The 125395-nt window shown below is 32.1% G+C and overlaps 10 protein-coding genes across 28 annotated transcripts; 7 read left to right on the forward strand and 3 right to left on the reverse strand.

The window, feature by feature from the left end:
• The first annotated feature begins 7120 nt into the window (after positions 1-7120).
• LOC123218677 (F-box/LRR-repeat protein 14) lies at positions 7121-9638 on the forward strand. The gene is made up of 2 exons (XM_044640208.1): positions 7121-7270; positions 7938-9638. Exon 2 carries the CDS (start codon positions 8010-8012, stop codon positions 9411-9413), a length of 1404 nt encoding a protein of 467 aa, XP_044496143.1. The 5' UTR covers positions 7121-7270; positions 7938-8009; the 3' UTR covers positions 9414-9638.
• A 227-nt stretch (positions 9639-9865) lies between these two features.
• On the reverse strand, positions 9866-15261 carry LOC123218675 (BRAP2 RING ZnF UBP domain-containing protein 2). The gene is made up of 12 exons (XM_044640207.1): positions 14999-15261; positions 14419-14534; positions 13222-13330; positions 12917-13037; positions 12667-12764; positions 12073-12179; positions 11739-11982; positions 11588-11641; positions 11332-11475; positions 11178-11242; positions 10704-10758; positions 9866-10620 (listed from the first exon to the last, which is right to left on the reverse strand). The coding sequence occupies exons 1-12, from the start codon at positions 15230-15232 to the stop codon at positions 10453-10455; spliced, it is 1515 nt and encodes a 504-aa protein (XP_044496142.1). The 5' UTR covers positions 15233-15261; the 3' UTR covers positions 9866-10452.
• Positions 15262-22301: 7040 nt separating this feature from the next.
• Positions 22302-57185, forward strand: LOC123218712 (mediator of RNA polymerase II transcription subunit 15a-like). Of its 18 annotated transcripts, none has more exons than XM_044640285.1 (14): positions 26531-26672; positions 26752-26807; positions 29322-29361; positions 29440-29495; positions 30970-31088; positions 36865-36976; positions 37252-37372; positions 37928-37998; positions 38284-38358; positions 53792-55174; positions 55314-55658; positions 55970-56170; positions 56278-56366; positions 56545-57185. In XM_044640285.1, the coding sequence occupies exons 5-14, from the start codon at positions 30976-30978 to the stop codon at positions 56750-56752; spliced, it is 2718 nt and encodes a 905-aa protein (XP_044496220.1). In that variant the 5' UTR covers positions 26531-26672; positions 26752-26807; positions 29322-29361; positions 29440-29495; positions 30970-30975; the 3' UTR covers positions 56753-57185. The 18 variants fall into 18 exon arrangements, with proteins under 18 accessions (XP_044496215.1, XP_044496212.1, XP_044496216.1 ...); XM_044640286.1 differs by having other exon boundaries at positions 26634-26672; positions 29433-29495; XM_044640281.1 differs by lacking the exons at positions 26531-26672; positions 26752-26807; positions 29322-29361; ... (4 more) ...; positions 37928-37998; positions 38284-38358 and adding exons at positions 22326-22429; positions 22501-22507; positions 23962-24085; ... (3 more) ...; positions 53043-53113; positions 53400-53474.
• Positions 57186-58545: 1360 nt separating this feature from the next.
• On the forward strand, positions 58546-59615 carry LOC123219445. Its single transcript, XM_044641422.1, has one exon. It carries the CDS (start codon positions 58761-58763, stop codon positions 59406-59408), a length of 648 nt encoding a protein of 215 aa, XP_044497357.1. The 5' UTR covers positions 58546-58760; the 3' UTR covers positions 59409-59615.
• A 5072-nt stretch (positions 59616-64687) lies between these two features.
• LOC123218730 (protein NUCLEAR FUSION DEFECTIVE 4-like) lies at positions 64688-81611 on the forward strand. The gene is made up of 3 exons (XM_044640317.1): positions 64688-65223; positions 79536-80437; positions 80832-81611. Exons 1-3 carry the CDS (start codon positions 64894-64896, stop codon positions 81295-81297), a joined length of 1698 nt encoding a protein of 565 aa, XP_044496252.1. The 5' UTR covers positions 64688-64893; the 3' UTR covers positions 81298-81611.
• Positions 81612-81730: 119 nt separating this feature from the next.
• On the reverse strand, positions 81731-83019 carry LOC123218731. Its single transcript, XM_044640318.1, has one exon. It carries the CDS (start codon positions 82899-82901, stop codon positions 82299-82301), a length of 603 nt encoding a protein of 200 aa, XP_044496253.1. The 5' UTR covers positions 82902-83019; the 3' UTR covers positions 81731-82298.
• Positions 83020-85685: 2666 nt separating this feature from the next.
• LOC123217935 (protein ABA AND ROS SENSITIVE 1) lies at positions 85686-89817 on the forward strand. Of its 2 annotated transcripts, none has more exons than XM_044639024.1 (8): positions 85686-85841; positions 85927-86026; positions 86331-86568; positions 86941-87232; positions 87786-87861; positions 87964-88010; positions 88117-88323; positions 89514-89817. In XM_044639024.1, exons 1-7 carry the CDS (start codon positions 85750-85752, stop codon positions 88295-88297), a joined length of 1026 nt encoding a protein of 341 aa, XP_044494959.1. In that variant the 5' UTR covers positions 85686-85749; the 3' UTR covers positions 88298-88323; positions 89514-89817. The 2 variants fall into 2 exon arrangements, with proteins under 2 accessions (XP_044494959.1, XP_044494960.1); XM_044639025.1 differs by having other exon boundaries at positions 86947-87232.
• Positions 89818-90676: 859 nt separating this feature from the next.
• On the forward strand, positions 90677-94490 carry LOC123219043 (pentatricopeptide repeat-containing protein At4g02750-like). Its single transcript, XM_044640750.1, has one exon. It carries the CDS (start codon positions 91244-91246, stop codon positions 93398-93400), a length of 2157 nt encoding a protein of 718 aa, XP_044496685.1. The 5' UTR covers positions 90677-91243; the 3' UTR covers positions 93401-94490.
• Positions 94491-95493: 1003 nt separating this feature from the next.
• Positions 95494-97620, reverse strand: LOC123219044 (amino acid transporter AVT6E-like). The gene has a single exon (XM_044640751.1). It carries the CDS (start codon positions 97378-97380, stop codon positions 95908-95910), a length of 1473 nt encoding a protein of 490 aa, XP_044496686.1. The 5' UTR covers positions 97381-97620; the 3' UTR covers positions 95494-95907.
• A 16609-nt stretch (positions 97621-114229) lies between these two features.
• Positions 114230-123700, forward strand: LOC123218718 (protein TOPLESS). The gene is made up of 27 exons (XM_044640296.1): positions 114230-114393; positions 114745-114884; positions 115036-115215; positions 115306-115419; positions 115507-115665; positions 116108-116285; positions 116362-116488; positions 116608-116717; positions 116840-117005; positions 117133-117242; positions 117355-117424; positions 117512-117585; positions 117684-117779; positions 117862-117957; positions 118102-118229; positions 118356-118590; positions 118674-118832; positions 118905-119000; positions 119185-119331; positions 120055-120150; positions 120256-120435; positions 120516-120644; positions 120737-120832; positions 121116-121304; positions 121387-121553; positions 122962-123239; positions 123550-123700. The coding sequence occupies exons 2-26, from the start codon at positions 114805-114807 to the stop codon at positions 123173-123175; spliced, it is 3396 nt and encodes a 1131-aa protein (XP_044496231.1). The 5' UTR covers positions 114230-114393; positions 114745-114804; the 3' UTR covers positions 123176-123239; positions 123550-123700.
• Positions 123701-125395: the final 1695 nt, after the last annotated feature.

Genomic DNA, 125395 nt, shown 5'->3' on the forward strand with positions numbered 1-125395 from the left:
GATTTGATTGTAATTTTAATGATGATTTAACGGCGAAGATTGTATTTCCTTTTTAAAATTGTTGTATTAGGTGGTTTTTTTAAATAAATTAGAAAATAAAAATGAAATCTCATTTGTTCCCATAAATTAAATAAATTGGACCAAAAAAAAAATCTCTCTTATATCTTTTTAAGCCAAAATAGTTGAGATTTACTTTTATAGGTAAAAAATATTAACGCTTAATTATGGAAAAATATAATTAATTTTTATTCATATATAATTTTAATATAAATTATCTCTAAACAACAATATAGATTTCTAAAAAAAACTTAGACCATCAACACATTCCTTTAGAAGGTGGATTAAAACTGAATTAACTTGAATTTGATTATCAATTTTATTAATTTGTTCAAGCTTAAAATGAGCAGTCACGAGCATGCAATTTTATCGAGCTCGAGGTCATGCCATAGAGGTGTTCAATTTGAAAGTTTCACATATGCAGATAAAATAATGTTATTTTATGTCAATGTTACATTTTATAAGTAAATAACATCATTTTGTTATTTAACTTAAAAACAAAGTGACATTGTTTTATTTTGTTTTCGCAGAACTCAAGTTTGAATCACATGAGTTTAAGTTTGTATCTACGATATTTCTCCTATGCAAGAGAGTTTGAGTCTCACCTATCATATCAAACTCAAGTTTGGGTTTATATTTTTTAAAACTCGTCAAACTTGAGAAATGACTTTATTATGTATTTACGTGAAAATATTAGAACTAAAAAGAAAAAATAACTTTGGTACAGGATCTAAACTTATATTTATATATATATATATATATATATATATATATATATATATACACACACACACACACACACACACATATACGTATAACTCTTTTATAATCAAACTCACATAATGATATTCAATGAAGCAATGTAAATTATTATAAAAAAAGATTGGACACGTCCTCAATACATCCTGACATGCAAACACAAATCTCTTGCCTAAAAACTATTTATCATGTTACAATTAATATTTATCTTGTGTCTATGTAAGAAATCGGTAACATTGATTTTATTTAATTGGTATTAGATAATTATCTTATCTCTATATGAAAGGTACTATGAAATTAATTTTGAATGTAAATTAAAAATGTAATGAATAAGACCACTATTTATTCTATAAATATAAAGGGTTATACCAAAATCTCGTAAAGGTGAGAAATGCCTTAGAAAATATCTCATTCATACTATTTATTTTGTAAACATTATCAATACTTTGTAAAACACTTTTGCATAGATAAATAACATAATTATAAACATATTATCCTAAGTAATGGGTTGAATAAGTTAAAAACTCTCTTGCCATTTATTTATTTCATTTTAATTTGCAATCAATATATAGTTTCAATTGTCATTAGGTTGATTGTCACCCAGAACTGAGATTGTTGCCAAAGAAGAGAAAAAAAAAACCTTAAAAAAGAAATGACAGTTTTTTAAATTTTAGATAGAAGAAAATTATTAGATTTATAAATCTAAATAAAAAAATGACAAATTTTTTATTTTTTAATATATTTACTTAAATAATATTTTTATTTTTAATTATAATAGTAATTTTAAATATAAAGATAAGTATTTAAACTTTTAAAAATTACCAATGAAAATTTGTTTGGCGGAAATTAGTCCTTTGGCCTTATCATTATTTTCTTATATCTTGAAAAAAGATAATATATGAATATTATATATGATTATCCTGAGACAGTTAATTACAAAACCAAGGTAGGTTTAAAATTCCAATTGCATGCATGCATGCAAAACAATGTAACTTTCTCTCTTGGAATCTTTAGCTGAGTCAACAGTAGGTTGGTAGACATAATGTCAAACACCATTGATAAATGCATACACAAATGATCAATGGTCCAAAGAAATAAACACATTTATGTTTGTATCTTTGTTGGTCATTTTTTTTTATTTTCGAGGTCTTGGTGGATGTGAGGAGTCTAATTTTTTCTTTAAGTTAAATTATTTTTTTGAGATAAATCAAGCATATTAAATAAATAAAATTTTAAATTTAATTATTTATTTTATAATTATTAAATCAAATAAATAAGAATTTCGTACTCTTTTGTGTATATATATATACATAGAGGCTCATCTTTATCAGTCAGATTTCCTATGGGGCAGATGGGGAGTCTAACTTTGATACTCGAAGTAAAAAAGAATGTCGGTCAAGAGAGAGATTTGGAAAGAAGAAAAAGATGGGGTTCCCATAGCCGCAGAGAGAACAGAACCTTAGGTTGAGGTGAGAGTCGAGCACGCGAAGTTGAGATTTTGCATTGGTAACAGAGAAACAAACTGACCATTTTAGGTAGAGGTTTGAGAAAGAAAGAAAGAGAAAGTTCCAAATAAGAAAGAAGACAAAGATAGTTGGTATGATGTTATCTTTATGATTTCTTCTGCTTAGGAAGTGTTTGCGTTTGTTTTGGCGTTAAGTGATGATATCGACAAGGATACGCCACTGGTCTGTCTCCACCATTTCCATGGCTTCTGGGAAAATTAAAGAGAACACTGAATGGACCAGCCCTTTTTTTTTTTCTTTTTTAATCTCCTAGTTTGAAGCAATTTATAAGTTCACTTTTGAACATTCTGTCCTAACTTAAATTTCTTCTTGGTAAGAGTTGAGATAGATACAGATAAAATCAAGTCTAAATATTTTTTATTTTAATTTAAGTTTAGTATTAAAAATTATTTGAATTTTATTGAAATAAAAATAATTCGATTTTAGTTTAACTTGAATTTTTAATTTAAATTTATGATTTATTAATAAAACGACGTCGTTTAATAATTATTTAACATAATTTAAATCAAATTTAAATTGAATCAAGACATTTATCCGGTTCATGAGTCAAATTTTTTAGAGTTTGAGTTTAATTTGATTTTAAAATAAATTAAACTTTTAACTTAAATTTAATTCACATTTAAAATAAATAAATTTAAATTAAATTGAATCAAATTGAGTTAACTTCTAAATAAAAATTAATTTGGTTTGGGGCCAGCCCTGCGTAAGAGTAACAATTTTGAGGTATGTATCCGACAACTTTGGCCAAACTTAAACGGTAAGTATGTCCATCATTAATTGGTCATCGCCTCCAATGCCTATATCCTCTTTTCTTTATTTTAAATAACTTTAGGGTTACTTGGTTCTAGTAAATAATTTTAAAGGCAAAAGTGAAACCATCAAAACAACAAATAAGATATGGGTTTGAAACCTACAAGATGTTTCACGTATAGTTATTATTATTTTACGGTAAATAATATTTATTTTATAATATATTATAGATAAAAATAATAAATATTATAAGATATATCGAATTAATATGATAAAATAAATATATTAGATAATAAATACATATTATTGATACAGATCGATACACTTTTTTAGAGAAAATAATAAAGTGTTTGTGAAAAATTTTAAAATTTTAGGGTTATTTGTGATACTTTTCAAAATGATGAAATATTAATATTTTTTATTTTATTTAAATATGTATCATATAATATAATATGATACACAATATAAAAAAATTTAAAAATTTAAAATATAATATAATTTATGATTTAACTACTATGGTAAAAATCAATGCAATAGTGGTGAATAAGATGATAGAGAATGCATAAGTGGTGGTGGTAAAGACAACATAAACAGGTGAAGAGAAATATAAAAAAATAAACTAAAATAATTATTATTTATAATTAAAATTAGTTTAAGGTATTTTCAAATTTTAATAAAAAATAAGGACATATTGATATTGATATTTGTATTAAGTTTTAAGGATAATTTTGTAATTTCACTAAATAAGACAAATTAGTAATTTACAATAAAATCAAGCGGTTTAACTCAGGGAATTAATGACAGTTAAGAAAATATTGACACTTTTCATTCATTCATATCGGTTTATTACTTTGCTCATTCGAGGTCCATTAAATTTTGCAAGTTTTTGCTGCTCATTTTCTATAATTGCATGTATATGATTTCACCCAAAAGTTGTTATTTGATGATATGTTTGGTCCTTTTTACTCTATAAAAGAATCACGATAATAAGGTGCATAATTTGTCCCACATCGGCAGAAGAAGAGAAACAACAATGCTTTATAAATTACTTGGCAAGGTAACGAGACTGCCGGGTTCGGTAGCGCGGGCCTGTAACCAAGTGGGGCATCAATGTGGTTGAATGTGGGTGAGGCTTCTGAGGCTGGATTTGTTGAGATTCAAACTGACTTGCCCAATCCAAGTAGAGAGTTGAGTTATGTGACCCTGGTGAAGGCTTGGATCACGTAGCTTCTAAAGTAGAGGGCACAGCGTGAGGCTGGTTTCACAGAGCAGCGAATACCTTCCGCTCTCCTCAGTGGATGGATAACGGGTTAGTTCCCAGCAGGCCAATCAATGCCTGGAAAGCCCATTTCAATTGGACAACCACATTTTTTAATTTTTTCCTTTTTTGAAACATTTAAATTTCTCGTAAAGAGCAGCTTTAAAAAGGACTTAATATAACCGGATCCTAATATGGGCTCTTGACTTCGGCCCAATCAGCTAGATGTTTTGGTATGTTTTGTCTCCAATCAGCTTTAACATTAAGATTTTTTGGGTTTCTTGAAACAATGTATCCCAATTCCAACCGACAGGTCATTTATATTTATAAGCAGAAACAATCTTCAGTTCAGCTTAACTTATCTGTTTCATCTTACCACTGATCTTACTTTTTCCAGGTAAAGTTTCTATATTTAATTCATTTTACCATGAAATTTTATGAGACGCCATTCGATTCTGATGAATCTTACTGTTGATTGATACATCTTGGCATGAATTTTGTCAGCTGGGTTAATTTCAATGAAGACGATGCGTCATCCACCAAATCATCCTGTGATTAAGTCCAACAAACAAGTTCTATAAAGACGATGAAGATGAATGAGAGGAGAAAGAAAACAACAGAAGCATTTCTCAACCATGGAATGGCTTCCATTAGAAGAGCATGGAATTCTGGATAGACTTCCTTTGCCATTGTCTAAGCACAGGCAAAACAATGGAAGAGACAATCTAACTCAAAAGCATTTTCTGAATTGCACATTCATAATGCTTCCATCCACACTCTCAACTACCTAGAATTTAATGGCAGCAAAAGAGATCATACTGAAAGGAGTTCTTTGAGAGCTTTATTGTACAAAAGGTTATAAGTCAACCTATGAGATCCACCTGCTCGAAAGAGATTAATCAAGGCATAATAGATTATTCGTGCTGGTCTTCAACCTAGATTGGTGGAAAATATATGTAACTAGAGATCATGATTCGTGGATAAAAGCCATGCTCTAAGGAGAATGTGTCCAGCGGTGGCGGCAAAAGACGAGCGAAATGGGTGAGGTGAAAGAGAAAAAAGATAATGAAAAAAAAAAATACAATAATGTAATTATAATTAACATATAAAATTAGTTTACGGTATTTTCATAGTTTTGATAAGAGTAATGTTACGTATATTTATTTTTAATATATAATTTATATACAAAAATAATATGTTATTATGTGATTAAATATTATTTTATCTTTAATTCTAAATCATTTAATCATATGATGTATATCATTTGTATATACAAATTATATATAAAAAATAAGTACACATAATAACATTATTTTAATAAAAATAAAGAGCACACTAGTATTCGTGACTTGTACTAAGTATTAAAGGCAATTTTGTAATTTTACTGAGGCCAAAAGACTTATTTTTCCCCCAAGTTTGGTGTATTCTCAAACTTCTATCCGTAAAGTTTAAAAAATCTAAATACCTTCAAATTTGTTAAAATTAAGAGTAAAACCGTTATTTAACAAAAAAATTTTAAAAAACTAAAATTTTGTCTTATTTTTCTTTTTTAGTTAAAAAAACTAATAATTTTTTCTCATTTAAAGTTTGAAAAGTTTCATTTTGTCTTTTAGGGTTTAGTTTTTTTCAGTCACCACTTTTTGATGATTATTTCATACTATTTATTGTCAGACTTCTCATTATCTCTCTCTCTCTATTGGTTTTTCAATATGAAAATCATTCAAAATTTGATTAAAATAGTCGAATGATATCGCATAGATCTATACAAATTAGTTAGTTATTTACAATAAAATCAAATGGTTTACATTAATGAAATTAATAGATAAATGGAAAAATAAAATTTTTAAATTTAAAGAGTTGAAAAAGAAAATCATTTAATTTTGAGTGAAAAATAGTGATTAGGCTTTATTATAATGATTAAAAAATTTCACCCAAGATGTAATAAATTCTGAAAATGGTGGTATAATCTTTGTATTCCTCCGGTGATAAAATTTCGAATTTTCTGTGATTGTTCTAAAATAAAATTTTAAAAATGTGGTATAATTGTTGTATTCCTCTCATAATATATTTTCGAATTTTCTGTGATTGTTTTAAATTAAAACATGTAGCCGAAAAAAAAATTAATTTAAACTTTAATCCCTGTCTTTTAGATCCCTCGCAATAGAGTTTGAATCCTGGGTTACCTCACCACTTGAACACCTCGTAAATTGTATATTAATTTTTGCTATTTCACCCTAAATTTGTTATTTGGTGATGTCTTGCCTTTTTCACAGTTCCACGCAAAAATAAAGTTTACAATTTGTCCCACATCGACGGAAGAACAAAAAAAAAAACGCTTTATAAATTACTTGATAAGCACGCCTCGCCGCCGGGCTCAGTGACGAGGGCCTGTAACCAAGGGGGGCGATAATGTGGTTGGACGGTGGTTGAGTTTCTTTAGGTTGGGCTTGGTAGAGTCATAACTGGCTCGCCCGATCCGAGTAAAGAGCTGAGTTATGTAAGCTGGGCGAAAGCTTGGGCCACATGGCTCCTAGAGTGGAGGGCACAGCGTGAAGCTGGTTTCACAGAGCAGCGATTACCTTCCGCTCTTGTCAGTGGATGGATAACGGGTCGGTTCCTAGCGGGCCCATCAATGCCGGGATAGCTCATCTCGATTGGACGACCATATTTTTTAATTGTTTTTACATCACCGGATCCTAATATGGGCCCTTCATATTTTAATAGGCCCGGCCCAATTACAGAACTAGATGTTTTGGTATGCTTCCTCTCCAATTTATCTTCATCACTATGATATTTTTGGTTTCTTAAAACAATGGATCCCACTTCCAACCGACAAGTCATTTATATTTATATGCAAAAACAATCTTCTATTCAACTTAACTTATTTGTGTCATCTTACCGTTGATCTTATTTTTTCCAGGTAAAGTTTCTATATTTAATTCATCTACCATGAAATTATATGAGATACCATTTGATTTTGATGAATCTATTGTTGATACTCCTTTACATGAATTTTGTTATCTGTTTTTTTTTTTTTTTTGGGTTGTTTCTGAATGAAGGTAATTGGGTCGTTTACTTCTTTTTTTGGTGAAATTATTAATTTTTGTACAAGTTTCTCTGATTTTGTTTCATGTTTATGTATTTTGTTTGACTGTTGGATTGCTAGTTTTCTTTTGAGGGATCATTGTGCAGGCTTTTTGGAGATTAAAAATGTTGTCTTTTTATTGTATTATGAAATTTATATGAAAGTTCAAAAGGAAGTTTTTTCAAACTCAAACTCTGAGAAATTACTATAGATGCCGGCTTTTGTTTTTGTTTAACAATTATTTAGGCGAGAAATTCGGTGTTAAGGGAACAGTTATGTTTATTATGTGCTTTTGTTGTTTGAAAATGACTTGCATTTTTGCATATCAAAAAGGGGAGTGATATATTAACTCGGTGATGAATTCTTTTAAAAATTCAAAATGTAAGCCATCGTATGAGATTCTCCTGTGTTCTATTTTTTGTTTCTTCCTCGCTTACAGCTTTAAATAAGGAATTTTATGTTATGAAGTATGATTTTTTTTATAAATGGGGTGATTCTGCAGATATTATTGGTTTATGTTATGAATTGCCGGAGTCTACTAATGTGCCAGTATTAGGGTGAGAAGAAAGTTGTGATGGAGGAATTACCAGACCATATAGTTTGCGAGATTTTGTGCAGGATTGAGAAAATTGTAGACAGGAACTCTGCTTCATTGGCATGTAAACGCTTTTATGAGCTGGATAATGAACAGAGACGTTTTCTTCGTGTTGGCTGTGGACTGGACCCAGCAAATGAAGCACTGACTTCCCTTTGTAATAGATTTCCTAACTTAACAAAAGTGGAAATTACATACTCTGGTTGGATGTCAAGACTAGGAAAACAACTGGATGATCAAGGGCTTTCCATTCTTTCTAGCAACTGCACATGTCTAACTGATCTGACATTAAACTTTTGCACTTACATCACTGATGTGGGTCTCCGGTACTTAGCTGCTTGCTTCAACCTATCAGCTTTGAAGTTGAATTTCACTCCAAGCATCACGGGATGTGGTATATTATCTCTTGTTGTTGGTTGTAAGAATCTCAGAATTCTCCATCTCATACGATGTCTAAATGTTAGTAGTGTTGAATGGCTGGAATATCTTGGCAAACTTGGAACACTTGAAGATCTTTTGATTAAGAATTGTAGATCAATTGGAGAGGGTGATTTAATAAGGTTAGGTCCTAGCTGGCGGAAGCTTCAGCGCTTGCAATTTGAAGTGGATGCTAATTACAGATATATGAAGGTTCATGATCGTTTAGCTGTAGATCTATGGCAAAAGCAGTTGGTTCCATGTGAAAACATGGTGGAGCTTAGCTTAAGTAATTGTATTATCAGCCCAGGAAGAGGGCTTGCTTGTGTATTGGGGAAGTGCAAAAACTTGGAGAAGATTCATTTGGACATGTGTTTTGGTCTAAGGGACTCTGACATGATAAACCTGGCCCAAAGTTCAAGTAAACTTCGGTCTATTTCCCTCCGAGTGCCTTCAGATTTCTCCTTACCACTTTTGATGAACAAACCATTGAGCTTGACTGATGATAGTCTAAAAGCCTTGGCTCACAACTGTACAATGCTTGAATCTGTCAGGTTATCATTCTCTGATGGCGAGTTTCCCTCTTTTTCATCATTTACTCAAGATGGAATCCTTACTTTGATTCACAAATGCCCTGTTAAAGAACTTGCTCTCGACCATGTATGCTCCTTCAATGATGCTGGGATGGAAGCTCTTTGCTCAGCTGAGTATCTTGAAATCTTGGAACTTGTCGGATGTCAGGAAATTAGCGATGAAGGGCTACAGCTAGTGAGCCAGTTCTCTCAGTTGTGCATATTAGAGTTGAAAAAATGTCTGGGGCTAACAAATGATGGATTAAAGCCACTTGTGGGTTCATACAAATTGGACAGGTTGGTTGTGGAAGATTGTCCTCGAATTTCCGAAAGGGGTGTTCAAGGAGCTGCAAGGTCTGTTTCTTTTCGACAAGACCTGTCATGGATGTATTGAATAAGCTGAGCATCTTGACATCTTGAAATCCATGGAATGTTTAATTTGTGCAGTGTAAGTTGTTCTTTTTCCAATTCTTATTGTTCTGATTAGTCCATCTGTTGCTAGTATTATTCCTGTATAAGATAATTGAAATTATGACACTGTATCGTATGATGTGATGATTCATTTACGATCATAATCAACTAATGATTTGCTGGAATAAAACATATTTCTTGTAGAGAACCTAAGGTGAAATTTTGTGTTTGTGTTCGTTTTCATCTTGTGACACTAGTTGCATGGGAAGTTGAGGTCTACAAATCGCCTCGGTATTGATGACCCATAATTTTTCGTACACATGGTTTTATTGTTATTCGAATATCAAAGTTCTTGTATTGATACTCATTATAAGCACATATGGTTTTATGGTAAACTATTTGCATTGAAAATCAAAAGGGTGTCAAAAGTCAGAGTTCAATATACAAACCCAACAATCTTTGTCATTTCAATCACTAACATTATGCTGTAAACAATTGAAATACCTAAATTTCTGTACACCTTCAGTCTATTGGTATCTCATCATAACAAATGTGACCTAAAACACAACAAGAAAACCAATTACAGAAGTTCAATACTTATCAACAATGCATAGTCTAAAGAATTCAGTCCCCATAACAGCACGCATGGAACGAGGAGTAATGCATTAACTTAGATGTATGGGCAGTCTCCCGGGTCTGTACTTGAGACATGCCCGACCTGTATCCATCATATCCACAAAGCTGGAGGTGAAGGTTCTCATCAGAGGAAATCTTGAGAGTTCTTGCAGTATAAGTCAAAATATGAAGACATCTATACTGTTTTTCAGTTTCACTCCAAGAACAAAACATATATGGTTGACGAAAATGGATAATCTCCGTATCCATGGCAGGGGCATCATAAAAGTTTCAGTAATGACTCCAGAATTTGCAAAATGAAAGAGAAGGATAACAGCTAAGCTGGCCACTGGATGTCCAAAACCTGAGCAACGCCTTCCAAACATGAGTCCGTCCATTCTCTATATTCAACCTCTTCTCTCGCTTTTTGACTTTTTTCCCTTCTTTACATTGACACCATTACTCGTAGAAGACTCAACTGATATTGGCAAGACAGTACCATCTTTAATTTCATCTGATATTGATAATTGCTCCAGTGTCTTCTCTGCTTCAAGATCTGCCATCAATTCTGCTAGCTGCAGGTAGACGGAAGATAAAGACATTGAATGTTACTTCACACTTGGTGAGACCGGTATGCCAAAAATAAAATTATGCTCACCTGCTTTTCCAACTCTTGTATTCTATCATCCTTCACTCTCAAAGCCTTCTTCTCCCTGGAAAAATTCAAGTGAAAGGCAATGAAATAAAAGGTACGAAGCAATCCATCAGGTAACTTCACAAATTGAGCAATAATCTGTGATGCAGTGAGTTGCTTTTGGTGAGACTTAAATGATAGGAGGTTCAAGTATGATTTTGAGTTTACTCCCATAGTCCTTTGGGAAAAAATCATCCTGGCAGCAAGGACAAACAAGTATTTCATCTCCCTTAAAATGTAATGGCAATCAACGAAGATGGAGCCACTTCAGAATGTGCAACAATCTCACACACACACAAGTGAAATTTAAAAGGTTGTCCAATCCCAGCAACTTTTGAGGTCAATTCCTAATGAACACTTATGAAAGTAACCACCAAATATGCTTTCTAAAGTACATGGGACCCTAAGCAAGAATTAGATGTTTAGATATGACCATACCTCTCTTCAACTTGCACTATCTTTGCTTTCCATATCTCCTGATTTTTCAAAAGACTCTCATTGAGCTACAAGGATTAACAAGAAATTTTCATTGTGAACAAAATGAAGGGTAACTTGGAACTTAATGTTTAAGCCACACTTTGGAATAACTTACAGCATCAAGCAATTTCTTCTCTTCGACACATCTATCCAACTTGGATTGTATCTTCTGCAGTTTTTTAGAGATAGCCTTATTAATAGCTTCAGAAGTACTTTTTTCAGTTTCTTCTTTGAATTCTTGTAGCAAGCTCTCATAATACTACAGTCAAAGCAGAACTATTAGTTCACCAAGCAGCCCAATTCAAGCTCAAGGTTCAGTATAGGCTCAAAAGGTGTAGCATTTATTCATGAAATTGGAAGGGTCCACTTACTAATTTTTGGTTCTCAAGCTGGGTGGCCAGGAGTTCATTATACTCGTTAACAATCTGCACGAGTTTGAAATGAGATCAGATTGCAATATTAAGGAGCATATTACCACTAAATGGTGAACATGTTCTAAGACAAGTTAACAGAAAACATTACTGCTTCAACTTTGCTGTTTAAAAGAGCCTCACTAGCTCCAAAATCACAATCACAGCTTCCAAAATTATCTTTAGTATGTGTACAATAAGAATTCAGCTCAACTAGCTTTCCATCAGTTTTGGATTGAATTAGTCTATGAACATAATTATTGCCAGCATAATCCCAAACACGCTGTGTTTCCAATTCAAGTGAATAGCAGTGTTCTGTTTCCTTCCAGTGAATTATAGCATGCCCTTCTTTATACCTACACCAATATTTTCAATAAGAAACATATGAGAAAAGCTACATCTGACTGAAGGATTTCAATCACTGAGAAAAGGGATTAAAATTATACCTCCCACAGCCTACAAAACCACATATAACACACATCCACAAGTTCTCAGAAGTTTGACAGACAAAACATATTGATTTTTCAGGCTGCTGCTGGCAATACCGGCAAACCTATGCAAAATGCAGAAAAATAGTCAATCCAATTGAACTTAGGGAAAAAAATTCTAGAATCAGTAATGCATTAATTAAACTGACAGCTGAAATATTTAGTAAAAGATCAAGGTTAAAACATTAATTAGCAATTGCAACTATGATGAAACCTTAACCACATACCATCAACCATGTAGCCAAACCAAAAAATTTAAGCTATGGTATGCTTAACATCAAGTTAAGTATTTGGATCGTTCATTCATCAAAAAAGATTAAGAAACAAAAATATAAAGTTTACTAAATCATTAGGTATCTTACAAGTCAAAGAAGCCATAGTTCAACACAAGGTTTTCTCATAATTTTATTTGAGAGTGGCATCTAAATTGGAAGATCAGTAAGACAACATTTAATCTTCAAATTGTCTTAGCACTAAAAACCCCTAAACCAGAAGTACCATGATAATCAAACATGCACACACATAAAGAACTAGAAAATTAGAACCACTTACTGGACAAGAAGAATCTGTCCATCTTGAAATACAATAGCAATGGAAAGAATGATTGCAGATAGTTGTGAGAATTCCACTTGTGTCTTGGTCTAACCTCTCTGTATTCAGCAAAAATTGGAGATATAGAACAGTTGTCAGTATGTTTACAATTTTGGTCCATAAACATGAAGATTTCTGACAACTCAGTTTGAAAAAATAAAACTTGAAGGAGAAAGGAAATCGGTTGCTTAAACTAATAGTGAGACATTACCAAGACAAACTGCACATGAAGGCTGCTCTGTTGTGCTAGCAGGAGCAGGCTGTGTATCAACAGAACCACTATAGCCAGTAAATTGTACGTCAACTGTAAAAAGCACATGGCAAACAGCTGCCTGTATAGAAAAATAAAAAGATAAAATGAAAACTATTGGAAAATGATTCAGCCAATCTGTAAAAAACAATAATACATTTAACACCATCCTTACATATAAATTTTCTAAATCAAAATACCAATGTTATTGAAAGTTTTGTTCTAGCACTCGTTCATACATAGAAAAAACAAAGTGCAAAGCATACCTCCAGAGAATTAAATTGTCTACCATTGAAATGCTGATAGAATTTATCTGTAGAGTCTTGGCTATCAAATCTTATCAAAATACTGTATTGATCCTCCATCCCATCATTCCTAAACCACAAATAAAATCAGTAATGTCCTTGTGTTCATTTTAATGAATTCAAAGTATTGCTGAATTAGGAAGAGCTTGTTTTCATGTTTGCTTTGATATCTTAGAGATTTACCAAAGAAGATACCATAGATAGTTAAAGCATATGATTTTACTCCCATGATAATCAAAATCATTGCACAATAGGAGTTGGGTAACTCAGTTACCTCTAAAAATCCACTATTCTTTACATGTACAATTCCCTGATAGTTCAGTGTGGCTGAAAAAGACTAAGCTTTTAAAAAGATTCCATTCCAACATAAACACTTAATGTTGAAAAAGATGAATAAATTAAATTCCTATCACATAAGCTATTTCCACAATTGCTTCCACTAGAATGCAGCTACAATTTTAATGTGAGATAAGAATAGCAAGAGAAAAATTAACTGTTAAATGATAACTCTGCTTCAGTGACTAAGACAGACATAGGTTTCTATGTAAATGATAATCATTCTAAATATATAAAAACACTAGAGCGTCAAACTATTCAGACATATAGTTGCCTGCTCCCATATCTTGTTCTTTTTTGCATTTCTTTTCCTTGTTATATGGTCGCCTATTCTGCTAAAGCATATTTCCACATCTGTTCTGGGAGAAAAAACATTGCAACCACTCTGCTCTGCCACAAAAAAATCTCATCCTATTGTTTTACAACATATAAATAATTATTATCCTTTCAAAAATATGCGCAGTCAGTTAACAATCTCCTGCTATCAGCAAGTACATCCATAAGCGGCATAATAATATTAAAAAAAATAGCAAGCTCTGAATATCAGTATATGGAGCATTCCCCTCTCTCCCCCCGCCTGAAAACTCAATTTACATAATTTAAGGTGACTTTCACCAACTATCACATGGCAATGTTTTGCCAAATTTGAAACCATATATTGCTAGTTATGCCATGGAGTTTCTATAATAGCTCCATCCATTAAGATCAGGCCCTTAAGAAACATTGGTTAAATATAAACAGTAATGATATGATCTTCATCATTGTTTCCACAGGTATTGTAGAATGTTCCTACTTGCAATGAAAATATGAGAAAAGTCTTACCTAACAATGCGCATCTCCAATATATTTTGGATAAAAAAAGCACAAAACTGACAAAAATCTGCATATGTCATGTGGTTTGGCACTCCAAGCACACAGACAAGAGGTTTCCTTCCCACCTGCACAAGATTAAAAAAAAAAAAGCCAAAATGAAAAAATAAATCAAAATTCTACTTTTTCAGATTTAATAAAATAAGTCGCAGGTTAGTGACACCTTGTTCTAATTTCAATAAATTCTAGCACAATTAATCAATATAGCTTTAATGCTGAGATCAATTTTAACAAAAACAAATAAGAAATGTCTCAATGTCACCGTTCAATAGAATCTCAACTCTTATGATTTCTTCCAAAAGTACTGGTACTTTTTTAGAGGAAAATATTTTACCTATTTCAGCAAAACGATTCATAACAGAGCTAAAAGAATATTTGGCTATTTAAAAGAGCTTTTAATGGTGGCGAAGAACTTCCAAACTCAGTTTTGCCTACACAAACTTTTATCAGGTATAAATTTTTTCATTTTTTTAACGAAGAAAAAACACTAAAATCCAATCATTCTTTTACTAAACATAATTAACGAGCTTACAGGTAGCTTGTGATTGGACGAAGAAGCTGATAAGACGCCGCTGCCGTCGTCGATATCGTTGTTGAAGAGATGCATGACACCACGTGTCTCTTCGATTCTAGGGTTTCCGGAAGAGAAAGCGAAGGCCTGAGTCATTGAGTTGTTAGAAGCCGATAAATCGCCAGAGATCATCGCCGGCGGAGGCCGAAATGAATCATCGTCGATGACGATCGCTGCGCTGGAGCTTGATGGCATGGTTATAAGGAAGTCATAACCGCAAGAAAGAATGACGGTAGGCCTTATATAGTAGACAAAGAAGGAGGGTTAGATCGTGTCCAGTTAGGTGCAAATTATGTTTATCAAGGAACAATAGTAAGCCGCCACGTAGGCAATAGAAATCTAAGCAAATAACTGGAAAATTTTTATTGTTAATTAATAATTTAACATATAATTAATATAATTGATGTGATTAATGATGTTACAAAGACAATGTATTGAATAAATATTAAAAAATAATTATAAAAGATATAAAATTGATACTAAGATTTTCATATATATTTCATACTTAATGTTCAAATTATATATTAAATAAGAACGCTACAATTTTTTATATAATCCATTCTAAAAATTATTTTAAAATTAATATAATTTCTTATAAAAAGAAAATTGATCAAAATATTAAAGCATATCATTAAAAATACATAGACTTTGTCTTTAAAAAAATAATTAAGAAAAACAAACTCTTTTTAATCCTTTAAAATTTTGTTCTATTTTAGGGTTTTTTGAAAATTTCTTCAAATTGACTAAACATAATCTTTTCAAATTGTAGAACAAAAACACACATTAAAATTTTGTATATCAAATGTCAATCTGTATGTGTACGCTAGAAGATATTATATCTAGACCATTGAACATTAGTATTGTGACCGCTTAGATATGAAATGCATTATATTTAAATGTTATTCATGAGCGAAATAGGTATTGCATGTTAGAGGATGTGATCTTCATTGATGCAAGTTATATTATACATGCCTAAGACAAATTCTAAGAGTCTGCATTTGACCAACTTTTTTGAAAAGATTAATAAAGATTTAAGTGGTTGTTTAGGTTTGACTTACAAGTTTGGTAACTGATATTGTCTCGTATGTTAAATTAAGTTATAACATTAACACTTGTGGAATTAAGAGAATGTTATTCTTTTATTGGAATCTTGCTCTATATGTAGAAAAAAAAATGTTATCCATTGATTGTTATTATATAGTTTGAGCTTGACAACACAAGTTATCTCACATGTTGTATTCGAACATTGAGCTACTTTGGAGTGATAAGAGTTTGGACCTTGAGGTTTGCAAATTAGAGTTGTTTTTCTTAACAAGGATAGTCATGAGTTTTGGGTATTTAAACATACAATCCATGGGGTTGATAACCTACAATCCGTGAGTTTTGGTTATCCAAAAAAGAAAAACTCTTTGTTTTAGAGATGGTATCTATGAATCATCATATCAATCCATGGGGTTGATAACCTCGATTGCTTAACTAGTCAGTCAAAACATCATTGCATAAGGTGTTAAATAAAAACTATTCTTTAGAACACAAGAAAAATATTGTACCCATTTACTCTCTATTTGTCATGATGACTAATTATAGGTCCAAAACATGCCATGTTATAAATATGACTCAAAGATTTAATATTTATATTAGTAGAAACAATTGCTAGTTGTTTTAGGAATTTGGATTCTTTTGACTTGACTAGAGGCACCAAGATACCTTATTGCATTATTGGGGAGACATTTTTTGGCATTTTGATGGTTTGTTGTGGACTACATGCTATGAATTAATATTGCTAGTTATTAGCTTGTGGCACTAGTTGTACATTCTCAATTGATGTTGTGATGTGGGTAAACTTACCCTAGGAAATGATGTGCAAGGTAAGAGAGAGACGAGCTCTTTATAGTGTATGTTGGTTGCTTTTAACGAGTCAAACTTCGGGCCTTGAGAGACACCTGAATCACAAGTTTTGACCTCTTCAAGGCACATGCCTTTTTGTAAGCTACATATGCATGTAGAAGTCTAAGGTTCACCTTGGTATCCTAGGAGAATTTCACACGGAAAATTATGTCTAAAGTCAGTAGGTTCTGTAACACCGACAACTCGTAGCAAGGTCAATTTGGTGATTCAATTGAAATAAAAGTTGATATAGATACGTGTGACATGTGGAAAATAGTTACGTTTGAAAAATTGTGAGAAGAGGCTAATGCATGAAAGTGAACATATGTACACCGCATGTCATGAGAACAAATTAGATAATGTGTCACGTCAAATGAATGTAAACAGTGAATGGCCATTCACCAAGGTGAATGTGTAATACTCATAAGTGCACAATAAGGTTATTTTATCTTTTAAATAAATTCTTTTATTTATTTATTGTGTAAACTAATGAAATTTTATATTTACTTCAAATTTCAGGCAGACTATCTGCAGAAAATATCTTTGAAGATGCTTTCAATGGAGTCAAAACCTCAAAATCCTATGCCTAATTCTTTGCCATCCAATCCTGCTGGCAATAGCAACAACCCACAGGATCAAGGTGTTAGGGCGAAAGTGTCTGCGAGAAATAAAACAGAGGAGAGGAGGAGAAGGGCACTTGGCAGCAATCCACGAGGAACACTTGTCAACCAACGAACCAACGAAAGAACCTGTAACAGACCAAGGACAGCAGAGGACAGAAACAATCAGCGGGCAACAGACATTCGGAATCGTCAAGACAATGAGAGCTGAGTACAAGATTGGAAGAACAATTCTGAAGGGAGGGGACAGCAGGCTATAGACCTGGAGAGGGGAGACAAAGAAAAAGCAGACAATCAAGTAAAGGCAGAGAGGGGAGAGTTGCAGCCTCTCTGAAGTTGCAGGATTTAAGGGGTTTATCATTGTATTTTGTTCATGACTGGAATGACACATAAGATGTATTTTGCTTTAGCAGATATGCTTTTGGGATTTGCTTTTGATGAAGCAATGTAACCAGCAGAATTGTATTAAGAATCAACTATCTGTGTCACATTAAGAAAGTCTGACTCTGGTTTCTCTTAGTTATTTTTTCTTGTAACCAATTCCCATTTGACTTACATATAAACAATTTTTATATTGCTGGCATCTCTGGATTCCACAGCCCAGACTGAACAAGCGAATGGGGGTGATTGGCAAGAGGAGGTCTACCAAAAGGTACTTTGTCATGCCCCTTTGATGAAATTTACTTATAATACTTGAAAGAAAATATTGAAGGTGTGGATATAGGTCTTGATAGGTTTGAAATTTGGGATTGGATATAACCAGTCCATATGTCATGATTGTTATGACTAGAACAGGAATAACTAGTTAGAAGCAATGATTTTTCCATTGTGAAAGAATTCTCAATAACTCATTATTGTATATGCAACCACTCTTCTTTTGTAGCTATGGAACCTGAAATAAATGATGAAAAAAAATCGAGGAAATGAAAGTATTATAACTTCATATACCCCTTCCCTTTTATGTTCAAAGAAATAAGTTTAGGGGGATTTTTGAAAAAGAAAATTTATATGTATGTAAACCATAAAACAGAAGAAAAAGAAAAAATAATAAAGAAAAAACAATTGAAAAAGGAAATAAAAGTAAAGAGAATGAAAGAAAAATATTTGACAAAAGAAAGTTGTGTACATCTCATCAGTGGAAATTACATTTATATTTTTCTCTTATTTTCTATCTTTTGATCATGTAAATCTTTATTTATCTCACTTATAATAAATTTTTGTTTATTTGCTTATTCTTTTATCTTTTAATTTTTTAACCCACACACCTACCGTACTAAAGTCTTATTGATCTTTTTGAGATATATTACATTTACATTAGTGGAAATAAGTTGTTTGATTTTGCGTATAAAACTTTGTTGATTTCATTTAGAAACTGTAGAGATTGATAAGTATGTATATGCTTATATAAGTGCGATGGTCTTATTTATGATTGATCACTGTGTACATTTTTATTTTGACATTTATGATTATTATTTATTCTGGATTTGAAATTGAACATTTTGAGCAGTTAGAGTCTTTAAAGAGATGATTTTTGCTTTTGATTGCATAGAGTTGATTCAAATTTTCGATTACCTTTTTCTTACAATTTCGATAGCTTTTGCCCTTTTTACTTTATTTTCTTTAGTTGTTTGGGGATAATCAAAACTTTAGTTTGGGAGAGTTTGATGTGTGTATAAATTACACACTTTTATAGTTTTTAATTAGTTCATTTTAGGTAAATTTTGGGTTAATTTCATTAATTTTCTTGATTTTATTTTTCTTTTAAAGTTTGATCTTATTTAACATATTGAATAATACTTTTAGGGCGAAAGGACTATTTCTCACCCAAATTTTAGCTCAATCTCAAACTCACACACACAAGAGATGAAAAACTCAAATTCTTACCCTGACCAAACTTTTGTTAAAGAAAGGGATAAAATAGTATTTTATTATTTATATTAAAAATTATAAAGTTTATTACTTTTCTCCCATCCAGGTTTTAGAAACTAATATTTTATCTTTACCTAAAGTTTTTAAACTTTGAAAAATAACATTTTCACCCTCAAACCTAGGTGTTTCTATATTTTTTGAAACTTAGCCGTCTCCTATAACTTTCAAAAACAGTAGTTTCACCCCTACTCTTCAACTTCATCTTCTAGTGTAGTCTTTGGCCTCCTCTTTCTCCTGGTGTAATGAAGAGATTTTCATCTCCTCGTCGCACAATATGAATAAGAGACGGAGATCTTTTTGTTGCACAATGCGACGAAAAAACGGAGATCTCTTCGTTGCATAACCTAGATGATGAAGGATGACGCTTCATTGTCCTTTGTCACTCGTCGCATCACCCAGATGCGATGATGAAGGATGACCAGATTTGTACGACGTTTCATCATCTAGATCTGGGTGACGAAGGTTCGTCTTTCGTCGTCCTTTATAGCCGGGGAAGGGAGATCGGTGGAAAGCATCAGTTGTTGATGGTGACTAGAGAATGAAGCAAACCTTAGGGGTGAAATATAAACTTTTTAAACTTTGAGAATATGTTGAAGTGTCAGTTTTTAAAACCTGGAGGGGGCAAATGTAAAAATTTTGAAGTTTTAAAGTTTATAGGAAAATAACGATTTTACCCGTCTCTTACTAAAAATTTGGACTACAGTTTGGTCATAGATAGGAGTTTAGATTTTTCATTTTTTGTGGATGTGACTTTGAGATTGCGTCAAAATTTGAGTGGAAAATAGTCCTTTTCCCTACTTTTAGTTGTTTTGGTAAAATTTAAGCTTATTTAGGACAGAGTTGAAGATTCAAAATGAGAAAATGGCGTGAATTGTTAAATAATACGAAAGTTAATTATGGGCATAACCACTTCAATTACGCCCATGGTTACTGGGCAATGAGAAAAAGTAGAAAAATAAAGAAAAGGACTAGCCGGCGAATATAAAAAGAAAATTACGTTTTTTCATTGAAGGAGTCAGTCACAATACTTTTTGACAAAAAGTTTCAAAAGGAAAATCCCCAAGAACCAAAAGGAAGATTCAAGATCTGCTCGATTGATTACTTTGCTGAATTTTAATTAGTTAGGTGTATTTTATTCATTTTTCTTAATCAAATATTTGGTCTCTTTAGTTACTTTAAATTATAAAATGAACCAATAATTAATAATCAATCCTTATAACAACAATATTTTTCTATATTAATTAATTAATTAATTAATTTGTGCACTTACTAGTTATAGACAACAATACCCATGAATATAGGCTATCAAATAACGGGTTACATCATGTTAAAAATTACTCTATAGTCGATTATTTTTTTAATATTTATTCAATAACACTAAAAAACATAATTCATTAATAAAACTTTAATATTATTACCATACCCTATTTTGCGTATGATTATAAATTGTGGATATTAATTGAAAAAAAAAAAACCCATCAAAATAATCATTAATTACTCACCGAATATTTCATTGAATTCCATATCAACAAACCAAAATTTCATTCTTTCGTTATGAAATACGTTAACTATAATCGTATAATATGATTTCAATCACTTTATTCTAAATTATAATCCTCGATCTCTTATAATTGTGTTTGCACCATCTGTTTAATATATTTTCTAACCGTGAAATGAGGTGTAGAATTTAAAAGTCTTTTAAACTTATTTTTATATTTTAGTTTTTTTTAATTATGAATTATATATTAAGAGAGTAAGTAATGATGAATCAATGTTAAAAAGAATTTATAATTTGATTATATCAAATATTTTTATTTATTTTATGTGAAATTAGAAAAAAGTTAGATATTTAATAAATTTAGATGATATTAAAGAATTTCTTTAATTTGTCATTGTTAAATGTTAGCTAGAAATATCTTAAATTTTTATTAAGCAAACGTTGTAAGGTTAGTTTAGTCATTACACCATATGACAGTTCTCATTGAAATACCATGACAAAACCTAGGGTGGCAATTGACCTTTTACAAAAAGATAAGGTCAGATGGAATTTGGCCGATACGAATGTTTAATAAAAGCTTATAAAATAAAATTATAAATAATAATAGATAAACCAACCCTAAAAATAATTTAAGTAATAAAAAAGGGGATTTTATATATAAAATAGTATAAATTTAAATATTTTAAATCTTTAATCTATTTGATTCAGTAATTATAAAATATTTTTTAAATTATCAATAAATACCGTACAGACAAAAATGGAAACTGCAACAAATATGCAAAAGTATTGTGGGGTTGTTTTAAAAATTATCGGTAAGTGCTGTGCAAACGAAAATGGAAAAACTGCATGAAATATGCAAAAATATTGTGGGGGCATTTAAAATTATCAGTAAAGTGCCGTACAGACGAAAATGGAAACTATAGTAAATACGCAAAAATACAGTCACGTAAATGAAAGTTACTGTTTACACAAATGCGTTATTCGCGCAAAAAGTCAGTACTCACGCGCGTTTAAGTGACTTTTGTTTTGGTTTTTAACATTGTGGGGAAATCAATGAAAATTACCTATTTACCCTAAAAAGGTATATGCATTTAATGATTTATCTATTTTATTTAATTTTCCACTAATATATATTAAGTACATCACCCACTCTCTAAATCAAGTATTAAATTACTCATCCATTAAATAACAAATTTTTTCCCTTTTCAGAGTCATCTTTAATTTTTAAAAATCATTAATTATGATTAATTAATTATATTGATTATCATGAGTTAAAAATTGAAAATTTTAAACTTGGTAAATTATAAATAATTATATTGATTTAATTTAAATTTTTATATAAGAGTGCCTTTACCGTCTTTCTATTTATCTTCTTTCACTTTCCTCTTTCTGTCTTTATTTTTTGCGTGAGAATAAAAATCAGCGAGCGAGACGCACACAAGGAACTGCAATTCACAGGTGCTTCTTCTCTTTTATTTACGCTATCCTTGCTCGCCTTTTTATATTCTAAAATTTTATTTTTGCCGAAGATTGTAGGTAACGAAGTCCCACCGATCATTGAAAAGAATATATTTTGCGTTTTGGATTGTTCGTCAAATCAGTTTTTCTGAATTAACATTTAATTTTTTATGTGTTGGAATGAGCAATTTTGTTTGATTGAGGGATAGATCCGTGTTGAGAATCGGGCGAGTTATGTGTTCGTTTTTTATTCGCCAAATTCTATGGCAAGTTATATGATGAATATTCTATGATAGAAAATTGTTTCTCTTATGATTGTTTTTTGTCTGGGAATCTATTTATCTATGCGGGTGTTTTATTTAATTATTTATTTTTTTGTTGGGGGGATTCACAATCTTGAAGTTCCTAATTTCTAGGAGAAAACTTAAAATTTTCTATGAAACAAACAGACCCATATTCTGGTTTTTCGTTTTTTTTTTTTTTCCGTAAACAAATTACAAAATATGAATTTACCTGAAAGAAAAGCAGCCCAGATAATTTTTTACAGAAACGCAGATTCAGATAGGGTCTTTAGTCATTAATTAGTGTTTTGAGGTTTAGGTACCGTGAAGTTTGTGTGACTAAAAGGGATTGGGTTAGAATGGATTTTGATTGGGAAACTGGATGGAGCAGAGGGCTGACTGCCTGTGAATGGATGATTGGGTGAAACGAGAAGGTAGTTCAGAGAGTTCTTTATACAAGGAAGCTATGTTACCATAAAGGACAGCTAACTGTAATGTTCACTAAGTTTAATAAGAATAAAATCTGTGTATGCTGTGACGAAATCTTATACTGCTTGGGTAATAGCATACTGGTTCTGCATGATTATGGCCTGTTAAATATTATTGACTCCAGTAAGGGTCAAGTGTTGTGGCTCTTTTGGCTAAATTTATTAGATTTCATGTTGTATTTGTAGCGTATATGAAAAAATGTTTCAGGTGTATTCTTATGCACGTGATATTGCATTATGAGGACCAAAGAAGGGAGAAGAAAGATTCAAACAGCCATGACGTTATCTTTCTGCACATTTTGTATTAGAAAACTTCAAGGAATTACTAAGTAGGAAGAATTAGCGACATATTTGTACTATACCGTTCTTTTATTCTTTTATTTTTTCTTGTTTTATAATGAGGATGCATATTCTACTAAATTGATCAACAGCCCAACTTACGCACAATGATAATTGGAGAGGTTAGGTCTCTATTGTTGTTATTTTAGTTAGACTTGGGTTAACATTGACCACAAATTACATTTTTTCTGTGCTTGGTTTGGTTCTCCATAACTCACTGTATTGAACTGAAGTGTGTGTAATATTGTTGGTATTTTTTATTTTTGTGCTCATAAATTATGTGTTTGGAAATAGTGGATCCTTCATAAAGTAGGTTAGGTCTCTAAATGAATGTTCTTGTCTTTTTTATTTGTTTTTTTTTTTTTTCAGGTTTAATCTTTAATGGATTTTAATTTTTATGTTGTTTTTGTTACTTTGTTTTTAGGTTAGAATTTGATGGATACCAATAATTGGAGGCCTACTCCTCAAGGCGGAGAACCTGCCATGGACACTGGTGATTGGAGAAATCAGTTGCAGCCTGATTCACGAAAAAGAAATGTCGATCAGATGTAAGTGCCTCTTCTTTTTCTCCCTGCTATAATCTGTTGCTTTTAAAATAGTCCCTGTTTTGCCATTTGTTTTGAAAGGTCTTGGATCCTATAGGAAACTGTTGTGATTTGTATGGTTTCTAAAGTTCTTTCAAATCAAAGAAAAAGAGAAAAGGGTTAGAAATGAGTCACTAGTTAATGAAACCACCATCATGACTCTTCATCCACTGTTGACAAGTTGTTTGTTTAGTTGGGCATGCGAACATTGAGACTTGAAGCATGTATCCTAGCAGATACAGTGCCAGTCTGTGGATTACGAATATGAAACTTGGATGCCAAATTCGTCTCACAGTGTTTAATGTACTTTGTCATTCTGGACTACTAAATAACTGAACTATAGAGAAATAAGAGGTCAATGATAGCAAAACAGGTTTCCTGCATAATAGTTCCGTATTGTTAATGTCTACTTTTATTGGGTTAATGTGGAAACCAGGGAATGTGGAAGATGGTCCACTTCAAATAAAAGGATTCAAGGTGTTTCAAAATGGCATTTTATGTCAATATTAAGTCCAGTCTTTTGAACATCAAGAGATATTTATTCACTCCAAAATCTTTTTCATGGAGGATAATGATCACTCCACTTGGCTAACTTCTACTCTCTCTTCTGGCGGCAACTTTATAATTTTACAACTAAAATTGTAATTAAATAGGCAGTTGCAAATCTTTTGAGTGATTGAGTTAGCATATGACTGGTAAAGATTATTCCTAGTTTGCTACTAATATTTGTGAGCATATGGAAAATTTCATCCTCAGTGGTGATTGTACAAACATTCTTAGTTTTTTTTTGGTATGAATGGCTAGGTCGTCATGAAATATGCAGTTTTTGTTTAAATAAATTATTGAAAATTAAGGTTAGTTTCAGGTTTGTACTTTTGCCAAAATTTCTTTCATGGCTTGAGCATTATGGTAAATTATGGATTACCACATAAGGTTTTTCTTGGTAAGAATAGTAACTGCATAGTTAGCAACTCACTTATGCTTTATTCTGCACAGTGTGGATATACTGAAGAGGCATCTTCCTTTTTCTGGTCAAGAGGGATTGAATGAAATCAAGAAAATTGCTGGAAGGTTTGAGGAGAAGATTTATACTGCTGCAACAAGTCAGGTGAAATTTTGATCTGACTTCTATAACGTTCATCAATCTATACATTAAATTAAAAAAAACCTATTCCCATATATTTGCACATCATTTTGTGCTAGCCATATTAGTCCTCTGAAGTCATAATTATTTTTGTTTTTTGCATCTTATCATACCATGGAGCTTTCCAAGGAAGGTTCTCTAAGCATACTGAACCTGTGTCTTTTATTTGTCAGCCTTTTGGATCAGTTCTTTTATTTATTTATTGTTCGCTTATGTTTAATAGTGCATTGGCACCATTAGGTCAATTTTTTTGGTGCGTGTGAGAGATTTCTGAACTTAAAGTACTATGAGATTTGAAATTTTATATTTATCTCAAATTTCAGTCAGATTATCTGCGGAAAATATCTTTGAAGATGCTTTCAATGGAGTCAAAATCTCAAAATCCTATGCCTAATTCTTTGCCATCCAATCCCGCTGGCAATAGCAACAAACCACAGCACAAGATTGGAAGATCAATTCTGAAGGGAGGGGACAGCAAGTTATAGGCCTGGAGAGGGGAGACAAAGAAAAAGCAGACAATCAAGTAAAGGCAGAGAAGGGAGAGTTCCAGCCTCTCTGAAGTTGCAGGATTTAAGGGGTTTATCAGTGTATTTTGTTCATGACTGGAATGACATACAAGATGTATTTTGCTTTAGCAGATATGCTTTTGGGATTTGCTTGGAAGTTTATTAAATATAAATTATTAATGTATTTAATAAAATTTGATAAAAATTAGTAGATATAAATAATTATTATGTTTGGTTAGAGGTAATAAAAGAAAACTGATATATTTTTTCACTTAAATATTCTTGGGTATAATTATTCTAAAATATTTTTATATTATTTCTTATATTAATTAAAAATGAGATTGTTTTTATTCTAAAAAATTAATAAATAAAATATAATTATAATAAAAATAAAATTATTTTGTTAATTTATAAATACATAAAAGTGGTATTTACATTATTTATTATTGATAAACTAAATAAAATAATATAAATAATAACTACAAACAAAACAACACCAAAAGGTTTTCATTGATTTGTCATTGTTAAATGTTAGAAAATATCTGAAATCTTATTAAGTAATCGTTGCAAGGTTAGTTTAGTCATTACACCATATGACAAATAAATCTTTAATAAAAATTTATAAAATTAAATTAAAATAATATTAATAATAATAATATTTATTTTAATTTTTTAAAAAATTATCGCAGTAAATCTAACGGTAAAGTGCCGTACATAAATTACGGGTAACGGAGACGAGAAATAAATAAATAGGGGGGTTTACCCATAGACAAGACAGTACAACACCTCTTGCCTTTACTGTTTCTATTTCTCTTCTCTGACTTTCCTCTTTCTGTCTTTCTCTTTTGCGCGAGAATAAAAATTAGCGAGCGAAATACATACAAGAAACTACAACTCACAGGTGATTCTTCTCTTTTATTAACGCTATCTTTACTCGCTTTTTTATATTACTATAATTTTATTTTTGCCGAAAATTTTAGGTAGCAAAGTCCCGCCGATCCTTGAAAAGAATATATTTTGCGTTTTGGATTTGTGGGTATGGATTGTTCGTCAATCAGTTTTTTTCTGAAATAACATTTAGGGCAATTTTGTTTGATTCGGGGATGGATCCGTTTTGAGAATCGGGCGACTTATGTGTTCGTTTTTTATTCGCCAAATTTTATGTTGAATATTTTTTTATTTTGTTTTTCTGCTTTTTATTTTTGGGGGTGGGGGTGGGTTGTGGGTGGTAAGGAATTCACAATCTTGAAGTTTCTATTTTTCTAGGAGTAAACTTAAAATTTTCTATGAAACAAAGAGACCCATATTCTAGTTTTTCTTATTTTTATTTCCTTAGACAAGTTACAAAATATGAATTTACCAGAAAGAAAAGCAGCCCAGATAAGTTTTTACAGAAACGCAGGCTCAGATAGGGTCTTTAGTCATTAATTAGTGTTTTGAGGTTTAGGTCCTGTGAAGTTTGTTTGACTAAAATCGATTGGATTAGATTGGATTTTGATTGCGAAACTGGATGAAGCGGAGGGCTGACCGCTTGTGATTGGGTGAAATGAGAAAGCTAGTTCAGAGAATTCTTTATACAAGGAAGCTATGTTACCATAAAGTATAGCTAACTGTGACGTTCAATAAGTTTAATAAGAATAAAATCTGTGTATGCTGTGACGAAATCTGAATATTGCTTGGGTCATAGCATGCTGGTTGTGCATGATTATGATATGTTCAATAACACTGACTCCAGTAGGAGTAAGTGTTGAAGCCCGTTTGGCTAAATTTATTAGATTTCATGTTGCATATTTAGTGTTTATGAAACAAGGTTTCAGGTGTATTGTTAAGCACTTTGGCGTATGCAATATTGCATAATGAGGACAAAAGAAGAGAGAAGAAAGATTCAAACAGCCATAACCTTACCTTTCTGGATATTGTGTATTAGAAAACTTCAAGGAATTATTAAGTAGGAAGAATTAGCGACATATTTGTACTACACCTTTCTTTTATTCTTTTCTCTTTCTTGTTTAATAATGTGGATGCATATTCTACTAAACTGATCCACAGCCCAACTTACGCACAATGATAATTGGAGAGGTTAGGTCTCTATTGTTGTTATTTTAGTTAGGCTTGGGTTAACATTGACCACAAATTACTTTTTTTCTGTGCTTGGTTTGGTTCTCCATAACTGACTGTATTGAACTGAAGGGTGTGTAACATTGTTGGTATTTTTTATTTTTGTATGCATAAATTACATGTTAGGAAATAGTGGATCCTTCGTAAAAGTAGTTTGCTGTTAAGTGAGAAACTTATAATGTATTCCCATCCTAAGAATCACTTTTGATGTTTACATTTTTGTCTCCCTAAATGAATGTTCTTGTCTTTTTTATTTTTTTTTCAGGTTTAATCTTTAATGGATTTTAATTTTTATGTAGTTTTTGTTATTTTGTTTTTAGGTTAGAATTTGATGCATAACCGAATCTTTCATTGAATTCCATATCAACAAACCACAATTTCATTCTTTCATTATGAAATTCCTTAACTATAATCGAAGAATATGATTTCAATCATTTTATTCTAAATTACAATCCACAATCTCTTATAATTGTGTTTGGACCATCTGTTTAATATATTTTCTAATCGTGAAATGAGGTGCAGAATTTAGTAGTCTTTTAACTTATTTTTATATTTTAGTTTGTTTTTATTATGAATTTATATATTAATAGAGTAAGTAACGATGAATCAATGTTAAAAAGAGTTTATAATTTGATTATATCAAATATTTTTATTTATTTTATGTGAAATTACAAAAAAGTTAGATATTTAATAAATTTAGATGATATTAAAGAATTTCATTAGTTTGTCATTGTTAAATGCTTGCCAGAAAATATCTTAAATTTTTATTAAGCAAACGTTGTAAGGTTATTTTAGTCATTACACCATATGACAGTTCTCATTGAAACACTATGACAATACCTAGGGTAGCAATTGATCCTTTACAAAAAGATAAGGTCAAATGGAATTTGGCCGAAACAAATGTTTAATAAAAGCTTATAAAATTAAATTAAATTAAAATAAAATTAATAATAATAATAGATTAATTAACCCAAAAAATAGTTTAAATAGTAAAAGAGGGGCTTTAATTTATTCACGCGTTTAAGTGACTTTTGTTTTGGTTTTGAACATTGTCGGGAAATCAATAAAAATTACCTATTTACCCTAAAAAGGTATATGCATTTAATGATTTATCTATTTTATTTAATTTTCCACTAATATATATTAAATACATCACCCAATCTCTAAATCAAGTATTAAATTACTCATCCATTAAATAACAAATTTTTTCCCTTTTCAGAGTCATCTTTAATTTTCAAAATTCATTAATTATGATTAATTAATTATTTTGATTATCATTAATTAAAAATTAAATTTTTAAATTTGGTAAATTATAAATAATTATATTGATTTAATTTAAATTTTTATATAAGAGTGCCTCTACCGTCTTTCTATTTATGTTCTTTCACTTTCCTCTTTCTGTCTTTGTCTTTTGAGCGAGAATAAAATTCAGCGAGCGAAAACACACACAAGGAAGGAACTACAGTTCACAGGTGCTTCTTCTCTTTTATTTACGCTATCTTTGCTCGCCTTTTTTTATTCTAAAATTTTATTTTTGCCGAAGATTGTAGGTAACGAAGTCCCACCGATCATTGAAAAGAATATATTTTGCGTTTTGGATTTGTGGGTATGGATTGTTCGTCAAATCAGTTTTTCTGAATTAACATTTAATTTTTTATGTGCTGGAATGAGCAATTTTGTTTGATTGAGGGATGGATCCGTGTTGAGAATCGGGCGAGTTATGTTTTCGTTTTTTATTCGCCAAATTCTATGGCGAGTTATATGGTGAATATTCTACGATAGAAAATTGATTCTCTTATGATTGTTTTTTTTCTGGGCATCTATTTATCTATGCGGGTGTTTTATTGAATTATTTATTTTTTTGTTGGGGCGATTCGCAATCTTGAAGTTCCTAATTTCTAGGAGAAAACTTAAAATTTTCTATGAAACAAACAGACCCATATTCTAGTTTTTCGTTTTTTTTTTTTCCGTAAAGAAATTACAAAATATGAATTTACCTGAAAGAAAAGCAGCCCAGATAATTTTTTACAGAAACGCAGATTCAGATAGGGTCTTTAGTCATTAATTAGTGTTTTGAGGTTTAGGTAGCGTGAAGTTTGTGTGACTAAAAGGGATTGGGTTAGACTGGATTTTGATTGGGAAACTGGATGGAGCAGAGGGCTGACTACTTGCGAATGGATGATTGGGTGAAACGAGAAGGTAGTTCAGAGAGTTCTTTATACAAGGAAGCTATGTTACCATAAAGTGTAGCTAACTGTAAAGTTCAATAAGTTTAATAAGAATAAAATCGGTGTATGCTGTGACGAAATCTGAATATTGCTTGGGTCATAGCATGCTGGTTGTGCATGATTATGGTATGTTAAATATTATTGACTCCAGTAAGGGTTAAGTGTTGTGGCTGTTTTGGCTAAATTTATTAGATTTCATGTTGTATTGGTAGAATTTATGAAACAAGGTTTCAGGTGTATTGTTATGCACTTTGGCATACGTGATATTGCATAATGAGGACAAAAGAAGAGAGAAGAAAGATTCAAACAGCCATAACCTTATCTTTCTGCACATTTTGTATTAGAAAACTTCAAGGAATTATTAAGTAGGAAGAATTTACGAAATATTTGTACTATACCTTTCTTTTATTCTTTTCTTTTATCTTGTTCAATATAGTGGATGCATATTCTACTAAACTGATCCACAGCCCAACTTACGCACAATGATAATTGGAGAGGTTAGGTCTCTACTGCTGTTATTTTAGTTAGACTTGGGTTAACATTGACCACAAATTACATTTTGGGTTGTGCTTGGTTTGGTTATCCATAACTCATTGTATTGAACTGAATGGTGTGTAGTATTTTATATTTTTGTATGCATAAATTACGTGTTAGGGAATAGTGGATCCTTCGTAAAGTAGTTTGCTGTTAAGTGAGAAACTTATAATGTATTCCCATCCTAAGAATCACTTTTAATGTTTACATTTTTGTCTCCCTAAATGAATGTTCTTGTCTTTTTTTTTTTTTTTTTTTCAGGTTTAATCTTTAATGGATTTTAATTTTTATGTAGTTTTTGTTATTTTGTTAGGTTAGAATTTGATGGATACCAATAATTGGAGGCCTACTCCTCAAGGCGGAGAGTCAGTCATAGACACTGGTGATTGGAGAAATCAGTTGCAGGCTGAATCACGACAAAGAATTGTCAACAAGATGTAAGTGCCTCTTCTTTTTCTCCTTGCTATAATCTGTTGCTTTAAAAAAAGTCCCTGTTTTGCCATTTGTTTTGAAAAGTCTTGGATCCTATAGGTTTGTGCTTTTGCCAAAATTTCTTTCATGGCTTGAGCAGTATGGTAAATTATGGATTACCGCATAAGGTTTTTCTTTGTAAGAATAGTAACTGCACAGTCAGCAACTTACGTATGCTTTATTCTGCATAGTATGGATACACTGAAGAGGCATCTTCCTTTTGGTGGTCAAGAGGGATTGAATGAACTCAAGAAAATTGCTGGAAGGTTTGAGGAGAAGATATATACTGCTGCAACAAGTCAGGTAAAATTTTGATCTGACTTCTATAACGTTCATCAATCTATACATATAAAAAAAACCTATTCCCATATATTTGCACATCATTTTGTGCTAGCCATATTAGTCCTCTGAAGTCATAATTATTTTTATCTTTTGCGTCTTATCATACCGTGGAGCTTTCCAAGGAAGATTCTCTAAGCATACTGAACCTCTGTCTTTTATTTGTCAGCCTTTTGGATCAGTTCTTTTATTTATTTATTGTTTGCTTATGTTAAATAGTGCATCGGCACCATTTTTTTGGTGCGTGTGAGAGATTTCTGAACTTAAAGTACTATGAGATTTGAAATTTTATATTTATCTCAAATTTCAGTCAGATTATCTGCGGAAAATATCTTTGAAGATGCTTTCAATGGAGTCAGAATCTCAAAATCCTATGCCTAATTCTGTGCCATCCAATCCCGCTGGCAATAGCAACAAACCACAGCACAAGATTGGAAGATCAATTCTGAAGGGAGGGGACAGCAAGTTATAGGCCTGGAGAGGGGAGACAAAGAAAAAGCAGACAATCAAGTAAAGGCAGAGAAGGGAGAGTTCCAGCCTCTCTGAAGTTGCACGATTTAGGGGGTTTATCAGTGTATTTTGTTCATGACTGGAATGACATATAAGATGTATTTTGCTTTAGCAGATATGCTTTTGAGATTTGCTTTTGTCAAATTACACTAGCAGATATGTATGATATTAAAGAATTTCATTAATTTGTCATTGTTAAATGTTAGCCAGAAAATATCTTAAATTTTTATTAAGCAAACGTTGTAAGGTTAGTTTAGTCATTACGCCATATGACAGTTCTCATTGAAACACTATGACAAAACCTAGGGTGGCAATTGACCTTTTACAAAAAGATAAGGTCAAATGGAATTTGGCCGATACAAATGTTTAATAAAAGCTTATAAAATAAAATTATTAATAATAATGGATTAACCAACCTCAAACGGTAGTTTAAGTAACAAATACAAAAAAAGAGACTTCGTATATAAAAGAATATAAATTTAAATATTTTTAATTTTTAATTTATTTGATTGAATAATTATAAATTTTTTTTTAAATTATCAATAAAATACTGTACAGACAAAAATGGAAACTGCACAAAAATATGCAAAAGTATTGTGGGGTTGTTTTAAAAATTATCGGTAAGTTCTGTACAAACGAAAATGGAAAAACTGCAAGCAAAAATATTGTGGGGTTATTTAAAATTATCAGTAAAGTGCCGTACAGACGAAAATGGAAACTATATGTAAATACGCAAAAATACAGTCACGTAAATGAAAGTTATTGTTTACAAAATGCATTATTCGCGGAAAAAGTCATACTCACGCGTTTAAGTGACTTTTGTTTTGGTTTTTAATATGGTGGGGAAATCAATTGAAATTACCTATTTACCCTAAAAAGGTGTATGCATTTAATGATGTGTCTATTTTATTTAATTTACCCCTAATATATATTAAATGCATCACCCAGTCTCTAAATCAAGTATTAAATTACTCATCGACTAATAACACATTTTTTCCGCTTTTCAGAGTCATCTTTAATTTTTAAAATTCATTAATTATGATTAATTAATTATATTGATTATCATGAGTTAAAAATTGAAATTTTTAAATTTGGTAAACTATAAATAATTATATTGATTTAATTTAAATTTTTATATAAGAGTGCCTTTACCGTCTTTCTATTTATATTCTTGGCCAAACGACTATTTCCCACCCAAGGTTTAGCGTTTTCTCAAAAGTCCCCCCTTTAACTATGGAAACAGCAAACACCCACCCATGGACGGTTAGATTTAACCAAACCCTAACGGCTGAAAATTTTATCTCCTTTTGCCCCCCTAAACTTTAAAAACTGAAATTTTCCCCCCGCCTAAGTTTTAAAAAATGACAGTTTCACCCTAGGGTTTGGTTTTGAAATCTCCGGCGACCTCTCCGGCTCCGTTGCCGACGGCCGCTCCCTCCGGAAGCAACCTCTCCTTCCGACGATCTCTTTCCTCCCATTTGGAGGTCCGATCGACGCCCAGAGACGCCGTGGGAGACGAAGACTTCGTCGGGAAGACGAAGTTCTTCGTCTTCCCAGACGAAGCCGATGCCGTCGTCCTCGTCTGGGAAGACGGTCGTCTTCCCAGAGGTCTTCTTCTGGGAAGACGAAGAACTTCGTCTTCCCGACGAAGTCTTCGTCTCCTACGGCGTCTCCGGGCGCCGATCGGACCTCCAAATGGGAGGAAAGAGATCGTCGGAAGGAGAGGTTGCTTCCGGAGGGAGCGGCCGTCGGCAACGGAGCCGGAGAGGTCGTCGGAGATTTCAAAACCAAACCCTAGGGTGAAACTGCCATTTTTTAAAACTTAGGCGGGGGGAAAATTTCAGTTTTTAAAGTTTAGGGGGGCAAAATAGATTCTATTTTAGTTTATTTTTAATATTATAGCTAAAATGACGATTTTACCCCTACCACCGTTAGGGTTTGGTTAAATCTAACTGGCCATGGGTGGGTGTTTGGTGTTTCCATAGTTAAAGGGGGGACTTTTGAGAAAACGCTAAACCTTGGGTGGGAAATAGTCGTTTGGCCTATATTCTTTCACTTTCCTCTTTCTGTCTTTATCTTTTGAGCGAGAATAAAAATCAGCGAGCGAAAACACACACAAGGAACTACAGTTCACAGGTGCTTCTTCTCTTTTATTTACGCTATCTTTACTGGCCTTTTTATATTCTAAAATTTTATTTTTGCCGAAGATTGTAGGTAACGAAGTCCCACCGATCATTGAAAAGAATATATTTTGCGTTTTGGATTTGTGGGTATGGATTGTTCGTCAAATCAGTTTTGCTGAATTAACATTTAATTTTTTATGTGTTGGAATGAGCAATTTTGTTTGATTGAGGGATGGATCCGTGTTGAGAATCGGGCGAGTTATGTGTTCGTTTTTTATTCGCCAAATTCTATGGCGAGTTATATGATGAATATTCTATGATAGAAAATTGTTTCTCTTTTGATTGTTTTTGGTCTGGGCATCTATTTATCTATGCGGGTGTTTTATTCAATTATTTATTTTTTTGTTGGGGGGATTCACAATCTTGAAGTTCCTAATATTCTAGGAGAAAACTTAAAATTTTCTATGAAAGAAACAGACCCATATTCTAGTTTTTCTTTTTTTTTTTTCCGTAAACAAATTACAAAATATGAATTTACCTGAAAGAAAAGCAGCCCAGATAACTTTTTACAGAAACGCAGATTCAGATAGGGTCTTTAGTCATTAATTAGTGTTTTGAGGTTTAGGTACCGTGAAGTTTGTGTGACTAAAAGGGATTGGGTTAGACTGGATTTTGATTGGGAAACTGGATGGAGCAGAGGGCTGACTGCCTGTGAATGGATGATTGGGTGAAACGAGAAGCTAGTTCAGAGAGTTCTTTATACAAGGAAGCTATGTTACCATAAAGGGTAGCTAACTGTAATGTTCAATAAGTTTAATAAGAATAAAATCTGTGTATGCTGTGACGAAATCTTATACTGCTTGGGTAATAGCATGCTGGTTGTGCATGATTATGACCTGTTAAATATTATTGACTCCGGTAAGGGTCAAGTGTTGTGGCTCTTTTGGCTAAATTTATTAGATTTCATGTTGTATTTGTAGCGTATATGAAAAAATGTTTCAGGTGTATTCTTATGCACGTAATATTGCATTATGAGGACCAAAGAAGGGAGAAGAAATATTCAAACAGCCATAACCTTATCTTTCGGCACATTTTGTATTAGAAAACTTCAAGGAATTATTAAGTAGGAAGAATTAGCGAAATATTTGTACTATACCTTTCTTTTATTCTTTTCTTTTTTCTTGTTTTATAATGTGGATGCATATTCTACTAAACTGATCAACAGCCCAACTTACGCACAATGATAATTGGAGAGGTTAGGTCTCTATTGTTGTTATTTTAGTTAGACTTGGGTTAACATTGACCACAAATTACATTTTTTCTGTGCTTGGTTTGGTTCTCCATAACTCACTGTATTGAACTGAAGGGTGAGTAATATTGTTGGTATTTTTTATTTTTGTGCTCATAAATTATGTGTTTGGAAATAGTGGATCCGTCATAAAGTAGTTTGCTCTTAAGTGAGAAACTTATAATGTATTCCTATCCTAAGAATCACTTTTGATGTTTACATTTTTGTCTCCCTAAATGAATGGTCTTGTCTTTTTATTTATTTTTTTTAAGGTTTAATCTTTAATGGATTTTAATTTTTATGTAGTTTTTGTTACTTTGTTTTTAGGTTAGAATTTGATGGATACCAATATTTGGAGGCCTACTCCTCAGGGTGGAGAACCCATCATGGACACTGGTGATTGGAGAAATCAGTTGCAGCCTGATTCACGACAAAGAATTGTCAACAAGATGTAAGTGCCTCTTCTTTTTCTCCCTGCTATAATCTGTTGCTTTAAAAAAAAGTCCCTGTTTTGCCATTTGTTTTGAAAAGTCTTGGATCCTATAGGAAACTGTTGTGATTTGTATGGTTTCTAAAGTTCTTTCAAATCAAAGAAAAAGAGAAAAGGGTTAGAAATGAGTCACTAGTTAATGAAACCACCATCATGACTCTTCATACACTGTTGACAAGTTGTTTGTTTAGTTGGGCATGCAAACATTGAGACTTGAAGCACGTATCCTAGCAGATACGGTGCCAGTCTGTGGATTGCGAATATGAAACTTGGTTGCCAAGTTCATCTCACAGGGTTTGATGTACTTTGTCATTCTGGACTACTAAGTAACTGAACTATAGAGAAATAAGAGGTCAATGATAGCAAAACAGGTTTCCTGCGTAATAGTTCTGTATTGTTAATGTCTACTTTTATTGGGTTAATGTGGAAACCAGGGAGTGTGGAAGACGGTCCACTACAAATAAAAGGATTCAAGGTGTTTCAAAATGGCATTTTATGTCCATATTAAGTCCAGTCTTTTGAACATCAAGAGATATTTATTCACTCCAAAATCTTTTTCATGGAGGATAATGATCACTCCACTTGGCTAACATCTACTCTCTCTTCTGGCTGCAACTTCATAAGTTGCAACTAAAATTGTAATTAAATAGGCAGTTGAAAATCTTTTGAGTGATTGAGTTAGCATATGACTGTTAAAGATTATTCCTAGTTTGCTACTAATTTTTGTGAGCATATGAAAATTTCATCCTCAACTGTGATTGTACAAACATTCTTTGGTTCTTTTTGGTATGAAAGGCTAAGTCGTCATGCAGTATGCAGTTTTTGTTTAAATAAATTATTGAAAATTAAGGTTAGTTTCAGATTTGTGCTTTTGCCAAAATTTCTTTCATGGCTTGAGCATTATGGTAAATTATGGATTACCACATAAGGTTTTTCTTTGTAAGAATAGTAACTGCACAGTCAGCAACTCACTTATGCTTTATTCTGCATAGTATGGGTACACTGAAGAGGCATCTTCCTTTTTCTGGTCAAGAGGGATTGAATGAACTCAAGAAAATTGCTGGAAGGTTTGAGGAGAAGATATATACTGCTGCAACAAGTCAGGTAAAATTTTGATCTGACTTCTATAACGTTCATCAATCCATACATAAAAAAAACCTATTCCCATATATTTGCATATCATTTTGTGCTAGCCATATTAGTCCTTTTCAGAAGTCATAATTTTTTTTTTTAAATCTTTTGCAACTCATCATACCATGGAGCTTTCCAAGGAAGATTCTCTAAGCATATTGATCCTCTGTCTTTTTATCATTTAGATCAGTTCTTTTATTTATTTTTTGTGTAAACTAATGCAAATTTATATTTATTTGAAATTTCAGTCAGATTATCTGCAAAAAATATCTCTGAAGATGCTTCCAATGGAGTCAAAATCTCAAAATCCTATACCTGATTCTATGCCATCCAATCCCACTGGCAATACCAACAATGCATGGGATCAAGGTAATAACATTCATGGGAATTCTTCTTTTTAGACACAGAAAACTTAACTTGCAACTTGATCCATCCCATCATGCTGTTTGGCTGGTAGAGTTCATGAAATCTATCCAAACATGTAGTGAATGCATGCATTTTTTATGTCAGTTATTGTAATTGAATTAAATAATCTACAACTTTTGGATATTGATAAAAAGCTTTGTGTTTGAGGTCAAAGGTGTTGTGTGGCAAACGGCATGTTCCAAAAAATCTCGGTACCCCAGAAACAATGTGTATTTTGAAGTATATTTTATCTTTTTTTTTTTCTTTTGCCTGTGATTTTATTTCTGTGTTCCTGTCAATCCCCTGTCACATTTAGCTCATGCTATTGGAATTTATGTGCCGTGAATGATTTCTTCATATCATTTGGAGTGTTTCTGATCATTTAACTGTATGAATAAAAATAGTTTTCCTTTTGCAATATCAGTCATGGTGTGAGTCTGACTGATGTTTTTCTTAGTTATTTTTTCTTGAAACCAATTCCCATTTGACTTACATGTAAACAATTTTTATAATGTTAAGCATCTTTAGATTCCACAGCCCAAACTGGACAAGCAAATGGGGGTGATTGGCAGGAGGAGGTCTACCAAAAGGTACTTTTTCATGCTCCTTAGATGAAATTTACTTGTAATACTTGAAAGAAAATATTGGTGGACATAGGTCTTGATAGGGTTGAAATTTGGGATTGGATATAACGAGTCCATATGTCATGATTGTTATAACTAGAGCAGGAATAAGCAGTTAGAAACAATGATTTTACCATTGTGAAAGAATTCTCAATAACTCATAATTGTATGTGCAACTACTCTTCTTTTGTAGCTATGGAACCTGAAATAAATGAACTGTACAATGATGTCATGCAAATTTTCACTTTGCAGATTAAAGCCATGAAGGAGATGTATTTGCCTGAATTAAACGAAATGTTTCAGAAAATTGCTACTAAATTGCAGCAGGTAAAGGATCAGTTTTCGTATATTTTCCTTGAAACTTGATGCCTAACCATATTCTTTAGTGGGATTTCATTTTAGCTCTGGAGTTAGTAGCACGGATCTTTTGGTGTCATTTGTTTTTCAAATTTATCTGACCTGTACCTTTCAGTAGATCTTTTACTTAAAATAATGAATCCTCCCTCCTTCAGATCTTTAAAGGAAGAAAACGGATACCTTTTTCACAGAGATATCAGCTCAAATATTTTGTCAATTTGTTTTTTGTTCCATTCATTGAATTATTGTTCTAACCGCGAAAACTGGTGTTCTCTCTGCTGTTCAGCATGATTCTCTTCCTCAACAGCCAAAGTCGGATCAGCTTGAGAAGCTGAAATTTTTTAAGAATATGTTGGAGCATATCATATCGTTCTTACAAGTGTCCAAAAGTGATATTTCACCTAATTTTAGGGAAAAGCTGGGTTCCTATGAGAAGCAGATTATCAATTTTATAAATACAAATAGGCCCAGGAAGACTGTTTCATCAATGCAGCCAGGGCAACATCTCCGACTTCCTGATGCAGCAGCCACAATCACAACTTACTCAAGTTCAGCCCCATGGCAATCAAATGAACCCACAGATTCAATCAATGAACTTGCAAGGTTGTTGGAACAATTCAACATAACCTTGTAAGTTCATCGATAAACCTCATGCAATTGCCATCTTCGATCATGCGTTTAAATAATCACTTGATGGTTTAATAATTGATAAACCTTATGTAATTGAATTTAAATTTGGTTCTTGAGAAACAATAGATGTGAGGGTTGTTCATGATTGGTTTGTTTGGTTTTTATTGTGTTTAGGTATATTTTCTTATGTCTCACAAATTCTAAAACATATCACCGGTCTTTCGAAGTAAAATTCTAGTTACATATATTGATAAAGATTATGATATAGATGTTTGTTTGTTTAACCTAAGATAGTCATACTCTTTTAGCTCACTTTTATATATGTTTAATATTTTGATAGTCCTTTGAACTATTTTTCTTGTGTTTTGTTTATAAGTTTTGCATTTTTTTTATTTTCAACCCCTAATCACCTATTTAACCAATAAATATATTAAATATATCTTGATAAAACAGAAAATTATATAAAGTTTTAGATGAAATTGAAAAGGGAAAATGAGGGGGGTAAAAAGAGAAATCAAAGTATTATTACTCTGTATACCCCTCTTATGCGCAGAAGAAAATAAGTTTTGGGATTTTAAAAAATATATATTTCTATATGAATATAAATCATAAAACAAAAGGAAAACAAAAGAAAAATAAAAAAGTTTAAAAAATAAATGAAGAAAAAATAATTGAAAAAAGTGAGAAAAATAAAAAACAAGAAGAGAATGAAAGAAAAAGAAACAAATTTGTGTATATCATTAGCTCAAATTACATTTATTTTTTTATTAATATTTATCTTGTGATTATGTAAATTTTCGCTTGTTTTTTCAATAGTATATTTATATTTTTTTTAATTTTTTTGTTCTTTATCCGACGCTCCTATCCTAATAAACTCTAAGACAGTAATAACTATAAATATAAGTTCTCAAACAACCGGTTATATCATATTAAAAATTTCTTACAACCAATTATTTTTATTTTTATTTATTAAATAACACTAGATAATAGAATTTATTAATGAAACTTCAATATTATCATAATAACCTGTTCTACTCAATACTATAAATTACATATATTAATTTTTTTAAGAACAAATCTAATCAACAATCATCATTATTTTGCTTATCAAATCTTTCACTGAATTTCAAATCAACAAATCTCTCATTACCGAGTATGATTGCTATAATCGAATAACATGATTTTAATCACTTTATTCTAAATTATAATTTTCAATCTCTGAAGATTGTGTTTGTCTTTTTAACTTATTTTTGTGTTTTAGTTTGTTTTTATTAGGAATTTATGTTTTGATGGAGTTAGTGACAATGGATCAATGTTAAAAAGAATTTATAATTTGATTATATTCAATTGTAATACGACGATTTAGCACGGGTGGAATTCATCTTTATAAAAAAAAATATAATTTTATTTATTTTATGTGAAATTAGAAAAAAGTTACATATTTGATAAATTTAAATGATATTAAAGGTGTGTATGGTTTGAATAATATTTTATTATCAAAATTGAAAAATTACTTTAAAGATAGATTATTTAGAAGATTATTAAATATAAATTATTAATGTGTTTAATAAAATTTGATGAAAATTAGTAGATATAAATAATTATTATGTTTGGTTAGAAGTAGTAAAAGAAAACTAATATATTTTTTCACTTAAATACTTTTGGATATAATTATTCTAAAATATTTTTATATTATTTCTTATATTAATTAAAAATGAGATTGTTTTTACTCTGAAAAATTAATAAATAAAAATAAAAATTATTTTGTTAATCTATAAATACGTAAAAGTGGTATTTACATTATTTATTATTAATAAACCAAATAAAATAATAAAATAATAACTACAAACAAAACAACACCGAAGGATTTTCATTGATTTGTTACTGTTAAATGTTTGTTAGAAAATATCTTAAATCTTATTAAAAAATCGTTGTAAGGTTAGTTTAGTCATTACACCATATGACAAATAAATCTTTAATAAAAGTTTATAAAATTAAATTAAAATAATAATAATAATAATAATATTTATTTTAATTTTTTAAAAAATTATTGCAGTAAATCTAACGGTAAAGTGCCGTACATAAATTTCGAGAGATAAATAAATAGGGGGGTTTACCCATAAACAGGACAATACAACACCTCCTGCCTTTACTGTTTCTATTTCTCTCTTCTTTGACTTTCCTCTTTCTGTCTTTCTCTTTTGCGCGAGAATAAAAATTAGCGAGCGAAATACACACAAGAAACTACAACTCACAGGTGATTCTTCTCTTTTATTTACGCTATCTTTACTCGCTTTTTTATATTACTATAATTTTATTTTTGCCGAAAATTTTAGGTAGCAAAGTCCCGCCGATCCTTGAAAAGAATATATTTTGCGTTTTGGATTTGTGGGTATGGATTGTTCGTCAATCAGTTTTTTTCTGAAATAACATTTAGGGCAATTTTGTTTGATTGGGGGATGGATCCGTTTTGAGAATCGGGCGACTTATGTGTTCGTTTTTTATTCGCCAAATTTTATGTTGAATATTTTTTTATTTTGTTTTTGTTTTTGTTTTTTTTGGGGGGGGGGGTGGTAAGGAATTCAAAATCTTGAAGTTTCTATTTTTCTAGGAGTAAACTTAAAATTTTCTATGAAACAAAGAGACCCATATTCTAGTTTTTCTTATTTTTATTTCCTTAGACAAGTTACAAAATATGAATTTACCAGAAAGAAAAGCAGCCCAGATACGTTTTTACAGAAACGCAGGCTCAGATAGGGTCTTTAGTCATTAATTAGTGTTTTGAGGCTTAGGTCCTGTGAAGTTTGTTTGACTAAAATGGATTGGATTAGATTGGATTTTGATTGCGAAACTGGATGAAGCAGAGGGCTGACCGCTCGTGAATGGATGATTGGGTGAAATGAGAAAGCTAGTTCAGAGAATTCTTTATACAAGGAAGCTATGTTACCATAAAGTATAGCTAACTGTGACGTTCAATAAGTTTAATAAGAATAAAATCTGTGTATGCTGTGACGAAATCTGAATATTGCTTGGGTCATAGCATGCTGGTTGTGCATGATTATGATATGTTCAATAACACTGACTCCAGTAAGGAGTAAGTGTTGAAGCTCGTTTGGCTAAATTTATTAGATTTCATGTTGTATATTTAGTGTTTATGAAACAAGGTTTCAGGTGTATTGTTAAGCACTTTGGCGTATGCAATATTGCATAATGAGGACAAAAGAAGAGAGGAGAAAGATTCAAACAGCCATAACCTTATCTTTCTGGATATTTTGTACTAGAAAACTTCAAGGAATTATTAAGTAGGAAGAATTAGAAAAATATTTGTACTATACCTTTCTTTTATTCTTTTCTTTTTCTTGTAACTATAATGTGGATGCATATTCTACTAAACTGAGCCACAGCCCAACTTACGCACAATGATAATTGGAGAGGTTAGGTCTCTATTGTTGTTATTTTAGTTAGACTTGGGTTAACATTGACTACAAATTACATTTTATCTGTGCTTGGTTTGGTTCTCCATAACTCACTGTATTGAACTGAAGGGTGTGTAATGTTGTTGGTATTTTTTATTTTTGTATGCATAAATTACGTGTTAGGAAATAGTGGATCCTTCGTAAAGTGGTTTGCTGTTAAGTGAGAAACTTATAATGTATTCCCATCCTAAGAATCACTTTTGATGTTTACATTTTTGTCTCCCTAAATGAGTGTTCTTGTCTTTTTTATTTATTTATTTTTTCAGGTTTAATCTTTAATGGATTTTAATTTTTATGTAGTTTTTGTTACTTTGTTTTTAGGTTAGAATTTGATGGATACCAATAATTGGAGGCCTACCTCTCAAGGAGGAGAGTCAGTCATAGACACTGGTGATTGGAGAAATCAGTTGCAGCCTGATTCATGACAAAAAATTGTCAACAAGATGTAAGTGCCTCTTCTTTTTCTCCCTGCTATAATCTGTTGCATTACAAAAAGTCCCTGTTTTGACATTTGTTTTGAAAAGTCTTGGATCCTATAGGTTTGTGCTTTTGCCAAAATTTCTTTCATGGCTTGATCATTATGTAAATTATGGATTACCACATAAGGTTTTTCTTGGTAAGAATAGTAACTGCAGCAACTCACTTATGCTTTATTCTGCATAGTATGGATACACTGAAGAGGGATTGAATGAACTCAAGAAAATTGCTGGAAGGTTTGAGGAGAAGATATATACTGCTGCAACAAGTCAGGTAAAATTTTGATCTGACTTCTATAACATTCATCAATCTATACATATAAAAAAAACCTATTCCCATATATTTGCACATCATTTTGTGCTAGCCATATCAGTCCTCTGAAGTCATAATTATTTTTATCTTTTGTGTCTTATCATACCATGGAGCTTTCCAAGGAAGATTCTCTAAGCATACTGAACCTCTGTCTTTTATTTGTCAGCCTTTTGGATCAGTTCTTTTATTTATTCATTGTTTGCTTATGTTAAATAGTGCATTGGCACCATTAGGTCAATTTTTTTGGTGCGTGTGAGAGATTTCTGAAACTATGAGATTTGAAATTTAATATTTATCTCAAATTTCAGTCAGATTATCTGCGGAAAATATCTTTGAAGATGCTTTCAATGGAGTCAGAATCTCAGAATCCTATGCCTAATTCTTTGCCATCCAATCCCGCTGGCAATAGCAACAAACCACAGCACAAGATTGGAAGATCAATTCTGAAGGGAGGGGACAGCAAGTTATAGGCCTGGAGAGGGGAGACAAAGAAAAAGCAGACAATCAAGTAAAGGCAGAGAAGGGAGAGTTGCAGCCTCTCTGAAGTTGCAGGATTTAAGGGGTTTATCAGTGTATTTTGTTCATGACTGGAATGACATATAAGATGTATTTTGCTTTAGCAGATATGCTTTTGGGATTTCCTTTTGATGAAGCAATGTAACCAGCAGAATTGTATTAAGAATCAACTATCTGTATCACATTAAGAAAGTATGTTCATTTAACTGTGTGTTACATGAATAATAATAATTTTCCTTATGCTATAACAGTTGTGATGTGAGTCTGACTCTGGTTTCTCTTAGTTGTTTTTTCTTGTAACCAATTCCCATTTGACTTACATATAAACAATTTTTATATTGCTGGCATCTCTGGATTCCACAGCCCAGACTGAACAAGCGAATAGGGGTGGTTGGCAAGAGGAGGTCTACCAAAAGGTACCTTGTAAGTTCATCGATAAACCTTATGCAATTGCCATCTTCGATCATGCTTTTAAATAATCACTTGATGGTTTAATAATTGATAAACCTTATGTAATTGAATATAAATTTGGTTCTTGAGAAACAATAAATGTGAGGGTTGTTCATGATTGGTTTGTTTGGCTTTTGTTGTGTGTAGGTATATTTTCTTGTGTCTCACAAATTCTAAAACATATCACCGGTCTTTCAAAGTGAAATTCTAGTTATATATATTGATAAAATGTATGATATAGATGTTTGTTTGTTCAACCTAAGATAGTAGTATTTTTTAGCTTACTTTAATATATGTTTAATATTTCGATAGTCCTTTAAACTATTTTTCTTGTATTTTATTGATAAGTTTTGCATTTTTTTTATTCGCGACCCCTGATCACCTATATAACCAATAAATATATTAAATATATATTTTACATGAGTTATATTATTGATAAAACAAAAAATTATATAAAGTTTTAGATGAAATTGAAAAGGGAAAATGAGGGAGAAAAAAAGAGAAATCAAAGTATAATTACTCCATATACCCCTCTTATGTGGAGAAAATAAGTTTTGGGATTTTTGAAAAAAAAATATTTATATATGAATATAAATCATAAAACAAAAGGAAAACAAAAGAAAAATAAAAAAGTTTAAAAAATAAATGAAGAAAAAATAATTGAAAAAAGTGAGAAAAATAAAAAACAAGAAGAGAATGAAAGAAAAAGAAACAAATTTGTGTATATCATTAGCTCAAATTACATTTATTTTTTTATTAATATTTATCTTGTGATTATGTAAAATTTCACTTGTTTTTTTAATAGTATATTTATATTTTTTTGTTTAATTTTTTATAATTCTGTTTGTTATCACACGCTTGTATCTTAGTAAACTCTAAAACAATAATAACTATAAATATAAACTCTCAAACAATCGGTTAAATCACATTAAAAAATTTTTTACGGCCAATTATTTTTATTTGTATTTATTCAATAACACTAAATAACAGAATTTATTAATAGAACTTCAATATTATTACAATAACTTGTTCTATTCAAGACTATAAATTACATATATTAGGTTTTTTAAGAAAAAATCCAATCAACAATCATCATTATTTTGCTTATCAAATCTTTCACTGAATTTCAAATCAATAAATCTTTCGTTACCGAGTACGATTACTATAATCGAATAACATGATTTCAATCACTTTATTATAAATTATAATTCTGAATTTCTAAAGATTGGGTTCGTCTCTTTAACTTATTTTTGTGTTTTGGTTTGTTCCTATTACAAATTTATGTTTTGATGGAGTTAGTGACAATGGATCAATGTTAAAAAGAATTTATAATTTGATTATATTCAATCGAAATATGATGATTTAGCACGGGTGGAATTCATCTTTATAAAAAAAATAATTTTATTTATTTTATGTGAAATTTGAAAAAAAAATTAGATATTTGATAAATTTAAATGATATTAAAGGATGTATGGTTTGAATAATATTTTATTATCAAAATTGAAAGATTACTTTAAAGATAGATTACTTAAAAAATTACTAAATATAAATTATTAACGTATTTGATAAAATTTGATAAAAATTAATATATATAAATAATTATTATGTTTGATTAGAGGTAATAAAAGGAAATTAGTACATTTTTTCACTTAATTACTCTTGGGTATAATTATTCTAAAATATTTTTATATTACTTCTTATTAATTAAAAATGAGATTGTTTGTATTCTGAAAAATTAATAAATAAAAATATAATTATAATAAAAATAAAAATTATTTTATTAATCTATAAATACGTAAAAATGGTATTCACATTATTTATTATCGATAAATTAAATAAAATAATACAAATAATAACTACAAACAAAACAACACCAAAAGATTTTCATTGATTTGTTATTGTTAAATGTTTGTTCGAAAATATCTTAAATCTTATTAAGTAATCGGTTTAAGGTTAGTTTAGTCATTACACCATATTTAATAAAAGTTTATAAAATTAAATTAAAATAATATTATTATTAATAATATTTATTTTAATTTTTTAAAAAATTATTGCAGTAAATCTAACGGTAAAGTGCCGTACATAAATTACAGCTAATGGAGACGAGAAATAAATGAAGAGGGGGGTTTACCCGTACACAAAACAATAGGACACCTCCTGCCTTTACTGTTTCTATTTCTCGTCTTTGACTTTCCTCTTTCTGTCTGTCTTTTTTGCGCGAAAAAAAATTGGCGAGCGAAACACACACAAGAAACTACAATTCACAGGTGATTCTTCTCTTTTATTTACGCTATCTTTACTCGCTTTTTTATATTACTGTAATTTTATTTTTGCCGAAAATTGTAGGTAACAAAGTCCTGCCGATCATTGAAAAGAATATATTTTGCGTTTTGGATTTGTGGGTATGGATTGTTCGTCAATCAGTTTTTTTTTCTGAAATAACATTTAATTTTTTATGTGTTCGAACGAGCAATTTGGTTTGATTGAGGGATGGATCCATGTTGAGGGTCGGGCGAATTATGTGTTCGTTTTTTATTCGCCAAATTTTATGTTGAATATATATATTTTTTTTTGTCGGGGGGGGGGGGGGGGGGGGGGGGGGTGTGTGGCGCGGTGGGGAATTCACGATCTTGAAGTTTCTATTTTTCTAGGAGTAAACTTAAAATTTTCTATGAAACAAAGAGACCTATATTCTAGTTTTTCTTATTTTTATTTCCTTAAACAAGTTACAAAATATGAATTTACCAGAAAGAAAAGCAGCCCAGATAAGTTTTTACAGAAACGCAGGCTCAGATAGGGTCTTTAGTCATTAATTAGTGTTTTGAGGTTTAGGTCCTGTGAAGTTTGTTTGACTAAAATGGATTGGATTAGACTGGATTTTGATTGGGAAACTGGATGAAGCGGAGGGCTGATCACTTGTGAATGGATGATTGGGTGAAATGAGAAAGCTAGTTCAGAGAATTCTTTATACAAGGAAGCTATGTTACCATAAAGTATAGCTAACTGTGACGTTCAATAAGTTTAATAAGAATAAAATCTGTGTATGCCGTGACGGAATCTGAATATTGCTTGGGTCATAGCATGCTGGTTGTGCATGATTTGATATGTTCAATAACACTGACTCCAGTAAGGAGTAAGTTTTGAAGCTCGTTTGGCTAAATTTATTAGATTTCATGTTGCATATTTAGTGTTTATGAAACAAGGTTTCAGGTGTATTGTTAAGCACTTTGGCGTATGCAATATTGCATAATGAGGACAAAAGAAGAGAGAAGAAAGATTCAAACAGCCATAACCTTACCTGTCTGGATATTGTGTATTAGAAAACTTCAAGGAATTATTAAGTAGGAAGAATTAGCGAAATATTTGTACTACACCTTTCTTTTATTCTTTTCTTTTTCTTGTTTAATAATGTGGATGCATATTCTACTAAACTGATCCACAGCCCAACTTACGCACAATGATAATTGGAGAGGTTAGGTCTCTATTGTTGTTATTTTAGTTAGGCTTGGGTTAACATTGACCACAAATTACATTTTGGGTTGTGCTTGGTTTGGTTATCCATAACTCATTGTATTGAACTGAATGGTGTGTAGTATTTTATATTTTTGTATGCATAAATTACATGTTAGGAAATAGTGGATCCTTCGTAAGGTAGTTTGCTGTTAAGTGAGAAACTTATAATGTATTCCCATCCTAAGAATCACTTTTGATGTTTACATTTTTGTCTCCCTAAATGAATGTTCTCGTCTTTTTTATTTTTTTTTTCAGTTTTAATCTTTAATGGATTTTAATTTTTATGTAGTTTTTGTTATTTTGTTTTTAGGTTAGAATTTGATGGATAACAATAATTGGAGGCCTACTCCTCAAAGCGGAGAGTCAGTCATAGACACTGGTGATTGGAGAAATCAGTTACAGCCTGAATCACGACAAAGAATTGTCAACAAGATGTAAGTGCCTCTTCTTTTTCTCCCTGCTATAATCTGTTGTTTTAAAAAAAGTCCCTGTTTTGCCATTTGTTTTGAAAAGTCTTGGATCCTATAGGAAACTGTTGTGATTTGTATGGTTTCTAAAGTTCTTTCAAATCAAAGAAAAAGAGAAAAGGGTTAGAAATGAGTCACTAGTTAATGAAACCACCATCATGACTCTTCATACACTGTTGACAGGTTGTATTGTTAATGTCTACTTTTATTGGGTTAATGTGGAAACCAGGGAGTGTGGAAGATGGTCCACTACAAATAAAAGGATTCAAGGTGTTTCAAAATGGCATTTTATGTTAATATTAATTCCAGTCTTTTGAACATCAAGAGATATTTATTCACTTCAAAATCTTTTTCATGGTCACTCCACTTGGCTAATAACTGTCTCTTCTAGCTGCAACTTTATAATTTTGCAACTAAAATTGTAATTAAATGGGCAGTTGAAAATCTTTTGAGTCATTGAGTTAGCATATGGCTATAAAGATTATTCCTAGTTTGCTACTAATATTTGTGAGCATATGGAAAATTTCATCCTCAATGGTGAATGTGCGAACATTCTTAGGTTTTTTTTGGTATGAAAGGCTAGCACGTCATGAAGTATGCAGTTTTTGTTTAAATAAATTATAGAAAATTAAGGTTAGTTTCAGGTTTGTGCTTTTGCCAAAATTTCCTTCATGGCTTGAGCATTATGGTAAATTATGGATTACCACATAAGGTTTTTCTTTGTAAGAATAGTAACTGCACAGTCAGCAACTTACGTATGCTTTATTCTGCATAGTATGGATACACTGAAGAGGCATCTTCCTTTTTCTGGTCAAGAGGGATTGAATGAACTCAAGAAAATTGCTGGAAGGTTTGAGGAGAAGATATATACTGCTGCAACAAGTCAGGTAAAATTTTGATCTGACTTCTATAACGTTCATCAATCTATACATAAAAAATAAATAAATAAACTATTCCCATATATTTGCACATCATTTTGTGCTAGCCATAATTGTTATACCATGAAGTCATAATTATTTTTATCTTTTGCTTCTTATCATACCATGGAGCTTTCCAAGGAAGATTCTCTAAGCTTACTGAACCTCTGTCTTTTATTTTTCAGCCTTTTAGATCAGTTCGTTTATTTATTTGTTGTTTGCTTATGTTTAATAGTGCATTGGCACCATTAGGTCAATTTTTTTGGTGCGTGTGAGAGATTTCTGAACTTAAAGTACTATGAGATTTGAAATTTTATATTTATCTCAAATTTCAGTCAGATTATCTACGGAAAATATCTTTGAAGATGCTTTCAATGGAATCAAAATCTCAAAATCCTATGCCTAATTCTTTGCCGTCCAATCCCGCTGGAAATAGTAACAAATCACCAGATCCAGGTAATAACATTAATGAGACTTCTTCTCTTAAGACACGGAAAAACTTAACTTGCAACTTGATCTATCCCATCATGCTGTTTGGCTGGTAGAGTTCATGAAATCTATCTAAACATGTAGTGAGTGCATGCATTTTTTTGTTCAATTGTTGTAATTCAATTTAATAATCTACAGCTTTTGGATATTGATGAAAAGCTTTGTGTTTTGAGGACAAAAGGTGTTGTGCGCCAAACAACATGTCCCAAAAAATCTTGGTACCCTAGAAACAACGTGTATTTTAAAGTTTTGAAGTACATTTTATCTTCTTCTTTTTTTTTTTTTGCAAAGCGCAACCAAAAGCTTAAGGTATTAAGTAGATACCATATTAGATATTACACTTGCGATATAGGTTACTTTAACATATTAGACCTGTATTATTCGTTATAACTTATTGTTCATTATCTTGTATGGATTACATTAGATTCTGTATTGATAACAAAAATACCAACAGGGCAACATCTTTGGCAGTATATCATTGAACATGCCTTTTAAAAAGATAATTAATTCAATGGCGTAATTTGTTAACTTCTCAAAGTGGATGGTGCTGTGTAATTTGCCCAAACCATAGAGTAGAGGCAGATGATGTAAAATTTTCTGTTATTTTCTTCTCCCTTCCTCCTTTTATCTGTCTCCACCCCTAAACCAAAAGAAATTTCACCCATTTATTCTGAATCTATATCCATCTGATAGCCATTGTGTTTCTCTTGGTGTTCAAATGACACTTTTAATTAATTGATACCTGCTTTTGTCATTATGTTTTTCCCTCTAAAGTTATTTAAAATTAATTTTCTTTTGCTTTTCCTATTTTAAATAGGGTCTGGCATGCAAACAGTTCATAACCAAGGGCAATCACTTCCTATCCCAATGTCAGCTAATCAGTCTCAACAACGCCAACAGCTGTTATCACAGAACATTCAGAGTAACATGACATCAACCGGAGTTCAGGGTTCTTCTGGATTGCCATCTGCTCTTCCTTCTGTCTCTGGTTTATCACAGGCCCCAATCCCCAGTGTTGTAAACCAAAATTCCACAATGCAAAACATATCAGGTGTTTCACAGAACACAGTACCTTCAATGGGGCAAGGGGTGCCCTCCAATCTCTTTGCTAATTCCCAGAGGCAAATGCAAGGAAGGCAACAGGTTCTCCCCTCGCAGCAACAACAATCCCAGAATCCACAGTATATGTACCACCAGCAGCAGGTGCAACATCATTTTCTGAAGCAGAAGCTGCAGCAGGGAAATCTCTCGCACTCAATAATGCAACAGCAGCAGCCAAACATACTACAGCCTAATCAATTGCAATCTTCTCAGCAATCTGGTATGCAATCATCATCTGTTATGCAACCTTCAGTGATCCAATCAGCCCCTCTCCCTAGTCTTCAGCAGAACCAATCATCTGTTCAACCGTCAACACAATCCATGATTCAGCCGCACCCACAATCAGTCCTTAGGCCTCAGCAACAGCAACAACAGCCGTCAATGATGCCACAGCAACAGCAAACTTCAATGACACAGTCGTCAATGATGCCACAGCAGCAGCAGCTAATAGGCCAACCTTCAAATGCTTCAAATATGCTGCAGAATCAAATGATTGGTCAACAAAATAGTGTTAGTGATATCCAGCAGCAACAGCAACAGAGGTTGCTAGGGCAGCAGAGTAATCTTCCAAATATGCAGCATCAGCAGCAGCAACAACAGCAGCAGCAGCAGCAACAGATGTTGGCTCAGCAAAACCTCTCAAGTATGCATCATCAACAATTGGGCCCACAAAGTAATGTTTCAGGATTACAGCCGCAGCAGCAGCAACAGTTACTTGGAAACCAACCTGGAAACTCTGGCATGCAAAATAATCAACACTCTGTGCATATGCTACAACAATCCAAGGTTTCATTGCAGCAACAAAGCCAACAGAGTGCACCCTTATTACCAAATCAAGGGCAGCAGTCATCGCAACAGCCACAGCAACAATTAATGTCACAGATCCAATCACAGCCTGCACAGTTGCAACAGTCTTTGGGATTGCAACAACAACCTAATCAATTGCAACAAAATTTGCAGCAAAGGCTTCAGGCATCTAATCAAGCATCGGGTACCTTGCTTCAACCACAGAATGTAATGGATCCGCAAAAGCAGCTATATCAATCGCAAAGAGTCCTTCCAGAAACATCATCAAGTATGTTGTTTCATATATATGCCTTTTGTCATCTTCTTAACAACTGTGCCTTGTTGTTTGTGCTTTCTTCCCAAAGATTATCATAGTATAATTTTGTTGACAAGATTATGTTATGCCTTTGCATTTGATTAGTTGCAAGTATGTTTGTTGAAGGAATGCTTCAATTTTTGTTTCATTGCTTTCTACACTAGTGACAATTTTTCATAAAATTTGCAAGTTCTTTAGAGACTACTACAATGGTTGGCTTTGCACTTCCTTACCTTTACTGTGTGGTCATGCACTAACACATTTTTGCACTTTTTCAATATCTAAGATGCTTTTTGGCTTGGTTATTAGTTTTTTTTATTTCAGGAGAAAGAACTGGTTTTGAATTCTTTTCTGAAATCCATGTCTGGGAATTTTTAAAAGTTTTCACTGACATAGATTATCTCACCAAAATATGATTTTTGTATAAAAAATCTTTGATTTCCTCAAAAACGGTAAATGACAAGTATGCAACTAACACCTATGGATAGGTCAATATAGACTAGTATGTCTGTCTTGTGTTTTGGATATATTCTAAATTGATGTGTTACTTCACTTCAAGAGTTGATCTTATTGAGATGTGTTTGAATTTAAATTTTCAAAGGTGTGAGTTGACACTTCAATAGCTTAATCTTAGCATTTATATCTCATGAGTAACAATGCAATGGAAGAAAATCGGTATAATTTATTTTGTTCCTCTTTTACCTGACTTAAGAATTTGTAATTTATCTGGTTGAGTGTTTAGGGATTATGGAATATGTGGTTGATTGTGAGAAGCAATAAATTTGTTTTATCATCTTTCTTGTGGGAAGAGTGCATAAGTGTTGTCTTTGTATTTACTCTGGTTGTGGGAGAAACTGGTGCTCTAATCTTTTGCCGTACAAATTTTTTTCTGGTGAACTCTTGATGTAGTAGAAACATATAGCTTTCTTAGGGATGCCAAATTGTTAGGATACCATACCATTATTCCCAATTTCATATCATATAAATTACCCATTTGCCTGTGATTTGATTCTGTGTTCCTGTCAATCCCCTGTCACATTTAGCTCATGCTATTGGAATTTATGTGCTGTGAATGATTTCTTCACATTTAGCTCATGCTATAGCAGTCGTGATGTGAGTTTGACTCATGTTTCTCTTAGTTATTTTTTCTTTCTGGTAACCAGTTCCCATTTGACTTACGTATAAACAATTTTTATAATGTTAGCATCTCTAGATTCCACAGCCCAGACTGGACAAGCAAATGGGGGTGATTGGCAAGAGGAGGTCTACCAAAAGGTACTTTGTCATGCCTCTTAGATGAAATTTACTTATAATACTTGAAAGAAAATATTGGTGGACATAGGTCTTGATAGGGTTGAAATTTGGGATTGGATATAACCAGTCCATATGTCATGATTGTTATAACCAGAGCAGGAATAACCAGTTAGAAACAATGATTTTACCATTGTGAAAGAATTCTCAATAACTCATAATTGTATGTGCAACTACTCTTCTTTTGTAGCTATGGAACCTGAAATAAATTAACTGTACAATGATGTCATGCAAAATTTTCACTTTGCAGATTAAAGTCATGAAGGAGATGTATTTGCCCGAATTAAATGAAATGTTTCAGAAAATTGCTACTAAATTGCAGCAGGTAAATGATCTGTTTTTGTATATTTTCCTTGAAACTTGATGCCTAACCATATTCTTTACTGGATTTCATCTTAGCTCTTGAGTTAATAGCATAGATCTTTAGGTGTCGTTTGTTTTTCAAAAGTATCTGACCTGTACTTTTCAGTAAATCTTTTACCTGTATCAATGAATCCTCTCCTCCTTCAGATCTTTAAAGGAAGAAAACAGATATCTTTTTCATGGAATTATTGGCTCAAATATTTTGTTAATTTGTTTTTTTGTTCAATTTATTGAATTCTGGTTCTTACCATGAAAACTGGTGTTCTCTCTGCCGGTCAGCATGATTCTCTTCCTCAACAGCCAAAGTCGGATCAGCTTGAGAAGCTGAAAACTTTTAAGAATATGTTGGAGCGTCTCATATTGTTCTTACAAGTGTCCAAAAGTAATATTTCACCTAATTTTAGGGAAAAGCTGGGTTCCTATGAGAAGCAGATTATCAATTTTATAAATACAAATAGGCCCAGGAAGACTGTTTCATCAATGCAGCCAGGGCAACATCTGCCACCTCCTGTGCATTCCATGCCGCAGCCACAATCACAAATTACTCAAGTTCAGCCCCATGACAATCAAATGAACCCACAGATTCAATCAATGAACTTACAAGGTTCTGTTGGAACAATTCAACAGAACAGTATGACAAATGTGCAGCATAATTCTATGACTTCTATTTCGGGGGTCTCAACAGCATCACAGAACATGTTAAATACCTTGCAGCCATCTTCCAATTTGGATTCAGGACAAGGGAATTCACTGAACTCACTGCATCAGGTTTCTGTTGGATCTCTACAACAAAATTCTGTGAGTACTCAGCAGGCAAACATGAATAGTTTGTCATCACAAAGTGGAGTCAGTATGCTACCATCCAATATTAATTCCCTCCAATCAAACTCAAATGTGCTACAACACCAGCATATAAAACAACAGGAGCAGCAGCAAATGCTGCAGTCCCAACAGCTCAAACAACAAATGCAACAGCGCCAGATACAGCATCAACAAATGCTGCACAAGCAACAGCTAATGCAACAGCAGCAACAGCAGTTGCACCAGCAAGCAAAGCAGCAGCTGCCGGGGCAGATGCAGATGCATCAAATGTCACAGATGCATCAGATGAATGATGTGAGTGACTTTAAGATAAGACAGGGGATGAGTGTTAAACCAGGGCTCTTTCAGCAACATATGCCGTCAAGCCAACGCTCAGCCTATTCCCATCAACAGTTGAAACCAGGAGCTGCATTTTCTATGTCTTCTCCCCAAATGGTTCCAGCTGCATCCCCTCAAATAACACAACATTCTTCTCCACAGGTTGACCAGCAGAATCTGCCTTCATCAGTCACAAAAACTGGAACCCCCTTGCAATCTGCAAGCTCTCCTTTTGTCGTTCCATCTCCTTCAACACCTTTGGCTCCATCACCCATGCCGGCAGATTCTGATAAACCAATTTCTGGTATTTCATCCCTAGCAAATACTGGAAATATCACACATCAGCAGAATTCTAATACACAAGCAACAGCACCTTCTCTTGCAATTGGTACTCCTGGGATATCAGCATCACCTTTGCTTGCTGAGTTTACTGGTCCAGATGGCACTCATGGTAATGCCTTGACTACTGTTTCAGGCAAGTCCAGTGTTACAGAGCAGCCTCTTGAGCGCTTAATCAAAGCGGTAAGCTGTAGCTTATTTCTTGGCATCACCATTTTTTCTTTTGCTTGTAATTAGTATAGCTTTAATGGTGGCTTAATCATTATGTTAACCTTATTTTTTTGTGGTATTTCTATGATACAATCATAAATGGAATTTTCAGGTGAAATCAATGTCACCTAAAGCATTGGGTGCATCTGTCAGTGACATTGGCTCAGTTGTGAGTATGATGGATAGGATAGCAGGATCAGCGCCAGGTAATGGGTCTAGAGCTGCTGTTGGTGAGGATTTAGTTGCCATGACCAAGTGTCGCCTGCAAGCTAGAAATTTCATCACACAAGATGGAATGGCTGGACCTAGGAAAATGAGGCGCTACACAAGTGCCATGCCTTTAAATGTTGTTTCTTCAGCTGGTAGTATGAATGATAGTTTCAAGCAGTTAAATGATTCAGAGACATCTGATCTGGAGTCAACTGCCACATCTCGTGTGAAAAGACCAAGATTGGTGGTATGCCCTTTGTTTCTATGTAAATCAGTATTTGTGGTTGGGTTGATTTGTTTATTTTATCATACAAAAGCATTTGTTTCTTTACATGATTTTTCTCCTTCGTGATAGTTCCCTGCAGCTCATCTACCATATGTTTGACTTTTATTTTTTATTCATCAACTATTTTGTATTTGGAGATCCTTTTTTTAAACTTCAAACAGTTTTCTGTTTAATAAAAGATAAAATGGTAATTTTCCCGCTGTATTTCCAGATACTTCTGTCTCTGCCTTTTCACCTTCTTTAGTCCAACAAAATTATTTGCATCTCTGCAGGCTAATCTTGCCCTTTTGGAGGAAATAAGGGAAATAAATCAGCTACTTATAGACACGGTGGTTGATGTCAGTGAGGAAGATGTTGATCCAACTGCTGCTGGTGCTACTGCTGAAGGCGGTGAAGGAACCATTGTCAAATGCTCTTTCACTGCAGTGGCTTTGAGTCCAAACTTGAAATCACAGTATTCTTCGGCACAAATGGTAGGCTTTTGAACCTTCCAGACACGATGTCCCATGCACCCACTCATAAACATAATGATACATAAGGATTTCCTCTGTATTTATATGCTCCTTCTTACTCTATGCAGTCACCTATTCAGCCATTGCGATTGCTTGTTCCAACAAATTACCCCAATTGCTCCCCAATATTGTTAGACAACTTTCCAGTTGAAGTCAGGTATGTGAATGGCTCGTTTTCTTCTGAGAAAATGTGTCTTTTAATTGAAAGTTCCGCAAACAAATTGGAATTGCGTGAAAATTAATTTAGCCAAGTATAAACTTAAAAGACATGGTTGATGTTCAACAGCTCTTTAAGTAAAATTTTTGAGGCATGTGAGTTCTGTTTGCTTTGACAGCAAGGAATACGAAGATCTTTCGGTGAAGGCAAAGTCAAGGTTTAGCATATCTCTGAGAAGCCTTCCACAACCCATGACTCTTGGGGTGATAGCAAGGACTTGGGATGTGTGTGCCCGTGCTGTGATATCAGAATACGCACAACAGAGCGGTGGAGGCAGTTTCAGCTCAAAATATGGGACTTGGGAGAACTGCTTGAGTGCAGCGTGATCATCCTTGCAGACTCAAACCAATGGGATTTTGCTCCGATTACCCATGACGCATTATTCATCAGTTTCTTCTGCCATGATAGCTAAACAAGCAGTTTTCGGCTGATCACCAATCCTTGCCTATTAATTATCTAGAAGATCACAAAACCATCTGTGTTTGCGTTAGTTTTGTCTGTCTTTTAATAATGTTACGGTTTTGTTATTACATATTTGTTTCTGTAATTATGATGCGGTGGTTCTGTAGCCTGTGCTTCTAGCAAATGCATTTGCTGGAACTGGTATATTTGCAGGTGGTGTTTAAGTTTATAAATACATTAGTTTTTTCAATGTGTAAGCAATTTGGTCTTGCAGCAGTTAAGGGGTTGTCTCTTATAGGACTATAAGCCTTAGGGGTGTATATGATAGTTTATCTTATAAAAAAAATATTTTTATTATGTGCTATTGTGGATGTAACATTGTAACTTTTAAGGGTGATTGATTAAGAGGATTAAAGTTACTTTGACAATCTATCTTTTATAATTTATATTATTTTATTTAATTTATAAATAATAAAAGATTTTAATAATATTTTATTATTAATAGAGGTGTAACAAATAGTATAAAAGATGATCTAGTTATTATCTTTACTTTATTTAAATATTAAAAGAGTATTAAGTTAGTATTGGTTTTAATATAATTATATCTTTATTTATTAATTTTTTAAAACAAAAATAATTTTATTTTTAATTAATATAACAAATAATATAAAAAAATATTTAAGAATAATTATATTCAAAAAAATTTAAATAAAATAATATACTTGTATTCTTTTATTACTTTTAACTAAACATAATAATTAATTATATCTATCTAATTTTATTAAATATAATAATAATTTATATAAAGTAATATTCTAATTCTAATAATAAAACATTTTTTTAAACCCAACACCTCTTAAAGTATGAGATAAAACATTTACATCACTTCTACACTTGCATAGTCAAATTATTTAAATAAATATAATTTTATTTCTCATCATAAACTTCTAATAAAATTCTACACTAAACCTTTACTCATATCAATGTATAATTCCCATCGGAACTCTCTCATTTTCATTTATAAAATCTCACGTCCAAAACATAAAATTAAGTGAAAAAATCATTAAATCAAGATATTAAAATTAATTTTTATTTAAAATTCAAAATTTTATTTATAAAATTCTTATATATTGTTATTATGTTATTGTACAATCACGTTCAAAAATTTATTTAACTAGTATCGAATCATATAATTATGTTATCGTCTTTTTTTATTGTCTTATAAATTCATGACTGTAAAGAAGTAAAGAATCAATAATTTAACATTTTAAATTATCATTGTTAAATTTTCACCCGAAAAATAACAAAAACATGTAATTTTTTTAATGCATATATGATCTGTTAAAAGGTTTTAATTGAATTATCTGATCAATTAAATGAATTTAAGTATATACAATAAGGTAAACTTACACAATAAATTTGATAATTTAAATTGAAGTTAAAAATTAAATAAATATACATGCAATAATAACTTATATATCTGAATAAAAATAAAACATTAAAAAATAATTTGCATTAAACTATTTATCTCTTCAAACCTGATTTGGATTATTGCATTTTTTTTCTTATTAAAATATATAATTTTATTAAAATAATTTATAAAAATATTAACATTTGACGTGTTGTACACGCGCGTGAAACCGTAGCATAACTCGGCCCACAGTTTTCCTTTTCTTTCCCAACCCGAAAAGGAAATTCTACCCTGAGGCTAGTAGTTTTTATTCCAAAAACCAGCGGGACCCCCTAATTCATAACTACCCCGCTAACTTTCCTAAATTACAGTTCACCTACCGCCTCTCGCTCTCCCCAGTCCCTACCTATAAATACCCTCCGTTCCGTTCTATTAGGTTTGCCAAATCAGTCTCCACAGCCGCACTTAAAAATTCAAAACAAGAAAAAATAATCGTGTCTAGTGAGTGTGCTTAAATTAAAATGGCGTCGTCAACGTCATCAAGGAACAAATCGAACGGTCCAGATCTGCATAGCTTTCGGAGACCACAACTATCGTCCTCCGTTTCTTCAACCTCTTCGAGTTTCTACTCCTGCTCCTCTTCCACGTTCTTCGGACGTGCCACTTCTCCCACACCTGTCAGCCTTTATGGACACAGGCACTCCAATCACAACGACCGCCACGTGTCACGTCGATCCTCGCCATCGGTTCGGTTTTCTCTCGATAACCGTCCTATATCTCCCAACCGTTCGATCTCATTCACCAGACAGATCGACAAAAGCAACAGCAATGCGAAGGTATTCAACACTTCTAAGAGGACCTGCGCTTGTTCGCCGACGACGCACCCTGGCTCTTTCCGGTGTGCTCTTCATAAGAGAGCGAACAACTATCAAAATAACAAAACGAAGTTCTCGTCGTCGTACCACACGAGTAGTACACTGAACTACAGGAGGTCAGCGATGACGAACTCGCTCGTGAGAATCGGAGGAGTGGAAGGAGAGTTGGTCAAAAGAGCATTGTCTGCTCTAATAAGGCCGTCATCTCACCACCAGCGCCGCAGAGCCGCTTTTGAGCCGAGACCGAGTCGGTTCTACTTAATGTCAAAAGCCGAAAATTCAGAAAATTTATGAATGTTTAATCAGGATTTGAGTTTGTTGAATGATTAAGCCGGTTAGGGAGACGAGTGGACTCAGTTCGTTAACTGTAAAGCCGAGTCACAATTTTTTTTTATTTTCAATTTTGATCTGTTTAGTTGTTTTAGGGAAGATTTGCCAGGAAGAGTGCGGTTTTTGTGTAAAAAGTTGAGGAAGAACTATTATAGAGAGAAGTTAAATAACTGTTTATTATTATTTTTTTAAAATTCTGTATGTCAGATGACTCGGATGGATGGCTTGACATTTGGTGCCTTTCGGTTTTGGTAATTGATTGTGAAAGCAAATTACAAAATAGTGCAACATTAAAATACGTTGGAAAAAATTTAAATTGCCGTGAAAGCATTGAATTTGAAAATTCTAATTTAGGTGTAACGGAAAGATAATATTAACTTATTAGTAATCAATGAAAATAGAGCAATGTTATGTGTATCTATTTTTGATACATAATTTATATACACAATGATGTGTTATTATATAATTAGATGATTTTAAAACATATGTTATCATATACTAAAGAAACATTCAATCACATGATAATACTTCGTCTGTGTACATAAATTGTGTATCAAAAATAAGTACACATAGTTTTATTAATGAAAATATACTTTAGCTCAAATGAGAGATAGAGTTGGATTGGATTCAAGATGAATTAAGTAAGAGCTTGACTTGTTTTATATGGAGCTCAGTTTGAGTTAGAGTTTAAGTTTGTCAAATTTGCTTTAAAGATATTCGAGTTTAACTCATTTCAAAATAATCAAATTTAAATTTAATATTAAAATAATATTATTTTAATATATATTAGTTAAAATGATATCGTTTTAATTAAATTTTTTAGATTCATAAATTTGATGAGTCGAGAATATTAAATTTTCATAATCAATTTTGCTTGAACTAAGTTCGTTTTGAATTTGTTTTAATTGAATACGAGCTCAAATTTAAATAAATTCGGTTTAAATTTAAATTTAACTCCATATTTACAAAAACTAAAATTAAAACTATAAATTTATAATATATTAATTTTAAATTTTAAATAAAGTAATATCTAATCAGATATAATAAATATTTAAAATTCAAACATAGAATTATTCGCGTACTTAAATAACTCATTAAAGTTTTTGAGAGTAGAAGTCGTGAAAGCTTCATTTTCATGACCATATAAATTAATTAATTTCATATCATAAGACGGAAAATTCCCATTAAATTAAGAAAAAGTAGCATGGACAAAAGCATAGTTTTAATTTTCTTAGCAATGCAAGAAAGGGATGGTGGCAGGGTGAGGTGAATGAAAATCCACTGCAACCAGCTCAAAATAAATATTATAATTAATTAATATCTAAATTTAAGGATTTCTGGTTGTGGGGTATTGCGTTCTTCTCCTAGCTTGGGGTTGAAGGTGAAGCTTCCTTCCTCACCCCACCAGCAGATTTGTCAACTCTATAAAATAATGATTTTAATATTTTCTTTTATTCATGGTTTTAAAACCGAATTAAACTGAGCAATTCAACTGGTTAAACTATCAACTATTAATCAAACTGCTTTCGATTTACATTAAAATTATTTTTTACGATTAAAACGGATTAAATCAGATTAAACAATTCAAACCGTCTGATTAAATAAAGTATAAAATTAAGTTTAACTCGATCAATATAAAATATTATTTTTTTAAAAAAATTTCATTATAAAAAACTTAAACTCAAGCTATATTTATTATATTTGAATATATATACCATTAAACTAAACCTATTTTAATATTAAATAAGTCAAATTTTATATTCGATAAATGCAATTTTTTTTAAAAAATATTTTTTCAGAATAATCCCCTCCACCGGGGTGATGTCTGGTTTGGGTCCAAAAATATAGTTTATTTATTTAATTTACGTAGATGAATATTTTGTTCCCAATTAAGATTTGGTAAGTTAAATGAATTTCAAACTTATAAATGATCAAATTAATAGTAAAATTATGTATACTTATTTTATGTGCACAAATATATACATATATATATGTCATTATATGATCGGATGAATTTAAATTAAAAATAAAATAATATTTAATTATATATATATATATTTATGTTCTTTAAATAATGTGCACAATATTGCTCTTAAATTAATGGGACATTTTAAATTTTGCGTTGTAAACTAATTACATGAGATAAGCAAGATCTCTGTTGTGACAGCACTAAATTAATTTATATGGATAATAACATCCATATAAATCATAATTTCAATTAAGTTTATTCCCACAGACATCAAATTCTAGGGTTAGGGTTTAAAAAAACAGGCATGTTTCAGGGTAGGAGACAAATGAATGGCTCCACCAGTATTTGCATTATCAATCTAGGATTCAATAATTTTACTGACAAACTGACATGTTCAATTCAAATACTTGCATTATTTTTTATCATAAAATTATATATATATATATTATATAATTTAAATATACAGATATGAGTTCAGGTTCACCTATAATGAGTTAACCTATCTCTATTTTATAACAATTAAATGAGAGTTGGTGACAGTTGAATAGTTGAAATGGTAGTTGGGCTTATATTTAAATATTCAAAAAATTGTCAGCAAAGTTGAACGTGCACGTTTTCTCCTTTCAATATCACAATATACAACAAAACATATACAAAAGCCTCCCAATACCAAATGCACAAAAAGTTCTTTCCATAGAATACACGATCAAAATAGGGAGGCAAAAATGTGTCATGAAAACTAATAACTACACCTTAAATCGTTCTCAATACGCATCGAAAAAAAAATTTAGGCATGTTTGTTATTCTTAATTTACGGTATTTTAATTTACAAAATAGACTGAAATTTTTTAACACATTATGATGGTGAACACAACTCAAGTTTCTTTTGTGTCCAAAATGTAAACCGATAAACTTCACGTATTAGTATCTTAATCTCATGTGCGTAGTTTTATTATAATCATGAGATAAAAGATATAAAAATTATCTTATGTCGTAAGGAAGATATTAAATTATTTTAATTTATTTGCAAAATTATTAATTCTTCTAAATATAAATTTCATTATAATAAATTGATCACTACAAATATAAAGTTTTAAAATTAAAGTATGGTACGAGAAGAATAACTTTTTTTTATTGCAATAATAACCTTGCTTAAAGTAGAAGACAAAGACTATAGGAAAAAATTGTAGGCCTTCAACTCCCTAACAAGAAAACTGTGGCCCCGATGGCCCTAAAATGTTTTGTTTTGGGCTGGGCCTAATATGTGTAAATTTAAAAGAAACAATAAATGGAATTATTTTTAAATATTTTTTTAAATTCGTGTTTTCTAATAAGAGAAAAAATTGGAAGAAAATTGAAACATCGACTTTTCTAAAAGGACAATTTTTTTCAATTCATAGTATTAGATTAGGTTTTCTAAGTTCTCAATCCATGTTGCCTCCATTGACTTTCCTATTGCTATGATTATTTAATAGTGTAGTATTAGACAAATTAATTAATATTTTTTTGCTTAATTAAGGGGTGATTTGTCCATAATTAATTTTTATTTAGTGTTGGCATAATTGATGTGTTTGATAATTGATTTTGTCTGCCATTCCATTACGCTAACACGTGTATGGATAGATTCAAATCTTCATTTTGGAGTACGGTCCGGGAAATAAAAGAACTCACATTTTCCTTGTGCGGTTGTTCAAGAAATCCCCAAATTTCTAGTCAAACACTGCTGCCAACCCCTACACCACAATCCAATGGAAAAGGTTTGTCCCTTAACACAAATAATGTAGTCAATGTCAGCATGCTGGGCTATGGGTTTTGTACTCTATGTGATAGCGTGTGCTTTCTACCAACCCAATTTAAAAAAAATTAATTGGAGATGTTGCAAAGTTTGATTGTCTTTTTGTTGTTATGTGCCCACATCAGCCCTTTGATGTAACAGATATGACCTTACAGTTGTTTAGGACAGGGGGTTTGTCATTTTAAGTGAGGATGAGTAGATTGGGTAGGGAAGGGTAGCTTTTATGGGATGGAAATGGGCAAAACCTACGTAATTTCACATCGATTAGGGTTAATGATTAAGGGCTATTAAAAGTACACCTGAAAATTGTATGACATTACATATATATATATATATATATATATATATATATACAAGTTACTACAAATTCACCCCCCTTTTTTTTTTAATTTCTTTCCCAGTTTCTTGGATCACTGAATTGTACATGAGATTCTTGCTGAATAAATAAATAAGGGGGAATAACTATGTCCCACCCAAACTTTGATGAAATTCATTTTCCCACCCTTTCATGAAAAGTCTAGTTTAAACCATTAATGGAGCAACAAAAAAGTTGTTTTATCTAAAATTTTAATATATCCTAACATATATTAAATATATAGAGGTTATCATCACCAAAATCCATCAAACTAAATCTTTTATTAACATTTTGTAAATAACTTAACACAGTTTGATACATTTCTCATACATATCCATTAATATAATTTCTTTTTACAAATTCAAACGAAACTTAGTTCTTATAGCATTTTCATGAGCAACTTTTCCTCCAAGAATCAATGGTTCTGAAGTGCACACATTGAGTATAAAGCGAGGGTAAAACTATTGGAGAAATGCCACTTCTACGCATGAGAGGATACAACTCTATTGTTTCAACTAAGTGGCCATTATTAGCATACGCATGAATCTTATATTCCATAAAAAAAGATTTTGGTTTATTGTTGTGTATAGCATCAAAAAGGGATTGGGCATGATTTGACTCCTGATATTTGACTTTTTTTATGGTTAATTGAGCACCCAAATAAGGGTGTTTGGAGGATAAGCCCCAACCTAGTGAGAGAAGAACATATCCATTTCAGTGCAGTCAAAACATTATTATATAAGATCTTGGTCAAGTCTAGAAATAATGATAAGTTTGAATGGTAATAGAAATATGAGAGAATAAAAAATAATGAAAAAATAAATTGTTATTATAACTAATATTTAAAATTAATTTAGGGTATTTATTTAATTTTCAAAAAATAAAAGTAGATTTGTAATTGATATTTGTATTAAGTACAGAAAGTAATTTTGTAACCTCATTAAAAAAGAAAATTAACAATTTACATTTAAACAAAAAGTTTTACACTAATGGAATTGACGGATTGGCGGAGAAAATTGATTTCTTAAACTTATGGGTGAAAAGGTTATTTGATCAAAGTTTGAGTGGAAAATAGGAGTTCAGCCCATAAATAAATATGAAAAATACGGTCAGACAGCGATTTTTATTTCATAGTCTGGTAAAAAGCCTTTTTTTAAAAGCTTGTCGTCTTTCAGGCTTCTCAGTTCCGGTCGGTCGTTTGTCGCTTTCCATGGACACCATGTTCCACCATCAATAATAGCATCTTCATTCTTTCCATCACTCTTCAACTCAATATTCATGTTCTCCCGAAACAACGACTTTTTTCAAACCTGAAACAACAACCAGTAGAATGAAGAAGCTAGTGCTCAAGGCCGGGAGCAGGCCGCCATGGGTGGGCTTAGCGGCTGCCGTGTGGGTGCAAATGTCAGCTGCGAATGGTTCTAACTTTACTTTATATTCATCTGCGCTGAAATCGGTTCTTGGATTTAATCAGCAACAGGTTACAATCTTGGGGGTGGCGAATGATTTTGGGGAGAGTTTGGGGTTGCTTCCGGGCGTTGCCCTCAATAAGTTCCCACCTTGGGTTGTTCTTCTGGTTGGTGTTGTGTTTTGTTTCTTGGGTTATGGTGTTCTTTGGCTTGCTGTCAGTCAGACTGTCACTGGCTTGCCTTACTGGCTGGTAGGTTTTAATTTTTGAATTTTTAGATTTTTTGTGTCTGATTTGTGGTAATTTTGTTTTTATTTTTTATCTGTTTGAGTAGACACTTGGGTTTGATTGCTTTGAAACAGTGGTGGAGAGTTTGGTTTGAAGGGAGGTTTTAATTTTTGAGTTTGATTTGCTCGATGGGTTTAAAAATCTTTCTTTTTTAAACTAAGAATTTTGATGGATGTTTTGTGTACTGAATCGGGTAGTTGATTTGGCGGAAAGTTACCGGTGTGTTCGATTGTAGTTTATTTTCATGCTTGATTGATTTTTATTTCATAGTTATTGAATTTCATCGCTGGATTTTATTGCTTGGTGGGTAACAATTGCTGGAGTTGATTGACTATGGCCATTGCTTGATGGTTGGTATGAATTTTTATGAAAGATATGTTTTGAAGAATTCTTTCCATATCATTCCAAGGATTTTGGTAGTTTGTTAGACTGACTGTGAATTTAATTCATATAGTTGAATGGAAAGAGCAGGTTTTGTGGGAACCTTTACAAGTTAATTATAGATATTTTGTGATAAGCTTCTGAAATAGGTCTATAAGCAAATAGGATACAACAGGTTGTTTCTCAACTGGGTTTTAATGATGATTGATTTCTCTTGGCAAGTCTCATATATGCGAGATCTTAATTGTTCTCTACGAACTTGGTTTTTCTTAGTTTATAAAGCAGTCATATGCTAGCAACTTAAGATTGAGATGAAATAGATAAGGTAATGAGGGAAAATTGCTTGTTGTAGAGCTGCTGCTTGCTTAAATTTGTGTATAAATGCTTAAGAAAGAAGTGAAAATACATGACATTTACTGTTTGAAAATTTTATATTAAGATCCCCTTTAGAATGGGTATCCAACTTAATATAAAGCCTTTGTAACTGCTGGTAAAACATCTGGACAGGACCTTGTTTGTTTTTCCTATTGTTGAGGCTGCACTTGAATTTTTTCAGTGTTGTACATGATTCTTATGTTTGTTTCCCTCTTGTTTGGAGTACTGAAGCCATAGTTTTCACCTTGTCATTTGGTTCTGGAGGATTAATAAGGTACAGATTTTATCTCCAAAAGTCTATTGTCCATGATAAAGCATGTGTTAGGTCCTGAAGAAGCATGAGCAGAAGCCCAATTAAAGTTGTAATACATTTCAAGTAATATCACATCGAGTCTAGTTATCTGCAAAGTGGAATTTGATTAATAGATTCAGTGCAGTATGTATCCTAGATATAGATTTGCATAAGATAGAAGTGACAGTTGTAGTTGTTCCATCATCCGGATCCTCCTAATTTGCTGCTACGGAATTCATAGTTCCTTTGGAAGGACTAACTACATGTTTGGGGTAATAAAAGAAAGTCTTTTCTTGAGTAGAAATTTGTCAAAGGGGTTTTTTTTTTTTTTCAGTTTTATTTTATTGGTTGGTAAGTTTCTTTTCAGAAACTTTGGAGAGTATTTAGAGATTTCCCATCTTTAAAATTTTCGTTTTGGTATATTTATATGTTTGTCTACTGTGTCATCATATTGATGATACATCTCGTTAGGGCATTAATTGTTTTGTTTAGCATGAGTTAGGGAATGTTTAAGAATAGAATTCAATTAGTCAAGTGACTTCAACCTGGATGAAGAATAAATGAAATTTAATGTGCACTTTATCTTCGAGTATTCTAAAAATTAACGCACTTTTTTCTGTTCTGTATTATAAAATGTCAACTACATATGAGTTTGTTTGACATATGGAAATATTCTTATCTTGCCATGTTAACCATGGCTAGAGTTTTGCAGGACTCAATCTTCTATCTTGAAAGCAAATTAAAACTAGAGTCTTGAAAGCAAAGTAAAACTAGAGTAAGTGTTCAATGGAATGCTATATATGGTATAGATGGTATTTTAAAATCAAGTAAGTTTAAGGAGAGAGGCCATTGTGTGAGCATGGAATGAAATGTCTTATACTTTGCATAAAATTGTTACAAGAATTATTGAATTAATTAAGAAGCTTCCTTTGCAAAATTTGCAATGAGTAGGTTTATTAGACTCCTCAATTGCTCAAATAGATTTTGTGTGGCAATAATGTTTATTGAACCAAAGGAATCATTTATAACAAAATATGGTTGCAAGGTTACCAGGTGCTCCACTTGGAAATCTAGACTACAGAGCTCCTCTGCATACACTTTTTAACTTATATTTCTAGATGAAAATTTCTAATGTTTAACTTCTTTTATAGATACATATTTTGATTGTTCAATCCTATAATTCTAGCTTGAATTCTGTTACAGACCTAGTTTGTTCCTTCATGATAGCAACAATTCCTCTCTTCTTTTTTGTCCAGAAAACCCACCTTGCAGTATCTTTTTTCAATTACAACCAACAACACAAATGATATTGAGATAATAAACATAGATTAGTGAATGAACTCAACAACCTTCATTAACTGATTTCTAACTACAAATATCCAGATTAGTTTTCCATTACAATGAAACAGTGAAAATTAATAAAATGCATGGTTGTTTGAGAGGTCAAATCTCTCCCTAAAATTCCTAGCTTTTGAGAGGTTAGGTGCTCTCCTTAACTCAGCCAGAATTGTCCAAAATTTCCCAAAATAATATCCTCTTCCATTACTTTTATATTTGCTCTCTTTTATAGTTGTGCACTATTCCATCAGTCTCTATTTCATGCTCCACGTGTACAACTCTATTTAGATGCATTACTTGATTATGCCACCTTACTTGAATTAGAATTCTCTTGCTTGAACCCTTATGTTTCCTTATGCATCTTAGGTATCACTATCTTGCCTAACGAAAACCACCTTGTTCTCAAGGTGAAAGTGAGGAAACTACCCATTGATGGCCCCATCAAGATATCGTCCAAGAGGACCAAAATGTATTCCCGCAAAAGAGATATAAAATACGTTCTCAACCAGGAAACTGGTTAATTCATCCCATGAAAACCATCAAACAATACATTAACAGATTTCTTATCCCCATTTTTAATATGTGCAACGACAATAGAGTATGAGAATTCACATTTTCCTTAGGTAGCCTATCAATTTCCTTACATCTGTTATGAGAACACTTCTGACAATATTTAGAAAGGACTTCACTATTCACTATTTGATTTCTTTCATCACCCATATAAGTGTCTACAACAATAGTCTTATTTCGAATATACCACTTTAATAGGAAATGATGACACCGTATAAGTATCATCATTAAGATAAAAAACCAACTAGTTCAGTCTCGTTGTGTTCTCAAAAATCTTGTTCACTACACTCCTCTCTATTGCTAATTATTGAGTTACCATTAGTTATGTCTTTGCCTTCAACCATAACAAGAAATCGAAACAAGCAATATTCCCATAAATCGTCATCATTTCCATCACATGAAGACTCAATTTCAGCAGATGAATTTCGTCAATATCATTTAATGGTTCATCGAAACTTGCCAATATAGCATTTTGGACTTCACTCTCCAGTGTCGCAACATCCATTTCCAAACCATTCTCCTTTAACCAAATCCCATAAGGTATAGGTCTTCTTTATCCCCATGCTACCATAGAAAACCCTCATGAACTCATTAACCACGTGTTATAATCTCAAAATATGGTTGCTACATTATCCACTTTCAAAACCTAGTTAAATTCTTAGAAAAAATTTGTAGGATTTCAAGCATTTCAACCATAAACTCTTCATTTATAACATTTCTCACCAAAAATTTGTAAAGGAGATGGTGGTGTTGAATTTGTGGAAGTTTAAGGATTTGAGGGTGGACTTGATTGAAGTGGTAAAGTGATGCCAGAGTTTGTCTAGATGATGCAAAGAAAATCAATTGATTTGGGGAAGAAAGAAACCGATTGTATAAAGAGGGATTCGAGTTTGGGTGATTTGAGGTGTTGGCTTGGGTCTGGGTGGAATCAATTGTATGATTCTGTTGGGTTTAGGTAGGTAAATGTGACTTTGAGTTATTTTTGTAATTGGCTTTGGTGTGATTCAAAGAGTGGATTGGATTTATTTATAGAAATGACCTAGGCATGTTGGTGTGTGGGTTAGGTTGGGTGGGTTTTATAGAGTTGAATTTTAGGGCTATTTTGGTTGAAACTATTTAAAAAATAATTGGTCTTAGATGGATAGGGTAGTTGAGAAGGAGTAGGTTGGTAAGTATTTGGGTGGGGGAATAATATTTGGGTTATTATATTTGGGATTAAGTTTAATTGTAAAGGATTTTTGTTTAATGAGTTGGTTTGGGCTAGGTAGATGGGTTAGTGTTTGATTAGGTTAGGGTGAGACATTTAGATAGTTTGGGATTTGGGCTCGGGTTATAGATTTTAATTGAGTTAGTGGGGTAGTTAATTTAAAAAAAAGATTGGGCTAGGTTTTGAGCAAGTTTTGGGTTTATGTTGGTTAGGTTTGACTTTTGAAATTAGTTTGGGTTTGGATTATATAATATGGGTTTTGGGTAAGGTTGGATTTCTGGGTTAGGTGAAAGCGAGTAAGGCTATATTAGTAACTTCTTCTTCTTTCTTTTCCATCAACCCTTCATTTTCTTCTTTTATGAACTATATAACCTTCATCTTCATTCCCAATAGTTCTTGTCCAACCAAACAAATGGATTCAAAGCATTGAATTTCACTTGATTCTTTTGGTTGTCTACTAGAAGTTATCCATTTCTTCTTCGGGTTGCTTGAATCAACTGTTTTTTGGCCGGAATTTTCCAATTTTCACTCCTTGGTTCTTCACCATCTAAGATTAGCATGACATCTTCATCTAAATCACCCTCTACCATAAAAACAACTCATGACTTACATTCATGGCCATGATTTGATTCCTCAACTTTTACAATGGAGAGACATTCTAATCATTCACAATGTTTGAATCTCTCATTGTGTCAATTGTCGGACAAACCTCCATCTTCCATTTTCATCTTGTATCATATTAGCTCTCTTCATTCTCAGAATTGTAGTACTCTGATATCAATTGTTACAGACTTGGTTTGTTCCTTCACAATAGCAGCAGTTCCTTTTTTCTTTTCTGTCTGGAAAGCTCACCCTGCAATATCTTTTTTCAACCACAACCAACAACACAAATGATACTGAGATAATAAACACATATTAACAAATGAACTCAACAACCTTTATTATAGATGGTGTAATCAGAATTATAGTAGCTATAAGAGCAAAGCCTAGTGCAACCAATCAACTCTACAAATACAGAATAGGCATGTCAAGTTTTCTACGTGAATAAGAGATCAAAATAATTACATGGCAAACTCAGACTCTTAATCAATTATAAGCCTCTCTATTGGTAATAAGAGTTTAACATATGAGAGAAACCGAATGAAATAACAAATACATTAAAATTACACCACCCACCTTCCTCCTTTATCCAGGCTTGGGACGGGCTGTATAAAGTAGGGACGAACATGAGCGGAGTTACTTTCTATATCCCAGTATCTTGGGTTTTCGAGTCCACATTCACAATCCCAATTATCAACACAACTGCCACAAATTATCAACACCCTACAAGCCAATATAGAACAAAATAATGAATTCACCAAAACAAATTAGTTGAATTTGATCCATTTCATATATTTGTTGTTGGATTGTTTGATACTAAAAGCAAAAAGTTAAACTTTGTGTTGTAATACACTATATTTTCATATACTTATCATGAATTTCAATGTTGTATTTATGTTTGACATAAAATTAGATAAATCTCAAAACCTTTAGTTGGCCACCATTATTTGTCTTCTATACAAGCCGTTACATAATAATCCACTCTCCTAGGCTAAAGGACAATCTTTTATTTGATATTTTCATAAACGGAGGTGATAAAACATAAACAAACGTACATACCTTAAGACAAATAAAAAAAAGATCTCTATCTTCCAGTTCGGCTGGTTTTCTAGTTTATCTGCTCTTGCACTAAAGGATATAATATAAACTAATTATTTGGTAAAGATGAAAGAACATAAGACAAGTTTCTCAATGAAGCTTTCTCCTTGCATTAACTAATTCACCAAATTCTCATACGTTTTCTCAAAATTCATAAAACAATGATTCGCACTATTTCTCAATTGTAATCTTCTACTCTTCATTCTCTTTAATTGGTCACTAGAGCTTCCTTTTTACCAGCTCTTGGGCGAGTCATAGTTTTAATTTTAAAGCTAAACTGGATGTAAAATCAAATGAATTGATATTCAATATTGAGACTGTCTTTACTTTACCCAAGGCACTGATAGGCTCCAAATAATATCAATTTCCAACTAAGGACTATTTTGAAAAAAGATCCATAATGCAGCTCAAACTTAGATCAATCCACCCTTTAACATGGATGGTTGAAAATCGTATTCAAATGGGTTCAAAAAATATTATTCCTTTGAAATGGTGCAAAAACAGTTCACATTGACTAGCAGGCAGTAGAACAACTAAATATTATGAACACAACATCGCTATTATTTGCAAGGACTGCCACATTATATGTATAATAAATTTAAACTCATCAATTTATTTATATTGAAGATATAATTAAGTAATGCATATTCGTACAAAAATTTGCTATTCTATAAATATCATGTTGGCAAGAAAATAATAAACTAATTTATAGTTACTAAGAGAAGAAACTCATTTGCAACAGAGCAGTATTTACAGACGTTGAAATTACTATCTTTATGAAATCCTTTTGGTGGCAATCCAATGGACATGCTCTCAGCATGCACCCATGTGTTGTACCAAGTTAACGCCTATAACCTTGACACGTGAGATTCATTCCTACCTTTTGGTACGGTCGTTTAACACTATAATAGTCTTATTGTGTTATCTGTACTCTTGGTTAGGATAATAATAAGGTTACAAACATTTTAGATTCACCATCATATATGTTCATAAGGTCCTTACGATCAAATGTCTTGTTAATCCTTTGTCACGGTTTTATCAACCTAAGGACATTTATCTAGGCATACATGTAAAAACATGTATTTACATATAAAAAGTGTCACTTGAATGTACAAACATGACTTTTTATGGATTTATATTGTAAAGTAGATTGATTCTAAATTACCTACTCCAACAACCTAATATCGATAAAGCCTTAATCAATTATTTCTTCAAGGTGTTATTGTTGGTCTTTATTCATTGGAGTATTTAGTTTTGTGCAATTACGTTCTCTGATTGTCAATTGAAGCATTGTCTCTGCTTATGATAACTTTCATTAATTATCGTTAGACTCAATTGTTGTTGGATTCTCTATCTTCCAAGAGTGGGTAACACCATTTGTTGTCGAGGTGAAGGTATATGGAAAGTTTGCATTATAGTTCTGGGATTTATGGGAATACATAACATGTAAGTAGTAGTGTGCGATGTCTTTGCCTTATGCTTGAGAGTCTTCTTGTAGTAAAGATTCAAACGTATAAAAGGTGAAGACTCTAGCTGTCTTGGAGAGACATCCCATCTTGTCGAATTAACAGGGATGAGAGCTTCCCATTTCTTTGGTGTCGATTAGGAGTACAAATAGTCAAACCTTCTTGATGGTTCTCCTAATGGGCTAATAATGTGATCACCTTCTTTGTAACGAGCTTGAAAGCTCTTGTACTCTAGTTGTCTTAATGGCTTTCTTTGCTTTGGCCTTAATGGCTTACTGTCATTGTCACGTTTACACCTGGTGCAATTAGAAATGTCCCAGTAAATGTGTCATGCATTGCAATCTCAAGCCTGGTAGCATGGGTGTCCACGGGAGGAGAAATTGGTAAAGGTTAGATTATAAATGATGTCGGGAAGCTGAAAGGAGCACACTTATCTATATTGTAGAGGAACTTTGTCTCAATAGTGCTATCCGAAAGTATACGAAAAAAATAGTCTATATTTTGAACTAGATGTTTGATGGAGACATCGTATGTCGTTGTTCATATGTCATCACTAATGTTTCTAGCATGTTGCATGTCGTTTTTCTAGCATGAAAAGTAAGGGTTAATCAGATTGGGTCATACTGGATGAGTGAATCCTTCTATTTGCCACATTGAGGTTGTCTCCTTTGCAAAAAAGAGAGGAAAAAAACTACTCTATGTTGGAGGTAGGCACATTGTGGTTATCAAACCTATAGATATAGATAAGCTCTTTAGTGGCATATTTGGGTGTTGACTATGAGAGAGTCTAATAGAGTATTATCTCCTTCAAGAAGGTGAAATACTTCATATAGATCTTCTATTTTATCTTTGATTTCTACATGGAAAAAACAATATGAAGAAAAACTAGACTTAGGAGTATCATGTGTTGAGAAAAAGCACATGATATTGGATGTCATGATGAAAACAAGTTTTTCACGCTAGTCAAGTAATCCAACAATGAAAAGGGGTTAAGCTATAATTTAAGTGCAAGTGAAAGTGAGGTAGGTGATGGAGAATAGTGAGGTAATAATAGAGGGAGAAACATAAACATAACACACATATGAGCATGGTAAAAAAGGAAAAATTGAAAAATGAAAAAAGAAAAAATGGTCTTTCTGGCTTTGATATCAAATAAGACCCAAAAAAAGGGTAGTGGTTTAAGCTCCTCCAAAGCCAAGGAGATAAATGTATAGTAGTCGGTTTGAGGATCACTTGGGGCACTTACAAGAGGTATTATAGTTGATAGGAAGACATCACTTGATATATAAAAAGAAATGCTCTTTTAGTAGGATTGAATTGAGTATTTGGGACATATTGTTTCATCTCAGGGTGTTGAGGCAAACCCATAAAACATCCAAGCTATGAGAGATTGGTCGGTACCTCGGGATTTGAAGGAGTTGAGTGGTTTTTTGTGGTTGACAAGCTATTATCAGAGGTTTGTGAGGGGTTATGGGAAAATAGCGGAGCCATTCACCTGTTTGCTTATAAAAAATGCGTTTAGGTGGAATGAGGGAGCCATGAGGGCCTTTGAAGCCTTGAAGGAGGCTATGGTCATAGTTTTGGTCATTCTCATGCCAAATTTCTATGAGTTTATAGTAGAGATAGATGCCTCAGGGACAAGCTTGGAGCCATATTGATGCAAAAAGGTCAATCAATAGCATATATGAGTAATACTCTATCCATAAGAAATAAAGGAAAATTGTTCTATAAATGAGAATCGAGAAGCACAAAAATACATATAAGAGAGAGTTTCGACATTTTCAAAACATTTTGGTTTCCAAAATGCCTCGAAACCAATATGCAACATTTTGGGGGTGTTTCGACAATTTTAAAAAAATAGAAACGCATTTCAAATGTTGAAAAAACTAACCTTGTTTCCTCTAATCTCTTAGCTTCAACTTTCATGTTCATGAAAAGACATTTAAGTTGGGGCTTACCTCTGGGAACAAGTGACTTGCAAAGGCAAATCGGTAGATTGGATTGATAAAATTAGATCATGGGAACTGTGTAGATGAAGAGGAAAGTTGGTCTTGTTGTTTCATATCTACTATAATTGTAAAATTTGTTATGAGATATGTTTTTTCTTTTGGAGCTGTCGACCTAGATGACAAAACCGAGTAGCCTTTGTTTTGTTTGTATATATAATAAATATTTTAAAATCAATTTTTGCCTTTGTTTTATCTTTCAAAGCGATTTATTCATGAAAATACGAAAGTCAAACAAACATATGTCATGAATTGACAATCTTTATATATCTAAGCATGCTATTATATTATTTTAATGTAATATTCAAATTTTATAATGTAAATTAAAAAAGATTTATAATGTAAAAAAAAAAATTATTAAAATCTTAATTATATAAATTTTATAAAAGTATAATTGAAAAAATAATTTGTTATTTTAAAATTGATATTTATAAAAAGAATCATATATTTTTAATATTTACACGTTTTCGTTTCTTATAATTTTAAGAAAATGCATTTCAACGTTTCTATTTCTACATTTCCGCATTTATGTTTTTGTGCTACTTTGGTAAGAACTAATGGCCATAGTGATGAGATTTAAAAAATAGAGACATTTCCTTTTAAGGATGTACTTTAAAGTAAGGATGAATCAATGAAACTTGAGATTTATAACAAAAGGGTTATTGGAAATGACCAACAAAAATGAAAAATGAAAATATTGGGTTACGATTTTGAAATTCAATAGAGACTTAGGTATTTAAACAAGACAATTGATATCATATCCCGTAACCCAAATTTTGAGAGATAGATGCAGGCTATATCAATGACACGTGTGGTAAGCATGAAAGGTATTGATCAAAGGGTAGTCGGGGATGAAAAACTTGAAAGAATAATTCAATACCTATTAAGGGACCCAAATTCACATGGAGGATAGACTTTGAAGGAGGGTACGCTGTCATACAAAAGAATGGTAATTCTCCCAAAGAATTCAACCTATATTCCCTAATTTTTAGAGGTGCCCTTGGAAGTGTTTTGGAAAAGGTTAAAAGCTAATGTTAAAAAGTTTGTAGCAGAGTGTGAAACATGCGAACGAGTTAAATATGAAGTTGCATCACCTATGGGATTACTTCAATCCTTTCTTATACCCTCAAGAGTTTGGGAGGAAATCTCATTAGACTTTATTGTCGGGTTACCTAAGGTCGTAATGGGGGCGTGTTAGACACCATTCTAGTAGTTGTGGGCTATTGACAAAATACAACCACTTTTTGGCACCTCGCCACCCATTTATGTTAAGAGATGTGGCTTAGGGCTTTGTTAATTAAGTAGTGCATTTAGATGAGTTTCCACGCTTGATGGTTTTGAACAAAACAACATATTTATTTAAGTCAATTTTGGGTTGAAATTTCCAAGACAACAAGTACGATCTTAAAATTCAATTTCACTTATCATTTTCAAACCTATAGTAACGGAAGTGATGAATTGGAGTATAGAAACCTACTTGTGATGTTTATGCTTTTCTTTTGGCAGTCATTACTTACCATAATTCAACATGGATGACCCCTTGTAGAGCTTTGTATGGTAGATATCCTCTCGCACTGTTTTGGTGGGTAGAATAGGTGGAAGAGGTTAATGTGATGATTAATATGCGAAATGCAATCCTTGACGAGTTAAAGGAAAATCTCACAAAACTCAAAATAGAATAAAAAAGTTCATGGATAAGGGAAAAATGGAGGTTCAACTTGAAGTTAGGGACTCTGTATTCCTTAAAATATAGCCCTACTGCTTCCAATCATTGGCCACATAACCAAATGAAAAGTTGAACCCATGTTACTACAAACCCTATGAGGTATTGGAGCGAGTTGGAAGGGTTGCTTATAAGTTGTTCCTACCTCTCATTGCAATAATTCACCCCATTTTCCTTGTGTCTCAATTAAAGAAGCAAGTAGGACTGACCATTGTAAGTCAGCCCTTATTGGACTGCCCAACCAAGGAAGGAGAACTAGAAGTTTAGTTGTTGGAGATATTGGATTACCGTTATTCTTCCAAGGGTGAATTAGAAACCCCTAGTGAAATGGAAGGGATTGCCAAATTGTAAAAACTCATGGGAGAAATTCTTAGATTTTGCTTCTTAGATTTTGGCGCCTATTTCCTCATGCTCACCTTGAGGATGAGGTGCTTTCGGATAGACGGGGAAATGTCAAGACATATTTACATTTCCTACAAGAAGAAGAGGCAAAAGGAGAACAAAAACAACTAGACAAGGGGCAGCTAAGGGATAGAACAAATGTCAAACTCATTGGAGGTAGGACCACAACAGATGACAATGTCACTGCAAGCAGGACCACAAGGAGGAGAGAGTGTGCCTATCATACCTGGAGAAGAATGGAGGGCTGTGGAGCATAAAAGTGGAAGAAAAAATAAAAGGAGGGATAGTTGAGAAATTTGACAGAAAGTAGAGAAGAATTGAAGGAGAGTGTTGGCCCCTCGAATGCCAAGTAACCCTAGTATTTTGATGTTAGTGGTTATGGTTGATATATTGAAATTGTTGAGTTGATTGAGTCCTAAGCAGCTGTAACTTGATTCTGAATATTGTGACTGTTCCATTGAATTGCTGCGTTGTGTTTGTGTTTGGTTGAAGTCTTGAGTATACAAAGGGAGTGTTGAGATAGTCAGGGGAGGCCGTGTAGCTGGGAAACCAGGGAACAGGGGAGGTGAATATCCAGGTTTTTATCAGATTGTGCGATTGTGGGGTTGAGGGTGAGGTGGATGATGAGAGGTGTGATTGTGAGATTGGCTGGGGTTTGACTATAGTGTTGCTTTTGGATTTCATTGGGATAGGTTGCAGCCAATCTTTCTCCCAAAGTGGCCATCATTGTTTGAAACACTGAAATTTATGAAAATTTTCCTTCCAATATCTGGAATTGACTATTACATTCATGACGTTCTTGCTGCCAGCCTGCCATAGATCTTTCAGTTCTTAGATTTCCTTCACTACTGAATCAACCCAATTTTCCATTCTAGTGTTAACCATAGATGTGCCCCTGTGTACGGATCAGTCTCTTTGATACTAATTTGTCAGGGCCCTCAATTGCACAAACAGATTTTTTGTGACACAAAAATGTTTATTTAATCAAAGGAATCATTTACAGAAAAAAATGGTTATAAGGTTACCAGGTGCTCCACCTGGAAATCTGGACTGCAAATCTCCTCTCCATACCCTTTATTACCTGTATTGTTGAATGACATTTTCTAATCTTTAACTTCTCTAAACAGATACATATTCTCATTATGCTTTCCGATAATTCTAGCTTGAATTCTCCTCTGCCTTATCTCCTTCCAGTTTTATCTCCCAGCTGTTTATTTCCTTTTATTCTTCGCTATCTTATCTGCTAGCTCCTTACTTCTCTGTCCAATCTTTTTCTTCCTTTTCTGCTAACTCTTCACCTTATCTGCTAAGTCTTCACTTTAGTTCTCCTCTGGTAGACTTTCCAAGTTTTTTATCCTTCCATGGTCTTCTATGATAGGTTGCTATAATCGGGGGCCTAACAAGGTTGAACAAGGTAAACTAGTCAGTTTAGATGTTACTCCAACATGGTTATGGGGGCTTGTCAGGAGGAGGCAGGAGATTCTTCAATTTAATGTAACAGTGAAATTTAGAAGAACATATATTGTTTCTAAAGTGACTATATGAAATTGATGGCATCATCTGAAGGTCCTTTGGAAAATAATCTGTGGGAGCCTGTTTTCTTGATAAAGAACCATTAGGGGCCATCCATCAGAAGCCTTGGAAGCCATATTTTTTGAAATCGTGAGGAGACATTGGCAACTATTATGACATAAATTGATTTGTCGTCTTAATCAGAGGACAGTCAAACACAGAAATTTATGCTCTTGAATATTTAAATAAGTTGGTTGCCCGGAGCACATCTTTTTAAGTTGCCATCATTCATATGGAGATGGTAGCGTAGAATCATGGAAAAAGTTTCCTTATGATCAAGCCCAATTCTGATGTGCTGTAAGAATGATAAGCCAGTTCTTGGAATATCGTCTTCTTGTTGATTCTGTAATGACTGAGTCTTTCCTTTGATGAACATTGTGAACAGAAATAGGATTGTTTTCTGAAATCTTCACTAGTCAATATATGTGTGCAGAGAGCAAAGCTTGATTTTATCTACATTAAATCTTGTTCAAATTATAATCAAAAGTATGTAGTCTGGAACTTCTTCCAGCCCTTTTATGAAACTAACAGTTTAGACGCGAATCTTCTTACTTTCCATTCTTGAGCGAAATGTGCTTCTTTTCTTTTCTTTTGGGTAGAATGGTTGGATTACATTTTATGGGGCTTTGTTATGTTGGACCACCAAGATTTTTTTTTCCCACTCAGCTACTCCTTGAGATTAGATGAGTGTGGATGTGAAAATAGGATCAACGGAAGAAAATTTTAGTGGTTCTAGGCTGTGTATTTTTTTCTTTCTTTTTTCATTTCTAATTGTGTACCCTGCATTCAGACCACAGAGTTTCCTTGTTTTGAGAGAGGATTTAATTTAAACAAATTAGACAATATTTGTCAACTCATTTCTTTGTACTTTGGTGGTACTGAGAGTATGAGTTTGGTTTATGTGCTGAGTGAAAAAGAAGTTTATGGTATCAAGCTTTTTGCACATCGACACACACACACAATATGTTCCAAGGTATGTCATAATTCATCTTGATGAATTCTCTTTTTTATTGCACTTCAGTGATGTCATATTATCAGTCAAAATCTGTAGATGATATTACAGCAATTGCATGTTGGCTACAATAAAGATCTATGTTTGTAGATGAGCATTAGTTCAATTGAAACGTCAAACTTTTTTGGCATGACCATTTTTGTTTTGGGGCATTCTAGTAGGCAGGGATCTTGCTATGATTGTATCCATTCTGGTGTACATGCTTATAATGCTTATTTTTCAATGCTATGGCAGTTATTTCTCGTGCTTGTTGTTGGCGCTAACAGCAATGCATGGTTTGGTACGGCAGTGCTAGTAACTAACATGAGGAATTTCCCCCTTAGTAGAGGCACTGTTGCTGGTATCCTCAAAGGTTATGTTGGGATTAGCGCTGCAATATATACTGTGTTATACAGTCTGGTGCTTAAAGAATCTAAAGCAGGGCTTTTACTGTTCCTGACACTTGGAATTCCCGTTATCTGTTTAGTTATGTTGTATTTTATCCAGGCATGCACACCAGCTTCTGGAGAAGACTCTTCAGTGCATGCCCATTTTATTTTTACCCAAGCAGCAAGTATTTTTCTTGCCATCTATGTCACTGTAATTTCGATAACAAGTGATGTCATTTCTCTAAGTGATACTGTCTCGTACATATTGGTTGCCATAATGGTTCTCTTGATGATGTCTCCTCTTGTGATTCCTATCAAAATGACTATTTTCCCTGCAAACACCAGTAAACCTACACCAGCAAGTTCTTCCGATGATTTGGTTCGACAAGGGGGTGATTTGACCCAAACAGATCCATTGGTGACCCCGTCTTTGTCTGCAACATACCTTGGAAGTTTTTATGAAAATGAGGACGATGTCTCAGATGTTGAGACACTACTTGCTGTTGGGGAGGGAGCAATAAAGAAGAAACGAAGACCAAGGAGGGGGGAGGATTTCAAGTTAGGTGAAGCATTTATCAAGGCTGATTTCTGGCTTCTTTGGGTTGTGTACTTTCTTGGGGCGGGATCTGGAGTCACAGTTCTCAACAATTTGGCTCAAATTGGGATTGCATTGGGAGTTGATGATACTACGACTTTGTTGTGTGTCTTCAGCTTCTGCAATTTTGCTGGACGTCTTGGCTCGGGTGCTGTTTCTGAATACTTTGTCAGGTCATTACGCATTGCCTTTGATTTAAGAATACACTTCATTGAAAAGCAAAGGTTTTCCTTATTGCTGAAATAACAAAACCAGGGATAGAATTATTTTTTAGCATACTTAACATTATCTGACCTTATTACAATTTTGAAGTTCTTAAAATCCTTCACTTGATTCATTTCCTTTATTCCTCTCTCTCTCTCTATAAGGATTTATTTCATTTAAAAGTTTCTTAAAAATGATTAAAATTTGTGTCATAGAACTTGTTTGTTGAGTTTATCATCTTTTTACTTAGTACTTTTCCTTTCAAAACAAATTGTGAACCGTTTTGAACTCTTGTCAAATGTGATTTTCTTGCTGCATTGGAATGGCTTTTTCCAATTTTATTTGAAATAATGTTAATTGCAGATCTAAGACAATTCCGCGGACAGCTTGGATTACAATCACGTATTTAATCATGGTCTTCATATTCCTCCTCTATGCATCAGCTCTCAATGGTACTCTTTATGCTGCCACTGCACTGCTTGGAGTCTGCTATGGAATTATATACTCTTTGATGGTTCCAACTGCCTCAGAGCTCTTTGGCTTGAAACATTTTGGTATAATTTATAACTTCCTTGCGCTGGGAAATCCCATTGGTGCACTTCTTTTCTCTGGGATTCTTGCTGGTTATGTATACGATGCAGAAGCCGCCAAGCAAGGAAGTTCAACCTGCTTAGGTGCTGAGTGCTTCAGGCTCACCTTCCTGGTTCTAGCTGGCCTCTGTGGACTAGGAACCATCTTGAGCACAATTTTGACCATTAGAATACGACCAGTTTACCAAATGCTTTATGCCGGGGGTTCTTTTCGTTTGCCTCAAACATCAGGCCACTGATTATCAATAGTTATTTATATTATCCAGTAGAGGCATGCCTATTTTGCACTGGTATGCTCTATTTATCTTATTTTTGCTTCTCAGGGAGTGGTTGCATTAGCCATATATAGTGCCATTTTACATATAGTTGCCTGAGTTTCAATCTTTGTTGTTCATCGCTACTTCTTAAAACAATTACCTTACTTTTGTGAGTGATGCTGTATTAGCCTGTATGGAATGCTCTAATTCTTCTGTAATCATGCCTGAAGATGCTGTATTTAATCAGCTTTGGGAGTCTCTTATTAGCTCTAATGAAATGTTTAGTGGCATAAAAAGTGAACTGCTTCTTCAGGCCTTTATTTTTTGTCCAAATCTTTGACTGCCCACTTTCAAAAAGTAATCAAAGGTTTCATACTTCAATATAAAGAAAGCTATCAATTGTAATCACAACCAGTGAAAGAAAAGAAAATGTATTCACTCATCCTATGGTTCATAATTCATATTCATATGAACACCTCTACCAGTACAATTTTCTGAGTATTTTGAACACCAGAACTTGCTACATATTTGCATAAGCCTAACACAACAATCCTCTGCTCAACAAGTGAGACAATGAACACCATTGCCTTCTTGTCTATTAAAGAAAGAATGAAAGAAAGAAAATTAGTGCATACAAAAAGTAGGAGACAGCCTGATTACTGAAACAGACCCTTGCTGCTAAAGTATGGCTTTAACTTGACCCACCACTAAAGAAAAAAAGATAAAAGATTAAATAACTCTTCTTTGACAAGCAGCTGGTGGAAGAACCCTAAAAATCCATCTCTCACCATTCAAATTTAGAAGGAAAAATGTTTTTTCACCTCCCTTAATTTGGCTAGACACAGAACTGTAGAAATCCCTTTGAAACTTGATACAAACCCAGAAGAAAGTTTTCATATGAGTATGGAAAATTGAGGGAAAGTGGATAAATTTTGCCCCTATTGAATCAAATTTGAGGAAAAAAAAATATCGAAGACAACCTTTTATGTGGGTTTTAGATCTTGAAACATGGTATCCCATCTGAATTCTTCAACGCCACTTGACCAATATCCATCATCATCACCAGCATCAAATTTCTCTTCCTTCTGGTAATCAAGAGCCATTGGACTTGAAAAGCTATGAATTCTCTGCGGTCCAGATACCACCATGGGGCTTCCGTTTGTGAGCAACAATCTCCCTTCTTTTGCCATGGTTAACTTCTTGTTCCTCTTCAACATGGCACCTCTCCATCTGGCTTCATAACAAGCAGGCCTGGGAACAACAACAAGAGCTGAAGATGATGAACATGACACTTCACCATGAACCCAAGTCCTCAAATACTTCGCAAGACTCTTTTTTGTCCTCTTAATTGCAAAAACAAGTCTTGACATTGATCTTTGAGCTTTGGCTGCTTTCTCTTTTCTTGCAAGCTTGAGAATTTCCAGTCTGTGTTTGGCTATGGAGATCCCCATGCTTTGAAGAAACTCATGGTTGAAGTATGCTATGTCTTCCTGCTCAAGCTCATTGTGTGCAAAGGCAAGACCATACTCATACACAAGAGATGGCTCAAGGCCACTCTTTGATAGCCATGAATACCAATCCATCATCTTGAGTGATTTGAATCAAATATGGATTTGTGTAGTATCTTCTTTGAGGCTTGAGATGTACATGATCATATATATAGATATAAAGCACAAAGGGAAGAAATGGTCAAAAAATAAAAAAGAAAACTAGGAAGACCCAGACTTTAAAAAAAAAAAAAAACTCACTATAATAGATGTACATATCATATTATTTTACATATTTTATATGTATTTCACTATAAAAATAATGCTTTATAAATCATAGTTTGAGACTTATATTTCTTTTATGAAATTTACAGTAATGTAAAATTTAATTATGATACTAACATTATAATCGTATAATAATATTATTATATTCATTTTAAAAACTATGAACATATTGAATTTTGTTAAAAGAAATTAAATCCAAATTTTAATAAAGAAGGTGATCGTTCAACAAATCTTCGATTTTAATCGTCATTTGGGTATTAATGATATGACACGTGTGATCATAGTGGTGTTCAAATGCATTTAGAGGGTTTTGATGATCTTGAAGTTGAATAATAATAAGGTGGTTGAATCTTGAGAGTGAATAAAGAAAAAGAAAGAAGAAGCATGTGGCATGTGGCATGTGGAGTGAGATTCCTTCCAAGGTAGAGACATCAAAATCAAACAAACAAAATTCAAAAGAGTGTTGGCCAAGAATTTAATTTCCCGTGAAATGCTTTGCCATCAATCACGCCATGGGAAAAGAGTAAATGCTGTAGGGACGACCACCCACTCACTTTAATTGTTTTTCGTGTATGAAGGGAATGCCGTGGCTGTGGGGGTTAAAGCGAAAAGAAATCAAACTTAAATTGTGGTTTTAATTTTTGGTCACATTTATATGTTTGTTGGTGGCCAAAACCCAAAACACTTATTCCCACCCAAGGTTTGATGCATTTTCACTCTCACCCACTAAGTTTTAAAAATTCAAAGTCCCACCCATACATCTTTTAGAATTTTGAAATACATGTTTGGTTTTGTTAAATGCTTAAATCTTGTTTTTTTCGAGTTTGATGGGTAAAAAAGTGAAGTGAGAGTTTTTTTGAGTCTTTTGACTCAAAATTTATTGTTAGTTATTATTTAATTAGTTAGGTGTAGTCAGCCACCAATATTCAATCTATGAGGAATTTTTATATAATAACAATATTATATGTATATTTTTTACATATAATTTAAGTAAACAGATAATATATTATTATATAATTAATTATTATTTTATTTTTAATTTAAAATCATCCAATCACATAATGACATATTATTTATATACTAAAATTATATACTCTCTATATATATATACACACACACACACACCAGAAAACATAGAAGAGATCAAAATATTGTTTGCCAATTTCTTATTGACTGACAACTTTTAATAAAATTAAATATAATTATTCTTAATTTTATCATACTTTATGGATTGAGTATGCATGCAAATTTGAGCCATTGCTATAGAATTATACAAGTACTTAAGTTTAATTTGTTGCTGTTTCATTAGTTATTGTTTGCCATTACTTAGTTAATTAATATTATCCGATAATCCTATTTAATTAAAGGCTTCAACTGTTTGCACTAATAAACACTAATTAATTATCAAAATTATATAATATTAGTTTTTTTTAATATTAAAGTCACCCATTAATTTATTGGCTTGAGGACTTCTCTACCAAAGATTATTGCTTTTCCAAGTTTCCACTTTTTTATTTTGAAAATCTCTTTTACTGACCTATGAACTATTAAGTTTATTAGTTTTAAAAATAAAATTGTTATTTTACTTATAATATTGAAAATTAATTAAAATTTTATCTCATTTCTTTTCCTAAACCCTAAAAATTAACAATTTTTCTCATATCAAGTTTTAAAAAATAATATTTCCCCCCTAAAGTTTATTTTGTATTCTCTAGCACCATCTTTGACTCTTCTCTCTCATGAGGCTTTCTCTCTCTAATAGTCTCTCTCTTCTCATATCTCCCTCTAGTCAGTCATCCAAGGTGGAAGATGAAGATCGGTTAGAGAGAGATATGAGGAGAGAGAGGGCATTGGAGGGAAAAAAAGTTTCGGGAGGGAGAAGTTGTCAGAGATAGCATCGAAGAATGCAAACTAAACTTTAGGGGGAAAATATTATTTTTTAAAATTTAGTCTAAAAAAATTGTTCATTTTTAGAGTTTTGGAGAAAAAAAAATGAATAAAATTTTAACACTGATAGATTTGATTAAATTTAATTGTTCATAGATTGATAAAAGAGTTTTCAAAGTTAAAGAATAAAAACACACGAAAACATCATTCTTTGAGTGGAAATAAGTCCTTTGGCCCAACCTATAATTTAAAGAGACGGCTAGGAGATTGGTAATGATCTTTAGATTAAATTTCAAGGAAACATAATGATCATTTGGAAAGATTATCAAATTAAAGTGAAGACAATTCCTTTAATTACTATCACTAATCCAATAATTAATTACTTCTCCAAATTAAACTACAAATCTTAAATAAAATTAATCTCTTAATTTTGCTTTGCTATGTAATTAAGGGTTTATTTCATTTTCTCTGCAAAATGGCTTAATATTTAAGCATTAAAAATCCCCTTTTACAATAAAGTGGCAAAATAATCTCACACTAAAAAAGATAAAATAAACCCAATTAACTTTTTTTTTTTAATTTAAATGATTGGACAAAAACAAAACCCCTTTTTTAGTTAAAAATTGAAGAGTACTTGGCACAACCCAGGGCCCAATTCTTTGTTTGCAGGCCCGCCCATTAACTCTCCTAACCCGACCCGTTCCCACATTTCTTTCCCCTTTGCGTTTTCTTGAGAGGTTTTAGTACGCAAAAGAAATTTGGAAAAAAAAAAAAAATGGACGATGCACAAGCGAAGAAGAAGGCGTTGTTTCGCGCTAAATTGAACGCTCAAAAGAAAGAAAAGAGAATAAATTCTCCTCTTGTTAGGTATAAATGTTAAAATCAAGGCCAATAATTTGTTTCTTTTCCATGAAATAACAATAATTAAGATTTTGTTTTATCGAATTCACAGGTATAATGAATTCGATCAACCTGTTTGTCGAGTTTGCGACGTCGTTTTGAAATCTGAGTCTCAGTGGGACGCCCACCAAGTTTCTCGTAAGCATCATCAGGTCAGTCTCCTTATATTCGGTAATTATTTTAACCAATTAATTTTGATTTTATTAGGGATAGTTTGAGTACAAATTAAAATTCAATGAGAATTTATTTGTGAATTTTAATTCCTATTTTGTGATTTTTTTTGCCAGTGGGGAGTTTATTTTCGTCTACTTCAGTTGATTGAAATGATTATTTATACATCATTGAACGTTTGTTATTGAGAATGCTAATTTGTTTAAATGCTTTTGTTCGATTTGCTGTGATTGTTGTTGGATGGGCCATGTTGGAAAATTTTAACGAAATGCTTATGTTGGGTAGGCAATTAATAATATCAAAGCTTGTGCAACTGGAGGTAATCAAGCTAGCAATGCAAAACCCAAACCCAGTAATGCATCGTCGAAAACTGACCATCAGCTGGAGTCACAAGATTCGGAGCGTCAACCATCGAAGAAAGTGGCTGAAGTTCAACCAGCGAAACAAATACCTGAAGCTCAACCACCTTCTGTGCTTCCTTCAGATTTTTTTGATAGTCATGAGGCAAAGAAGCCAAAAACTGGTGTGAAGTTGTCTATGCTATTTCCTATTACTTGAAAATTTTGCTGCTGATCTTGCACATAATAGGATATTTAATATTTCCAAGTAGTTTACTAGCAATTGAGCTCATCATGCTACATTGATCCATACTTAAAATGACTCTGTTGGTGTGTTTAAATCTTTAAAATTTACTCATCATCACGTGAAAAGAGACTATTTTCCCACTTTACTATATAATTAGACATTTTTCTATTTTTGTATATTCTTTGTTTGTTAATTTTATCTATCTATATCTTATCTGGTTGTTGATTAAAGTTTGAGTGTTCGGGTTATGCTTGATCTTGAAAAATGACTTTTTCAATGTTGATTCAAATGATGGGAAAATGCATTCTAGTTACAGAATCTGTCAAGTTGGTAGATCCTGATTCGTCCGGGAATTCTGGGAGTTCCACCAAGACTCTGGCAACTGCATCGTTATACTCTGAAAATAAGAAGGATGGGTTGCCTAGTAGTAATGCAACACAAACCAAGAAAATTCAGTCAATTAGGGAGCTTACTGAGAAATCAACTCAGATGGCTGATTCAGAATCCAAGCAACTAAAAGGAGTGCTTCCTGAAGGTTTCTTTGACAATAAAGAAGCCGATTTACGTGCTCGTGGCATTAATCCTGTGAAGCCTGATGTTAAGTAAGTCCCTACTGAATCATGTTTTAATATTAGTTCCTAAATCCCTTGTTCACTCAACAAATTGATGATAAAGTATTGCATTTTTTATTTCTTCCATGGAAGTAGATTGTATAAGAAGCCTTGTGGTCAATTTTTATATTTTCTTCACAATTACTCTTCATTTCCAATATGTCAGTAGTCTGACAAATACATTTGATGGAAGGCGTGAAAAACATTTGCATCAAACAGTGTGTCATGATGAAACTCATACTGAGGGAAGATGAAAGAATGAGGGATTATGGTGATTTGAAATGATGTGTCCCATAGATAATACTTGGATCGGGCAGAAGGACAGAAGATATCATTAACAAAGTACTTCTACAAACGTGATTGATCACTGATTCATACTTTTAGAGTGATTGCAGATTTTAATCTTTTTGCATAAAAATTTCTCACTGATCCCTACTAGTTCCTTGGCTGTTTCTGAGTTTAATTTGACAGATTGTATTACTTGTCTATGCTTGTTTGAAATGGGATAATTAATAATCTTGAGTTTATGTTAATTCCTGATCAGAGATGAGTACAAGGAATTTGAGAAGTTGATCCAAGATGACTTGCAAGAGGTGGATGACCGCATGGAAGAAGAGGAGGTTAGCCTTTTTTGTTATCATTGTATTAGTCCCTCAACCGTTCTTTCACATCTTGTCTTGCTTTCGATTTACCATACCGATTTTATATTAACTGTGTGGCAGATTGATGCTGCAGAAACTATACAAGAGTATGAACTCTTGGAGCAAAAGTAAGTTCCAGTGTGGCCTACAACAGGAAATTCTTGTGCTCTTATGTGTTGTCTTATTAATCTTTATTTACTAATGATTCTCAATTTGTCCATTTTTTACCTGCAGGGCCTACAGGGAGAAAGTGGAAGCTCTGAAGAAGAGGAAAATGGAGTTGCAGGCTTCCAAGTCAGCCAAACGCAGCAAAAGTTCTGAGGTTGTTCAGAACGAGCCTACTGATGATGAGTCATCCAGTGATGACGAAAATGAAGATAACTTTGCCGTTGATTGGAGAGCTCAGCACCTGTGATTTCTCTTCAAAAGTTGCTTGTATAGGTATCTCACTTTCACCAGTGAAGAAAATGAACAGCTCTTTTGCAGTTTTTGCTTGGTTTGAAAATCTTCAACCCACAAAAACCCAAATCAATGTCCTAAATTCTAAGTAAAATATGGGCTTGCAAAATTGTTTCACTGGTCATTTCTGTATCAAACCCATATTCCTTTTCACCTTAATCACAGTCCTTACAAAAATAAACTGTAATCTTCTTTTGAGCCTTAGCTACACTTTGATAAAAAAATTCTCAATTTGTAATGTGTTTAGTGAGCTTAAACTATATTTTTCTGTATTCACACCAAAAACTGTTCTTCAGTACAGATTGTTTAATAAGCCATCCAATCTTCATGAAAAATGTAATTTCTTTGGGGACTGAAGCCCTTCACGACAACCAAGACCAAACCCAACCAGCCTTTTTTTGATTTAGTTTTAATTTGGTTGAACACCAAGCCAAATCAATGAAGTATGGTTTGGTTTAGAAAGCTGTTTGATACCTGACGGATCATACTTGTTTGTAAAATTTGAATTTGAGGTGGATTTCAGTTTTTTTATTTGAGTTTGTTTAGATTTACTTTTTAACAAGCTCTCCATAAAAGGCTTTTGGCAATTTTGGATTATGGAGCATATAATGATTATGAAAATTACAGGACCTGGTGTTTAATTTATCGCCTTCTTTTTCTTTCCCCTCTTAAACTCTTTTTCTCTCTACCTCGGTGCCTCTATATTCCTTTTTCTTATTCTATTCAATTTTTATGTTTTATCTTGCGTTTTCTCTCTAAGGTCTATTATTTCTGCCTTGTTCTCCTTCTTCCTGTCTTTCTTGTCCAAAAGAAGTCAAATTAATACTTACGGGTTATCTTTTGGTCTCTCAAATTGATTTGGATTTCCAAAGAGCATTGCACATGATGACTGTGTCTGAGAATATGTTTTTACTTTTTGGGCCCTTATTGGATTATAAATGCCCAAATCGTGTAGCTAAATTGTAGAAAAAAAACTTCATTTGAATTTTACAATGTCTTGTCAATCAATTGGCCTAATGGCATACTGTTCATTATTTGCACTTTCCAGTTACATTTACTTTCTGTATGTGTTAAGAGATGGGACAACTTCAGATAACAGACGCAGAAATTTTGTATTATAGGTTATCTATAAAGTACTGAGTATGCTGACCATTTTGCCAATCGTTTTGCAGATGGAGGGATCAAGTGAACCAATAGTTGAATGAAAGCCGCATACCTGGACAGGACAAACAGGTGATACCGAAGGCTCAAGACTTACCAGGCCAGCCCTTGTTTATGAATCATTGTGATGCTAGACCCTGAATCTCTAGGTGCTGAAGCTGAAGTGCTTAATTGATGGAACCTAGATTATTTACTCAACAGCGAAAACGCTTTTTTGATTGAGACTTGTTTGGTCGAGATGCTTCACCAAGTTACTCATCACTATTTGCACTTATGTTATTGATGATCAATTTATGAAAGATCGATTTCTAATCATCTATTTCTAATAGACTGCTGAAAACTCTTTATAGTTTTTATTGTAGGAAGAAATTTGGATCTTTCTCCACAGGGATAATAGATGAATAGATTTCTTTAACAGTTTAAATATGGAATATTGATTAAAATAACTATTTTTTAAGGAATTTAAGTAAAAATAATCAGTCTGTTGACTTTACACTCAGTCAACAATTTCAATTCAAATTCTAGCCAATTCCTTTTATTTGAAAGATTTCAATGTAATTCGTTGTACTTATACGTAGTCTAATATCCACTCTTGGCGTACAGTGTATTTTTTAGTCTACAAAATGTAAAAGATGGTTATTGTTCTAGTTTTGATGCTATTTATTTTATTGATGTCTCTTAGAAAGCTAGGTTTTTTGGGTTTTGAATGCTGATTTTCATGGATTTTATTGGTTTTTTAGTGACTATAGCTGTGAATATTGTTGACATTAAAAGAAAAGAAGTTCAATTTGATAAGCTCTCAATGGAACTTTGAAATTTCGTTTTCAACTAAATTAAGAAAGTCCTAGCTCTGTCATGATAAAGATGTCGTTTTTAGTTGGCCCTCTTCTGGGCAGTTGTTTCACTGTTGGATCTAGCAAATACAACTCCCTATAGTTTTCATCAATGAGATTCTTTTTTTTTTTTTTTTGATAATATTATATATATATAATTTTTGTGTATAAATAATAATATATTATTATATGATTAGATATAATAATGGTATTTATTATTTATGAACAAAGTTATATATATAACAATTTTTTTTTTTTTTATTGTCTTTGGGGATTTTTTTGGGTAATTAGCTCCCATACTATAAACAGTAAAACCTGAACTAAACTTTTTTTTTTTTTCTCTTTTCTTGTAGACAGCATGCGTAGCATGATTCTTTTTTTTTTTTTTCTTTTGGCATTTGACTAGGTGGACAATTGACTAGGAAAGAACTTCAGTTGGTTGTGAGTTGGGGTTGGGTTTGTGGTTTGTGGTTCGTGATAGTGAGTATGGTGAGAAAAAAGTGGGATCAGTGGTGATGACAATTATAATATGTGCGTGGTGGGTGTTGGTAGTATCCAGTGGTGCTAGTAGCAGGATGAGAAAGTTATAGTTTATTGGTGGTAAAAGATTTTGTATTGGTGGAGAAGAAGAATAGGAGGGAAGTTGGAAAACTATGGTGGGAGAAGAAAAATAAAAATAGAAAGATGCCCATGTTGTGGCTTGGTTGTAGTGAGACGGTTTGCATTAACCGGGAAGAAGTAGATGAAGAAAGTGTCGACCATGAGGGGAAAAAAATAATAATTTTTTTAGTATTTCATTGGGCATTGTTGAGCCCGTTTCGTAGTCAAGTTATGGCTGGCTGACTTCAACCCATGGCCGCCTTTGTGTATATCACTTTGTATCGGCCAAGTCCCAGTTGCAGTAGTCCATGAACAATGCAACACTCCGGCGTTTACTCCGCTTTCATTTTCGCTCTTTATCAACCGAGTCCCTCCGAACCCCACAAAATTCCCAGCACGACTGCGGTTTACTTCAGTACAACAAACGCATACGAAGGTTAACCAAACTCGGGCAGGTCCAAGCAGCGCGCCAACTGTTCGACTCAATGCCTCGAAGAGATTCAGTCTCTTTTAATTCCATGCTCACTTGCTACATCCAAAACAATCAATTGAATGAAGCTAAATCACTTTTTGATTCATTTCAAGACAAGAATGTTGTGACTTGGACAATTTTACTATCTGGGTATGCTAAATGTGGACTTATGAATGAAGCTAGAATTTTGTTTGATTCAATGCCTGAACGAAATGTGGTTTCGTGGAACTCTTTGGTTAGTGGTTATGTGCATAATGGTGATATTAGGTCGGCGAGAGAGGTGTTTGATAAAATGCCTGAGAGAAACGTATCGTCATGGAATTCTATTTTAACAGGGTACTGTCGATGTGGGATGGTTAAAGAAGCTAGAGAAGTTTTTGATAGAATGAATGAGAGGAATAGTGTTTCGTGGATAGTCATGATTTCAGGGTATTTTGAGGTGAATCAGCATAGAGAATCTTGGTATGTTTTCTTGTTGATGTTGAAGAGTGGAATGATGCCTGATCAAGCTATCTTTGTTGTTGGCGTATCAGCAATAATGGGATTGAATGATTTGGATTTGCTTGGGAGTTTGAGGACTATGGTGATAAAATTGGGGTATGAAGGTGATGTGGTGGTGGGAACGGCAATTCTGAATGCTTATATGAGGAATGGGAGTTTGGATGAGGCATACAAGTTTTTTCAGGGAATGCCAAAGAGGAATGAGTACTCATGTACCAGTATGATTGCATCATTTGCACAATGTGGTAGATTGGATGATGCAATTGCGTTGTATGAGAGTGGAGATTGCATAAAAGGTGTTGGTTCAAAGAGTACAATTTTGGCTGCTTACGCACAAAGGGGAAATATCTGTGAAGCTAGAAGGGTATTTGATGAGATTAGATGTCCTAATGTAGTTGCATGGAATGCTATGGTTGCTGGGTATGCACAGAATGGCATGCTTGAAGAAGCAAAAGCTATGTTTCTGAGGATGCCTATAAGGAATGCTGTTTCTTGGGCAACCATGATTTCTGGGTTTGTACAGAATGAAAAGTTTAAAGAAGCATTAGAGTTGTTTGCTGAACTGCATAGGACAGGTGAAGCTCCAAGTCACTCAGGTTTTACTAGTGCTCTGTCCGCTTGTGCCACCCTTGGAGATGTGGAATTAGGTAGGCAGATACATACACTCACTATTAAGACAAGATGTCAACATAATCCATATGTAGGAAATGGATTGATTTCCATGTATGCAAAGTCCAAGAACATGGGTGATGTTTCTCAGGCTTTTTCAACAATGCAAGTGAGAGACATTGTGTCTTGGAACTCACTCATTGCTGGGTTTTCAGAGAATAACATGTTGGATGATGCTTTAGATACTTTCCAAAAGATGCCTAAACGGGATGAGGTATCTTGGACAACAGTTATATCAGCACATGTGCAGGCTGGACAATTTGAAAATGCCTTGAAAATGTTCCTCCAAATGTTAAGGACAGGAATGAAACCTAGAGACTTTGCACTTATTAGCCTTCTCAGTGCTTGTAGCAGTACGGGAACAACCAAGCTTGGGAAACAAATCCACGGCTTGATACTTAAAAATGGATTTAACTCTTGTTTATGTGTATGTAATGCCTTGATAACAATGTACTTCAAGTGTGGAAGTCTAGATGGCTTTTCTGTATTTGAAGATATGCCTGTACAAGACATAATCTCATGGAATGCAGTTTTGACTGGCTGTGCTCAAAATGGTCTAGGTGAAAAAGCCATCAGAATTTTTGAACAAATGAAAGCAGCTGGAATTTTTCCTGATGAAATTAGTTTTCTGGGGGTTATAGGTGCTTGTTGCAATGCAGGTTTAGTGGATAAAGCTCAGGCCTATTTCAATTGCATGCGCCAAATTTATGGAATCAGTCCAATGACTCCCAAGTATAGTTGTATGGTTGATCTCCTTGGGAAGGCTGGTGAGCTTTATGAAGTTCAAACTCTTACTGATGGCATGCCTGTAGAATCAGACTGATGATGGGTGTGCTTCTTGCTGGTTACAGAATTCATATAAAATGAAATGATTGGAAAGTTGTTGGTTGACTTCACAAAATCATGACACCGAGATATGAGAATTATTCCCATTATCCAATACATATGCCATCACAACAGGACAAAGTCAGGTAAATAAGAAACTGAGGGCATGGTAGATTGACCGAGGAATCAGCAAACTCAGATTAAGAAAAAGCTGCATTGTTTAGCTATGGGGGGCTGACAAATGGCACAGTTGAAGAGACTGCTATGACCGCTTTTGAGCAATTTTGCCTTTAAGTGGATAAAAACTTTGTCATGCAGTGGAAGAAGGAAATAGCAGAACAAATTCTTTATCGAGAGAAACTTGCCAAAGTCTGCAGGCTGTCCATACTAAATAGTTCAACTATTCGTATTAAGAAGAATCCTTGAACTTGCCGGGACTGTTCTTTCATGGACTTCATTACAGGCTACCACTTGTAAAACTATTATCCAAGATGGGAATAGTTTCACCATGTTTAAGATGGTTTGTGCTCTTCAGGGGATTACAGAGATTGGTCAACGAGAAAATTTTCATCTCAGCAAGACTTCATTAGCTCAGTGCAATTTCCTAATTTATGCATAGAGAGCAGCGCAAACACTTATTTCGTCGTTGGGTTGGTTACTCAGTTAGACAAGGAAGAAATGAGAGGTTTGTTCATGAAACTGGGATATGCCCCTATCGGAGTAGTTAAATCAAACTCGCCTTAATATTGTGCTCTTGAGGATGAATCCCAACCAATTTTTTGGAGTTGACATTTTGCCCTTGAATTTTTGGATACTAAGTTCATACAGATTTGATATTGCTACGATAAGAAAAATTTTGCAGGACAATGTTGATTATACAAATTTCAGCTTGGTCTATGAATAAGAGCCAATTGGTAAGTCGAAGTTTTCTTCCAGTGTAGTCCATTGCACCTCGTGGATTTCTTCTTCACAATCAAATGTTACTCAAATCTTTGTTCTACAAAAAAAAAATCATTAATGTAACAATTATCAGCAAGGTTGCAGCATTCGCTAACTCTGCCCATATTTTTTCCTGTCCTTGGTTTGAATTGATCGTAGTTAATGTATATTCCATTGGAGCTGTATGATTTTTATTTTTTTTTTAATATATGTTATCAAACTTAAATTTTATAGTAATAGCTTTTCCTTTTTAATGAATATCTCCTACAAGTCTGTAATGTATTAAGAAGTTCAGGTGAAATATTATCTGAGGCAGTTTTACTATTTTGACAACCAGCTTAGTTTTTTAATCCCACTTAACAAATTTCTGTGTAAATTCCTTTGGCATAAGAATGCCAGTCTCTTGCCACATCTAACACAGGACTCTGAATTTCAAAAGCAACTGAGATATAAGCTAGTGCAGATAATTATCACAAACAATGGAAATCAAACACATTTCAAGCCACAAATCAACAAAAAGAAGACAGACCGAAGAAAGGCAACTGAACTGCAAAAGGCGGCTTCACCTGTTCATATGCATAACTAAAACTAATTATCGGGCCGCAGCCAACAACATTTGGGTGCCTGAGACATTTCAATATTGTATCAATCCTTAACAATATTGACCTATAATTAGTAAATGCTTGTAAAAAGAGACAGCTTCCAATAGAGATAGGAAACATAGAGTAGTTTTGAGTTTGGCTTACCCCCCTTAAACAAGTAAATTCGCACAATCTCCAAGTTACAGAGATTGTCATGGAGTTTCTTCCATGGAGGGATTTTCATGTTTCTCAAATGAAAACACCTGACATGGAAGGAACACCATGAGATGCTCCTATCTTTTCACTGTATCAAGTTTACAACTGAACTACAAAAACTATGGTTTATAAATGCAGCAAAAATTTCATCAATGTTCCCTGAGGTTTCATAGCCTAATGTCTAAATATGGGACTCTAAATTAGACGTACCCTAAAAGGAGGTAAATAAAAGATTTCCCAAAACTACAAGTGCGTCAAACTTGCACTCATCAAATCGGCAAAGCTCTCATAATTAGAACCTTTAACCAAGTCAATGGTATCAAGCTTATTTAAATGAAATATATAAGAATGAATGTATTCGTTTCAACAGATGTTGCTGCATTTATAACAATGATAACAGTGTTCATGTGAAGGAAATTATTTGGAACTAGGAAAACTCTACCGATATGCTAATTTAATAAGATATTTCATCAACTTACATCCATCGTATGATGCTTCCATGGAAGTTTTCTTGTTAAACATTCCTGCTATGCTGAGTCAACTTATGGGGGCTGCTATTAAGAGCGTATTAAACACATCATATCTGTAACATGAGCACCCTCTCAGCAATTTCCAGCTTTTGTTTTGACTTCTTAGCAAACTCAGTATCCAATTATATTTGCATGTTGGCATCAGAAAAACCATAAAGGCTATTTATCACCCCCTAACTGTATAAAATTCACCAGATTAATATAAAACAAAATATCGTGAGGAATAGCCAAGAAGAGAGTCAATCAGATTTTTTGAGGCTGTATATGTTGCCAATAACTCCAACAATGCTCACTACAATGGCCAGTACTAACATCAACCATGACACAAACCTCTCAATAACACTTAAACCCTCCCCTTGCGGACTTAACCTTAAAGCCACAAGAGATGGGAATATAAAACCCAATGACACTGCTGTTGTTGCCCCTGTAAACTTGAAAGCTGTCCAAATGTTGGGAATCATGGTAGAACCAAAGTAAACGCACACCAATAGAACCACTGTTAAAGTCAACGACCTCTTCTTACTCTCTATAAGCGGAGGTGATCCCTTAAACACTAAGGCATCTACAGTCTGTCTTAATGAGAAATGAATAACAGGAAAAACAAGAATCAAATGAAGAATGTACCCAACCCGGACGATGTAGTTCAAAGCAGAGCTGAAACGGATCCCAAGATCCTTGTCGAAATTGGTTAGCACATCAGACTCAGTGTCCTTGCCAAAAAGTAAATACCCTGATATGGCAGTTGATGAATAAACCACAATGCAAACGATAGTCGTCATTCTCCCCACCAGGTTCATCTTCTGAGGTGATCTCCCTTCAAGCTCATTATAAATAGGTTGCACATTAAAATGGCAAATATATGCATTAGTCATAATTGGGATCACCACAAGAAGATCCAAAATCGCAGTCTTTGACCCAAGATCAGGACTCATCCTTGGAGGCTCAATTTTTCCTTCAACAAGCTTTATAAAAGCTACTACAAAACATACCACAACAAAAACCACTGCGAGGGCCACTGAAGCAGCTGAAGTTGTGCTCAAAGAATCAATCCTATTCAACACACAAAGTGGTGCCAGAAAAACCACCACAACAATAAGAATCAACCATCTCCTATGATCCCACATCCCATTCCCTAACCATTGATCGAAAACTCCAATGTGATGAGGTGAACCCGACATGACATCACCCAAAATGATCAAATACACCACCAAAACACCAGCATTATTTAAAATTATACAAATCTCAGACAATACCCTGGCAGGCCTGCCCAATGCATATTGCACAACTTCTCCATACGAGGACGCCTTACAAAATACCGAATACCTCACTAGCAATTCGACACTAATTTCTGACAAAATCCCCATCAGGATAATCAACACAAACCCTAAAGGCAATCCAAGAACCTTCATAGTAGCTGGCAAGGCCATGATTCCAGCACCAATAACAGTGGTGGTTAAATTAAAAATAGCACCATATATACCAGACCCATTATGGGTTTGACCATATATATGGGGGTATCCATCAATATCATCATCAAGATCTTCAACTAAAGCATTATGATCATTGGCATTCTTCAGTTCAAATCCGTTTCCATAATCAGAAGATGACGGTTTGAAGTGGGATATTTGGGACGATCGTGGATTTAGAGAACTATTATGTAATTGCAACTCTACATAAGAGTCCTTGGAAATAGCCGAATACTTACTATTCATTATGGCAAGAACAATTACAACGAAACGATGTTCTAAAAATTTAAAAACAAAAAAACAAAATGTGGGAAAAGAAGATTAAAGACTTACTCAAAACATAAAGGAAATTGTGAAGGAATTGAATGGAGAAGAGGAACCCTAGATCTCAGGGTCAACTCCTTGGATGTTCTGTTTTGGTCCGTGGCTTTTCTCTGGTTCAAATACAGAACATAACAGAAGGGGAGGTAGAAAACTCAGCTTTTCTTATTGGAGGATTATTTTTCTACGTGGAATTTTTTTCCTTTTTAAATTATCCATATATACTTCTTCTTATTTTTCCCATATACACACATACACACATATAGATATATAAAATACTTTTAAACTTTGTATTTACTGAGTTAAACATTAACGTATCCAGTCAAAATATAAAACTTACTCATTCACCTAACTAAAATTGAGATATAATGTAAAATATGAAAAAAATGTAAAATTTTTTAACAACTTTAACGGTAAAAAGGTTCATTAGGTGATTAGCGAACCAACGAATCAATCTATTTGCCCACCCAAAATATCAAAATCTTCTTTTTTTTAAGTCAAATTAAATTAAAAAATAATTAAATTTGTATAATGAAAAATAATAATTACATATATAAAAACAAAAAAAATGGCTTATTTTAATTATCAACCTCATAAAAGAGTTTAGGTTATTTACTTTTTTTTTTTTCTTCTGTGAATTTCATGTAGCTTTTGGAGAATTTTATATTATTATAATTGGACCTAACATTTCTAATTATCAAATTCTTGATCATTTTGATTCAATTCGAATTGAGAGTTTAACCTGATTTTAATTAGAATCATAACAAAATATTTTAATCTTAATCTAATTTGAATTATATTATAGTTAATATGATATTATCATAATTTATCCAAAATCGTCCACAGTTTTTACTCTCTTTAGTTTTTTAATATTTTAATTTCTTTTTTAAATTACCACAATTTGGTATTAACAAAACATATAACATTTTGTTTTTTAATAAATAGTCAAAAATTGTGTATACTAATACCTTTTAGAATATATTAATAATCTTAATAATTAAACCTCATTTTCATAACTCAAAAATAAATTAAGATTTTCAAAGAAACAGAAAAAATAATTAGAGTTAGTATAATTATATGAAATATGTAAAAACTTTAGTCGTTATTGACACCTGTTTTTTAATACTTCTTCAATTCGCCCCTAATAAATTTAATTATAATAATATTTATCTAAACATTCAGATCAATTTTAATTAGTTTAAATTGATTTTATGTCAACCCATTTAATTTCAAATTATGTCGGGTTGATCTAAACTAAATTTTGCATAAAAAAAATTAATTATAATTGTGTTAAAAATTGTTGGCGCTAATTAAAATAATTTTTAAAAATTATATTTTAATTGAGAAAATGTGAAGAAAAATTAAGGAAATTTTCATTGAGTTTATAATTAAAGCAAGTTTTGTGGTGGAAGTACTGTAATTTTTTTTATTTGTAATGGAATTGGAAGTTTCAATTGTATCAATCTAGCCCTTTCAAAACCACCCCTAAGAGTTTTTACAAATATAATAAAAATTCGAAATCAAGAACTTAATACTTTTATTTAAAAATTTTAATATTTCATTAATTTTTAAAAATCATTTATATAAAATATTCGTAAATCGTTGAATCCATAAAATGTCTTTCTCGTATTTGTGTTCATGTTAAATTTTGTTTTTTTTTTTCAAAAGCCCAAATATAGGGCCTCCAAGTTAAGAAGATGGGCCCAAACTAGCCCATCTTCTTCCAATTGCATCAATGTTTTATCCTAAACAATTATTTTCTGCTATTTCAATTTTTTCCAAATTATTGTATGCATGTGAAAGTGAAATTACAGTTCACTCCATTTTGTTGTATCAAAATATTCGTTATTTATTGAAAATTTTAAAATGTATCATTTATGAAAAATTATTTATCGAAATTTTGTTTCTACAGTAAAAAGAAAATAATAAAATTATGTGTATAATACAATTGAATATATAATTAATATATTATTATATGATTACATAATTTTTTTAATAAATAATACAAATTAAGGTTTTATAAGAAACTCAAACTCATATTTTCTCTTTAAAAGTTATAATACTCTATAAATTTTGTTAATCTCAAGAGTTGTAATTAAATAATTTTAAATTAAAAATAAAAATTATTTTCATTTTCGTTCATTACAATTCAACAAATGTTCCGATGTGTCGATTTGATTATTCAACCTTATTATAATTAGTATTTCCATGTTTAATATAAAAAACAAACATTATTATGACTTTAGTCTTAATTAATTGTAGGACGCATGAAATCAATGCTTAAAGCACCTCAGGATGTTAATATTGGAGAACAACACTTCCAGGGCCCACCCTTTTTCATAAATTCATGTCGGTAATAATTTTTCCTTTTTAAACGAAAAATCTAGTTTAAACTAGACGATTATATTAATATCAAATTAATTATATTAAATAAAATAAATTTTAAATTTATTAATCGATTTTATAATTTTTAAATTAATTAAATTTTAATTTTAATATATCAAAAAAATTTATATTTATATTTACTTATATATAGAATTTCATTTTTTATCATTTAAATTATCTTTAGATATTGACAAAAATATTATATTTAATAATAATTTTAACCTAAATTCTTTGTAATTAATAATTTCATTAATGGCATTTTAATGGTTCTTAATCACTCTTAAAACCCTGTCGTTTTGCTTTCAAATTGAATTTTCAAAGTGTTTATAAGATTTTAAATAGACTATTTTAAGGTACATTATAGAATTTCCAAATATAAGCTCTTTGATTACTAAAAGTGTTAAAATTCTTAAAATATCTTTATTATATATATTTATTTTAAATATATAAATAAAACTATATTTACACTAATCATTACTTTATAATAAATTCCCACTTTCCTTATTTTAATAATCACATTTAAGTTTAACATTTTTCAATAATTCTTAATATTTTCAAAATCATAGAGAAAATTTAAAATGATAATAAAATTATATATAATTTTTATATATAAAATAAATATTATCGTATAATTAAATAATTTTAAAAAAAAAATATCTAATTATATAATAATATATTATTTATATATAAATTATATATTAAAAATAAATTCAAATAATATTATTTTAAAAGTAAGTGCAGCCAATTTTAAAATGAGTTTGGCAGTGGAATTCAATAAAATAATAAGAGAAGAAAAGGACAAAAATAGTTCTCAATCTTCATCACATCTCACCTCACTATCTTTTGTCCACAAAATACGCTATAAACCACGTCACGTCAACCTAAGATCACAGTCAAAATATCGCGAGAATTTACATTGTTATATCGTACTTATCGATAGAAAGTTTATTTGGATTTTGGATCACCTCACCCGTTTTCTAGTTTGCGATAAATTGATTATATTTAAGGATATCGCGAGCTTTGGATCTCCTGGACCACCCGTTTTCTATTTTTGCGATAAATTGATGAATTTTTAAAAGATGTCGTGGGCATGAATCTCGTAAAGTTTGGCATTATGTTTGGAAAGAAGGAAAGTAAGGAAGAAGACAAGAAAAAGTTATTCTCGCTTTGTCTAAATTCAAATAAAAAATGGGAAGATAAAATTTCTCTTTATGCCTATCGTTTCTTTTTTCTCTCCAAATAAAGTTAGATTAAAGGTGCAAACAATAACTCAACCGAATATTATATTAAATAAAACTATTTATACGTATTTTAATATATAATTTAGATATGTAAATAATATATTAACATATAATTTGATAGATTTAAATTAAAAATAAAGTAATATTCAATTTTCTAATGATATATTATCTATATATTTAATTTATATACAAAAAAATATATACACGTAATATTGTTCTATTATATTATAAGAATCATGGGCATCTTTTAGCATTTGTTGGTAACATTATCCCCTAATATAACCCTAATTTTAAACATTAAAAATTATCATAAAAAGTTGTTATATCAATTTGTCTAATGTCTATCGTATGATATAATCTTTTTTTTTGTTAATCCCGCATACCCTAATGTATACAATATTTCAATGTTAAGTTAATATTCAATCATATAATAATACATTTATATGTATATATATTTTTGTATTAAAAATTGATACACATAACATTACTCGCATACATAAATTCAAAAGAAATTAGACTAATAAAAGACAATAGGATGAACTTTACAAGGCATAATATCTCTCCATTTATCATATTTATTTCCCATTCCATCTCGTTAAGCAAAAATCCCTATCAAATAAATATCATATTAGTATTGTAATTTTCTTATTATTAGTATAACCAGAACATGAATAAAACTCTAAATTCATATCTGAATTAGGAATTCTTGTATATCATGTTATATCCTTCTTCAAATACAAAGATACATACCTCCAAAGAAAATATTGGCCCAAAACGACATGTTGACTTAAAACTTTACTTACCAACACACAATGAACTTACAAGCATGATACCTTTAATGATAAATTGTGTGCAAAAATGTGTTTAATAGACTCAAACTGAAAGAACATAGATATAATCAAACATCACATACATCTAATGTTTGAATGTAATAATCACAATATCTATAATGTGCATAAAGTAAATACAACCGGTCCAAATCTGAAGCTGAAAATCAATACATAGTCCATAAGATGAATAATCTTGTCCATCTGTAAAACCACAAACAGAAAAATGTGAACAAAATAAACTTAGTTGGCATTCCTAAGTTGAATTGAATTCATATATAATATGTGGTCTACCTTAAATATTTTTTTGCATTCTAGATGCTTATTTGACTATTCTACAACATATCTCATGCCTTAGCTCTATAGGCATTATCATCTTGGATTACCATTCTTAAGCTCATGATATTAATCATATACCTATCTCTTGATCTTGGGCAACCTAAATGTCTTACGAACGTATACTAAACAAAATCCTAGATGTCTACTCCTACTAGTGCATAAAACATAATACCAATCAGACTTCTGGTTGACTAAGCATTAACACTCTAGTCACACAAGGAATTTGCATGTAGTCTCTCCCCTTTCACTTACACATAACTGTGAGACTACTAACTAAAAAACCATCCTCAGATGCCCCATATCACATGCACGTACGTGAAGCATATTGTTGGCCACATGAAGAATAAACTAGTGTAGTTCCCCCTCCCCATGTACACTTGAATATAAATGAACTACTAATGTGTCTTAATGTCGAGTGTCTGATATATCTAATGGGTATTTAGCTACAACCTTATTGCTTGGACATAACTAATTTGATGTATATCTTATCTTTCCTTTTTTCTCTATTTTTCTAAATTTGACCGAATCTACTTTGGTCAGAGTTTGTGTCATTTTTCACATAATTGAACACCTCTTATTTACTAATCACGTTAACTCTTCTCCGGTAAGGCTTTTCTATCGTTATAATATTTAGAGAAAATAACATAAATACCCTTTTAACTATCAAAACTAGTAGTTGACTTTAATAGACAGGTGGGAAACTGGTTTTTTCTAAACTTAAAGGGTGGAAATATGTTTTTTCATCAAACATTGGGTGGGAAATAGTCATTTAGCCATTTTTTTTATCTTGCAATGTTGTGTCATTTTTTTTTTTATTGATATATGATATGCTATTGAATGACACAATACTTCAAACTAAAAATTTACAAATTACGGTAATATTGTGTTATACAGTCAAAACTTTTTCTAAATTAAATTTATAAATTTAACACTCAAGCGGTTGATTAATTATTAGATAGTGATAAAATACATCATTAATGATCAAGTGCATTACTAGTGTGGGTAGAGAACCTTCCTACATTACCACAATTCTTATAGGACAAATCACATTAAAAAATTCGATATGTCTATAAACTTTTGAACAGAATTCTATCACCTATTTAGCATACTTTTTATTAGTGTTAATTCCATTACTAACACATCGATTTTCAATTATTCAAAATCTATCAAGATTTTATTAAAAGGTTTGGTCGATAATTTGTTTTTCAAAGTTATTAAAGTTATGATGTTTCACTTGACAATATTACTTGCACTATGTATCTTTGATAAAAGGTGTTGGAATAGAATCCTAAATGTGAAAGTGTATACATATATTTGGCTCTTGTCCTTTTCTCTCCTTTAAATAAATTCTTTCAGTTGGGTCCCCCCTATCTCTTTGCATCGAAGAGGAAGGCAAGACAAATAATATAAAATTTATAATAATTAAAAGTCCAAAGGATTTATTACCAAACCAAGGTTTAATCTATATCTAAATTCTCGTTAATTAAGTTTTAAAAATTTAAATATTTATTTATTAATTATTAAATTTATAAAAATATTAAATCTAAAGGTATAGCCACTATTTAACTAACAAAATAAAAAAATAAATTTATTTTATTTTCGTTTTTATTTTTAAAAACTAACAATTTTTTCTTAACCTTAAATTTTAAAAAATTATATTTTCATGTACTAAAGTTTACTTTTCTTTCTCCCATTTTCTGACCACCTTCTCCATCCCTTGCCGATAGCCAATGCATAGTTTCTTCGTTTTTCTTGGTCCGTCGAAGATTCTTTTTTGACGAATTATCCTAGAGGAATTTTGTTATTGTCACGAAGAAAACAAAAGTGATTCAATATGATGATGAATCGTGCGAAGGTATTGACAAATCTTGACGGACGATTCGTTATGATGACAAAGATGGGCAAATTGTCAATCGAAAATGAAATGCCAACGAATGATTTGTCTTCTTCATTTTTTAAGGATGATTCATCCGATTTGTTTTTAGCAAATGATACGGTCGGAAGAGATATTGTTAGGAGGGAGAGAGACTGGGCATGGGTTGTCGGTTGAAGGCAGAGAAGATGGTTAAAAAATGAGAAAAATAAAAATAAACCTTAATAGGTTAAAAATGTAACTTTTCAAAACTTAGAAATGAGAAAACATTAAAAAATTTTAAAACTAAATAGCAAAAATAAAATAAAATTTTATTTTTTATTTGATCGATTAAATAATAAATATATATTTAAATTTAATAAATTTTCTTAACTTTAATAATTAATAAATATTTAAATTTTTTAAACTCAACTAGTAATTTAAGATTCAAACTATACATTGAGTGGGAATAAGACTTTCGGCCTAGTTAAAAACAAAGAAATTGAAATTGTGGACGTGGATAAGCATTGCTTAATTTGGATAAGATATTATTCCTGTCTTATTTGATGGCCCTTAAATAAAAGGCAACTATTTCAATATTTAAATACGTTTCTATTCTTATCATTTTCATAAATAAAATTAAAAATTTCATATCATAGTCATTATAATATTGATATGTGACAAGTTGACCCATTTTTAATCTAATAATAATGTTATATATATATATAATTTATACACACAAAAAATTACATAAATTAATAAGATAGATATTTAATAATGATAATGTGATAATACTGATATATGATGAATAAAAAAATATTATCAGATCATTATGATATCAGTCTGTATAATTTTTTTTTGTATAAATTATATTTATATATATTAGCGTTTTTAATTATGAAAATTAAAAAAAATATAATCCAAGTAACAATATTTTTTGGACAAAATAAAAAGACAAATAGTAGAACAACAAAGATTGAGATTATGAATAAAAATTTTGAAAGCAACACTTAGACGTATAAATTAAAGCAAAGACGTGTAGAATTTGTTTCTTTTGTGATAAAGACTGGCGGATGGCAAAATTAATGACTAAGTCATCGTCGTCGTCACCGTCTGATTTGGATTTAACGATGATGGTGATGTTTGTCTCGACATCATCGAGAGAAGGATGAAAAATAAGACAAAACTCACTCACCCCTTTTGAATTGACTAATTATTATTATTATTTTTTACTCTTTCTTCCAAATTAAGCATTCTTTTTTTTTGCACAAATTCATAGATACAGTATTATTATATAATTAAATAAATTTAAATTAAATATAAAAAATATTTAATCTCATAATAATATATTATTTATATATTTAAATTATTAAAAAATAAATATACATAATATTTTATTTTTTAATATCATAATTATTATACAAATCAATTTATATTTTAAGTTTAACAGGAGATTAATCAAGTCAATCTGTTCAAAATTTTAGGGAATTTTTATATTTTTACATAGATTTCATATTTTTAAATGGGCAGTGTTTGAATAAAATTAAATGATATTTTAAAGTTGCTTTTTTTTTTTTTTTGGTGTTACCATTCATAGACCTATACTTAAACACAATAATAATTTTGTTTAAAAAAATGAAAGGTTGGTGATTGGTAAGTAATTTAAAAAATAATTTCTTTTTTTTATATAGTGTTTTTAAATATAATATTACCTCTTTTATATATATATATATATTTTTGATAAAATTTGATAAAAATAGATAAATATAAATAATTATTTTATTTAATTAAAAATAATAAAAAAATAAATATTATTTAATATAATTATTTTAAAATATTTTTTTATGTTATTACATTGATAGTGGGTGAAACATGTTGTCTAAAACAGAAGATAAAGACACGATAGAAAGTGAGCGATGAAAAAATAGCCCCACTAATTGCACAGAGACTGACACGTCACTTTCCGTCGCAAGTAACCAAAATAATTCTCATTACTCCTCCATCGAATTTCTCCTTTTCATCTCATCTCAAAATCTCTTGATATTTTGAGTTCGATACATAGGCATCTGGTCACCCAACCGCCTCCCTGCCTGCCTTGACTCTTCTGATTTTAAAAATTTTATCAAAAATATATTTAGAAAGGGACATTACCTGGACCTTAATAATTAAAACCTACTTTTTCCATTCACTCGTCTTCTACGCTCCTGCTTCGTGCATGTACTTCACTTCCGGGCCCCACACATGCCAATAATTAAGCCCACTGTCAGTCGGTTGCAGGAGGAGACTTTTATTATTACTTTTTTTTAATTATCTTTTTTTAATAAATAAAGTATTTTGGGTTAAAATTCTGAAAGGTCTGGGCTGGGGAATTTGTGCTGCAAAATCGTACACATTGCAGCTTCTGAGAAGCAAAGCCAGTATTTACTTATATTCTTTCCCACTTTCTTTTTTTAATTTTTTTCTTTTAGCTATTAGACACGTTTAATATAGATAATGTTTATTAAAAAAATATTAAATATAATTATTTTAAAATAATATCTAAACCAAACACCTTTTCCCATTGGACAGATTGCATCAAGGAACAGGGTTAAGTTTTTTTGTTTGTATTTTCTTTTTTCAAAGGTAGAATATAATCTTTAATTGAAAAAACAAAAATGCATATTTTGCATTTGGTAACATAAAATGATTTTTCATTTTTTGCAATTTTCTTTATAGAAAAAAGTTTTCAATAATTGGCTTGGAATGTGAAGGAACATCTAGGGAGAATTTTGACACTATATTATAATAAATCCAACTAAAAAATTATATGTAAATCATGAGGTTCATGTATTTGCAATTGACATAGTCAAGATTCGTGGCTTTCACAAAATGAAAACGACCCAATTGACCTCTCCAAAACAAAAGACAGAGAGCATGAGCATCCAATCGGAACGTGGCATAATTCGATGCCCTTTGATCACTAAAAATTGAGCTATCCCAAAAAAGGGACCCCATAAGACATACATGATAAATGGTCATTTTCTTATGAGTTTCCTTGAAAGTTCTCTTCCCCATAAATATTGCCCTGCCTGCCATTATCAGCAACTTTGCCCTTTTTAATTAATAAAGAAATCTAAGAAAACCCAAGAGAAAAACAAAGGATTTGCCGAAAAGAAATTAAGATAAGTGCTGATGTTAATAGTCTTCTTTATAGCTATCTCTTCAAGGTGTTCGGCATGTGCATGATTGTCATCATCCCAATCACTTTAGAGTTTCTTTCCGTCAAGCCAACCCTTTACCGTTCCGTAATAAATAATCTTTGTTTCTCCCCAACTAGGAGATTAGGAAAGCAAAATACGTGTTAATTGTTTGATTAAAAACAGTAAAGCGTTTGTGATATTAAATTACCAAAAATTAAAATTAAATAAAAAGGAAATATTTACAACCCGAACAACCTATTAGAGGCTCATCATTGAATTAGCTTCTGTAGTTTTCTTGAACAAGTAATGGCTAAATAATTTTTATCCGGCACTCTGTGAGAGAAAAAGAAATCCCGCAAAATTGAAATGACAATTACACCACTATAAAAAGAAAAATCAGTCTATTTTTTTTCATATTTATTAATATTATATGATATAAATAAAAAATAATATATATTTTAGAATGTATTAAAAATTGATATAATATGATGTGCATATTATATGATATAATATGTATTAGTTCATATCAACTGAGTTTGAAAACTCTTTGATTATAATTGGACTCAAAAAGAAATTAGTTTAACTTGAGTTTGTTAAACTAAAATTAAAGGTTGTTTGAGTTAAGCTCAAATATGAAATAATTCGATTCAATTTGAATTGAATCAATAGTTTAAATTTGTGATTTGATTTGATTTAGATTTATTATTTGAATTAATGATTTGAATTTATAATTCGAATTCATAATTTATTAACAAAAATTAAATTTTTAATATATAATATAATATATAATTCAATTAATATATTTTTTGTTTTTAAAATTTAAAAATTATAAATAAAATAAAATAAAATAAATAATAAAATATAAATTATTAAAATAACCTTTAATGTCCTCAAGCAAAAGCCCAGATAAAGTTTGGGCGTTGTTTGGAATGATTGAACAAATCCATTAAAGAGGCGGCGATCTTAACGGAGAAACAAAGAGACAAGAAGTCTGTGTGCATAAAGTAAGCTGATGTCTCATAAGTCAAACTTCTTCTACTTTTTCACGTACAGGTTATAACACCGATTAGGGTTGGAGTCGAATCGAATTAGTTTGAGCTCGAGTTCAGTTCGATCGAGTCTAAAATGAGTCAATTTTAACCGAGTTTTAACTATTCGTCAGATTTTCTAATTAAAATTTTTGATACAAAACGATGTCGTTTTGACCAATATATATTAAAAACGATGTCGTTTTGATAACAAAAAACGAGTCAAACCGAATCGAGTCAAATTTGAGCTCAAAACGAATCAGTCTTAGCCGAGCTTGAGCTCGAACTCAAACTGGAGCGGACTATATATGAATTGAGTCAAATTCAAACTTGAACTTGACTCGATTCGAATCTAACCCTAACACCAATAAATTGGCCGAAGGACTATTTTCCACCCAAATTGAAGTGTGTTTTTAAAGTTACACTAATAAAATTTAAAAAATTTAAAGTTTCACCAATGACATTATTATTATTAAAATTTTAGATTAAAAAGAGAGGTAAATATGTTATTTTTTTAATAATATTAAAAATATAAATTTTTTTTCCTTAAGTTTTAAAAATTAACAACTTCGTCTTTAACTAAAGTTTTTTAACTTTGAAAAGTCATATTTTCCTCTCAAATTTTTTTTCACCTCTCCGCCCATCACCTCCAACCTAAACCGTTAGTCAACACATGTAGATAGATTTAGAATAGATCTCTTTGTCATAGATGAAGAGAAGTAAAAATATAAATTTTTTTCTTTAAGTTTTAAAAACTAACAACTTCGTCCTTAGCTAAAATTTTTTAACTTTGAAAAGTCATATTTTCCTCTCAAATTTTTTCTTCACCTCTCCGCCTATCATCTCCAACCTAAACCATTAGTCAACACACATAGATAGATTTGGAATAGATCTCTTTGTCGTCGACGAAGAGATTTGGACTCTTCATTAATAAGGGTTTGGATCTCTTCACCTAGATCTCTTCGTTCTTTGTTAACGAAGAGATCTAAATCTCTTCATCGGCGAACAAGCTTAGTCGTCGTTCTTTCTAGATCGTTGGAGAAAGTAGCTGGTGGGAAAGAAAACAATTTTTGGGAGAAAATTGTGATTTTTCAAAGTTTAAAAACTTTTAGAGGGGTGACATGTTAGTTTTTAAAATTTAGAAAAGAAAAATGTAATGAATTTTATATTTTTTTAATATTATTAATAAAATAACAAATTTATCTTTACATTTAATTGAAAATATTAACTCCAATTGATCAATAGGTAAAATTTTAGATTTTTCAAATCTTATGTATGACTTAAAATAGTACTTAAACTTGGGTGGGAATTAGTCATTTGCCCCAATCAATTTCATTCTCAATAATGTTAATAAATTAAAATGATTACACTAATTGAATCTTGGAGTTGGGACATGCTCCTATTTCTGGTTTGGTTTTTATATCAGCAAATAAATTTTTTGGCCTACTGCATGAGATGCGAACATATCTTATAATTGATTGTTTGTATTTAGAGAAATTATTTCCCATTACAAGACAACAAGTGTTTTGTTTGAATGTATGATTTGTCGCAACGAAGTTTTAGATCCATTTTAAGAATAATTAATAATTTATCATGAGAACCCAAGCAAATATTAAACTTTTTCTTCTTTAGAAAAGGCATGTCGACCAATAATTTTGATAATTAATTATTTTAGCCCTTTTTTTATATAACCAAATTTAATATTAGATTCAAATCGAATCAAATTTAAGCTTACTTAAACTTAAACTCGACTCAATTTACGTGAAATTGAGTTTGAGCTTGAGTCTGGGTTATCAAGTTCATTTTAAATAAACTTGAGTTTGGTTCATTTCAAATAGGTCAAGTTCAAGTTTGATTTAAACTCAAATTTTTAACTAGTTTGTTATTAAAATAACATCATTTTTAATATATATTAGTCAAAATGATGTCATTTTGTATCAAAATTTTTAGCTTACGAGTTGAATGAGCTAAATACTCCAAAGTTTGAGCTCGAAAATGTTAAAATTTTAGACTCGAGCCCTTTTTGGGCTCATTCAAATTGAGTTAGCGCTTTATTCTAATCCAACCTTAATCAAATCATTATTTTTTAATTATAAAATTATAATTAAGTTTTTATATTTTTAAGTGATTTGTTAGTTGACCAATCGTTTAGTAAGCCACATAAAAATGTAAAAAATATTTTTTTACTAAAAATTATAACCAAGTTTCTATTAAAAAAATATTTTTAATTATAATAAAAATAGTGAGTCTTATATTTATTATCGATCGATCCTGCTCGTAACACTTGTTATTGTACAAGTTTTAGGTCTAGTGGACTAAACCGAAGCTTGTCAAGTCTCATTGCCACATCTGGTGCATCCATCAACTTTGATTATTCTTACAACCAACGTTTGTGTCCGCAAATTTGTTCTACTTTCGGTGGTTACTAATTTTAGTTTGGTTGATCTTGACCATTCAATTCATGTGTGATTGAAAGATACCAAAATGGAAATTTCAAATCAAATCAAAGACCACTTCCCATTATCAATTATTGCTTCAACCACTACAAACTTAAATTATACTAAATAATGTTAATTCAATCAGATCCTTTTTTTTTGTTTCCAGTTTCCTTTAAAATTATTTATTTATAATATCAATAAAATTACATATATTTATTTTATATATATATATCATAATATAATTAATTAATTTTAAATTAAAGATAAATTAATACTAAATTATGTGATAATACATATAAGAGTATATATATATAATTGTATATCCAAAATAGGTATGCGAAATATTACTTTTATAATATATAATTTGAATTCCAAGCATGATATAAATTTATGTAATGTTAATTATGCATGATACAAAGGTAATATAAATTACGCATCAACACTTGGATTAGGCTTGAACTGAGTTGATTAGAGTTTAATTTTTAGTTTGATTGACATGAGCCTAAACTAAGCAATCACGAGTCAAGCTGGAGCCATGTTTTAAAGATTTGAGAGCTCAAGCTCAACAAATTTTTTTTTTCAAAATTAAAAAAAAAAATTAGAAATTATGTTTTCCAATAAAAAGAGCATTTCAAGAAGTTGAATTATAGTTAGAAAGATATAAAGTTATTTATAAGAGTAATACTATGTATATATACTTTTGATATATAATATATGTATATAAATGATGTGTTATGATATGACTGGATATTATTTTATTTTTAATTAAAAATTATCTAATCATACGATGATACATAATTTATGTATTTAAATCGTGTATAAAAAATATATACACGTAATTTTATTGTATTTATAATAGGTGAATTGAATTCTTAAAATCAATTACATTTATGCAAGATAATTAAAGGTTTTGGGTAGAGTAACAAGGTAATAATGCTAGATTCAAGTCAAATTAAATTTGAATTTAGCTCGATTTATATGATATTAAGTTCGAGCTCACTTTAAATGAACTCTAGTTCAAATTTGAATTGAGTTTTTAATTTAGCTTGTTACTAAAATAACGTTATTTTATTTAAAATTTTTTAAATTCGCGAGCTTAATAAGCGAAACACCTTGAAGCTCAAATTTAAACTCAAAAATATTAAACTTTCAAGTTTGAGATTGTTATGGGCTTATTCGAACTGAACTTAAATAAATTAGGTTTGAATCCTGCCCTACAAGTAAGTGTATAACAAGTTATTCCCATCAAGATAAACCTAAATTATATAATTAATCTAGCAATTAAATAATTTTGATACAATAAAATTATGTATATATATTTTTAATTCATAACTTAGATACATAAATAATATATTATCATATAATTAAATAAATTTGAATTAAAAATAAATTAATGTTTGATCATATATATATATATATAAATTATATATTAAAAATATATACACATAATATTACTGATTTTAATCCGATAACGTTAAATCAATCTAAATGCCCCATCCAACTATACATTTATCTCATCTTATAAATTTTTAACAACAAATTCAAATAAAATAAGTAGACAAGGAAATATTCTTCAATTTGGATTGGCATTCATTGACGTATTTTGATCATACGATTGAGTGTCAAATACGACATGTGCTCCACTGTCCTTGTGGAATTAATGTTTAAAATAATAATATATATAATTTTATACATAAATAATAATATATTATTATATAATTAAATATTATTATATTTTAATTTTAAATTATTTTATTATAAAAATAATATATAATTATTTATATATAAAATTATGATATATTATTTATAAATATAATATTACTATGATAAAAATATGCCATCTTTTCACTTGGTGACAAAATTAGTGCTTTCTTGCTCAACTAGGGTTTTGTTTTAATCATGTTTGACTTGAAATTGAAACTACTACATTCATGAATTGACCACTTTCGTTTATTTTAAGTAATCAACTTTGGATTATTTCTATTTTATGTAAACTTTCAAAGATAATTTATCTATACAAAACCAACCAATCAACACGTGCGTGTTTGTAACATATGTTGTATGGGGTCATGCTTAGTGTCGAAGGAGTGAGTGGGGGCTCATGGTCCCAAAAAAAAAAAGGGTATGTATGCATGATATCATTTTACATATTAATAAGAAGACAGACGTTTAAGAGAGGGAAGTGTAACGAGGACGCGCCATTGAAAGAGTGAGAAGAAGTCCCAGTTGCGTACTAGGGTGGGACCCATTTTGACACAAGTCACGCCATCACTTTGTTCTTGTGTCAGAAGAAAATTTATCCACGTACAGTTAACAGCGCGTGAGATCCCAGCTGTCTTTACGCTAGAATCTTCCACTTTCGTTCGTGTCGTGTCTGTCTATAGTTAAAATTTGACACCTGTCTGTCTGTCAGTCATCTGTCCTTTCTAGTAAATTTCTCCAGATTTGCAATTTTCTACCTTAGGTTTTTGGTAACTACTTTTATTCAATCAATTGCTTACTTTATTTGACTAATTCTGTCGTTTTACTTTTTTCAAAATTAATAAATAAATAAATAAAACCAATAGATTGTATTTTGAAGGAAAATTATTATTCTATAAATATTACTCAATAATTATTTATAATTAAATTTTATAAGCATTTATTATTTAGGATTTTTTCTATATCGTCAAAACTTGCATATTAATCATCATTAATTAATGTTAATTAATTAATACTAAATTTTTATCATAATACTATAAATAACATATCACGAGAAAATGATTTATCCTTTGTTTCCTTGAAACTGAAACAATCATCATCTCATATCGAAATCGTGAACTGGAATCACTGTATCACGTGATACAATTAGTACCACATCTCCAGAACTGACCTAATGGCAAATACCGTAATATTCTTCAAAATCTGGGGTCAAAGTTTTTGGGCCCCACCCCATAAAAGGCTTGTCGTTTCCTGAGGAATCTGACCAGAGTGAAAATCGCTTTCTCAACTTTTCTAATCTGTTCCTCTGCTCCAACTGCACCTCAACCACCGGCCATCGGATTATTCTTTTTCCTCGTAATAAAAATCATCAACGATTCAAAATTAGAAAATTTTCAATATTTTTTCAAATATTTTTTTATTTTATAATTATAATAAAATATCTGAGTTATGAAATAATTTACGGAACATACTTTTCAATTACAAATCTAACAATCAGGCCCATGTTTCTCCGTGCACTCTCCAGTAGAGGATTATTTCTCTGTGTCTAACAGCTGTTAGCTAGTGATTCCGCGCCGATAAACTCGACAAAATGCAGCCGGCTTGGTGGGGCCTACTCTCACTTGACTTATTGATAATCTAATGTATTTCTCATCATAAGCTATGACTTCTCTGATAAGCTCTGTAGATAAGTACTTCTACTTATCACCCTCTCAATTCTGTCTCCTCTTCCTATAAAAGACGTAATTTCTGCAAGGCTTAATGTCGGTATATAAATATAATTTTCAGAGAAGAGTTTTAGAGAGAGAAAGCTTTTTATATATATATATGTATATGTATTTTTATATATATATATATATATTAATACTGCATATTTATATGAATCACCTCCAATTTTTAGAGAGAGAAAGCTCGTGCTAGTTCTCTCTCGCTGTAATCGATTCGTAAGGTAAAGCTTTTTGCGTTTTTAAAGTCCCATGAATTATTTAAATTTGTTTTCACTACGTTTTCGTTTTTTGCTGTGGTCATCTTTGATCCCTTTAATAACCTCGATTTTCTTCGCAAGTTTGTTCTTTAGCTAATAAAACTTCATTTTTGTGTTTATTTTTAATAATTGTATTAAAAAAGGGGTATTTTAGGGTGTATTACTAAGGTAGTGGCATGATCTAGTTCTGGAGGGAGGCTTAGTATTTTTTTTTTAATATGTTTGATTTTATATATTGTTTTGTTTAGATTTTCGGGTCATCTTTTTTGAAATTATTTAATTTCTTATTGTGTTTGTTTTAATTGATGTCGGCAGATCTAGAGGTATATTTGGTGAAAATTGCGCACTAGGAAATTAAAACGGGGTGATTAAACGATGTCGTCTCTCAGTAGAGAGCTGGTATTCTTGATCTTACAGTTTCTTGATGAGGAAAAGTTCAAAGAAACTGTTCACAAGTAAGTATTTCTTTTTAACATCTCACTCTTTTTGAGAGTTTTTTTCATAAGCTTTATATTATTGGATAATATTTGGTTTACTGTAATTATTTGTCATTGTCATTTTGTAATGATTTGGCATCATTGACTGATGGGTTTATATTGAAAATAGGCTTGAGCAGGAGTCTGGCTTTTTTTTTAATATGAAATATTTTGAGGATGAGGTGCATAATGGTAACTGGGATGAAGTTGAAAAATACCTTTCTGGTTTTACTAAAGTGGACGATAATCGTTACTCTATGAAAATCTTTTTTGAGATAAGGAAACAGAAATATCTCGAGGCGTTGGACAAGTAAGTTTGTTGCTTATTTGTTTTTGCACTTTGTTTGGGATCAATGTAAGTGTTTTATTGATATAGTTGCATGAAAATGATCATCAATAGGCATGACCGGTCAAAGGCTGTGGAGATACTAGTGAAAGATTTAAAGGTTTTTTCTACATTTAATGAGGAGCTTTTTAAGGAGATTACTCAGCTGTTAACACTGGAGAACTTTAGGTAAGAGAGTTGTGTTGAATTGGTTTAGCATTGACTGTAGAACAATACCAGGGAGTGGCCTTTAAATGGGACTTTATTGTATTATAGGGAAAATGAGCAATTGTCAAAGTATGGAGATACAAAGTCTGCAAGAGCAATCATGCTTGTTGAGCTCAAGAAACTTATTGAAGCCAATCCATTGTTCCGTGACAAGTTGCAGTTCCCTCACCTTAAGAATTCAAGGTTACGAACTCTCATCAATCAAAGGTAATATTTCAAGAGATTTACTATATCCTTCAGTTCAAACAGATAAACTGTGGAACTTCAGGAATGTTGATACATGGTGACGATGTTTTCAAATGTCTTTATGCACTATATGGAAAGAGTCCATATGTCTTCCATGACTTTTATAATGTAAAATAGATCAATCTTTATAATTTTTTATTTTATTGTTTGAATTGAAATATGTGGCTGTTCCATCTAATCCGGTGGAAAGAAAATTCTTTAAGGCAATTATGATAATATGCCAGGCAATATGCTTAATGGATTGTAACGGCTTTAGGTGTAGGCTGTAATTTATCAGTTTAAGATATCATATGTTGTTATTGTAAAATTTTATCAGCATTTGATGACATTGATATTTTTATATTTTCTGGAGCTTTGGTCCCTTACAAACAAAAAATTGATATTCATTCTGATGTAACTACAGCCTGAATTGGCAGCATCAACTTTGTAAAAACCCAAGGCCGAATCCTGATATAAAAACTCTGTTTGTTGATCACTCATGTGGACAACCAAACGGTGCACGGGCTCCATCACCTGCAAACAGTCCATTGCTTGGGTCATTACCCAAAGCTGGAGGTTTTCCTCCTCTAGGTGGCCATGGGGTTAGTTACCAAATTTTTTGTTAATTCTTTTCCTAGTCTTTATATGCTTTATTAATGATCTTGGATTTGTGGTCAGCCATTTCAACCTACACCAGCACCAGTTCCAACACCCCTTGCAGGTTGGATGTCTAATCCTTCAACAGTAACTCATCCAGCAGTTTCTGGAGGAGGAGCTATTGGTCTTGGTGCTTCGTCTATCCCAGGTGAGGTGATACATTACTCTATCTTAGTGTAGGCCTTTAGGTTTCTGTGTTGTAGGTGAGGATCCTATGTAATACATAGTAATATTCTTAACCTTGGTTGTTTGCACTGCCTTATACAGCTGCTTTAAAGCATCCCAGAACTCCTCCAACTAACCCTTCTGTGGAATATCCACCAGGGGAAGCTGATCATGTTTCCAAAAGAACACGACCTATGGGAATATCCGATGAGGTAGTCTGATTTGGCTCACTTTCAAATGACCTATTGATATATTTAATTAGTTGTTGACTATGGTATACCTGTTATTTTATTCCTTAGTGTTCTCTTCAGTTGAATTTTTTTTTTCCATGCAGGTAAATCTGCCTGTAAATGTTTTGCCGGTAACATTTCCAGGCCACAGTCATAGTCAGGTTTTTAATGCAACTGAAGACTTGCCAAAGACAGTCACAAGGACTTTGAATCAGGGATCATCTCCAATGAGCATGGATTTTCATCCTGTTCAACAGACACTTCTTTTAGGTCTAAATTCTTCAAGCCTTTTATTTACTTTTTTTTTTTTTGTAGTTTTTGTAATGTTTAATTAGTTTTGTCTTTAAAATCTAAGTGTTTTAATCTAAATTTTGGGCTTTTCTATTTGATGCTTTAGTTGGAACCAATGTGGGGAACATAGGATTGTGGGATGTTGGTTCTAGGGAACGGCTGGTCTTGAGAAACTTTAAAGTTTGGGATCTTAGTGCATGTTCGATGCCTCTCCAGGTGTGTCCATTCTTATCTTTATCAATTGAAGACACTCATCATGAATGTGCTGTATGCTTAACTAATGCAATATTGGCATGGTTAAAACTGAAGTTATTTTCTTGCAATTCAGGCTGCTCTTGCCAAAGATCCTGATGTGTCTGTTAATCGTGTTATATGGAGCCCTGATGGTTCTTTATTTGGTAAGTTCTAAGACTTTTAAATTTATTACTTCTCAATTATGGAGGTGACTGGGTAATTATTTGATGCATATTCCATTATATTGACAGGAGTTGCATACTCAAGGCACATAGTTCAAATATATTCATATCATGGGGGAGATGAAGTTCGACAGCACTTGGAGGTATATATTTCTCTGGGTTAAATGAGTGTACAATTTTTCACTGCTTGCTGCTGTATTTGAGTTTCATACATTCAAGTGACGGTAAAATCCTTATCTAGATTGATGCTCATGTTGGTGGAGTTAATGATCTTGCTTTCTCTCACCCAAATAAGCAACTTTGTGTGATTACCTGTGGTGATGACAAGACCATAAAGGTTTGTGGCTGTCCATTTATTATTAATTTTCATACATAGAGTGGAAGTTGCTATTCCATATTAATTTGTTCTGTAAATCTAGGTGTGGGATGCTGCCACTGGTGCAAAACAATATATATTTGAAGGTCATGAGGCTCCTGTATATTCTGTCTGCCCTCATCATAAGGAAAATATTCAGGTAGCTGGTTTTTATTATGCTTATTTCACTTTATGGTTTTAGTTACATGGTACTAGAGTGTCTTTTTTAAATTTTGCTTTTTGCATGAAATTGGTAACAATATTTCCTACTTCCTGATCTCTTTATCATGTTTTTGTGCTTCAGTTCATCTTTTCAACTGCTCTTGATGGAAAGATAAAAGCTTGGTTGTATGACAATTTGGGATCTCGTGTTGATTATGACGCTCCTGGCCATTGGTGCACAACAATGGCTTACAGTGCCGATGGCACAAGGTTAATGCACTTCATTTAGTAACTATGTTAACTGGCTTTTCTGCTGTTGGTTGATTGTCAATACTAAACTTGGTTTATTTTTCTATTTCCCTTTTTCTTTTCCGTATTGGTTGGTGGATACTGCAGACTCTTTTCATGTGGGACAAGTAAAGATGGGGAGTCATATATTGTTGAATGGAATGAAAGTGAAGGAGCTGTGAAAAGGACCTATCAAGGATTCCGTAAGCGGTCTCTGGGTGTTGTGCAATTTGACACCACTAAAAATCGGTTTTTGGCTGCTGGCGATGAATTCTCCATTAAATTCTGGGATATGGACAATATACAACTTTTGATGAGCATTGATGCTGATGGAGGCCTTCCAGTAAGTTAACTATGGTTCTTCTATAATGTTTGAAAACCTTCTGATAGTGGCAGTTCCTAATTTCTGCCTTCCATAATTCCCAGGCTAGTCCACGTATTCGCTTTAACAAGGATGGCAGCCTCTTGGCTGTTTCTGCCAATGAGAATGGGATTAAGATCTTAGCAAATTCAGATGGCATGCGGTTACTGCATACGGTTGAGAATCTTTCTTATGATGCGTCAAGAACATCTGAAGCCTCAAAGGTAGCATGGTTAATTGGTCTTGGAAGTTGACATCAATGTTTGAAAAATTCTAACTTCGTATGTTAACTGCAGCCCGTGGTAAATCCAATCTCAGCTGCAGCAGCAGCAGCTGCCACTAGTGCTGGACTTTCAGACAGAGGGGTGTCAGCGGTTGCTATTCCTGGAATGGTCTGTTGTCATGAATGTTTGATACATAAAAATTTTTCTCTTAAATTTATTAAGTAGTACCAAACAAAGTTTGATGAGGCATACTATACAAATGTAATTTTCATTTCTTCCATGATAGATGAAGCATAGTGTCATGATTTTGTGATTTGTCTATCATGTATTAAAGTAAATTGAATTTTGCCAGAATGGGGATGCCCGGAGCCTGGCAGATGTGAAACCTAGAATAACTGAAGAATCTAATGACAAATCAAAGATTTGGAAGCTAACCGAAATTAGTGAACCATCTCAGTGTCGAACTTTGAGACTTCCTGAAAATATGAGGGCCACCAAGGTATCAGATCTGCTAAGTTACTTTCTTTCAAAAGATTTTCTTATATACTAATTTGTATTTTGTGCTCTTTCCACTGCTTGATTGCTTTATGGCATGTTCTGGCATTCTGGTCATTTAAGCTGTAATTTTGTATGTGTTCTACTAGCTATCTCCCTGTTTCATAGTAACTGCTGCAGTAGAAAAAGCCAAATGTTAGCTATAAATTCAATTTCAGTGCAGATCCTGTCTGACCATAATAAAGGCTATCTGTTGTAGATGCAAATTTTGCTTATTATTGAATACTCTAACAGGAGGTGAGGCTTAAGTTAAGCTTGGATAATTATATCCGTGGTGCGACAAGATCAACTCTTTAAAGAGGATTAATTAGGCATCTTAAATAAGTGGCAGATCTCAGTTATGAACATTAAGCATATAGCCCCTTTTCCTTGACATATATGAAATTTGACCATCTTTGGTTCTAGAATCATACATATCTTCTAATGAATTCTGAGGTTATTGGCTTATTTTTTTGTTCTGGATTATTCATTAGTTAGGTTTATCTCTCTTTTTCCTGTTAATTTAAAGCCAGCCCTTCTGGACTCCGCCTAGTGGGACTGGCCGGTGGGTGTTGGATAATTTAGTGAATCATGAATGAAGTTGGATGTTTATTTTACTGAATTATGATTTGATAATATGTAACATTAGCTTGTTATTCCTCATTACGTTCTTTCTTGAATACTACAGATATCAAGGTTAATCTTTACCAATTCAGGGAATGCTATCTTGGCATTAGCATCAAATGCTATTCACCTGCTCTGGAAGTGGCAGCGAACTGGCAAGGTACTAAGCTGCTACATATTACTTTCTGTTGGCTTACACGGTTCTTAGTCTTAACATTGGAATGACTCGTGGCTTTTCTCCAACAATTGGTCATTCATCCTGTAGGCAACTGCTAGTGTGCAACCTCAACTATGGCAACCACCAAGTGGCATTCTGATGACCAATGAAGTTTCAGACACAAACCCTGAAGAGGCTGTTTGTTGCTTTGCTTTGTCTAAGAATGATTCGTATGTAATGTCTGCTTCTGGTGGAAAAATTTCCCTCTTCAATATGATGACATTTAAGGTAATTCATGGACCTTTATAGTGACTCTGATGTTTCTAGATGTTCATTTGACCATTCTCAACTTTTTTGGTCAAATACAGACAATGGCTACTTTCATGCCACCACCACCTGCAGCAACATTTCTTGCCTTTCATCCTCAAGATAACAATATAATTGCTATTGGCATGGATGATTCATCAATTCAGATATATAATGTCCGTGTTGATGAGGTATGATGCAGATGTGCTATGTCTAAACATTATCCTATCTGTATTTGTTTGGAAAGCAATAGTTGATATTTAGTTACGTTCTATGACTGCAGGTTAAAAGCAAACTTAAAGGCCATTCCAAAAAGGTAACTGGCCTTGCCTTTTCTCATGTACTGAATGTGCTAGTTTCATCTGGAGCTGATGCTCAGGTAATCATTTTTCTACCTTGGCATGTGCTTGGAGCCATAGTGTTCTTTTACTTTGTCGTCACTACATCAACCAACTGCATTTTCAACATTTATTATGTTCTTCCCTCTTTCAAATTGATTGTTGCTCTCTGGACTTGTGACTTTGAAAATTCTGATCAATCTCAAATTATTAAATTATTGAGCAATTCAATTTTCACCAGCATGGTAAAAGCTTTTCTCTTTGTGGCTCTTATGTTGAGCCCATAGCAAATATTTGATGTTGCTTACTTGTGTATTTCAACAGCTTTGTGTATGGAGCTCCGATGGATGGGAAAAGCAAAAGAACAGATTCTTGCAAATTCCAGCCGGGAGAACACTGACAGCGCAATCAGATACACGAGTACAGTTTCATCAAGACCAGATACACTTCTTGGTTGTACATGAGAGTCAGCTTGCAATTTTTGAAACAACAAAACTAGAATGTGTGAAGCAGGTACCTTTTGTTTAAAACCATTTTGTTGTGAAGGCGACAACTTTCTTTTCCTTAATATAATGAGTTACTTGTTTACGATTAGTGGGCCCCACGGGAGACTTCAGCCCCAATCAGTCATGCAACATTCTCATGTGATAGCCAGCTGGTATATGCTTGCTTCTTGGATGCAACTTTGTGTGTTTTTGGCGCTTCAAATCTCCGATTACGTTGCCGTATCAATCCATCAGCATATCTTCCTTCTAGTGTCAGGTAAATCTTTTGCCCCCATTGTTCAAATTGCGCACATACTAGTGTCAGTGTCCTGCATTACATGCTCGTTGCAACTTCTTCCAGAGTTAACTTTGAGGGCAATTAAAATTTACTCTTTATGTTTTGTAAGATAAATTTACATGAACAATATAACAAAGATTATAGAATTCTGAATTAAATAAATTTAGGATGACTAGAATATCTTATGTGTCATGCTTTTTGAATCCTTGGAAATTCTGAAATTTGCCTGATGTGATAGGGTTGAATTTGAGTCGGGTTTGTTTTTGAACAAGCCCGTGATGAGCTCAGTTTAAGCGAGTTTGAGTTCGAGCTGGAGAATTTAATTTTTTTGAGCTCGACCTTTAGAGATGTTCGACTCATTAAGCTTGCGAGTCTAGAAAATTTGATATAAAACGATTTCGTTTTAACTAAAATACATTGAAATGACGTTGTTTTAGTACCGAATTGAGCTTAAGACCCGATTCGATCTTGGCTCATTTAAAACGAGCCAAACTCGAGCACCTTTGAAGCGAGTTTGAGCTCAAGTTTGGTTCTATGCAAATTGAGCAAAACTCAAGCTTTGTTGGGCTCAACTCCAGCCCTATGATGCGGTGACCAACCTTCCTCACCTTAAACCTTATTGAAAGATGACTTTCAATTGATAAGGCTATTGTGTTAAGTTTTGGAGAGAGGATCTAACCAATATCAGTAGGTTATTGGGCCCTCTCCTCAATTGTCCAATGAACTTTAAAGCCTACATTGGACTATTTACTCAGATTATAACCCTTAAAGTGTATTGAACTATTTTTATTGATTACATCAGCCTTGTCAGTAAATTCTTAGTAGACTATCATTGGCCTTTGAAACCATTTTATTTTTATTAGTAAAATGAGACTGTAATGTCACAGCAGTATCATCATTGTGAAAACTTATTTTCTTACTGATTTTCCTCAAATTATTATTTTACAAGATCTCACACTAGATGGCTCTGTTTCTGGTTGCTTAAATTTACTCATGCATTTGAGAAACGATCAATTTTTCTGAAGAAAAAGGAGAAAAAAAAATACTGTGGCAGGTGTGGAATAGATTCACTTTTTTGCAACTCTGGGCCTCAGTTATGGAAATGCGTCTTGGCTTTTGTTTCTTCTCTATTAAGTATCAGTTGGGAAGGGTTTCGGGTTAATAGAGCTTGTTTTCTTCTAGTTCTTCTTTATGCACTAGAACTTTTCCATTCAGTTTTAACTGAAGTTATATTCTAACCTGGTAACATCTCTTGTGGGATACCAAAATAAGTCGGTTTATTTGTAATCTTGCCCCTAATTGACTCATTTTATTACCGATTACAAGTTAATATATCAATTATTGCGCTTATTGATTTTTTAAACTTTTTTATCTTTACTTTATGCAGTAGTTCCAATGTCAACCCACTTGTGATTGCTGCACATCCACAAGAACCAAATCAGTTTGCTCTGGGACTATCGGATGGGGGAGTTCATGTGTTTGAGCCCCTTGAATCTGAAGGAAAATGGGGCGTACCTCCGCCCTTGGAGAATGGGTCAGCAAGCAGTGTACTAGCTGCGCCACCGGTTGGAGCGTCAGGGTCAGACCAAGCCCAGAGATGATAAAACAGCCGACAAAGCACAACTCCTTTTACATGCATGGATTGCTGGCCCTTTCCTAATTTAGGTATGCTTCTTCTTCCCAATGTTTTTTAAAAACATTATCATTATAGTTAAACCATCCCAACCATAGTCCAAATATACTTAAATCATTTGCCATTTTGATTTAGTTTTGAACGCAGTCATAGAAGCAGAAGAGTCGATTTGTTTTTATCAGTTTTCCAACTCTAAACCTTAGATTCATGATGTTTATTAACTTAGTATATATTTCCTGTTAAACTCATCTACTCGATTATTTGCGACTTGTTTCCTTGTAATCGGATTTCTTTGTTGTGACACTCATACACACACTTATATTGAGTTTTCGCATTTTGCAGTTTGAGTTTGGTGACAGTGTAATTTACTCAAAGAACAACATGCAAAGATGTAGATTTAACATGTTTTATGAGGATAATGTGTAAGGTAAAAACAGTAAAAGAAAATGTTTCCCCTTTGAGATAAAGGGCTGGAATTGCATTGTTTTTTAAATTGTCTCATTTTCACAAGTTTGATTTGAGGCAGGGAGGAAGTGTATTCAGCATGCAAAAATATCTCCACTAAATGCCAGAGAACCTAGAGAAATTACTAATTTAATGTTAAAATTTATTTGAGATTATTATATAAAAAATGCCAATGCCCCTTAAGCATTTCTAAATATGCCAAATTTCTACACACATAATTAAAATTTCACTTCCCTTTTTTTATATTGTATTCCTGATCCAAAGCAAAAGCCCTTAAGCATGGTTTAAGAAAACCCTCTAAATATTACAGAAAGCCTCTAATAATCAATTCCTTTCCCTCTTATCAGATATAATCACAAAGACGCCCTAGTCATTATGCCCCACTCAAAAAATAGATAAAAAAAAAAATTCTAAGCAAAATCACACAAGGTTTAATACAGAAATCATGAAGAGTCTAAACAAAATCCATGATAATCCCTCTACTTAATATGGACAATGTTATGCATATAAATAATATTTATATGATATGTTATTTTATTGTTAATTTAAAATTATTTAATCATATGATGATATATCATATATATATTTATTTGTGTATTTAAAAATATATATGTATAGTTTTTTTAAATTAATATATATTTATTTTGAGTATAATAATAAATATATATTGATTTGTATCATTATATAATTAAATGTTATTTTATTTTTAATTTAAAATATTATAAAATGTGGACCTGAGTAGATAATAATCTACCCTGTTTATGTTAGTCCTTTGATGTACATCAATGTGAATGTGCCCAACACCTTCCACAAGCTCTCCACTCCACTTCCACCATATGCACGCTCATCCACTGCAGACTCCCTTCACTTATGCTTTAGAGTACACTCAATTCACCAACATCGTTTATCTACTTATACATTACTATATATTTAACAATCAGTTAACCACCAAGTATGAGTCACAAAATCCCCTCTATGGAGCACCTGAAGGTCATCCTTATGTTCGACTCTGCACTCCACTTCTCTCGAGTGCCTCCTTTCTAAGTGGTCTTATGAACTATGCCCACTTAACGAGAGGAAACATATCTCCCATTTCAGTTATCAGACCTCATTTCAATGTTTCGTAAAACTACACAATCTCCTACGTTTCTACACTTGTTGCCCTTATTGCAGAAACATGGTGCGACATTACACATTCAACATTATTTTCACAAACTCATATTATTATTATTTAGACATTCATATACTTATGCAAATGTAATCTACAAATCCATATAATCAACATTTCCGGAGACAAAATGATATTAAAAAAAATATAACATTTAAAAGTTCAAGCCCATCTAACTTCCGGGGTATGAACTTTCAGCATGTTGGAGTCGCAGTTTTAATGGCCGGCCGGCAACTAGAAGGTTGGCTGGAAGTGGCCTCTTGGTGGTAAGGTGGGCTATACATGATGCTTATATGTCGGAAATATATATATTACGCTTATAAGTGTGAAGATTGAAACTCATATTACACAAAACTAATTGACTTATGTTAAAGTCTAATCCACACACTTATATACCACTCTCTTATGTTCTATTTATTAGATGTGAGATTTTTTTTCTTTATTCTTTATTTGAATCTTTAACACCCCCACTTAATTGTAAGCACCTAAGCTATTAGACCTACTTTTTGGCTCAACCGATTTTTGATTGAGTGTATTGTCACTTGTATCTAGAAA

Source organism: Mangifera indica, chromosome 6 (genome assembly GCF_011075055.1).
Source record: "Mangifera indica cultivar Alphonso chromosome 6, CATAS_Mindica_2.1, whole genome shotgun sequence".
In the NCBI taxonomy this organism is placed as follows: Eukaryota; Viridiplantae; Streptophyta; class Magnoliopsida; order Sapindales; family Anacardiaceae; genus Mangifera; species Mangifera indica.

Excerpts from the sequence above, each read along its gene's own strand:
- LOC123218677 (XM_044640208.1), top strand. The coding sequence starts at position 8,010 with ATGGAGGAATTACCAGACCATATAGTTTGCGAGATTTTGTGCAGGATT.
- LOC123218675 (XM_044640207.1), bottom strand. The coding sequence starts at position 15,232 with ATGCCATCAAGCTCCAGCGCAGCGATCGTCATCGACGATGATTCATTT. Across the intron at positions 13,038-13,221 it reads GACAATTTAATTCTCTGGAG|GCAGCTGTTTGCCATGTGCT; the intron begins GTATGCTTTGCA and ends TTTTCTATACAG. Across the intron at positions 12,765-12,916 it reads TTCATGTGCAGTTTGTCTTG|AGAGGTTAGACCAAGACACA; the intron begins GTAATGTCTCAC and ends TGCTGAATACAG.
- LOC123218712 (XM_044640280.1), top strand. The coding sequence starts at position 23,973 with ATGGATACCAATAATTGGAGGCCTACTCCTCAAGGCGGAGAACCTGCC. Across the intron at positions 49,117-49,481 it reads ATACTGCTGCAACAAGTCAG|TCAGATTATCTACGGAAAAT; the intron begins GTAAAATTTTGA and ends CTCAAATTTCAG. Across the intron at positions 53,114-53,399 it reads AAGAGGAGGTCTACCAAAAG|ATTAAAGTCATGAAGGAGAT; the intron begins GTACTTTGTCAT and ends TTCACTTTGCAG.
- LOC123219445 (XM_044641422.1), top strand. The coding sequence starts at position 58,761 with ATGGCGTCGTCAACGTCATCAAGGAACAAATCGAACGGTCCAGATCTG.
- LOC123218730 (XM_044640317.1), top strand. The coding sequence starts at position 64,894 with ATGAAGAAGCTAGTGCTCAAGGCCGGGAGCAGGCCGCCATGGGTGGGC. Across the intron at positions 65,224-79,535 it reads CTGGCTTGCCTTACTGGCTG|TTATTTCTCGTGCTTGTTGT; the intron begins GTAGGTTTTAAT and ends ATGCTATGGCAG. Across the intron at positions 80,438-80,831 it reads GTTTCTGAATACTTTGTCAG|ATCTAAGACAATTCCGCGGA; the intron begins GTCATTACGCAT and ends TGTTAATTGCAG.
- LOC123218731 (XM_044640318.1), bottom strand. The coding sequence starts at position 82,901 with ATGATGGATTGGTATTCATGGCTATCAAAGAGTGGCCTTGAGCCATCT.
- LOC123217935 (XM_044639024.1), top strand. The coding sequence starts at position 85,750 with ATGGACGATGCACAAGCGAAGAAGAAGGCGTTGTTTCGCGCTAAATTG. Across the intron at positions 86,569-86,940 it reads GGCAAAGAAGCCAAAAACTG|TTACAGAATCTGTCAAGTTG; the intron begins GTGTGAAGTTGT and ends AATGCATTCTAG. Across the intron at positions 87,233-87,785 it reads CCTGTGAAGCCTGATGTTAA|AGATGAGTACAAGGAATTTG; the intron begins GTAAGTCCCTAC and ends ATTCCTGATCAG.
- LOC123219043 (XM_044640750.1), top strand. The coding sequence starts at position 91,244 with ATGAACAATGCAACACTCCGGCGTTTACTCCGCTTTCATTTTCGCTCT.
- LOC123219044 (XM_044640751.1), bottom strand. The coding sequence starts at position 97,380 with ATGAATAGTAAGTATTCGGCTATTTCCAAGGACTCTTATGTAGAGTTG.
- LOC123218718 (XM_044640296.1), top strand. The coding sequence starts at position 114,805 with ATGTCGTCTCTCAGTAGAGAGCTGGTATTCTTGATCTTACAGTTTCTT. Across the intron at positions 116,489-116,607 it reads TGGTGCTTCGTCTATCCCAG|CTGCTTTAAAGCATCCCAGA; the intron begins GTGAGGTGATAC and ends TGCCTTATACAG. Across the intron at positions 117,586-117,683 it reads AAGTTCGACAGCACTTGGAG|ATTGATGCTCATGTTGGTGG; the intron begins GTATATATTTCT and ends ATCCTTATCTAG.